This window comes from Rosa rugosa, chromosome 6 (genome assembly GCF_958449725.1).
Source record: "Rosa rugosa chromosome 6, drRosRugo1.1, whole genome shotgun sequence".
Taxonomy (NCBI): domain Eukaryota; kingdom Viridiplantae; phylum Streptophyta; class Magnoliopsida; order Rosales; family Rosaceae; genus Rosa; species Rosa rugosa.
The window spans coordinates 46,958,537-47,100,913 of NC_084825.1; the positions used below are offsets into that span (position 1 = coordinate 46,958,537).

At 39.6% G+C, this 142,377-nt stretch overlaps 12 protein-coding genes, 2 long non-coding RNA genes, 1 other non-coding gene and 2 pseudogenes across 25 annotated transcripts; 9 read left to right on the plus strand and 8 right to left on the minus strand.

Moving 5' to 3' along the window:
- The first annotated feature begins 9,620 nt into the window (after nt 1–9,620).
- LOC133715642 (sedoheptulose-1,7-bisphosphatase, chloroplastic-like) lies at nt 9,621–12,064 on the plus strand. Its single transcript, XM_062142230.1, has 8 exons — nt 9,621–9,885; nt 10,022–10,141; nt 10,249–10,434; nt 10,649–10,730; nt 10,862–11,083; nt 11,214–11,314; nt 11,397–11,468; nt 11,550–12,064. The coding sequence occupies exons 1-8, from the start codon at nt 9,772–9,774 to the stop codon at nt 11,829–11,831; spliced, it is 1,179 nt and encodes a 392-aa protein (XP_061998214.1). The 5' UTR covers nt 9,621–9,771; the 3' UTR covers nt 11,832–12,064.
- Nucleotides 12,065–12,214: 150 nt separating this feature from the next.
- Nucleotides 12,215–13,062, plus strand: LOC133715645 (uncharacterized). The gene is made up of 2 exons (XM_062142240.1): nt 12,215–12,310; nt 12,400–13,062. Exons 1-2 carry the CDS (start codon nt 12,308–12,310, stop codon nt 12,883–12,885), a joined length of 489 nt encoding a protein of 162 aa, XP_061998224.1. The 5' UTR covers nt 12,215–12,307; the 3' UTR covers nt 12,886–13,062.
- Nucleotides 13,063–13,295: 233 nt separating this feature from the next.
- Nucleotides 13,296–16,230, plus strand: LOC133715640 (laccase-22-like). The gene is made up of 6 exons (XM_062142228.1): nt 13,296–13,632; nt 13,714–13,865; nt 13,954–14,198; nt 14,295–14,423; nt 14,617–15,534; nt 15,752–16,230. Exons 1-6 carry the CDS (start codon nt 13,537–13,539, stop codon nt 15,880–15,882), a joined length of 1,671 nt encoding a protein of 556 aa, XP_061998212.1. The 5' UTR covers nt 13,296–13,536; the 3' UTR covers nt 15,883–16,230.
- On the minus strand, nt 15,988–16,060 carry TRNAR-CCU (transfer RNA arginine (anticodon CCU)). The gene has a single exon. It is a non-coding gene; the product is annotated as a tRNA-Arg (tRNA).
- A 1,878-nt stretch (nt 16,231–18,108) lies between the features above and the next one.
- LOC133715390 (transcription factor DIVARICATA-like) lies at nt 18,109–20,517 on the plus strand. Its single transcript, XM_062141877.1, has 2 exons — nt 18,109–19,177; nt 19,794–20,517. The coding sequence occupies exons 1-2, from the start codon at nt 18,783–18,785 to the stop codon at nt 20,314–20,316; spliced, it is 918 nt and encodes a 305-aa protein (XP_061997861.1). The 5' UTR covers nt 18,109–18,782; the 3' UTR covers nt 20,317–20,517.
- Nucleotides 20,518–22,796: 2,279 nt separating this feature from the next.
- On the minus strand, nt 22,797–27,066 carry LOC133714204 (coronatine-insensitive protein 1-like). 2 transcript variants are annotated; one of them, XM_062140293.1, is made up of 4 exons: nt 26,779–27,066; nt 26,092–26,572; nt 24,514–25,009; nt 22,797–24,002 (listed from the first exon to the last, which is right to left on the minus strand). In XM_062140293.1, the coding sequence occupies exons 2-4, from the start codon at nt 26,568–26,570 to the stop codon at nt 23,184–23,186; spliced, it is 1,794 nt and encodes a 597-aa protein (XP_061996277.1). In that variant the 5' UTR covers nt 26,571–26,572; nt 26,779–27,066; the 3' UTR covers nt 22,797–23,183. The 2 variants fall into 2 exon arrangements, with proteins under 2 accessions (XP_061996277.1, XP_061996275.1); XM_062140291.1 differs by having other exon boundaries at nt 26,092–27,066.
- Nucleotides 27,067–42,261: 15,195 nt separating this feature from the next.
- LOC133713563 (coronatine-insensitive protein 1-like) lies at nt 42,262–47,247 on the minus strand. The gene is made up of 3 exons (XM_062139602.1): nt 46,341–47,247; nt 44,740–45,235; nt 42,262–44,234 (listed from the first exon to the last, which is right to left on the minus strand). Exons 1-3 carry the CDS (start codon nt 46,802–46,804, stop codon nt 43,425–43,427), a joined length of 1,770 nt encoding a protein of 589 aa, XP_061995586.1. The 5' UTR covers nt 46,805–47,247; the 3' UTR covers nt 42,262–43,424.
- Nucleotides 47,248–74,535: 27,288 nt separating this feature from the next.
- LOC133717381 (uncharacterized) lies at nt 74,536–79,944 on the minus strand. The gene is made up of 4 exons (XM_062144085.1): nt 79,299–79,944; nt 78,955–79,070; nt 76,449–76,692; nt 74,536–76,122 (listed from the first exon to the last, which is right to left on the minus strand). Exons 1-4 carry the CDS (start codon nt 79,674–79,676, stop codon nt 74,740–74,742), a joined length of 2,121 nt encoding a protein of 706 aa, XP_062000069.1. The 5' UTR covers nt 79,677–79,944; the 3' UTR covers nt 74,536–74,739.
- Nucleotides 79,945–80,816: 872 nt separating this feature from the next.
- Nucleotides 80,817–83,586, minus strand: LOC133715060 (signal peptidase complex subunit 2). The gene is made up of 5 exons (XM_062141374.1): nt 83,286–83,586; nt 83,049–83,200; nt 82,789–82,870; nt 81,291–81,433; nt 80,817–81,137 (listed from the first exon to the last, which is right to left on the minus strand). Exons 1-5 carry the CDS (start codon nt 83,385–83,387, stop codon nt 81,041–81,043), a joined length of 576 nt encoding a protein of 191 aa, XP_061997358.1. The 5' UTR covers nt 83,388–83,586; the 3' UTR covers nt 80,817–81,040.
- Nucleotides 83,587–83,948: 362 nt separating this feature from the next.
- LOC133715059 (peroxisomal nicotinamide adenine dinucleotide carrier) lies at nt 83,949–87,930 on the minus strand. The gene is made up of 11 exons (XM_062141373.1): nt 87,698–87,930; nt 87,536–87,613; nt 87,357–87,431; nt 86,199–86,329; nt 85,842–85,896; nt 85,570–85,677; nt 85,422–85,490; nt 85,228–85,335; nt 85,050–85,118; nt 84,544–84,598; nt 83,949–84,265 (listed from the first exon to the last, which is right to left on the minus strand). The coding sequence occupies exons 1-11, from the start codon at nt 87,776–87,778 to the stop codon at nt 84,084–84,086; spliced, it is 1,011 nt and encodes a 336-aa protein (XP_061997357.1). The 5' UTR covers nt 87,779–87,930; the 3' UTR covers nt 83,949–84,083.
- Nucleotides 87,931–88,613: 683 nt separating this feature from the next.
- LOC133719079 (U6 spliceosomal RNA) lies at nt 88,614–88,706 on the plus strand (annotated as a pseudogene).
- Nucleotides 88,671–92,641, minus strand: LOC133715585 (S-type anion channel SLAH2-like; annotated as a pseudogene).
- On the plus strand, nt 91,206–92,199 carry LOC133715586 (coatomer subunit zeta-2-like). The gene has a single exon (XM_062142123.1). The coding sequence runs from the start codon at nt 91,287–91,289 to the stop codon at nt 91,818–91,820; it is 534 nt and encodes a 177-aa protein (XP_061998107.1). The 5' UTR covers nt 91,206–91,286; the 3' UTR covers nt 91,821–92,199.
- An 18,680-nt stretch (nt 92,642–111,321) lies between the features above and the next one.
- LOC133713468 (uncharacterized) lies at nt 111,322–112,198 on the plus strand. The gene is made up of 3 exons (XR_009848030.1): nt 111,322–111,780; nt 111,902–111,987; nt 112,078–112,198. It is a non-coding gene; the product is annotated as an uncharacterized LOC133713468 (long non-coding RNA).
- Nucleotides 112,199–114,884: 2,686 nt separating this feature from the next.
- On the minus strand, nt 114,885–120,276 carry LOC133718334 (uncharacterized). 10 transcript variants are annotated; one of them, XR_009850256.1, is made up of 7 exons: nt 119,776–120,276; nt 119,288–119,500; nt 118,879–119,172; nt 118,670–118,775; nt 117,756–117,829; nt 115,664–115,756; nt 114,885–115,532 (listed from the first exon to the last, which is right to left on the minus strand). It is a non-coding gene; the product is annotated as an uncharacterized LOC133718334 (long non-coding RNA). The 10 variants fall into 10 exon arrangements; XR_009850251.1 differs by having other exon boundaries at nt 115,664–116,983; XR_009850255.1 differs by lacking the exon at nt 117,756–117,829.
- Nucleotides 120,277–127,313: 7,037 nt separating this feature from the next.
- Nucleotides 127,314–128,566, plus strand: LOC133714196 (leucine-rich repeat extensin-like protein 3). Its single transcript, XM_062140283.1, has one exon. It carries the CDS (start codon nt 127,399–127,401, stop codon nt 128,353–128,355), a length of 957 nt encoding a protein of 318 aa, XP_061996267.1. The 5' UTR covers nt 127,314–127,398; the 3' UTR covers nt 128,356–128,566.
- Nucleotides 128,567–140,576: 12,010 nt separating this feature from the next.
- Nucleotides 140,577–141,346, plus strand: LOC133714197 (uncharacterized). Its single transcript, XM_062140284.1, has one exon. It carries the CDS (start codon nt 140,577–140,579, stop codon nt 141,222–141,224), a length of 648 nt encoding a protein of 215 aa, XP_061996268.1. The 3' UTR covers nt 141,225–141,346.
- The last annotated feature ends 1,031 nt before the right edge of the window (nt 141,347–142,377 follow it).

Below are 142,377 nucleotides of genomic sequence, written 5' to 3' on the forward strand. Positions count from 1 at the left end.
CCTGCGATCTGTAGCTCTGGTGATGAGCGGCTGTGCTCATAGCTGGAGGAATACGGCGGCGGCAGGGGTCACGCTATCGGTGCAGGAGTTTGCTGGTTTGGCGGATCAGATTCCTCCTCCAACCTTATCGTTGATCTGGTTCCGACCAGTTTCAACGTTCCATGGCATGGGCTGGGGAGTCCTAATGGTGCAACTGACCTTGTGGTTGCACTTGAAGCTTTTCGATATGGTGGTCATCGTAGCGGCCGGTGGCGGAGCAGTCCGTGGCATGGGGCTGCTGGGTCATGACTGCGCGACGCCAAGATTAGCTGGGCCTTTTGGGCTTGCTTACTCCTTTTGGGGCTGGGATGAGGTCTTTGGGCCTTGTCTTGGGCCTCATGAGAAGTGGGTCAGCCTTCTAGGGTCGGGTTTCATTTAAGTTTTTATGTACTTAGCCTATTTACTTGTCTTTGGTAACATAGTTTATAGGCTTTCTTGAATAAGTGAGCATGGGTACCGTCAAATGATCGGATCTAGTCTATGTATCGATGTGGTATACCACAAACTCTTTATCTACCCTGAGATGGTAGAGGGAGGATATGTAATGGTCCTTTCTAGCCTGAGTTTATTAATATATCAACATGATATTCTTCAAAAAAAAAAAAACATATTAGTATTTTATAATTGACCATATTAATTACTTGTGTTAGTTATTAAGAAATCCATAAGGAATTATTATTGTTCCCTCCAAATAGATGCTTAGAAATAGGTTTTGTATTATTTAAGTTCTCATCCACCAAACACCATATTGATCAAGTATAAAATTTTGAGTCGAACATTCAACCAAGACTGTATCAATAGTTTCTCCACAATGGCAGAACTATGAAATTGTCATTGGATGGTCAAACAAATTAACAATTACAAAGTTTTATACCTGTGATTTTTTATATTAGATAATAAATTGACTAATCATAACTTAAAAAAAAAAAACTAAAAGTGGGAGTAAAGCGATTTGTTTTAAAAACATTTAATGCCATTGATTTTGAAATTTCTAAATGGTATGGTTTCTCACCCCATTTAATTACAATTTATTTAAGGAAAATTTAAATTAGATGGTTTCTAACTTTATTCTTGTTTTAAATGAGGATGCATGTATAGAAATTTATTGTGTTTATAATTATAGAATCATATAAGGAAGATATGATTATTATTATTATTTTTCTCCTAATATATAGATGTCTATTTTGGTCATTTAATCTACTTATAAAATCTTATTTGAAATATAAAATAATAGGGATGTGTATTAAGTAGTTTGGGGTGTGTTTAAAATTTCTCAAACGTTACATTAGAAAAGGAGTGACTAGTTGTAGCACCCTCCCTACCCACATCCCGGGTAGCAGGAACACCACGCACATCCGGTAAATTCAAACTAGGAACAGGTAGGTCATCAAGGACAACCCGCATGAGCCAATCAGGCCCAGACCAGTACCACTGTACTCGCCCCTCAGTTCGGGCTTCTTGTCGAGCTACCAAACAAGGCCAATCCCAAGAGTCACCATGAATTCCCATCACCAACACTAAAAACAACCTTGTCACCCTCTTCGACACCATGTCTTTAAACCGCCAGACCACGTGCAAGGGTAAACCTCCATTATACTGACAATAAGAAGCCATCGATAATGCTACATGTAGTCCTCGGGAATAACGCCAAAACAATGGCTCATCAATTAATCTAATCCAGGAGTCACCATACCTCTTTGTAGCCAATCTCAAGAAGAATATTACCCCCTTCAACACCATGATCCAAAGCCACCAAACCATGTGCAGGAGCTCTTCTCCAGTACCTTGACCACAAAAAAATACAGAAAATCCATGGAATGGAAACCATAAACCTAGCACTAATATATTACTAGGACCCCTAAACCCTAACTCGACAGAGAAGGGACTGAACTAACCTAAAGAAAAAACTAATCTGAATAAACATATCCTAATACAACCCACAAAGAAGCCAATGTAAGCAATCACCGGCCATATACAGAAAAGCCGTCATTGGATTGCAAAGAGCCACCATCAATGCATTGGAATTCGCACCAGCAATTTCTCCTACACCAGAACCGCTCTGCAGAATGCAACCACCATGAAATATCCACCACCACTTACCGCCGAAACTACATTGGAACCCCTTCTGCAAAACCATGGTTTGCCGGCCATCACACCCACAAAACAGTCCCATAGCGGTAGATCTGCATATCAATCCTAGAAGCCAGCGCAAAAAACTCCAAAACAACGTTCCGCCGACGCCTTTTGAAACAGATGGCCATCACTCACAATTGCTTCTTCTCCACCATGACGAGACCATCAACCACCCATCCGGCAGCAACCACCAAGCACCGGTCAGGCCAAAGGCTCTTGCCGGCACTGAGGCGCCGCCGGAGGAGAACACCAGAAAGAGAATTGAAGAAACCAAAACTTGCGCAAACCGTTCTATTGCCGATAAAGACGGAGCGATAGGTGTTTTCCTAAAAACTCTGAAATACTCATTTAAATAATCTTGTTTACTAAAAAAATTCCTAAATAATATTATGATAAATTAATATCTTAATCAAAATAGAAGTTCAATTAAAAATATAAAAATAAAAATTTAAAAACAAGATCTCATCAAAACTTAATTTGTTTTATAGATACATATAAAACATTTCAAAAAAAAAATTCTTTTTTTTTGGACAAACTATAAAACACTTAAAACCCAAAGCTTATCGAAACTTTCGTAATTCTTTTTTATATATATTTTTTGGGGGCCCTAGGCCTGCGCCTATTGGGCCTATGCCCAGGGTCGGCTCTGACTTTTAGCGACCATATTTTCATCAGCAAAAGATCAATATTTGATGTGTATGGAGAGTAGTGCCCTATTTTTACAAAATATAGGATGTGTTGAAGGATATCGACATAATGTGTGCCTCTACAAACTAGGGTTAGAGTTGTAATAGGAATGTGTTCTAGGTATTCAATTGTAATCGGATTCTATTACCTTTTTGGGTACCTTGTAACTCCCTATTTAAAGGGCTCCTATTATCAATAATACACACAATTCCATTCTCCTACAACACGTTATCAGCACGAGTTCTAACCCTAGCTTCAGAAAAAGAAAAAAAAAAACGTTTTCTTCTCTGCCGCCAACCCAAAACAAAAAAAACAAACAAACAAAAAAAATCTCCATTCCGGCCTCAGCCTCACCTCACCTCACCGGCCGGGCCTCTCCAGCAGTACCTGCAAACCCAGCAGCCCAGCCCGACCGGCCTCCTCCCCAGCGCCCCCGCGCCCAGACGCCGCCACCCACTGCTGCCTTTGCGCACCCGCCTGCAACCCGCACACCAACCCGCAAGCCTGCAGCCCATTGCTGCCTACCTTCCACCGCAAGCCCCTCCAGCCCGCGCCGCAGCCTGCACATCTGCACGCACCCCTGCAGCCCACCCTGCCACTGCTCCCCGCGCTGCAGCCTACAGCCCGTGCAGGCCCTTGCGCACCAGTCCGCCAGCCTTCCTGCTGCCACTACTGCCTGCGTTGCTGCTACCACTTGCTGCTGCCTCCCAATCTGCTGCACCTTGCTGCCTAGCCCAGCCAACACCAGCTAATTGGAGAAAGAGAAAGAAGAACCAGAAGGAAGAAAGAAGTCGCGAAAAAAAAATGAAAGGGAGAAAGGGTCCCGGCCCAGAAAAAAAAAAAAAAAAAAAAAAAAAAAGGAAGGGAGAAGGGTTGGGCCCGGAAAGAAGAAAAAAAAAAAAAAAAAAAAGGGAGAAGGGCAACCCACCAACTGCCAATTTCCGACCAGATTCCAGCGATCTTAATTTAGCTACAAGCCTGCATCAACACGCGCGTGTCTTCAAGCCAAGAACAATCACGTAAGTTTTTATAATTAAGGTTGCTGCTTTCTTGTATTTAAATTCCTTTTATTTTCTGCAAATATTGGAATATATGTTGCCAAATGATTTTGATATTTAACAAAGCGGAATTGTGGGGATTCACGCTTAACGAACTAAGAGTGTTCGTATGAACTAAGAGTGTTCATAATTAAACTAACTAAGAGCGTTCGTATGAACTAAGAGTGTTCATAATGCTTGGACCAAGAGCGTCCATAAAGCATCAAATTGTGACCATATTAAAAACATCATTATTTGGTCTAATCCAAAAGAGATTCTTGGAAATCGATTTCTTGGTAGCATAGCTCAGAAATCTTATTATTGTTAGTTTTCGTGGAAGTTTAGCTCCGAAACTAATTCGTTCTTGTTTCACCCCTTTTTCAGGATGTCAAACTCGAACATACTCGATTTTGTTCCATTGGATTATGCAGGCAAAAGATACCTATTGTGGGCTCGGGATGTTGAACTCCACCTTATTGCCCGTGACTTATTGCATACAATCCAAGAGCTTTGTCATATAGAAACAGCTCCAGATCCTCAAACTGAGAAAGATATTTCCAGGGCACTTGCCTTCATGAAACGTCACATGGATAGTGACCTCCAGTTTGAGTTCATGAATGAGGATAGCGCCATAAAGCTTTGGCAAGCGCTTCGTGAACGTTATGGCAATGTTCGTGACTCCATCCTTCCGAATTTAGAAGCAGAATAGAGTGATCTTCGCTTCTCTGACTTTGATACAGTCATACAATTTTATTCGGAAGCCCTCCGCATCAGAGCAATGATGCACTTCTGTGGCAAGACGATCACAGAAGAACAATTGATTGAGAAAACCCTCAATACCTTCCCTATCTATGCTATGAGGTCCTGTGACTTATTTCAGACTCATATAAATACAAGACGGATCACAAGCTTTCAAAAGCTTATTGAAGCTATGGAAATTGCTGAAAGGCAAGACAACGAGCTTGTGAGAAGAGAAATTGATAGGCTTCGAGATAGCTATCCAGAGCATCGTCCCATGGCTAGAGAAAGTCGCCATAGACGTCATGATCCATATGATCGAAATGTTCATGAAGGTAGTCGCCAAAGGCGACAATCACGCCACCATAGGAGCAGTGATTTTGAGGGACTAAGGGTTGGAAACCATAGAGCCAACGTTGGCCATGGTCATAATCTTCCAACGCCTCAGGTCCTAGGGACCATGCACATTGCGCCAATGCGCCTCAATCAAGGGAGAATCCTCTTCATGGTATCTATTTCTGATATGGAACGTCTGATCAATGGGCCTGAGTTTGCAATGTACCTAATAAGGTAGCTGCCTCACAGTGATCAAGACATCGAGTTCAAGAAGACTTTAAATCTGGCGATGAAGACAAAATGCCGCAGATTTTTAGAGTAATCTTTTATTTTTCCAAGAACTTTTGTAATGGCAATTTGCCTTAGTCAATAAATGACAATTGTATTAACTCTTTCTTATGTGGCGGACCCAATAAAATGTGATGTCTAGGAAAGTAATTGAGATTATTGGTACTTAAGAGAGCCTCGCTCCACCAACATCTCTCTCTACTTTCCTGGTCATATTTGATTGGAGTTACCAAACGGATTGAGTGACTACGATTTGTCTAAGTTTGATTTTTATTATGGATTAGACTTTGGAAACTTTGATGTAATCATTGGCTATTAATAAAGTGTCAATTCTTTTACTTAATGTCTTGGACATACCTTAATTCGAACTTTATAAGAGCCAATGGTTTTCATGTGGAAACACATTATGAGAATGGATAGAGTTCCTTTGCATCACTTCTAATGACTACGGACATAAACGAGTATTAGAGAAACTTATGTGTCGCTCTAGTGGGTTGTATGCAACCACTATTTGAGTTATTGAATCCAACCATGTCATGAGAGACGACTTATGGGATTCTGACACATATAGGCTTTGACATGATGATCCGTGTATTAAAGACTTTACACGGACATCCATTTTTCAGAACGAAGAAAAGTAAGAACCAAGAATTGGTTCAAGGAGATGCACATGCGCCTCATGGCGCCATGATTGTGCAAAGACAGGCCATACATGGCTGGCGCCGCCTACCCCCTGCGGCAAATACATGGCATTGACGCCATAAACTCCTCTTTCTACTTCTCAAGTCTATTATGACATTATGGCTTAACCAAAAGCTTCATTGGTTGATTATAAAGCCCATGTTTCGTTCTGTAAAGCCTGTTATTTAGGATTGAGACCATCCTATGCAAAGGAGATTGAGGAAATAATTCCATTCTTACAAAGAATCTAAGGGAATTCTATGGATTTGATCAACCAACTTGCGGACCATATAGATGTTTTATGGTGTTGGTTGATACGCAAACACGCTGGTCACGTGTTATGCCATTATCCACTCGTAATGCTGCTTATACTACACTCCTAGCACATAACATATGGCTACGGGCTCACTACCCAGATCATCCCATTCAGTCAATTTGACTTGATAATGCTAGAGAGTTTACATAAATAGTTTTCGATGACTATTGCATATCATTGGGTATTGATATCAAGTATCGTATTCCCATGTACACACCCAATTGGTCTCGCGGAAAAGCCACCATTAAACCACTACGATGGTAGCCCAGACCTTGGTAATGCGCACCAATATTTCCGCTTGGGTTATGCAATATCGCATGCAGCTATGCTAATTTGTCTACGACTCATAGCAGTCACTCAACTTTTATTTGCGTTACAGCTAGTGACTGGGTTCGAGTCTAATATCTCGTATTTATGCATATTTGAGTGTGCGGTTCATGTGCCAATTGCGCCTCCACAGCGCATCAACATGAGTCATTGTAACGAATGCATATATATATTTGTTGGACATGAGTCTCCAACTATAAGTCCGCTATGTAGAACCCTTGACAGGCGATCTCTATTTCGCTGGATTTGCGAATTGTCACTTTGATGAGACAGTCTTCCCGTCGTTAGGGGGAGATTAGAACGTCAATGTTCAACAGGAACAACAGGAATTGTCGTGGTCTGTCCCCACTATGTCTCATCTTGATCTCCTAAAAGTGACGAGATCACATATACCTGCTGCAAACATGCCTGCAAGGATTGATGTCCCCACAAGAGGACATGGTGCCACCCAGAGAAGATGGGTACTGCACCACTACCATGGATGGTAGTATGGTGACGCCACAAAGGTGGCATAATGGCCTCATAGGCCATGGGTTCCGCTAGAGAGAGTAGGAGACCCATAGGTTTGATGGATTCTCGCCCTACGAAGAGAGCGAGTTTGGCACAACTTGATCCATTGATCATTGATACTCAAAATCCGTCTCATGAGAATATTTTGGATTGTGGTTATGTCCAAGAGACATCGTTGGGGGACGCCTCAATGTTAGAACCAATTCCTGAGAATATAGAGATCTCTACGAACTACACTAGTGTACATGAGGACGTGGAATTATTGAGACCAATGACATCGAACCTTACTCCGTTGAAGAATGCCAACTTAGAGAAACTTGGCCTAAATGGAAAGATGCGATCCAGGTTGAACTGGATTCACTAATGAAGAGGAATGATTTCTGGCCTGAGATGCCAACACCTCCTAACATAAAACCTATTGACATTAATAGGTCTTCGTTAGATAGCGTGATGAGAAAAAGATATGGTAATCTCGCCTTAAGGCACAAGGTTTCTCACAATGCCCTGGAATCGACTACGAGAACACATATTCTCTCGTAATGGATGTCATTGCACTCCACTACCTTGTCAGTTTGGTAGTTTCCAAATAACTGAACATGCAGCTTACAAATGTGGTCACTACGTATCTCTATGGGGATCTAGATACGGAATATAATGAAGGTTCTTGTGAACTTCATTTACCCAAGTCAAGTAGCTCTAGACCACAGAGCACGTTTGCAACGAGGTTGAAACGCTCACTAAAGTGACTACTTGATTGGGAAGAGATATGATGAACTATGCCCACGCGTTTCCATGACAAGTTCCAGATTTGAAATTGTCGCGGTTTATGTTGATAATCATAATTGGAACCCTTGAGAGTTAAGGAAAACCGTTGAACACCTGAAATCCGAGTTTGAGAGGAAGGACCTTGGGAGAACACGGTTTTGTCTAGATTCAGAACTTGTATACCGTGTCAATAGATGCTTAGGCATTTTGATAAAGTCAAAGATGCACTCCCATGGTCGTCCGTAGTCTTGACCCTAAAAGGGATCCGTTTCGTCCCAGGGATGATGACGAAGACGTGTTAATAACAGAAGTGCTTACTTATGTACAATAGGCGCACTATTGTACTTAGCACAATACAAGACCGGACACCTCAATTGTTATGAACTTGTTGGCTAGATACAGCTCCGCGCCAACGCAACGCCATTAGATTGGTATAAAGACAATCTTTCGATATTTGAGAGGTACGATTGATATGGGTTTGTTCTATCCCTACAGAGAAAAGAGATAACGGAAGTGTGGGATCGGACCCCACAAGGCAAAATGCCACCTTCCGTGCTCCTCCTCCCCTCCATCAAAATGACAACAGGCACTTCTAAATATTGAAGCGAACCAAATCCGATCTGAGGATAATGTAGCGGACTTATTTACTAAGTCGTTACCAAAATCCACCTTCGAGAAACATGTGAAAAGCATCGGATTAAGAAAGTTATCCGAACTCCCATGATTGTAGCAATCAGGGGGAGATATTGACATCAGGGGGAGGCATGATGTCTACATGTTCGATCTCGAAGAGTGAAGGACGTGTTGTGCTCTTTTTGTCCTTCGACCAGGGTTAATTTTGTCCCACTGGGTTTTTGTTACCTGGCAAGGTTTTTAACGAGGCAACAATTAAAGCGTCATCACCAAGTTTGAGCGGCACAAGGGGGAGTGTTGAAGGATATCGACATAATGTGTGCCTCTACAAACTAGGGTTAGAGTTGTAATAGGAATGTGTTCTAGGTATTCAATTGTAATCGGATTCTATTACCTTTTTGGGTACCTTGTAACTCCCTATTTAAAGGGCTCCTATTATCAATAATACACACAATTTCATTCTCCTACAACAGGATGAATTCCTTTTTCTGTTTTTGCACAATACTCATCCAATATTTTGCAATAAAATTTGAGATTGGTAAATTTTTTGTCAAGCATGTGTACAGTAATCAATAACCATTTAGACTCCCAATATCATTCATTATGTTCAAAGTCGGTACTTTAAAATTAAATATCTCTTCTACCTAAAACTTTGTAGCATTATATATTTTCTTAACTTCGAAACAAATAAATGAATACACTATGAAGCACAAACTTCTCTTTGTCAATGCAGCTCGTCCCTTGATTTTCTTCTTCTTCTTTTTTTCCTTTATCTTTTTTCAGTGTTTCGACTATGTATAATAAATTTTTTCCAATAGCAGTGAGATAAAAGGGTTTCTAACTTAAAATTAGTGTACGTAAAATTATATTCTCAGATCGATCCCCACTACATGAACAAAGCGCTTGTAAGTGATGACATACAAAATGGCAAAACGTAAGCAGAACAGAGGCCGTTGGGCACAAACTTACAAAGAGCTTGGACTCTACCATTATCTCTTTCTTCACACAGAGCAACTAGAGCAGAGCCACATATTGGCTACCCATGCCTAATCCACCTCCATGAAAAAGAACCCTGATTGTCAGCATATATACTCAGCAGCCTCCACGTGTCGAAACTCCATTAACTGCTTATCTATCTACTAGTATCCCACCCCAAGAAGCGACTGCTAGCTCAAAGCCTCAAACATTGCACAAGCTAAGCTAGCAACTTGTTAATCATCAGAACCAAGCAAACCTTGAAGGTAGTAGCTAGCTCTTTCTTTATTTTAAGCTTCCTAAACCATGGAGGCCACTATAGCCTGCTGTTCAGCTAGGGCATTCCTGCCCGGTGTTTCGACTCAGCATTCGACTGCACTGGCTTCTCCACCGGCCATCTCTCCATCTTTCAGCTCTAAGGTTTGTGTGTCAAAGTTATAGTTAGCGATACAAGTTCATGCATTTCAGGGTCGACCACATAGTTTTAGTAAGAAAATATGTGACCTTCTGTATCTGTCTCTCTATACGTACTAACGGAGCTTCCTAATTGTGGCAGAGCCTAAAATCAACGTCCCTGTTTGGGGAATCACTAAGACAAGCACCGAGATCATCATTTAAGGTTTCAAAGGCAAAACAGTCTTCTTCCGTCACCAAATGTGCAATTGGTGATAGCTTGGTGAGTTAAAATTTGAAACAGAAAAATTTGTCTGAGATATGCTGATTGATTTGAGGTGTAAACTTGACTTATATATGCTGATGAGTACTAGTTGGTTGCGAGTGTAGGAGGAGTTCCTTACAAAGGCAACCCCGGATAAGGGGCTGATCAGGTTGATGATGTGTATGGGAGAAGCACTGAGGACTATTTCCTTCAAGGTGAGAACAGCTTCATGTGGAGGAACAGCCTGTGTTAACTCTTTCGGGGATGAGCAGCTTGCGGTGGATATGCTCGCCGACAAGCTTTTGTTTGAGGTAAGATCATAAACCAACAGTAAGTTTCGATCCTGCTCGTGGCAGGATCATGAAATTTGCACACTTTTAAGTGAAACTCATTAGTACCGTAGTGCCACGCATTAGTACTTTTAGTGTAACTCATTAGTACTTGAAAGCATTAGTACATTTTGATATCAAAAACTTAGTTTAAAGATCAGCAATGAAATTAATATCTACTCCATTTGATGCTTAGGCCTTAACTTACTCACATGTCTGCAAATACGCTTGCTCTGAAGAGGTTCCAGAACTCCAAGACATGGGAGGCCCAGTTGAAGGTATGCAAATCCTGGCATCACTCAATTATTGATCACAATTTTATGGTTAATTTCTCTCTGGTCATTAATTTCTCTTTTCTTATGAATGATGATCTTTTGGCACATAAATACGAGCTTTTGTAACATGATAGGTGGATTCAGTGTTGCTTTTGATCCACTGGACGGCTCCAGCATCGTTGACACCAACTTCACTGTGGGCACCATCTTTGGGGTGTGGCCAGGAGATAAGTTAACTGGTGTAACAGGGGCGGACCAAGTTGCTGCAGCCATGGGGATTTATGGTCCTAGAACTACTTATGTCCTTGCCATTAAAGGCTTCCCCGGAACACATGAATTCCTTCTTCTTGATGAAGGTGAGAACATTCTAACATTATTATCAAATTTTCTTTATGCGAGTATTTGATGACTAACCCCAGTGTTCTTCAGAAGTCATTGTAAAAGTTGTTGAACTTTAAATCAAAATCCTACTTCTGTCTTGGTCAGGAAAGTGGCAACATGTCAAAGAGACAACAGAGATATCTGAAGGGAAAATGTTCTCTCCTGGAAATTTGAGAGCCACATTTGACAATCCAGACTATGACAAGGTTTATATTTCTCTACCTTAATGTACTTATCAGTAAACTGACCATCAAACAGATCCATTTATAACTTTTTCTGTTTTAACAGTTGATCAACTACTATGTCAAAGAGAAATACACATTGAGATACACTGGAGGAATGGTGCCAGATGTCAACCAGGTATCTTAACAACTCTTTCTTAATCAGTTTCTTTTAGCACTTTCAGAAAGATAAAACAATTTATGATTTCTTTGTGTGCAGATAATTGTAAAGGAGAAAGGGGTTTTCACCAATGTGATATCTCCAAGTACCAAAGCCAAGCTCAGGCTGTTGTTTGAGGTAGCTCCATTGGGGTTATTGGTTGAGAATGCTGGAGGTTTTAGTAGTGATGGTCATCAGTCTGTGCTAGACAAGGTCATCGTTAATCTAGACGACAGAACTCAAGTTGCTTATGGATCCAAGAATGAGATTATCCGGTTTGAAGAAACTCTATATGGATCATCAAGGCTCAAGGGAGGAGTACCTGTTGGAGCTGCTGCTTAAGCTATTTCATTTGCTTTTCATGCCTTTCTTTCTTTTTTTGTTTCTCTGAGGGAAACGAACAATCAGAGCTATTCATACAGAAGTTTGTAATGGTGTATTTTTTTTTTTTTGAAGGGGAAGTTTGTAATGGTGTATAAATGATCAAAGATGGTGGACAATAATTACAAGGCTAAAAATCTGTGGATTGATCAATCAAGTTGAATATAATGTTTAACCAAAGAAGTTGATTTTAATGGTTCGAAGTACTGTCTATTTTCTTAATATATTGAATGGCAAGAATAAAGTAATCAGTTAATAGGTTGATTCCAAATTTGTAAATCCCCAAGTAAAAGCCTTGGAGTATCAGCTCCAACCCCTTTGTCTTTTTCTTACAAAAACTAGAAGCCAAACCATATTAGGAACCTTTTGATAAGTCTAGTGCTCTGCATTCATTTTGAGGATAGAACAATAGAAGTGATCAGGACTCGGATAAAACCATGGTATGAATTCCACTTATTCTCTTTTTCTTTTTGGTAGATGATAAAGCAATAATGTGATTTCCATTCTCCAAAATTCTCATTTTCTTCAGGCATCAGAGGCCAGAAGTGAGAAATGGCGCGGATCAGTTGGCGGAATTGTTGAAGCTCCCATAGAAAAAGTCTGGTGCATGGTGTCACAAACCAAAAGACTAGCAGAATGGATGCCAATGGTTGAGCGCTGCACTGATTTGGCCGGAGAGGAAGGTGTTCCTGGTTATGTTCGACTAGTCTCGGGATTCATGTTCCCCCAAGAAGATGGAGGAAGGTCATGGATCAAAGAGAAGCTGGTGTCCATAAATTCATCACAACATAGATATGTTTACAAATTGGAGGCAAGCAATGTAGGCTTAGATGGGTCTGTCAATTCAGTCAAGCTTGTAGATTATGGGAATGATTCGACACTAGTTGATTGGTCATATGAGCTAAACCCCTTACAAGGCACATGTGAGGATAGCATTATAGACTATCTGGGATTTCTATACAAATCTTGTATTAACAGGATTGAGGGTGCTATAGAAGCATCCAGCAAGGTCTGATCAGTAGCAGGGTCACAGTTTAACTAATCAAGTACCTGATAAAGTACTAGTACTACTTTCTGTTACTTTATCTTATCTTAATGGTTATTACTATATGGAAAATTTGAGTTGTTGCTCCAAATCCCATCTGTATCATCTTTTTCTTTTTGAAGTTTTTGGATAGGACAGCAAGCTATCTCCTAGGCTTTGAAAACCATCTCTCAGCTTTTTTCTACTTTGTATACTTTTTCTAAAGGTGAGAAGTATTATTCATTCATGCAAATATGTCCAAATATATGGTAGAAGATTACCAGAATCAAACATGATCTGAACGAGCACGTTTAACAAAATTCAGACAGAGATGGATAGATATCATTGTACAGTTGGGGACTGCTGGCTTTGCTTCAATTGTGTACATGGGCAGATTACTACTTCAAGCATATAGTGTAACACTGAAGAAAGATAGCTAGTAGAATTATTGACAGTACATATGGCTCACATTTCTCATTCACCTACCTATCACATATTAAAGAATATCATTTACACCTTCTTTATAAGATTAAGGTAGCAAGTCATAAGCATGTAATGTACTCCATATAGCTAGCTAGTACATAACTCAGAAACAACATATTAACACACAGCTCAGACTCTGGGAGCTGTCTACTGGCAAAGATGAAGTTCTCAATCCGGATTCAAGCGATTTTGTTGGTTGCTTTCCTCTATCCGGCACTAATGGTTGAGTCCTTGGTTCGACACTATAACTTCAGGGTAAGTACATTTCTCGAGGAACAACTTATTGGAAAACCAAGAACAGGTTTTATCTGAAAATTGCTATAATATGATATGCAGGTGGTGTTGAAGAACACAACAAAGCTCTGTTCAAGTAAGGTCATACCCACAGTGAATGGGAAGTTCCCGGGACCAACTCTATATGCAAGGGAAGGTGACACCGTAATTGTTAGGGTCACCAACCATGGCAATCACAATTTGACAATCCACTGGTGAGAACTATTAGTTAGTTTGATATATATACATCGTTTGCTTGTTGAATATTCTGAGAACTATTGTCTATTTTAATAATGGTACCAGGCATGGGGTGAAGCAACTTGGAACAGGTTGGGCAGATGGACCAGCATATATCACACAATGCCCAATACAGCCTGGACAAAATTTCATCTACAAGTTCACACTTACAGGACAAAGAGGCACACTTCTTTGGCATGCACATCACTTATGGCTAAGAGCCACACTACATGGTGCCATTGTCATCTTGCCAAAGCTAGGCACTCCCTACCCTTTTCCCACACCTCAAGAGGAAAGAATCATCATATTATGTAAGTGCTCATTCGTTTCAATTTAAATCATTGCAATATATAAGGTGTGTTTGCACAATTGGGTAATTTGATTTTAGTTATTCTTTTCAACTGTAGCCGAGTGGTGGAAATCAGATGTTGAAGCTGTGATTGATGAGGCTACACAATCTGGCTTCCCACCAAATGTTTCTGATGCTCACACTATCAATGGCCATCCAGGACCCGTTCCTGGTTGCTCTTCTCAGGGTACTTGGTTAGACTCTTGATTTTTCGTAATTGTTAGAATACATGTCATTTTTCCTTGTCAGACAATCTAGTTATATTATTAGACTGACACCCTGTCATTAGTGACATCCTTGGCAATAGTGCTGTCATTCGCGCTTGTAAGTGAAGCAACTTGAAGAATGTAATGGTTAATTTTGTACTTGCACATTTGCAGGCTTCACTTTACATGTTGAAAGTGGCAAGACTTATTTGCTACGCATCATAAACGCAGCGCTGAATGATGACTTGTTCTTCAAGATTGCTGGGCACAACCTAACAGTTGTTGAAGTCGATGCTTCCTACACGAAACCATTCCAAACCGACACTATATATATCAGTCCAGGCCAAACCACAACAGCACTTTTAGAAGCAAACAAAGATATTGGCAAGTACTTAATATCAGTCTCTCCTTTCATCGATATCCCAATTGGCATTGACAACTTGACCTCAATAGCTACATTGCGCTACAAGTACACCCCTCCAAATCCCACAACCTTCTTGACCAGCATCCCTCCTCAAAACGCAACCCCATTGACAAAAAAATTTATCGACTCCCTTCGAAGCCTCAATTCGAAACAATACCCAGCTAATGTACCATTAACCATAGACCATTCTCTCTTTTTCACCGTTGGAGTTGGTATTAATCCATGTGACACATGTGTTAACGGGAGCAAGCTAGTGGCTTCTGTTAATAATGTTAGCTTTGTGATGCCAACTATAGCTCTTCTTCAAGCTTATTACTACAGGATAAAGGGAGTCTACACACTTGATTTTCCAGCAAACCCACCAAACTCTTTTAATTACACTGGTACTCCTCCACTTAACGTCCAGACCACAAATGGTACAAGGCTGTATAGGTTGGGGTACAATTCGACGGTTCAGATTGTGTTACAAGACACTGCTATCATACTACCAGAGAGTCATCCTACCCATCTTCATGGGTCTAATTTCTTTGTGGTTGGGACAGGATTAGGTAATTTTGATCCAGACAAGGACCCGAAAACGTTTAATCTCATCGATCCGGTGGAGAGGAACACAGTGCCAGTGCCAACTGGTGGATGGACGGCAATCAGATTCAGGGCAGATAACCCAGGTAATATATCTACAACAATTTAGTGGGTTAGTAGTGTTAAACTCATGGTCTGAATGTAGAACTTCTCTCTTGCCTCTTTTTTACGAGATGAATTAATTATTAATTCAAAGTACTAACGATTTTGATTGATGAAGTATATTATTAATTTAAAGTGATTACTATTGTAATTGATTGAGTGTAATTGATTAGAAATTTATTGGCTTTTTGGTGTGCGTAGGAATTTGGTTTATGCATTGTCATATAGAATTGCACACAACATGGGGGCTCAAGATGGCATTTTTGGTGGACAATGGGGAAGGCCCAAATGAGTGTCTGCAACCACCTCCTTCTGATCTTCCAACTTGCTAGGGATGCTTGAGGTTAGACAATCATATAAAGTGAAGGTTTAGAAAGTGATTTGAGTTGAAAAGGCAACAAATTTAGAATGAATAAAACAAAAAAAATTAAACAACACGCGCCAGATAGGGGTCGAACCTATGACCTTCTGCTTAGGAAACAGACGCTCTATCCACTGAGCTACAGGCGCTTATTGATGATCTATCTTGTCTCATATATACTTATTGTATTTCTGCAACGTATATTCAAATTCAATTCAATCCATTTTTTATGGAGGGTAATGTAAATAAGTGACAATATGAGTGAACATGTTGTCGAGAAATACTACTATTACACGAATAATGAAGCAATACTTCTATATTTTTAATGCAATGTTTAAAGCTAAATTTTGACTTTAATGTTGTCTCATGTTATTCTTGGTAAAACATATGGTTAAAATTGGTCAAAGTTTTGGAGAAACTAGATCACATAAATTTGTATAAAAACATTGAGAAACTACTTGGTTAGACAATACTTGCGTCAATGAGGCATTGATTTCATTGTGTCATCACGATAAAACAAGAATAGTGTATAAAGTCTCATAACACTTCAAGAATATCTAGAGATAATGTTCGATTTACGACTACTTCAAGCTACAAATCTACCATGCCACCTTGAATGAAACTAAATTTCTCTTTCTTATCTTTGTTGCTTTCACAATCATTTTCTTTAACTTGAGCGAAAACCTTCTCTTACACACTATCAAATACTTGAGAAGATAGAATAGGACGATCTACATCCAACACATTTTAGTATGAAATTAAGTATTACCAAATCTACGAAACAACTGTATGTATTTATATATTTGTAAGTTTTTTTTTTTACAAGAAGCTCATAAATTAATATGGGCCTAGTTCATTGACCAAAGAATAGTACAAATTAAGTAGACTACTCTACTCAGACATTGATAGGTCAAAGTAGTATATGCTAACAAAATCTACTCGCCCCGTAGGCAATCTAATTTATCAGACTCTAAACGTTGAACACGCCATTGTAGTACGCTAAAGCCAGATACTTCTACAAAGGCTTTTAGAGAAGCTTCTACTAGCATAGACAAACAATCTAACAAAAACAATTAGGCTAAAAACCTGGCCCAAACCCTAAGACCAAGCCCAAAAGCCGAGTCCCAAGCCCAGGCAAAACCTGAGCTGGCAGAAGAATGAAGACCCTGCACCTCCTGTCGATCCATCGCCGCCACCATCGCCAAGCTTTCCAGCGGCTGGCCTTTCCAGCACCTCATCGAGGCAGGAATCAAAGAGTAGTTCCACTGCCTCCCTTCTACAATACGACCGGCAGAGAATATCGCCTATTACACCAAACCACTGCTCCTCCAAAAAGCCGCAATACCACCAGATCCGCTTGCCTTGGCGCCACCGCCTACACAGATCCCGAAGCCGATTGCAAACATCATTTGATGATCACACAAACCTTCTACCTCACAACATGCGAGCGACACCACTCGACCCACACACAGCGATCCCCGAGAGAGAGATCTCCTAGCAACTCTATAAGATCCACTTGACCTAATTGAGACTCGTTCCTCCAGCAAGACACCTGATGTCCGATGTTCTGAACACAACGTACAAAGAGGCGCTGTTGTTGGACTCGAAACTTAGCGTTTAGGTTTCGGCTCTATATATTTGTAAGTATTGATTGTTAAAAAAAAAAAAAAATTTACTTTAAATTTTTATCATCTTAATGTACCTTTGAGATATGTTTGTCCTTCTTAATTTGTATGCATTTTTTATGGTGATAACATAACCCCCAATCTCTTTTTATGAACATACAGTTAATATTTACGAATATTGCTCTCACATGGAGTTATATGCAAACAAAAAACAAATATAAGTTTCTTATCCACTTGCATAACAAAAGATTCTCAACCGTACACATAATTAGTCTAGTGTCACAAGATTTTAAAATGAGAAGGTTTTCAGTTAGGCTGTCGAACCATCAGATTTATCCAAATAATATGTACGGAAAATCACAAGAATAGAGGAGAATATTTTCGACACTCGGCAGGAGAAAGATTAGAATCATTAGATATTTCCCCTCAACTTTTCTTCTTAGAATAAAATTTAAAAACTATATTAAAAAAAAGGTAAAAAGATTTGGATTTACTTCATTTTTCTCTCTTTTGAGCAGGAGAAAATTCTCTAGAATAAGAGGGAAACTATGACCAGTCACACTCCAACCAATCCAACTGGCCACCTATAACTCGCCCATTATCTCTCTCTCTCTTTCTGTGAACTCGTTCACAGCCCACCATAGAATTGTTCTCTTCTGATTCATATCTTTCATTCTCAGACCGACCTCTCGATTTTTCTACTCTATATATACACAATATATATATATACATTCCCCTTTTCTCTCTTCCTTCTCTTCAAAGAAACGAAGCTCAGTAACTGTTTCCCGCTTTCCCCATCTTCAGAATCTCTAACTTTTCTCAACTGGGCCTTTGCTTTTATCCCCCCTTGCTTCTGGGTCCTGCAAATATTTCACCCTCTTTTTCTAGTTAATTTCCTCACAAGTTTCACTTTTGCAGCTGAGAGTTGCTATAAAGACATCTCCTTTGGGCCTATTTTTCTCTCAAAACCTCCAAAATTTCTCCGGGTTTTTCTTGGGAAGAACCAATTCAGATTCTTCTCGGATTCTCTTCGATTCCCAAAGGTGGGTCTTTTTGGGATTCTTTAGTTTATGCTATTGCGAAAAAGGAGATTCCCAGTAAAAGATTCTGAATTCAATGCCCTTTTAAGCCATTGCAAGACTTCAATCTCAGTGTCTTCGCTCTCTCTCTCTCTAGTCCTAAAAGAAGCTTTGCTTTGATATCTCAGAAAAATGAGTGTGTAAAAGCCTTGTTGCATATTGTGAGCATGCAAACTCTGTACCCACCTTCATATATGGCTGATACTAATTGGTTTGTCCAAGAGAGCCAGAGCTCAGATTGGACTAGAGAAGAGAACAAGCAATTTGAGAGTGCTCTGGCTATCTACGATGAGAAAACGCCGGACCGGTGGGGAAAGATTGCGATGATGATTCCGGGGAAGACGGCTGTCGATGTGTTCAAGCAGTACAAGGAGCTGGAAGATGATGTTAGTGACATAGAAGCAGGGCTGGTCGAAATTCCAGGCTACCAACAGCCGTCTTCTTTCACATTGGAGTTGGTGGATGACCGAAATTTCGATGCTAACCGAAAGAGGTCTGCAGCAACTAGAGGTTCTGATCAGGAGAGGAAGAAGGGGATTCCTTGGACAGAAGATGAGCATCTGTGAGTTTTTTTTTTTTTTTGACTGAACATCTGTGAGTTATTCTGTCTTGCCTTCTTTATTTTTGTTAGTATATTTAAAATTCCTTCCAGTTGTATTAGTTAAGAGTTTTTTTTTTTTGTTTATATTTGATCTAGTAGCTAGATAAGTAGAATATGTCTTGATTAGTATGAAAAAGATGCCATGATGAACGTGAAAAGCATAATTTGACTTTATGGAAACAATTTCCCACCCTGGTATAAGTATTGGAAATCAAGGCCTGATTGAATATGTATCAATTATAAGTTATAACCATGATCATAGGTTGAATACTTATCCTGATGCTTAATTATCATTTGTCTGTTATTTGATTGGATTTGCTAATAGTTTGTCATGACTCCAAATGGGGTTTCTGCATTGGTGTTTGAGAAGTAGTTCAGAAATGACTGGTTGGTTAACTCTTAGATTTCAATCGAAGATTCGAGATCAATAATAATGTTGCAAATCTTCAACTTAGTTTTAACGTATCCTTGGTGGATTAAACTGTTAAAAACACAATGAGTTTACAAACACGTTGGTCATTTCTGAGTATGTAGCATTAATTTGATATGTTTTCATGGTTTATGTATTTACTTGTAGGCGGTTTCTGAAGGGACTTCTAAAATATGGGAAAGGGGATTGGAGAAATATCTCCAGGAACTTTGTTATTTCTAAAACTCCAACTCAAGTTGCTAGCCATGCTCAGAAATACTTTATGAGGCAACACTCAGGAGGAAAAGATAAAAGGAGACCTAGCATCCATGATATAACAACTGTCAACCTCACGAGCACTACCACTACTAGTCCATCACAGAATAATAATAGGCCTCCTTTAGACCAGTCTCCACCACCAGAGCACAATAGCAAGTCCACTGAATCACCAAGAGTCGTACTCGACTGGAATATGCCTAATGATGGATTACCAGGAGCTATGATCTTTGACGCAACACATGGCGATCTTTTTGAGTCATCGTCTCCATTTGATGTTGGATCTCCAGACGATCTTAAGCGACATTGGCAAAAAATTTACGCCAGTGCCACTCATTATGCTGCTCATGCTACATCCCCGAGTTCGATGTATCTAATGCAGACCTCAAGACATCAGATACATGGATGCCGCTGATGGATTGGAGATCGAAGTAAATAATCTTTTGCATAATTTCAGTGTACCCTTTTGTTATGGTAGTGTGTGATTAGCATAATAAGGATTTGAGCTGTTGCATAATGCTTGAGCATTGCACAATGGTAAAAAATCCATTAGCCCGCAAAGTGTAATGTCACAACTGTACAATTGAAATGAATGGTAAATTTGCTCTTCCCTTTATGGCCTTCATTTTGATACGGTTTGATTCTGCTAGCATCTGATTTTAAACAGAATCAGAATTTTGTGCAATTTGTATTGCTTGATCATATTACACACTATGGATTTGCACTTGGAATGGCTCTGGTTTGATCTCTATGGTTTACACCTAGAATGGTTCTGTGGCCACTTTGGTAAAGCAGCCATGTCATTGGGTGATGTGGCCTAACAAGCTGACTCACTAGGCACTCTTTTGTGAAATCCACAGTATCTGAATCACTGAAATGCTTTAGCTTTTTCTATCAAAAACTTTCCGTCTTATTTTGCTTTACACACCCCCAATATGGCCAAATTGACCCAGTTATTGCCCCCAATAAGTAGATGCTGAGTTTGCATTCCACTCATTAAGCATCCCCCGCTTCATTCCATCGCTGGATTTATGATGATCCACGTAACAAAATACTATTGCATTTTACAAATTTGAATCCAACTTGGCCTTTCCAATTGATATTTTTGCTGTTTCCTCCAACCCATTTGTAATGGTGGCCAGACTTTTTTGCATCAGCATAGTGCCATTTCTTTTAAGTCTCTAAAAGCATCATGCTTTATTGTGATTTTAAGTCAAAAGTTGATTTTGCAGACTGAGTTCATGGTAACTGTTTAGTATAGCTTTGAACTTTTGCAGATGAAATCTTGACCTTGAAGACTTTCCATTTTATTCAGACTCGAACTTCTTACTCTAAGCGTCTGACTCGCACCATGTTAGACAACTATTAACCTCAGAATTCAATCCACTGAGTCACTATCTATATCAAACTAACCATAATCTGATAACAGTTCAGTTTTCATTTTTTTTCCCAAACTTCTTACTACTTACATGATTGATAATCATTATCACTGAGTTAGGCATTCCTAATTCCACAAATGACAAATGAAACAGACAAATAATGTCACTGTGAACTGGTCATACTGTGTTTGTTTTCTCTCAAGTTGGTTCCACCAACCCATGTTTGAAGGCCTGAGACTGTTTGTGAAAACCACTTAGTGCTCTTGTTTTGTCACTTTGCACCTATAATTTTGTAAACCACACTTTTAAGAGAAGCATTAAAAAGTTCCAAAGCAACATCAAACATGAGCAATATGATTATCTTTTTCATTAACTTTTTCTCCTTTCCTTTTGGTAAATGACATAACCCCTCCACTTTATATCATTTTTCTTATTAAAGAGAGGTCATATCTTTCTGCAACTTGCATGAGAAAGCATTCTTGCCACTTTCTTCTAATTTTGATCAAATCTTTGACAGGGCTACTTAAACCCTAAACTTACTTTTTTCTTTTTCTTTTTTTGAAACCGGGTTTGGAAAACCCTAAACTTTTTGGCCTTCTTTTATTTTTATTTTTTTAACAAAATATTTCTGAATTCTCCTCTCTTTAAGAACAAAACATACAGAGGCCACTTTCATATCAGAACTTCTGGTATAATACACAAGGCTCCAAATCTCCAGGACTCTTTCATTGACCCACATGATACTTAAGGATAAGCTTCCAGTGTTCTCACATTTGACATCAAATTAGTGGATAGAACTGGGTGACCTTGTCTTACTTTTAGTGGTTGGTCTTGAAGGAAAGACAGAGAAGAACTGGAAAAGAAATTATGCAAATTAAATTATTGATTTGTTGTTGTTGGGAAGAATAAATTGACTACAATTCAGTAGGTTGGAATATTGGATATATATGATTGAGGAAGTACTTGGTCCTCCATTATAAATTGGGAATTGACTTAAAACCCTAAACCCTTCTCTCAATGGAAGTCGGTAGTCACCCACTCATTGTTTTTTTTTTCTTTCCCAAGCATAAAGTCATAAGATGAACTGAGTATTGATACGTTGACATTTTTCCATTTGATTTTGGGTACACTCATTCATATCTCATATTCTCTTAACTAATGCATGTTATTCTAATTCCTACCATCTAGGCATGTCAACATCACAGAAACTTGTTCTCAGTTTCTGAGAGTTTATTTTCTTGGGTCAGAACTAAGCAAGGATCATAACATTGAACCCAGAAAATGCTTTTGAATCAAAAAGCAGATGAAGCCCCAACTGATCTACGCTTCCGAACCAAAATAGAGACACCAGATATTCGAATTCAGTATGAGTTTCTGATGCCACTGAACTCGATACCTGTTAGTAGTTGCAATCGCGTAGCTGACTGCTCCACACTTCCAAACCCTAGCTTGGTGCTCAGCATGAATCCAGTCAGTACATGTATCAGCAACCCAAGGCAATTAAGACAAGTAGCTATTGTTGAAACAAGAGAAATCACGCTACAATTTTATTCAAAGACTTCAAACATATCCAGATTATGCTCCAAAAACTACCAAAATATTCCAGTAAGATCAACTCATCAGACTAATAGAAGTCACCATAGTACTGAAACTTTAGCTAACTGCCCTGCATGTAGATTTGATACAGTACCTCTTAAAAGAGTGCGAGGTGCTTTCAGATTACACACAGCAACACAGACTTATTGCCAGATTAAAGTCTAGAAATACAATACAAAATGAAATTTAAAAATTGAAACCCTCAACTAACCAAAAAGAAAAGAAAGTTGCAAGAATTTATGAACAAGGTGTGGGTGAAACTGCGATCTGGAAACAAAAAAAAAAAAAGGCTTGTATGTACAGCTCTCTATGCGTTAATCAAAGACTCTGGATCCAAGGGGATAACAGTACTTGGAAAATCTGTTCTTGGTCCAGCAAGAGAGTAGTATGCAAGAATATGAGCTGGATGCTCAACCACTACTTTCTCCCCGTTCGGATCAAGAACATCAACTCGTCTAGGAGGAATCAACTCGATATTCCAATACGGGCGAGTCATTGCCAAAAGATCACGACCCGTTGGGGATCCCCTGTACCCTTGCACCCACAAGTACCTTAGCGCAGTCAGCTGCATCACTGCAACAGCCAGTGCACCCTCACTGAAGCAACAGCCCCTCATTTCTAGTTTCTGCAGACTAAGGCAACCCTTTGAAAACTCCAAAAGCCCTGCATCAGATTCACCAACATAACCTAGAAGCATCCATCTCACATTTTGACTATACTGGCCCACGTAACTAAGCCCCAAATCAGTCAAACCCCCAGGACGGAGATACAAAGCAAACCTTCGAAGCTTTTGGCATCCCCTCAATAGAGCTCGAACGCCATTGTCAAGTGGTAAATCTGTTATCGTCTCTTCACGGTCAAGCAGGACAAGGCGAAAATCATTTAGATTTTTAGAGTGAGTCCCAATGTATTCCAGAGATGCATTTGTGATATCTGATACGTAGACAGCCAAGTACTCCAGTTCCAGGCAGCCCTGTGCCAAAGCCATCAGACCCCTCTGTGAAACAACACCATCTTCGTCCTCCATACCTTGCTCATCAGCACCTCGCTCAATTCGGAGCCTCTTCAGTCTCTTGCAACTCCGAGCAAGGACTTCTAATCCTCTATCTCCAATGACATTCCTTGTCTGCCCATAAAAGAAATAAATTAGAACTCAGATGCAAGTTTCAAATACGGTTCCCGTTCCAAGATAAGGCACAGACACAATCCAGAAGATGTATTGATTTTAATAAGGGTCTTTCACTCTTTTGGCATTTTGGACTCAAAGCTTACTAATTCTCTTTAGCAAGAAAAAGGAGGAAAACGCCAGATGTAAAACTTACTTTAGCTACAAACAACAAAGAGAGTTTTGAACCAGATCCTATAAACCTCAAGAGGTAATTGCAGAGGCTTACTAAAGCAGGTCCAAATATCAGGAATAACAGATAGATGAAATATGAAACTTCGGAGGATCAACTTAAACATATAGAATAGATCGCTCAATAAATAGAGAACTATATACCAAAGGGTTAATACCCACCCCTTCTGCACCTATACTAATATTCACATGGAAATGTTGTACACACAAAACCACACATGCACAGATGACTACACATAAAAGTCAGATTAAAAAAGAACTAGAGATTTTGTAATTCTACCTCAAGAACTTCCAAGTTGGGGCACTTTTGAATTAAAGTACAATGGTCTTCAGTGTCGAGCAATGCATATAGGAGATCCAACTTTTTGAGAGCAGCTGCTAATGGGAATACAATAGGCATTTCATTCTTCCCCAACATCGTTAGACCCAAAAGACATATCTTTCGTGGCAGTGATACAACTGAGTACTTCTCTGATTGATCATTCTCTGATCGATCATCGAAGGAACCTCCACAAAATTCTTCTAAAGCAGTTGCATGACGGAAGAAACCCAGAAGATCCAAAATTTCACAATCGCTAATTTTCACAGTGGTTAAGGAGGGGCAATTCCTGGCTATGAGTTCGAGGTCTTCAAATCTGATTCTGCCAAGATCCGTCATATAGAAGTTTAAAGTCTCGAGTACAGTGTTGTTTGTAGCAAGCTCATGTAGCCATTCACCCCACTCATCCTCTTTCTCAATTATCGAGCTCTCCTCCAAAAACAAGGTCCTCAAATCCCTGTCAGACAATATAATAATCAAAAGTTAACATATACCCAGATGACAGGTACAGAACAATAGCTTATTTCAGAATCACTGCATAACACGCCTACAAAATCAAGGATTTGTTTCCGTGTGCGCGCTGTGTGCATACATGCATGTAGAGTTTAAAACCATTCCTCCATAAGTTCCAACTATAAAGCCCTCAAATTCTGCTACTTTAAATAAGTAAAATAATATAAAAAAAAACATGAACATAAACAACAACATACAGATTAAGGTACCTAATTAGAACTTTCCATACAGATGGATGAATATACGGTTCCCATGCAGAAATCCTATTCCTCCAGTTCAATCTTCCGGGAACAATTTTTGTAGTGATTCGATCATCCTTCTCAAAAAATAAGAGTTATAGTGGGAAGGCTTGGTTTTCTTTATTGCTTGGGTTTTGGGGTTGGAGTAGGGGTGTGCGTGTGTGTGTGGGGCAAAGAGAAAAACTTTCCCCAAGTAAAAACCTTTGGGAGTATAACAAGCATTGCACTCAAGGTTACAGTTAAGCTCTTGATTCTTAGATGTGAAGCATAATACTAAAACTAAGGTTTTAATCTGTAATGTAATCCACACTGCTGCAAAATTAGGCTGTGTCAAAAGAAAACAATAAACAATCCTAAAGATTTTGTTCATAGTATTTCGTTGAACTCAAAATAATTTGATTAGTACATCTCAACTAAGCTCTTAATTCTTAGATGAGAAGCAGAAATAGAACTTTAGTGTCAAACTATAATGTAATCCATACTGCGGCAATTAGGCTGTGTCAAGACAAAACAATAAACAAAACTAAAGATTTTGTTTTTTTAACTTCTTTGAAATGAATTCAATTCAATCGGTACATCTCAAAATGATTTCAAGCTAGGAGTTGCTCAGATTTGAATAATGTCAAGTAATCAACACTTATAGTATGCATACAACTTTACCCTAATCAATATGCAATAGTGACAACAGTAGGCAATATATGAAATAGTTTAAAGAACTGCAGCCCAACATTTCCACAATTCAACAAAGCATAAACGAAAATTCCAGCAAGTCGTAGACTTGGAATACCTGCAGAAGCGGGCGATGTGGACAAGGCCGTCAGTCGAAAACCCGGAGCACTTGTCGAGCTTAAGCGATTGGAGCTCACGGCCGCGTGACCGCGCCAATAGCTCCAAGTCGGAATCCCTCACAATCATTCTCCGGAAATGCAAAGCCTTCAAGCTCTTAAACGACTCGGCAATCTCCCCCACCCACGGCGTCACAAAGCCTCCCCAATCCTCCGGTATCAGATTAAACATCGCCGCTCTCGGCTTCCCCTTGAGCTTCAGCGACTTGAGCTGCCGGAACCGCCTCCTGAGCCGCTCGGGAGTCGTCGTGTAGCAGAGCGCGATGGTCACGTGCTCGCGCGTGAGCGCGTCCAGCTCGTACCACCGTCGGCACACCAACGACACGGCGTCGCGGTCCTTGGAGTCTTTGATATACGGCATCACGCAGCCGGCTACCACATCGGACATTCCAGTATTCATTCTCACGTTCCGATCTTCCATATCTAAAAATCCAAACAAAAATTCTACTCTAACTCTTGTGAAAATTTTCAAAAGATCTAAAACCTCTTTTTATCAAAGATCCACGACGAAGCTTCGAATCGAATCTCCAACCTCTCAGACTCTCACCGAGATTCCAAAACCACCACAGCACACAGTAAAACCACTCTACTATAACAATCAAGAAACTACAGAGACTGTAACTAAAAACCTTATCTCGGAAGAACCGCCGGACCGGAAATGAATAAGCGAAACTCCGGCGACCCAAGATCTACTCGGAGCTGGCGGAGAGGACGAACCAATCCGATCGATGACGGGGAGTGAAAGAAGACATGGCCTGAATGGAGGAGGATCCGATGAGGAGTTGGCCGGAGAGAAATCGGCGGCGACGGTTGGGGGACGGTTTTTGTGGAGGAGGGATTGGATCAGAGAGAGAGAAGAGAGAAGAGAGAAGAGAGAAGAGGAGAAAGAGGGGGAGTTTGGGGAGAAGAGAGGGAAAAGATAAAGAGAAACGACAATAAAATATAGGGCGTCACCGAGGGGGTGCTGAAGTGGAGGGAGGACGCGTGGCGGGAGGTGAGAGGGCGGTGGTGTCAGTGAGGTTAACAGTGCTGTGGTTGGAGCAGATGCTGTCTTGGGAGTTGTTATAGTAGTGATGTATGAAGTGGGGAGAGGGAGCGAGAATAATAAATAAATAAATAAAAACAGACTTGTTTAATTAAGAACAGATTTTTTTTTTTTTTTCTTTTTTTGGTTTTTGTGTTAAATGCAACAGATTTGATTATTTGAATGTTGGGGTTTGGATCTTTAATCATTTAAGTGCTATTTATTGCTATGAGTGAGATGATAAGGGTAAATGTACTTTTTGTTTTTAAAGACAAAAGTAATTTTTCTCTGATGACATCAAATCAAAACTCAGAAGTGTTGGTGGATAAATCTATCGTATTTCTTATTATAATAATCTCTGTCAATATCAATACTGTTATAAGTCAGATTTTTCGAAATGAACTGTTATTGATTAAGGAAAAGCAAAACAGTGTGTTAGTAACTATTTAGGATCTTTTTATTAACAACGCTCCTTAGATATTCCTCAAATTTTAGTAAGGTAAAATAAATAAAGAATTGACAAAGAGTTTGTCGGTCCAGCGATATTTAGAAGTTTCTACGAAACTACAATACAATGAAGATTCACTATGAATGGTATTAGTATTGACAGAAAGAGAATTTAAAAACTAAACAAAATTTTAGAGGTAACTATACTCTATAATTGCAGCATATTGGGTTCTCGCAAAGTGTAATAAATGCAAATAGGAGGAATCTAAGCATTTAAGTGACTAATATCCAAAATTATTGTTGATATTCTCAATATAAAAAAAAAAATTAGCATATGCAATCGTCTATTTCATTTATAAAAACTAGTAGGGTCAACGGTCCACCCACTATGTGTGTAGAGAGAAGTTAAAGGTAGTGGAAAAACTTCTCGTACAACTACCACATTTTCTGCTTTTATTTTTATTCTTTTATTTTTTATTTTACAATTTATCATATTATCCCTATTAATTAATTATATTTCATAACTTTTTAATATATAAATGTTAAATTGGTAAAAAATTTCAATTTTAGAGAGCAAGCTCCTCTTAATAATAGTATAGATAACTCTCTCTTAATAATAGTATAGATAATGACTCATATCTAGAGACACATTAATTTTTTTTTTTTTTTAAGGGAATACGACAATCACTTTATTTATATGAAAACTAGTAAGTACAATTTTGAGCGTGCTCAAGATAGGTGGTAAGCGGCTTGAGCAAGCTGATGGGCTGCAACGTTAGCGTCATGACTGACATGAGCTTTTGTAGAGACACATTAAATATGTAACAACAAACTCGACAATAGCTTTCATCAAAAATAAAAAAAACTAGACAGTAGCTTTACCTCAAGTGATTTACTACTCCCGTCAAAATTAAATATACAAAACGTTAATGAATTTAGCACAAAACAGAAAGTTTTCTACAAAGGTGAGTGGCCTATCTTTTCAAATTCTGCTACAAAAGCTGCCACACATGTAGTAACTTTTCTCCCTCTTTGTTTTTCCTCTGTCTTCCTTTTATCAAGCAAACACCGGATTTCTGTACTGGTGAAGATGGCTTCTGTTTGTTTCACTCACTGTTTCAACTGAAACACCCAGCAAACAAACTTCCCAGTTTCAGTCCTAATTTCTTGCGTGTGCCAAGGGGCAGTAACAGTGAGTGTGACAAATGTTGAAATGTGAAATAATTTCTTTATCCAAATTGCAAGCATTTAATTATTATCTTTTCTCCTGCAGATAGGGATATTTCAATATGCAAGTGCACAAGTCAAAGCAGTATGATTCGAGCCTATATATGACCTCATGGACATTCTAGCTAGTTGTATGCGAAAGCTAAAGTGTTTCAATTTCTTTGCAATTTCCATAATTTGGCTTTATCGATATTGGATTCCTATAGAAATAGTTTTAAAATAAATTTTTAAATATTAATCTACATTATACTTAACAGAATTTAATTTGTCCGTCTTTTTAATTTAATTTTAATATTGAAGGAGTAATATGGTAAATCACAAAATCAAAATTTAAAATTAAAAGAGATAAATATATAATCCACCCTCTATGCAGATAAATATATAATCCACCCTCTATCTTAAATTAACACTAGACCTAGTATTGGAGAGCGCCGCTAGGGAGAGAAACCCTAGGCAAAACAGAAAGTGAGCAGCGCCTGTCCGGCGGCGCGCCCTTCCGGCGTCGTCGTCGTCGGACGGGACAGAAGGGACTTAGTACCCGATTGTGAGAGGTCCAGTCGGAGAAGAGATTGCGGGGGATGACGGAGCAAACCAGATCGGTTGGCGACATCGACGTTGGCGGCAGGCAAGTGGGATCGGTATTGCTCTATCCGAGGGAGGAGCGCGGACGGCGGGGGGTGGTTCTGAGTTAGAGTGGCGGGCTCGGAGGTCTCTTGGCGGTGATGACCGGGTGGCGGCTTCGCTAGTTTCTTCGGGCTTTCGATCCAGTCAGTTTGCTTCGATCGGATTCGGAAGGTTTGGTTCGGTCTGGGGTGGGGTGGGGTGGCGCGCCTTGCCTGAGTAGTGGGTATGATGGAAGGTTGGCGTCAAGGCGGTGGCGGCGGAGCTGCCGGTGGCAGGACGATGGGATCTGTCCTCCGCTCCTTCAGGGGTGATGGCTGGTTCGATATTGATCTGGTTTACGGCGGAAGGGAAGATGGTATGATGCTGGCGGCGGTCAGTTTCCAGTGGTGACGAGTGTTTCGGCGGTGGCGGACTGGGCCTTAATCTAAGTGTGGGCCCGGCCTGGGCCTGGTGGTATTTGGGCCTGGGTTTTTTGTTTTAATGCTATTAGTTTTGTTTTGTTTGGCAGTTGGTGTGTAGTCGGTAATGTGGCACTACTAAGGATGTGGCAGCGACAATCTTCTCTTTCGCAGTCTCGGGGTAGTTCCTGTTCTGGAGTTGGGTCAGCAGCGGTGGCGAAAACGTCTGGCTATAGACAATCATCCTTGGCCTTCTAGTGGGTCCTTCCTGTCTGGGATCGAGTTGGAGCGATGGCGATTTGGAGCAGTGGTGGATGGATGGTGTTGACAATAGGGTGGTGATGGTGTTTTCTTTAGTCCCAGGTCTGAATGTCTGGCAATTCTTTTGGTTGAGTTTAGGTCACAATGAGTGTTGGCTTGGTCGATTCAAAGCTGGTCAAGAGGACTCTGGTTGGTGAGTTTAGTGTCGACACAAGTGAGTTGTCCAGTTTAGAGTTCTTATTGGCTGGACGAGAGGTGAGCTGTCAAGGATTCACTGCTCCTGCGCTTTTTGTCTTTGTCATACAGTTGTAGTGCCAGTTTAGAGTCAGTCACTATAGAGTTCCAGTGTGAAGTCTAGAGGCCATTTCTGGTTAAGAGATGTCGCCTAAAAATCGTTGTAAGCAGTTCATTATTAATGAAGTTCTTCTTTGATCAAAAAAAAAAAAAAACTTCATAACGTTTTTTATTTTTTTTTCTAAATAACTTTTACTATTTTTTTTTCTAATCGATAAATTTTCTTATACTTGAAGAGCATGTGTTTGCAGGCTCAGTATTGACTAAAAAATTCACAATTAACAAGTTATATTTAATTCCTGAAAATGCAAGTTATGAGAATGCAAAGGCATGGTACGACTTTTCTTTCCTCTCGGGCGACGGTGCATGTGTGTAAGATGGGTGGTTGGCAATCGACGCAGGCTTGGAAGGTGGTCAGAGGCCAGATCGTGGCGGCAGTATACCATGGATTGTATGGTGCTAGCTATCTCTCTGAGATGGGTCGATTGGTGGAGAGTGCAAGGATGGTGTCGGGCTATCGCGCTGACAGACGAAGCCGGGCGGCAAGGCAACGCGAGTTTCTTACTGGGTCTCAGTGTGGACTCGTGGGGATCTGGATTTAAGTCTAGATCCGGCCGACAACAGCTGAGGGCGGTGTGGATTGCGTCTTTCCGGCGTTGTGAGTTCGATGGGAGAATTCTATGGTGGTGGTTTGCCGGCGAGCCATCTGAGGAGAAGGAAGACGGTTGGTGGGGCAGCTTTATGTTTTTGTTTAGAGTAATTTGTTTTGTTAGGGTTTTGGGTAGGTCTTTCTGGTCTTTAGCATGTCCCTACTCTTTTGAGCTAGGGTTGGGTCAAATTGAGGTGTCATGGATTTGGTGTCTTTCCTGGGGACGAATTGGTTTATTTTCGATTTTATCTTATGGTCAATTTGTTGACGAGCGATCCTTACACGTGGTCTGACATCTTTAGGACACAGTGTGGAAAAGGGCGTTGGTTTTTCTTGCAGTTGTCTATGAGGTAGTATCGAAATTCTAGGGATTTTTGGTAGCTCGAGAGATTGGGCAGTATAGGTGGTTAGGGGTTGGGCCCTTTCGGCTCATGGAGGTCATTTATGATGACGGACTCGTAATTAATTGGTTTAGGTTTAGGAAGGAGAGTGGGGAGTTTATGTTCACCACCGGTCATTTTCATGTTTTGTAACTTTGATTAAGTTTAATAAAAGATTTCTTATTCTCAAAAAAAAAAAATTACTAGCAAAGTCCCAAATGGTATGTATAGTAGCCAATGATAGTTGGTTCAGTTGGCAAGGGCAGACTTGAGGTGTAAACCCACACAAGTTCGATCCCCGCTACCAACAATTTCTCATTTGGTGGGCAATCTAGAAAATATCCTGCATAATTCCATACCAATGGGCTGGGCTGGGACACTGGCCAGTTTCGTAAGTCCTATTGGGTTGAGGTCGTAGGTTTGCCCTGACCCTGATAGTGTAGGGAAGCCTCCCTCTTACCTAAATTGAATAAAGCAGTTATTGCATTTTATTTATAAGTCTGAATATTTTGTAGAAATCCAAGCATCAAACACAAAATCATCTGGGAATCAGTAGAGAGTTATACACACATCAAGTCAAGTGTGGATATTATGAATAGCGCTAAATCGTACTCTGTAATTACGTAGAAGTCTAAGAACAACTCCAACATTTTTCTCATATTTTATTTTTGAGAAATTTTATTCACACATTGCTAAATGATAGATACACATCTCTTACTTAATACACAACCTATTAACTTTTTCATTTTAACATTTTACTAGAAACACAACCCCAAACTTCCTAAACTATCCTCATTCACAATACACAATATATTTTCATTAAATAAATATCCTTTTTTTTTTTTGAAATAAATTGAGATAAATATCTGGTAAGAGACTACCTATTTTTTTTCTTATATAAGAGAGACTACCTATTGCATTGCTACAGTTGAAAAAAAAAACGAGACCCAAAGAATATCATATTACACTAGAAGACTCAGCATCAATTCCTCAATGGCTCAATGTGAGAGTTTCGGTAAATCACATGGTCATCACTAAAGTTAATACAATGGCACCCAAAGAATGTTTTAATTGCTTTTCACTTGTTGGGTTGAACATACTCAAATGCCAATAGGGAATTGCTTGTCATTGAGGACTTGACCAAGACAATATTCATATGCCAATTGTTGAGATCTGTGAACTACTGATGATGAAATTGGAGCGAAACAAAACAATACATCACAAGAGTTCTTGAGGAATCTTTCAACGGTTTTCACTTGCTCTTGTTTGTCCATATCATTTGGATAGTTAATACATTTTTGAAACTAGATTGATAAGAAGGCTCGATTCCATGCATGCTAAATTATTGAGAATCAAATTCATGATATCCATCTGCAGTAGACTTGGAAAAAAAAAAAAACTGCATATATTTCTTAATTCCAACTATGTTTCTTTATTGTCAATATAAATATCTCGTTTGGTAATTTAACTTACCCATAAAATGTAATGTTGGGTGTGTGAAAAAAGGAATGTGTATTTAGTATTTAGAGGTGTGTGAATAAAATTTCTCTTTATTTTTTTTTCTATGTTTTAGGGAAAAATGAGTCTATTTTGCTCTAACAGAATTCCTAAACTTATCCCCATTTTGAATAGTGATGAAAGAAAACAAAATTTCCTAAATTTACAACAATTGCTAAAACTATAAGGATGAATTATGAAGACTGTAAAATAGAGAATCTGTTGAAATTGAAGAATAAAATTATAAAGATTTTGATTTTGATTTTTGTATAATACTATAATACATAAATTATAGAGAAACTGTCGACCAGTTGTACCAAAACATACGAGTCATTGTTCCAAAATTTACTCGGATCTATATAAGTGAGTGCTTTGATTTCTTTTTGGGAAGTACATTTCTAGAGGGGACCAAGTACCAATTATACTAAAAAAAGGCCAGTGTACTCCAAGTTACCAAAGTAAATAAAATCTGGGTGTTTCAATGTCAAGCTGATTTTGTTGTTTTGTATGGCACTCTGCAGATCCAGACAATCTTGTCAATATGTGCGAAGGTTTGGTTTTATAGGGTTGGAATGACTTGAAGATGCTCTTCCTAAATGGAATTCCATTTAAATAACCCATAGAACTTAAACAAAACCATGAGGGTCCTAGCAACTTATCATGGTGATGAAGCCGTTGAATAAGTAATACCTTGTTTTCATTCTGAAATTTACTTATATGAAAAAGTATGTTGTCCCAACTTCTAAAAGGAGTAAATCGAAAACTCTCATACTCCGGCGATAAATTCCTATGATGAAGTTGTTGTAGAAGATAGTAATGACTATTTTTTAAGTCGCGTAGAAGTTGTCTGGTTATTCGGCTAAAGTAGAATATTGTGATTTTTTTCTTATTGTTCCGATCATGACTCCCTAGGCTAAACCCTATTAAAGTGTTATTAGGACTATATTAGGGTTGTATCGCTTTATAGGATCTTTACATTTCGTTTCCACTAATTTGTTGGGAGCCATTATTTTATTGTGAAATTTCCTCTACTTGAAACATAACACTATAGCTAACATTATTGTTTATCAACCAATGGGGTTATACTATGTTGTGTTAATTGACATAAGATTTGATTGTCTGCCAATACACCACACTTCTTAAGCCTGTGATAGCGAAGATCTTTTCAGTTAGCTAGATTGGAGAAAATGTTAAGAGCGATATATGCATTGTGTCTTAAGAATTTAACAATGATAATATACATAAAAAATTAATCCATTCTCGTGATGACTTAAATGTTTAAACTTTAACATATATTGTTTTTTGGTACCATCAAAAGTACACATAAGGATGACAGTTTGAACTCGTAAGCACTCATTTTCATACACGGATCCCTTGTTGATTAAACAAGTCCTATTGAGATGCTACTTAATCATTTAGTTAATGTAATCGAGTCAGGACCCTCAAGGAGTGAACAACTGACATATAGAACATGATCAGCACAATCCACTTAATCTCATATAGTAGGATTAACATTTCTCCTTCACGAGGGACATGCATTCCCACATAAAAAGATTTGACTAAGTGCTTTAATTTTCTACTAATCTCATGGATTTCATCTTCTAATAAGGAAGTTGAATCGTCTCTTTTCAAGATCTTTTCTATGATCATATTTACATTTCAATATTTGATCGACTATCTATTACTCAATAGTTTGATAATTTTTGAAAGCAATCTCAAAATTTGAAATATTTAAGTTTGCGTGAATAAATACGCACATAATAATTTGTATCGTATCATATAACTAATTGATTCACTTTAAAACGCTATTGATTTAGTATATATCTATATAATTATATTTATCTATACTATTATTAAGATATGGGTTTCTGTTTTCTTAAAATATAGCCAAAAACTCTCTCTAGCAACCCTAGCGGCTATTCTGTCACTCTAGCCGCTGTCACTGTGCTAGCGCCTGTCCGGCTACGCCCCGGCAATGGCGACGGCCTCTGGCCTTGCCAACGCACGTTGGGTGCGGCCGGACGGGTAATTAAGGCTGTGCTTCAGGCTTGGAGGAGGAGATCCGGGGATGTCCTACCCTCTCTTTCTCGGTGGATGGCGTAGTCAAGCCGTGGTTGCAGATTGGATCGGAGTGGACTCGGGGCTCTGCTGGGGAGTAGCGGCTTCGGGTGACGGTCGGCATTCGGAGGGCCACTTCGATGGATTGGTTCTGATGTTGGCTCGACTGGTTGTCGACGGTGATCGGGTTGCCGACTTGGTTATGGCGCAGAGTTCAGGGTGCGGCCTGGTGTGGGATTGGGATGATGATTGGTGGTGTTTCTCGCTGGTGGTCCGACGGTGACGACGTCTTTCTGTCTGACATCAGTGGAGGAGACGGGGTGGAGGCGCGGAGAGGCTGGTCTAGGGCCGGGAAGGGTTGGGGACGGCCATCTTCTGGGTTTGCTTTCTCTGGGCTTTGGCAGTGGCTGTGGGCCTATTATGGGCTGAAGTTTGGGTTGGGGTCTGTGGGCCCTGCCTTTTATCTAGTTTTCTTTAGTTAGTGTTACAAGTCTTATTTCCTTGCTTTGGGAATCCTAGGTTTGTATTACTCTCTAATTTTGTTAGGGAACTACGCACTTTCGTGCCTCTAGCAAATCCTCTTGAGTAGTTACGACGAAGGATTCTCGAGACAAGGGCATGGGAAGCTTTTGGTTCCCGGGTCTCCTTACCTAGTACTTGACTTTTGAGTCTTTTACTACTTGCTTCTTAGTTCTCTCTAGTTGTACATCAATTGAGGTCTCTAGGCGACTAGGTTTACTTTTCAAAAGAGAGGTTTTGTAGTGAGGATTTGATCTCCTGTATGTAGGCTCAATAAGTGAGCGCATGTGTTAATAGTGAGGGTCACCTGTCCTTTGCCTGGTAGCTTATACCATGTATGATTTTGGTGTAAGATAGCATTCGATGTACGTGCCTTCTGGCCATGGATAATTGAATGATATTATCTCCTTTTCTCAAAAAAAAAAATTATTAAGAGATGAGGCTTTGTTAGCCAAAATCTAGAATTTTGACAGAAATGACCCTAAAAGATTAATAAACTTTGAGAATTAATTAAATCAAAAGGATAATTAAGACATTTACAAAATATATTTTTATTAAAAAAAATGAACAAAAAAAGTATCCGCAATCCACTTTTCTCTCCCCATTATCTTTTCTCTACAATAACTAACTCTTTTCTTTTTTATTTTCTGAAAAAAAAATAATAATAACTTGCACATGCATAGCATGTGTGAGGAAATGCTAGTTATTATTAAGAGAAGAGAGTTTGTTAGCCAAAATTAAAAATTTTGACATAAATGACCCTAGAAAATTAAAAAACTTTGAGAATTGATTAAATAACAAGGACAATTATGACATTTATAAAATATATTTTTATTAAAAAAAAAACCCACAACCCACTTTTCTTTCGCACTATATTCTTTCTGTAATAACCGTTTTCTTTTCTATTTTCTTAAAAAAAAAAAAAAAAAAAAAACTACTTGTACATGCAAAGCATGTGTCACACATTATTGTTGGTAGAAGAACTTATTTGCATCATTATGGCAGAGAAAGTCAAGTAGTGCAAAGTGATTCTCTTGGTACGCCACCTTCTCATATTATTATTACTCTTATTATTATTCTCTTAAAAGATGCCATAAAAGTCCTAATTCTTTGCCTTCCTTTGTCTAGGAACAAATAAATACCATACCCACATCAGAGATGAGCTGGCCTCTGTCGACAAGCTTCGACCAGGTCGGGCAGCTTGAACATCAACACGTTAAATATCTAAATACAGGTAGCCCGAACCGACGGAAATCAGAGGTTCATGGAGTCATAATCTAAAGTTAAGCCCTATTTGTCTGTTCTTCATATCCTTCTCAATCAGACTCGATCGCTGTCCTACGACGTACCAAACTGTGTGTATAGCATTATAGGTTGTTTGTGTGTATAGCAGTATATGCTAAAGTTTTAGAGTAAAACTATAAACGTTGACAGCAGTATGGAATATACAATGATACATGCAGATATGCACTAAGGATTAATGGCTTCTCCCTAACCAAACTCATCACTTAATTAAGCCTCCATACATAGTTAATAGTTGATGCTTACTGGGTTCCTTTTTGATTAAGACAAGACATACCGATATAGTACTTACAGTTGTTAAGCCTATATATTATGCCCCATTATCTCAGACAGTGACAGTACCATGTTCTTGACAACCAAGACTGTACATTTTGCATTTCCGATGTTGATGGAAAGGAACACCATCGACTTCCTCTTGGGGATATGAGCGGCTCAATGCATAACTGAAGATGTGGAAAGAAAATAAGTCTCGTATGTAAAAAGAATACAATAATATAAAAGGAACATAAGCGGGTGAACGGTTTTAATATCCAGATGCATCCAGCATCGAATTTTAGTGTGTCTTGCATGTTATACCTCTAACTTAAATTTAAATCAAATGATAATGAATAAAGAGATATATTTTGAAGATCACGGATTAATTACCAATACAAAAATTAAGCGACATAAAAACTTGAATAGAAATACGTATTTGCATGGTGTGGCAATTGGCACGTCGAGAGGTGACATAGGGCACCCGTGAAATACAATAGCATGCCGAAACATGTTCAACCTTGTTATATGACACCATATTCTTGAAATTTTCATGTACCGATAAGCTAGTTCAACATTCGTAGACCATGATTTTTAGAATGTGTTCTAATTGATGGACACCGAAACCTCAAACGTTTTTGTTTTAATGAATTTTAGCGTTTTTTGAAAATCATAAACAATATCTGCTTTGTTATTTTAAGTTTCATCAGTTGAAGAAGTGTTTCAAAGTCATCATAGTCCACAGTTTTTAGTTAACATCATGCTCTTGAAGAGATTTTTTTTTTTTTTTATCTAGTTTTCACGAGATTGATGCATGAATAGTAGTTAGCATGACTTTGAAGCTTTTTAGTTTCTTTTTTTGAATCCTAAGAATAAATAAACACTAATGTTAAAGTAAAATGACAATTGAAATTGGTCTACTCATTTCATTTCATAGTCCCTTTATATAGGGCTAGAATTACAACGGAAATATGAATTACATTAAATACATTGAATGCTGATTGATCTATAATTGTGCTGATTGATGGTAATTGTTGATTCCTTGATTCCCTCTCTGTCAGTTGCTTTGACGAAGGCACATAATCTGTTTTTCTTTTAACACTCCCCCTTGTGCCAAGTCAAAGACGAAATGGTGCACGAGTTGTTGCCTCACTAAAAACCTTGCCAAGTAACAAAAAACCATGTGGGACAAAAAATACACCTTGGTTGAAGGAAAATAGCACAACGCACCTTTTACATTTGAGTATGACATGTGTGTGTTAGACTCTCCCTCACGTCTACACCTCCCCCTGATACTTACATTAATCAGGGGAGCTTGGAAAGTCTTCGCATTCCTATGTTTTTCACATGTTTCTCAAATATGGCCTTAGGCAATGATTTGGTGAAAAAATCTGCCACATTCTCCTCAGACCTTACTTGATTCACTTGAATCTTGAGGAGAGCCTGTTGTTGCTGATTGTAGAAAAACTTTGGCGATATGTGTTTTGTGTTATCACCCTTGATATAACCTAGCTTCATCTGTTCGATGCAAGCTGCATTATCTTCATAAATGCAAGTAGGCTCTTCAGTGGTAGAACTCAAACCACTAGTCCCTCGAATATGTGTAATGATAGCTCTTAACCATATACACTCACGAACCGCCTCATGTAGAGCAATGATCTTTGAGTGGTTTGAGGAGGTAGCCACAAGGGTTTGCTTGGTTGCTCTCCAAGATATCGCCCCCCAATGGTAAATACATAACCAGTTTGGAAACGACCTTTATGTGGGTCAGAGAGGTACCCAGCATCAGCAAAACCAACAAAAACGTCATTTGGCGTTTCAGTGTAATGAGTGGCGCTTTCGCCATCAACATTTCCTTTAGGGATTGCAATTCCATCTGCGGTCCCTCTTGTCTCTCTGTAGGGAAAAGAACAGTCCCAAGTCAATGGTTTCTTTTAGGTATCGAAAATTGTTCTTGATACCATTCCAGTGACGCTGCATTGGCGCTGAGCTAAATCTAGCTAACAAGTTCACTGAGAATGTAATGTCTGGTCGAGTATATTGGGCTAAGTACAATAATGCGCCTATTTCACTTAGATATGGAATTTCAGCTCCCAACACCTCTTCGTCATCTTCCTTTGGACGAAATGGATCTTTCCTTGCATCCAAACTTCGACCGATCATGGGAGTGCTAGCAGGATGCGCTTTGTCCATGTTATATCGCCCGACTTTTGGACATATGCAGACTGGTGGATTAGTATTCCACAAACTCGGTGTTCTAGTTCAAGGCCTAGACAGAATCGAGTTTTCCCAAGATCCTTCATCTCAGATTCAGATTTCAAGTAGCTCGCGGTTTCTCTTATTTCATCAAGAGTACCTATTATGTTCATATCATCGACATATACAGCTACAATTGCAAATCCGGAACTTGTTTTCTTTATGAATATGCAGGGGCATACTTCATCGTTCTTATATCCCTTCCCAATCAAGTAGTCACTTAGACGGGTATACCACATCCGCCCGGATTGTTTCAATCCGTAAAGTGAGCGTTTCAACTTAATTGCAAACGCACTCCGTGGTTTAGAGTCACTTGACTTGGGTAATGTAAGGCCATCAGGCACTTTTCATATATATCTCTGAATCTAGATCCCCATAGAGATATGCAGCAACCACATCCATGAGCTGCATTTCCAGTCCTTCGGAAATTACTAAGCTAACTAAGTAGCGGAACGTTATAACGTCCATTACGGGAGAGTATGTCTCCTCGCAGTCAATTCCAGGGCGTTGTGAGAAACCTTGCGCCACAAGGCGAGCCTTGTACCTCAGGACTTCATTCTTCTCATTACGCTTTCTGACAAAGACCCATTTATGTCCTACAGGCTTTACACTTGGTGGGGTTAGCACTACCAGACCAAATACCTGTCTCTTTGTCAGAGAATCTAATTCTGCCTGGATTGTTTCTTTCCATTTAGGCCAATCTGCTCTTTGTTGACATTTTGCAACAGAGCGTGGTTCGATATCATCGTGCTCTATGATTCCTTAAGCAACAGTATATATCATCAATGTGTATGAAATATCTTTCTATCAACTCATACGCACTCTCATAATCCTCTGAGATTTCTTTGTTCTCTGGAATTATTTTTAACATTGGAGCGTCCTCCAGTATTCCAGTATTGATTCATGGACATAACTATAATCAGAGACAATCTCATGAGAGGGATTCTATACATTGATGATTGGTTTGTGCCTTACTCACCCTCTTCTTCCTTGGGTGAGTGTCAATCGAACCAAGTGGCCTCCCCCTCTTCCTTGGGGAGCCACGGCCTCAACCACACCTCCACTAAGTGCGGTTGCAGTGCCTCTATCTGCGGCACCGTGCCCCTTGTTGGGGACTTCTAACCTTGCAGGCACATTTGCAGCTGGTATATGTGATCTCGTCACTTTTGCGATATCAGTAAACGCATCAGGCATCGAATCTGCTACGTTCTGAAGATCGATTATTCTTTTCACTTCACTTTCACTTTGTGAAGTGCGGGGATCAAAATGAGACAGAGTGGGGACAAACCACGACAATTCCTGTCGTTCCCTTGGAAAATCCTTTTTCCTATCTCCCCCTAACGATGGGAAGACTGTCTCATCAAAGTGACAATCCGCAAATCTAGCGGTAAAGAGATCGCCTGTCAAGAGTTTCCAAATAGCGGATAATTGTTGGGGATTCGTATCCAACATAAATACTTAATTGTCTCTGAGGACCCATAAATTAAAATTAAATTTAACAAGTTAAAATATTAGTCGATAACTATGTTTTTTTTTTTTTTTTTTTTTAAATCGAAATAGGTAAGCCCTTTCATTAAATTCAGCAAGCAGTACAAAAATGAAACACCCCTATGGGGTCGACAGAAAGAATCGTTTCTCAAAACCTCCTGAAATCTCTATTCTAGAATAATAAAATCCCGAAAATCCCCAGTACACCTACCTTTTAGGAAATCCATGCACCTTTATTCTAACAAAAACCAAGAAACCTCAAAGCATACATAAAATGGAACCAACTAAGGCTTTGATTTTTGCGACCTAGATAAACTTAAGCAATAATCGGAGCAAAAGATGACAAACCACCTTCCACTCCCTTGACAAAGTCAGCCCAGCCCTTAAAGCTGAGGGCCCAGCAAGTAATGCTCACAGACCAGAATGAAGCTCAGAGGGCCCAAGCAGAGATTGCTAAGGACACACCATAGACTCCACCGCCCAGTTCCAGCCCATCATCGTCTCTGATTTGCAAGCCGCTGCCACCGCCACTGATGTAGTAGATCTCGCCGCTGTACCAGCCACTGTCGAGTAGAACCAAGTTGTCATCCCCGCCAACGAAGGGTCCGGGCCCGAGGAAAGCAGGGTCGTCCTTACCTCCTGTAGTCGATACAATTTGACAGCTGCCCTTGCCTCCATACTTACAACCATTATACCCAAGAGCACCGCCATCAAAAGCAGCAATCCTCGAGTTTGAGCAAAGCAGCACACCTTCCACGATGGCGGCATGCCAAATATCAGCACCTGTAGTAGGTGCACCATCGTCCCTTGGACCCGATCGGAATCGACCCTTCCGATCCGATCTTGACCAACCCAAGACCGGATCACCACTCATCCGCCACCTAGATGCCATCCCCGCAAATGAGGCCGCATCTTGCACTTCACCGTCGAGCTTGGACGCAGATCCAACAGCGCCCCCAACCCCCGACATCAACACAGCCTCAGCGCTACCCAGCGCAACGAGGAAGAGAATAAGCAGACCAAAATCTGCCATAACCGCTATTGACAAGCAACGGCGAGAATTTGAGAAGCTGCCGCCTTGAGGAAGAGGATTCTTAAACCCTAGCAGAGCGCTAGGTTCAAGATATTTTTTTAATCAGTAACTATGTTATGTAAGAGCATCAATACAAAAAGTGCAGTGTCTAATATGATAAAGTTTTTTTGTATAAAAAGTCTCGCATATAGTTGGACAAGGTAAGGCTGGTGTTCTTCACCGATCTTGCATCTTGTCATCTTGCAGATCGAAAACTGTTCTGCGACACTCCCACCCCAGAAAGTCGAACTAATGTCCCCTACGGGACCGGTACCATCATTCTTCACTTTAACTTTGTTGGCCACTTAACATGAGCATACCAAACAAAAGAACAAGAAAGCACATCGTAACAAGGCCAAGGATGTGATTCAAAACAGGCATTTCATTCATATGTAATCATGAAAAAGAACAATAGAGGCACAACATGGAACACAACCATAGAGGTGGGGATTACCCCTAATTACAATCGGAAAAGGCAAAACTACAGCCAACAACTACATCTACATCGGTAGAACTAAGAAAGAGGCCTACAAAAGAAACGACAAAAAGACCCCGTTCCATTACAACATTATTCATCAGTCCTTTTCATCCCATAATTCGAACAGAAGGTACCCTGATCTTCCAAACAGGATCCACCCAATCCACTAGATCCCTCATCCTGTATATCAAAACCATTGTTGCTGCCACAATTCTCCAAAACAGTTCCACCGGTAGATATCCCAGGCAGTGAAACCATACTCATGGCTGCAATGCTATTTGCAATTACATCAACGTCGCTGGTTCCAGTGTATAGACCACGGCTCCCAGCAACAAGCATATTTCTATTCTCATCTGCATTTGTTAGCATGGCAGGTAATACATCCATCAGCGGTGAGCTACTCTGGGTTGAACCACTTATGAGCAGCCAACGCAGAGTCTCTCTAGCATCCTTCTCCAACATGGAATCAGTTTGAGGAATCAACGGATTCATAAGGTTTGAGTGCAAGGGAGGAATGCCAGTTGAAATAGCGAGGCCAGCACTAACAAGGTAGCCATGACCGGAAGAGCAAATATCCATAACTGGAATGTGAACAATCGGATCACAAATCAAAGGATTGAAGGTTGGGATCTGCTGAGAAGTTGGCATTGGCAACCGGATGAGTGGGTCTGGAAGAAAGGCAGGGAAATCCAATAAGGGACAATCTGCCAAATTAAGTGGAGGTTTTGCTGTCAACATACAGGAGGGCATACTGGCAGGTAATATAAGAAGAAAGTGGTGGGAGCAAAGCTGATTCAATGGATGAGCCAGAGATTGCAGGAGGTTCTTGTGAGTACTGCAAACCCGATGATCCGGGAGGGCACCAACAATAGTAGCAAGACAACAGAGGAGTAGCCATGTATGGAATTTGAGATGCAGAGTTCAGGGTTGGTTGGACAGTCAATTTTCCAAGTGACTCCTGAAAACTTGATGAAGATAATGAGGAACTTGTGACAACTTCAGGACACTTGTGACTCCAAAAAAAGCTTGTATGTACAGCTCTCTACGCGTTAATCAAAGACTGGATCCAAGGGGATAACAGTATCTGGAAAATCTGTTCTTGGTCCAGCAAGAGAGTAGTATGCAAGAATATGAGCAGGATGCTCAACCACTACTGCCTCCCCGATCATATCAAGAACATCAACTCGTCTAGGAGGAATCAACTCAATATTCCAATACGGGCGAGCCATTGCCAAAAGATCACGACCCGTTGGGGATCCCCTGTACCCTTGCACCCACAAGTACCTTAGCGCAGTCAGCTGCATCACTGCAACAGCCAGTGCACGCTCACTGAAGCAACAGCCCCTCATTTCTAGTTTCTGCAGACTAGGGCAACCCTTTGAAAACTCCAAAAGCCCTCCATCAGATTCACCAACATAACCTAGAAGCATCCATCTCACATTTTGACTATACTGGCCCACGTAACTAAGCCCCAAATCAGTCAAACCCCCAGGACGGAGATACAAAGCAAACCTTCGAAGCTTTTGGCATCCCCTCAATAGAGCTCGAACGCCATTGTCAAGTGGTAAATCTGTTATCGTCTCTTCACGGTCAAGCAGGACAAGGCGAAAATCATTTAGATTTTTAGAGTGAGTCCCAATGTATTCCAGAGATGCATTGGTGATATTTGATACGTAGACAGCCAAGTACTCCAGTTCCAGGCAGCCCTGTGCCAAAGCCATCAGACCCCTCTGTGAAACAACACCATCTTCGTCCTCCATACCTTGCTCATCAGCACCTCGCTCAATTCGGAGCCTCTTCAGTCTCTTGCAACTCCGAGCAAGGACTTCTAATCCTCTATCTCCAATGACATTCCTTGTCTGCCCATAAAAGAAATAAATTAGAACTCAGATGCAAGTTTCAAATATGGTTCCCGTTCCAAGATAAGGCACAGACACACTCCAGAAGATGTATTGATTTTAATAAGGGTCTTTTGGCATTTTGGACTCAAAGCTTACTAATTCTCTTTAGCACAAGAAAAAGGAGGTAAACGCCAGATGTAAAACTTACTTTAGCTACAAACAACAAAGAGAGTTTTGAACCAGATCCTATAAACCTCAAGAGGTAATTGCAGAGGCTTACTAAAGCAGGTCCAAATATCAGGAATAACAGATAGATGAAATAAGAAACTTCGGAGGATCAACTTAAACATATAGAATAGATCGCTCAACAAATAGAGAACTATATACCAAAGGGTTAATACCCACCCCTTCTGCACCTATACTAATATTCACATGGAAATGCTGTACACACAAAATCACACATGCACAGATGACTACACATAAAAGTCAGATTAAAAAAGAACTAAAGATTTTGTAATTCTACCTCAAGAACTTCCAAGTTGGGGCACTTTTGAATTAAAGTACAATGGTCTTCAGTGTCGAGCAATGCATATAGGAGATCCAACTTTTTGAGAGCAGCTGCTAATGGGAATACAATAGGCATTTCATTCTTCCCCAACATCGTTAGACCCAAAAGACATATCTTTCGTGGCAGTGATACAACTGAGTACTTCTCTGATTGATCATTCTCTGATCGATCATCGAAGGAACCTCCACAAAATTCTTCTAAAGCAGAAGCATGACGGAAGAAACCCAGAAGATCTAAAATTTCACAATCGCTAATTTTCACAGTGGTTAAGGAGGGGCAATTCCTGGCTATGAGTTCGAGGTCTTCAAATCTGATTCTGCCAAGATCCGTCATATAGAAGTTTAAAGTCTCGAGTACAGTGTTGTTTGTAGCAAGCTCATGTAGCCATTCACCCCACTCATCCTCTTTCTCAATTATCGAGCTCTCCTCCAAAAACAAGGTCCTCAAATCCCTGGCAGACAATATAATAATCAAAAGTTAACATATACCCAGATGACAGGTACAGAACAATAGCTTATTTCAGAATCACTGCATAACACGCCTACAAAATCAAGGATTTGTTTCCGTGTGTGCGCGTTGTGTGCATACATGCATGTAGAGTTTAAAACCATTCCTCCATAAGTTCCAACTATAAAGCCCTCAAATTCTGCTACTTCCAATAAGTAAAATGATAAAAAAAACATGAACATAAACAACAACATACAGATTAAGGTACCTAATTAGAACTTCCCATACAGATGGATGAATATACGGTTCCCATGCAGAAATCATTTGCTTATCAAAATAATATAGTTGTACACAGAAGTCCTATTCCTCCAGTTCAATCTTCCAGGAACAATTTTTGTAGTGATTCGATCATCCTTCTCAAAAAATAAGATTTATAGTGGGAAAGCTCGGCTTTCTTTATTGCTTGGGTTTTGGGGTTGGAGTAGGGGTGTGCGTGTGTGTGTGGGGCAAAGAGAAAATTTTCCCCAAGTAAAAACCTTTCGGAGTATAACAAGCATTGCACTGAAGGTTACAGTTAAGCTCTTGATTCTTAGATGTGAAGCATAATACCATAACTAAGGTTTTAATCTGTAATGTAATCCACACAGCTGCAAAATTAGGCTGTGTCAAAAGAAAACAATAAACAATCCTAAAGATTTTGTTCGTAGTAGTTCGTTGAACTCAAATTAATTCGATTAGTGCATTTCGATTAAGCTCTTAATTCTTAGATGAGAAGCATAACTAAATCTTTTGTTAATCTAGAATGTAATTTATACTGCTGTTAGGCTGTGTCAAGACAAAACAATAAACAAAACTAAAGATTTTGTTTTTTTACTTCTTTGAAGTGAATTCAATTCGATTGGTACATCTCAAAATGAATTCAAGCAAGGAGTTAATCGGTTTTGAATAATGTCAAGTAATCAACACATATAGTATGCATACAACTCTACCCTTATCAATATGCAATAACAATATACGAAACAGTTTAAAGAACTGCAGCCCAACATTTACACATCCACAATTCAACAAAGCATAAACTAAAATATGAGCAAGTTGTAAACTTGGAATACCTGCAGGAGCGGGCGATGTGGACAAGGCCGTCAGTCGAAAACCCGGAGCACTTGTCGAGCTTAAGCGATTGGAGCTCACGGCCGCGTGACCGCGCCAATAGCTCCAAGTCGGAATCCCTCACAATCATTCTCCGGAAATGCAAAGCCTTCAAGCTCTTAAACGACTCGGCAATCTCCTCTACCCACGGCGTCACAAAGCCTCCCCAATCCTCCGGTATCAGATTAAACATCGCCGCCCTCGGCTTCCCCTTCAGCTTCAGCGACTTGAGCTGCCGGAACCGCCTCCTGAGCCTCTCGGGAGTCGTCGTGTAGCAGAGCGCGATGGTCACTTGCTCGCGCGTGAGCGCGTCCAGCTCGTACCACCGTCGGCACACCAACGACACGGCGTCCCGGTCCTTCGAGTCTTTGATATACGGCATCACATGGGACATTCCAGTATTCATTCTCACGTTTCGATCTTCCATATCTAAAAATCCAAACAAAAATTCTACTCTAACTCTTGTGAAAATTTTCAAAAGATCTAAAACCTCTTTTTATCAAAGATCCACGACGAAGCTTCGAATCGAATCTCCAACCTCTCAGACTCTCACCGAGATTCCAAAACCACCACAACACACAGTAAAACCTCTACTAACAGAATCAAGAAACTACAGAGACTGTAACTAAAAACCTTATCTCGGAAGAACCGCCGGAAAGGAAATGAATAAGCGAAACTCCGGCGACGCAAGATCTACTCGGAGCTGGCGGCGAGGACGAACCAGTCGGATCGATGGCGGGGTGTGAAAGAAGACATGGCCTGAATGGAGGAGGATCCGATGAGGAGATGGCCGGAGAGGAATCGGCGGCGATGAGGGACTGGATCAGAGTGAGAGAAGAGAAGAGGGGGAGTTGGGGAGGAGAGGGAAAAGAAAAAGAGAAACGACAATAAAATATAGGGCTGGGTTCGGATCGGTCTGGTCCGAAAAAGTTGAAAACTGAGACCGAAACCGACACTATCGGTTCGGTCCAGATCGGTCTTTTGAGCATGTTAAAACCGACCCGAAAACAATCGGGCCGGTTTTTCGGGTCAAAAAACTTATTTTTCCAGATTTCACTCATTTTAGTCTTTAGGTAACTTGCTTCCAATTTTCATAATCCCAGATAAAAGCTATAAGCTAATGGAGCTGCACAAAACATCAGAAACTCTGCAAAACTGTGGTTACTGCAGAATTGCAGATTCACACAGACACACACTGTAATGACTGCATAGTGCAGATTGAAGCAATTTTGAATCTTCCATGAGTTGCAAATTTAATGCAAAATATGAAGTAGCAGTAGCAGACTATCCAAAGTTGCAAATAAGGCAGTAAAGCCATCCAATCCAACTATGCAAACTTAGCTAGTTAAGTCATCCAAATATGTACTGAAACTAAAGCCAATAACTCAATAAGCCATAAACAGTCATAAACTCAAGTAACTAAACACGCTCAACTAAAGCCATAAATAATACTACAATGCAGTTCATTATTTCAATCAAAACCCCTTAAACAATCACTAGAATGTAGTTCAATATTTCAATCAAAAACCCATAAACAATCACTAGAATGCAGTTCAATAGTTCAATCAAAAACAACACTTATTAAAAGTTTAAAACTTCAAGGCTTCAAGCCATGTCTTGCTTGACTCTTGAGTCTTGAACCCTCAACGACAAAGGCAGAAACCAGGAAGGCAGGAACTTCATGAATCATGAGAGTGATGACACCATTGATTCAACTCATAGGGCTCCACCCTGCATAAAAAAGGGGCAGTTGAACGCAAATAAAAAATATGCAGAAACAATATTTGCATATCATCAGCTAACAGCTATATTCAAATGATGGTTCAAAACTTCAAATGTTCAATACTCGAAATCTCGAATGACTGAAATCCAATAATGCATAAATTCTTGGAAACTGACCAGCTATATTAGTATATTGGGCTAAATACTGGTTACTACCCTGTGGTTTAGGTCCAAAATCAATTCAGTCCTTGGACTTCTAATTTCATCAAAAACACCCCTGCACTTTCAATTTTGATCTAATAGGTCCAATTCATTAATATTCTGTTATGAGTTCAAGTTATAGTTGGATTAATTGTTGAAAAAACTATTTATTTGATAGATTTCTAATAGTGGATCTCACTCCTAAATTTACTATGCAGGCCATTTCAACATCACATCATAAAACGTAGGTCATATATGAGCCACGTCAACAAGTTAAATAACTTAATTGTCGGAAGTCTAATAAATTGGACCTATTAGATCAAAATTGAAAGTGCAGGGGTGTTCTTGATGAAATTAGAAGTTCAAGGACTGAATTGATTTTGGACCCAAACTACAGGGTAGTAATCAGTATTTAGCCCTAGTATATTCCACTTCATATAGTTCTTTATTTTTTTGGCCTCTTGGAAACTGACTTTTTTGATGCTGCCGAAGCTCCTTGCTTGTTCATTGCTGGAACAACTTCTTGCTTTTTTGTTGATGGAGTTGCTCCTTTTATTCCTTTCCCTTTGGCAGCTTTGACTTGTGCACTATCTGCTGTGTCTTTAAGCACATGGTCTACGAAAGAAAAATTCACATTATCACGAAAGTGCAAACTGTAAAGTCATTAAACACAAAACTGAAATATTCAAATTGTACCTCTCTCAACTTCTTCATAGAAGTACATATCCTCAACTGTTGGAACATATTCGATGCTTTGAATGCTTTCTGACCTCAACCAATTTTGGAAGCATATCAATGCTTTAACTGTTTTTGCAGATAGTGAACTTCTAAATGGATCGATTACCCTCCTCTCCGTGCTAAAACAGCTTTCACTAGCAACTGTGCTTACTTGAATTGCAAGCACATCCTTGGCGACTAATGCAAGATTGGGGTACTTAGAACCATTAAGCTTCCACCACTGCAGAAGCTTCCAATCTTCATGTTCTGGAGGGTCTTCAATAGGGTCCAGCAAGTATCTATCCACCTCGTGTGACACCACAGTCTGATCTGAGTCTTCCAACTCTTGTTTCCAATCAGCTTGCATGCAGCCATCTTCCCACTCATTTGGGTTCTTGAACTTTTTGTGCTAGAGCTGCCGGTACCACTTGTTGTAGCTTTCTCAGCCTCATTGCCACTTGGTCTCGTCTTTTTGGTGGCCAAAGATGATGAATACAATTCTGTGAGGTTCACCAGTAATTCCTTCAGCTCGGCAGACCTATGCTTGATTGTTGCAGGATCAAGTTTAAGCCATATTCTACATACCCTCTCAAAATTGTGAAGCTTGTATCGAGGATCTAAAACCAATGCCACCAAAAGCAAGTGATTCATGTCATCGAGGCTTGCAAAATATTTTTTAAACTTCCTCCTCATCTTCACTGCCATCTCAAACAAGATCCGTTATGTATTGCTTCCATTACACATCTTAGGCCGGTCAAAGAGGTCGTCAATCTCAGCTTCAATTGCCACGATATCATGGAATGCTTTCTAAGCTGTGGGACTGTTTGTGGCCGATATCCTCATTGTCACATCATAGAATACCTGCAAATGTACCATTATAAAAAACATGGAATAATTAAAGTAGCATGAAACTGCAAAAAATAAAACAGAAATGCAGAACTGAAAAGAGAAAACTATCAAACTGAAAACTGTAAACTGAAATGCAGAAACTGCAAACTGAAATGCAGAAAATGTAAATTGAAATGCAGAACTGTAAACTGTAAATGCATGCAGAAGCAGCAGAACTGTAAACTGAAAATTAGAAAATGCATAACTCAAATTTATTAAAGAAACTGTGAAGTGTAAACTGAAATGCAGAAACTTAAATGCAGAATTGAAAAGTGGCTAATTAGTGATTACCTTGAGGAAATTGACAAAAACAGTAGCACTTTCCCAATCAGTTTCGACGGGTGGCCCTACCCTTTTCATCTTCTCTTTTGTTATGTTTGCAGCTTCTGTTTCTGCCCCTTCTAACCACTCATCATCCTCAACCTCTTCCTCATCAAAATAACCCTTGTATTTCGTGTCTTCCTCTTCTGCCATGCGATCAAACCCTTTCCGAAGCTCAAGGGCTACATCCAACATTAAGAAGGTGGAATTCCACCGAGTTGGCACATCCAATATGCACACCTTCTTGCAATCCAATTGTTCTATGGCAACACATCGCTTAAAAACATCAAGCCTTGCAGACGAACTCCTAACATAACGAACTGCATTTCTAATCGAAGCCACAGATTTACCCATCATTCTTAACCCTGATTTCACAATCAAGTTGAGAATGTGAGCTAAACACCTCACATGAAGCCACTTGCCTCCTAAAACAGGCTGTTTTTCCAAGTCAGCATCTTTTTCCTAATGTAATCGATAACAACTTTGTTTGCGGATGCGTTATCCACCGAAATAGTCAACACTCTCTCGATTCCTCATTCAAGTAGGCATGTTTCCAGCAGCCTTCCTATGGTCTTCCCTTGATGATTAGGAATTACACAAAAGTTAAAAATTCTTTTGTGTAAATTCCAGCCACCATCTATGAAATGAGCCGTAACCACCATGTAATTTATGTTTTGCACCGATGTCCACCTATCGGTGGTTAAATTAACACAGTGGCTAGCTAGCTCCTGCCTAAGTTTCTTCTTCTCAACATCATACAACTTCCAAAATGTGGTTACAACTAATCTCCTAGAGGGCAGCTCGTCTATTACTATCATCTCAACACAAGCTCTTACACAAGCATCTTGACTAAATGCCCTCATAGTTAAAGAAGGTTCATTCAAGTTCCCACCAGCTACAAACACTTGTTGAAACTCTTCCAGATCTATCCTACCAAGGTATTTTTTACACACAACCTCTATATGCCTCTTTAAGCTGCTGGTGCCATTATCATATGGATTACAAGCAAGGTCTGTAGAACAATACCTGCATTTGGCCCGCTTGGTAGTCCCAACCTGGACCTCTTTCCATCTTTGAACTCATACAATGGCTTGTCAATCTTCTCATAGTGCTCCCATACCATCGAACGCTCCCCCGACCCTGTGGATGTACTCTTCCTCGGTCTCTTTTTGGGTTTTGGTGGTCGTGACGATGTCATCGTAGATGGAGTACCAGTACTTGCAGTTGCAGCAACGACAACATTCTCAGTAATTTCTGTGTCGGGATCAGACTTGGAATTGCAGTTTGCATTACTTGATTTCGAATTTGAATTGAGTTCGGAATGGCTTAAGGATTGGGATTGGGTTTGTGGTGTGTTTGCAGTGGATAAATCCATGGGTGATCGACACTCGAGAGTCGAGAGTGAAGAAGAACTGAAGAAGTGAAGAACAGAAGAAATGAAATTGGGTGATCGTTTTCTCGAACTGAAGAGGACGGCTTGGAAAATGGAAATTGGAATGGGGTCTTTAGGTCGAAGACTGGAAATGAAATTGGGTGATTGCCTGCAAGTGAGTTTAGGGTATCCTCTATAGACTCGGCTGATAACCAATTAAAATTGGACACGTAGACAAGTACGAAGAATCGGTCCGGATCGGTCCTAATCAATCCCCCGAATATGGAAACCGAGCCCAACCCGAAGAACCCTTTAATCGGTTCGGTTTAGCCCGAACCGAGAAATCCAGCTATCAAACCCGACCCGAATGGTAGGTTTCGGTCCGGATCAAACCGGTTTCTCGGTCTCTCGGGTGAAAACGCTCAGCCCTAATAAAATATAAGCGTCACCCGATGGGTGCTGAAGTGGACGGGAGGACGTGTGGCGGGAGGTAAGGGGGCGGTGGTGTCAGTGAGGGTAACAAGGCTGTGGTTGGAGCAAATGCTGTCTTGGGAGTTTTTTTTTTTTTTTGAAATAGAAGTTGAATTCATTAGATCAACAGCTAAATGGCTGAACTCTACCAAAACTTACATAAGAAATCCGGCAAGAAAATCCGGAGTAGCCTACCTAAGCTAAAGCAAACCTTTAAAGATCACTGCGACGCTCACATTTAAGCGAGCCTATACAAGAATGAAAATGTAAGACCTCGAAAAATTGTTATTAATTCCTAAATATTTCCTGGGATTGATAAAGTGTTCGTTTGTACGATTTCGTAGTTCGAGGGTGGAGTGAAATTATTTTCGGACGAATAATTATTCGAAGTGCACGTTTTAGGGGGTTACGAAGTTTGACTTTTTATACGTTTAGATTTTGTGAGAACTTCCTTCAATAAAGTTGTAGAGCGCGTCGATACGAGTTCGTGGACATGTGGAACGCGAAAATCGGAGTTCGTATGAAGAAGTTATGGTCTTCAGAAAAAGTTTCCATTTTGGGATATATAGGAAAAATCCGAAAATTTTATCAGAAAATCAGAATTTCCAAAAAGGGAAATATCTTCTCTCTCCTCTCTCCCGAGTTTTCCCGAGCAGCCACCTTCACCGGCTGATTTCTCCCTCCTCCGGCCACCAATCGACGAGCAGTTTGTTCCTATCTCTTCGCCTCACTCCCAAATTCGTCTCCGTGAAGTTTCACGGTGTGGGTAGACCTGTACACGGCGCTACAAGGCCGGGAAGTTTGGCGGCGGCGATGCTTCGAACCCAGATCGGAACTTCCCAATTCCGGTCACCTCAGGCAGTGATTCGTGGGGGCTTTTGAAACCCAGAGGACGTAGATGCTTCCCTCCAAGCGGCTTGGGACGATTTCACTTGTGGAGGACGAATCGAAGCTTTGAAATTCTAGGGTTCATCGAATTTCAGACATTGCGAGTTAAATTCCGGCCAAATGGCTTTGATTCTGATTATGGTGTAGTTATGAATGTTTCAATTGGAGTTGAGATGAAGAACTTTGATGTTGGAAGTTTTGTCAAATTTTGACTTTGGTTTTTTGGCGGTGCCGCCACTGTGGTGGTGGTTTCCGGCGGCCTCCGGCCACCTCTGTGTTAGGGTAAAGGCCCTAACTGGAGAGCAAATGCAAAGAAAACGTAAAGGAAAAGAAGAAGCTAATTAACTGATATTCAACGATAGGGTTTTCAGCTACAGATTGAGGCATATATAGCCCTTATCCTGTGGACACGTGTCGCACATGGAGTGAGTAGACTTAATTGAACTCTTAACATGCTTAATTAGACTAACAACTAATTAACAGAACGAACTAATTAACCACGTGCCAAACACATGCACGAGACTGACTTCTCCCAGTTAATTAGGATACCATTTCTAAGCTATTTTCGTAACAATCCAGCCCCCATAAGATAAGCTTGACCTCAAGCTTGAAAATCAGGAAAGCGTTGCATGATCTCCTCCGCTTCTTCCCATGTAGCTTCTTCTTCAGATGTTCCTAGCCACTGGATCAGCCACTTTGTTACTGGTGCATTCCCTTTTTTGAACATCCTTCTGTCCAAAATTTGAGATGGATACCATCTTGGATTATGTGGATCAACAGTAGGTGGTAAATGAGCAGAGGTTACTATAGCGTTCCCCACCTTTTTCTTCAAGAGTAATACATGGAATACAGGATGCACTCGAGCAGAGCTTGGCAGTTTAAGCTTGTAAGCAATAGGACCAATTTTCTTCTCAATTTGGTAGGGACCATATATAGTACCTTGGAGCTAACTTGTGAATAAGTCTTTTTTCCACAGTTTGTTGCCTCTATGGCTGTAGCTTCAGATACACCCACTCCCCTTCTGAAAAGGATCTCTGTGTGTGTTTTCGATCATAAAAGAGCTTCATTCGGGCCTGTGCAATCTGCAAATTGCGTTTGATAATGGTTAGCAACTCATCTCTTTGCCTGAGTTGGCTATCCACTGCTTCAACTGCTGTGGACCCCGGAGAATAAAGGGAGATAGTAGGTGGTTCATAGCCATACAAAGCCTGAAAGGGTGTCATGCCAATTGCAGAATGATGGGAAGTGTTATACCACCATTCAGCCCAAGGTAAGGCATTAGTCCAAGTGTGTGGTTTCTCCCCAGCCACACATCTTAAGTACTGCTCCAGAGTTCGGTTAAGATTTTCAGTTTGACCATCAGTTTGGGGGTGGTAAGCTGAACTTTTGCTGAGAACAGTGCCTTGAGCTTTGAAGAAAGCCTCCCAAAAATTGCTGAGGAACACAGGATCTCTGTCAGAAATTATAGATTCAGGCATTCCATGTAATTTAAAAATGCCATTGACAAAATGCTGAACAATTACGGCAGCTGTATAAGGATGTGACAAAGCCAAAAAGTGACCATATTTGGTGAACCTATCCACCACAACCATTATCACTGTTTTCCCAGCAGAAGTAGGTAATCCTTCAATGAAATCCATAGAAATGTTGGTCCAGGCCTTATCTGGTATCACATTTGGTTGAAGCAAGCCAGGTGGGTTGATGGTTTCATAATGATTTTGTTGACAAGTGTGGCAAGCTGCAACATATGCCTTAATATCCTTGTGCATGCCGGGCCAGGAAAAAGATATAGCAACTCTCTTCTGAGTTCGATGGACACCTGCATGTCCTCCACAGTACCCATTGTGGAATTCATTAATAATCTTGGTCCTCCAATTATCAGACTTTGGTACAAAAATCATGCCCTTGTATAACAATTGAGAGTTAACTAGTGAGTATTGAGGTTGAGAGGTGGGGTCCTGTTCCAACTGCCGTATAATTTCACCTGCCTCCAAATCCTTCAAACAAGTAGCTTGGATTTCATTAATGTAGCTATGAACTGGAGAAGAGATACCCGTGGTAGCAGACAAGTTGCCATACTTAGAAATGACATCAGAGGGAGCTCCATGTAGCTCATCTTTTCTAGACAAGGCATCTGGTGCTACATTAGTCTTACCTGGCTTGTAGTGTATTGAGTAATCATACCCAACCAACTTTAGTAGCCACCTTTGTTGACTTGGTGTAGAAATCTTTTGATTAAGAAAATATTGGATGGTTCTGTGGTCAGTAAAGATCTTGAAGTGATTGCCTAGCAAATAGGGCCTCCAATGCTGCATGGCAAAGACAACAGCTAGCATTTCTTTGTCATAAACTGGCAGTGCCACATGTCTAGGAGCAAGAGCTTTGCTTAAGTAAGCAATGGGGTGACCTTCTTGTGATAGAATGGCCCCGATGCCAATGCTAGATGCATCACATTCAACCACAAATTCCTTGGTGAAATCAGGTAATGCCAGGACTGGTGTACTCATCAAGGCTTGCTTTAATTCTTCAAATGCAGCTTCATCAGAATATGAACTCCATTGAAAGCCCCCCACCTTGAGCATGTCAGTTAATGGCTTGGCAATGATGCCAAAATTTCGAACATACTTTCTGTAATAGCCTGCCAACCCTAGGAACCCTCTCAAGCCTTTGATAGTCTTAGGCTTCTCCCAGTTTTTAATACATTCAATTTTGGCAGGATCAACAGCTACTCCTGCTCTACTAATCACATGGCCTAGATACTCCACTTGAGAAACTCCAAAACTACATTTGCTGTGTTTAACCTTTAAGGAATGCTGTTGTAGCTTCTGAAACACCCTTTCCAAGTGATCTAAGTGTGTCTCCATGGAGGGGCTGTAGACCAAAATATCATCAAAAAACACCAAGGCAAATTTTCGTAAATATTCCCGGAGTACATCATTCATCACAGACTGAAAAGTGGAAGGGGCATTGGTAGGCCCAAATGGCATCACCAAAAATTCATAATGGCCATTATGAGTCCTAAAAGCAGTCTTGTGCACATTAGCTGGATTCATTCTGATTTGGTGGTATCCTGACCGCAAATCCAGCTTAGTGAAAATACTTGATCCTTGAACTTCATCCAATAGCTCATCTACTACAGGGATTGGGTACTTATCCTTAAGGGGGGTGTATTGTATTTGGATTTGTGCAGACTTTTTTTAAATGACAGACTTTTTGAAAAGTCCACAGACTCTTTAAAAAGTTGATAGACTGTTATGGATTTCTTAAAACCATTGATTTTAGCAACAGACTTTTATTGATTCATGAAAATCTATATACTTTATTATGAATGACTTCTACAGATTTCCTAGCATGTACAAAATATAAAAACAAAAAACAAAAAACAAAAAACAAAAAACAAAAAACAAAAAACAAAAAACAAAAAACAAAAAACAAAAAACAAAAAACAAAAAACAAAAAACAAAAAACAAAAAACAAAAAACAAAAAACAAAAAACAAAAAACAAAAAACAAAAAACAAAAAACAAAAAACAAAAAACAAAAAACAAAAAACAAAAAAACAAAACAAAAGCAGCCCAAACACAAAACAAGATAATAACTCGTTGTCTCTTCAATGCTCAAGTATCTTCTAATAGAAATTGACTCAAATGAATGATCGTTAGTCTGTCTAGCGAGTTTGTTCTCATTCCTAATCTCCCAACAACATAAATATGCAATATAGATCACTTGATGTTTATGGTTAATTATTCTCATCAATTTTGTTTTCGCCAATTAACATATATTGTAGCAAATATTGGTCAATGTCTTGATCTATAATCAATCAATTGAAATTTAATTGTTCAACCTTTCTTTGAACCATAATATAAATTCAAATTAATGAAAATAATTAATTAATAAGATAAAATTTAGTATGCCATAGCAACACTATTCAAGGTCTTAGGGGTAGACCACAATATTTCGGTTTTAGGGTTTCATAAATCATTTTTATTGCTATTAGGGTTCGAAGTATCACAATTGAAAAAAAAAAAAAATTCACATTCAAGAACTACAATAAACATGTTGGGTATCAAAAAACGTTGATATCATAAAAGATTAGAGAAAAAACAAAAAATTAAAGAGAGATGATGAAGGACCAACTTCTTCGTGCGTAGAGAGAATAACTTTGATAGACATTTTTTTTTTTTTTAAGAGGAAACTTTGATAGACTTTTTCAAATCTTTGGTCTGGAGGCTGGAAAATTATTGGAGTTTGGTATGTATAGTTAACACTACAAAGTCTATAATTATCCATGATTTTCTAATTCCATAAGTATGAATGATATTTTGAATACCTCTGTACTTTTATTCATTTTTAAAAATCCTAATTGAATACCCCTAGATTTTGGTGGAATTCATGAAGTCTTTAAAAATCCTAATTGAATACCTCAAGACTTTCATGGACTGTTAAAAGTCTATATTGAATACACCCAGACTTTTAAATTCCATAGATTTCTTTAAAAGTTCCACTAATTTCATATACAATACACCCCCCTAACAGTCACAGCATTAAGTGATCTGTAATCAACACACATCCGCCAAGTGCCATCTTTCTTTTTTACAAGTAACACAGGAGAAGAGAAAGGGCTGACACTTGGTTTGATCACACCATTTTCCAACAGTTCTTGCACAATTTTCTCGATTTCTGTTTTCTGAAAATGAGGGTACCTATAGGGTCTGACACTCACAGGAGAAGTATTTGGTAGTAATTCAATCCTGTGATCTTGAGTCCTTGTTGGTGGAAGAGTAGATGGTGTATTAAACAGCTCATCATATTTGTTAATCAAAGCTTGGATTTGTGGGTCCTGTATCGAAACCACTTGACTCTGTAAGGTGGGCTGAACCTGAACTAGCATAGCTTCTTTTTCCTTCCTGAGCAGCCTTGTCATAGCCTTGCAATTTATTACAGTGGCTTCAGTAGTGGTCTCACCCTGTAATTGAAACTCAGAGCCATTAACAGTGAACCTCATCCTCATAGTATCAAAGTTCCATAAGATATCCCCCAATGATCTGAGCCATCCTGCTCCCAATACTATTTCACAACCAGTTACAGGTAGTATGTAAAACTCATCAGTAAATAGAAACTGCTGCAACTGAAGATCAATGGTAGCTTCACCTTTTGTTTTCATTTTAGCCCCACTAGCCAAGATAACATTCAGTGGAGGTAAGTGATGAACATGCACTTTAGTGCCCCTAAGCAAGTGTGGATGGATAAAATTATGAGTTGCCCCAGAATCAATCAGAACATGAACTGTTCTCCCATTAAATCGGCCTTTAACCTGCATAGTGGCGGCTTTGGAGTGGTTATCACCCATGACTTGTAGTCTAATCAGGGGTTCATCCAAGTCAACAATAGGAGGAACTTCCAATAGTTCAGTGTCATCAGTGGGGTCAGCTAGTTCACTCTCATCAGGGACAATCTCCATTACCATCAACTGCACTTTTTTTCTACAATTGTGTCCCGACTTATATGGCTCTTCACAGAAAAAACATTGGTTTCTAGCTCTTCTAGCCTCATATTCAGCATCTGATAGTTTTCTATTTCCACTACTGGTATGACCCGTTCTGGAAGTGAGTATAGGACCTGTTGACTTGGCTTGATGATTAATTGAAGTGGACTTGGTGATGGGGGAGTAAGTGGTCACAGTAGTCCTATGAGTGTTGTGTGAATGAGAACCCTTAAAATAACTTCTGTGCCCTTCATTCCTTGTCTCATAAACTCTAGCGAGTTCACAAGCCTCATACAGGGATCGTGGTTTTTGTGCTTGCACATCCACTCTTATGTCCTCCTTGAGTCCACCAATGAAGCAGGAGAGGAGTACTTCTGGTGGAAACCCAGGGCATCTCCTAGACAATTTTGTAAACTGCTCTTTATAGAGTTCCACACTTCCAGTTTGATTCATTCTAGCTAAAGCAGCCTGGTATTCAGACCTATTGTAACCACTAAACTCTCTCATCAAGAGGTCAGCAAGTCCTTGCCAAGTGTTAGGGAATTCATGCCTGAACATATACCATCGATCAGAAGCTTTGTCAGTTAAGTGCATGGTGGCAATTGAGAGCTTCCTATCCTCTGGTATTTGATAAAACTCAAAATATTGGTCAGCCTTGTTTAACCATTCCACTGGATCTCCTCCACTATACACACTAAATTCCAACCGCATTTGTTTCATAGTAGGCAAATTGGGATCCACATGTGGGGGTTGGAACAAGTGATTCTGAAATTGGGGTTGAGGGTGGCCCATTTGAACAGGGAAATTAGGTTGATAAAAAGGTGTGGAAACGTGAGAGAAGTATGGAGGTGGGTGGAACATGTGGGTGGTTGTGGTTGTGGCCATAGTAGGTAAAGCATTGGTACCACTGAAAGGTGAGGTCCCTTTAGCTTGTGATTGATTATGACTAGGGGAAAGTGGAGGGGGTTTTGAAGGGAAATGATGCATGGTAACAGAATAAGGCCCAGAATAGGTCATAACAAAGGGGTTATAATCCTGCAAAATCGAAGAAGAAGCATGTGATGCAGGAAATGCAGTACATGGCTGGGGAAATTGGAGTGGAGCCCCATGACAAACATTACCAAACTGTGGAGGGATATCACAATAAACATTTCCCACAGACGTAGGACCAAGCATGTTGGGTACTACTCCTTTGTCCTTCTCGCCATAATTAGGAACAATTGTATTCATATGCATGTTCACAGCTTGAGTGGTCATGGTATTTGTGGTGTACAATATCACATCATTAGCATTACTGGAGGAGGAAGATGTAACAGGGGGAGTTGTGTGAAATTACCCTCAGATCTAACCATCGCTGAAGAGGACTCCTCCGATGTCGGGACTGGAACCAAGTGGACAATGGGAGAAGATAGGGACCCAAATTTCACAGAGCCATCGGGTTGAGGAATGGCTGTGCTACTCTGAATGAGTGGAGTGGGTTGTGGTTGGATCCCCGAGCTTTCCTTGGTGAAATTAGAGAGTTGCTGTTTAAATTCATCCAGTAGCATGGCTTTGAAGCTAGCCAGAGTGGTGGCCATGGAATCATGCAAGGAAGCCTGCATCTCATCTAATCGTGCACTTGTTTCATCACGATGTACCTGAAGCTCAAATTCCAAGTGAGATAGCTCACCGGAAACGTGAGGGTCATCGGATGGGGGTTTCCCACCCCCCTTCAATTTGCCCATTGAACAACTGGCTCTAGATACCAAATGTTAGGGTAAAGGCCCTAACGGGAGAGCAAATGCAAAGAAAACGTAAAGGAAAAGAAGAAGCTAATTAACTGATATTCAACGATAGGGTTTTCAGCTACAGATTGAGGCATATATAGCCCTTATCCTGTGGACACGTGTCGCACATGGAGTGAGTAGACTTAATTGAACTCTTAACATGCTTAATTAGACTAACAACTAATTAACAGAACGAACTAATTAACCACGTGCCAAACACATGCACGAGACTGACTTCTCCCAGTTAATTAGGATACCATTTCTAAGCTATTTTCGTAACACTCTGGGGCAGTTTCTGCTCCTCAGTGCGATCTACTCGTCGACACGAGCATTTCGATATATAGTTTGTAATTTTTGGAAATCGTATGAGCATGTTATGAATTTTCCAAGTTTTAGGGTTTTCGGTTCGATCGATGTTCGATCCGTGAGGATTCGGCTGTCCGATCGACTTGTAGTTTTGATATAGTGATTGTAGAAGTGTTCCGAAGACGTTGGATGGTCTCGGATGAGGATCCGACTGTTGGATCGTCGTATAATTGTGTGTTGTGAATTGTGTGCTTTGTGTTGTATTGAGTGTGACCTTGATGTGATTAGGTGATTGACGGAATTGTGTGAGCGGAGTATGGATGATTTGGTGCTTGTCTTGGTTTTGTTTGAAGACGCAGCTGGATTTAGAGGTGAGTAAATCTCACGGTGTTTCGGTTGATAATTAGTTATGTTTTATTTTAGTATATTTTATTGTTAGCATGAGAAATCATTTTCGAAACAAATTATTTGTTTTAAAATATATGAACTTGATCGACAACGGTTCATGGGTAAGTTAAAACAATGTTTTGATATAAATCATTTTCGAGTGGTTAATTTGTAAAACTATAGTTGGTATTAGTGGTCATTCCTGCGTGAATGACTACGTATATATATATATATATATATATATATATATATATATATATATATATATATATTACGTGGAATATATATATGGATGGTGTGGTGTTGGGATATGTATATGTTGATGGTTATATTGTTGAAAGAGTTATTTGGAGTTGTGATCGATGTGACAATTGTGAGTCAGAAGGTTTCAGTGGTAAACCTGGGTTTATTCTGAGGACCGAAGGGTCTGAAGTTTGAAGGTTACAGTGGTAACCTGGATTTTTATTCTGAGGGCCAAGTGGTTCGAAGTTTGAAGGTTACAGTGGTAACCTGGATTTCTATTCTGAGGACCGAAAGGTCTAAAGTTTGAAGGTTACAGTGGTAACTTGGATTTCTATTCTGATGACCGAAGGGTTTGAAGTTTGAAGGTTACAGTGGTAACCTGGATTTCTATTCTGAGGACCGAAGGGTCTGAAGTTTGGTTGTAAGGTTGAACCTCGGCAGAGGTGACAGGTTACGATTCAGTTGAGCTCGAGTCTGTCGTAGTTCAGACAAGGTTTTTGGGGTTTTTCGTTTGTGTTTACTTGAGATTAGGATTTCTATGAATTCTATTGTTTTCTTTAAATGTAATCTCCAGAACTAAGTTATATGCTGGGATTACTACCTTTTGAATTGTTTGTTTTAATGTAATCTCCTGAACTAAGTTATATGCAGGGATTACCGCTTTTTGTATTGTTTGTTTTAATGTAAATTCCTGAACTAAACTCTATGCAGGGATTTATATGATTTCTTTTGTTTGTTTTCATGTGATCTCCTGAACTAAGTTTCTATGCAGGGATTACTGATTTTGCTTAATTCTTATTGTGGGTACAGTTGTGGGTTGTGATATGTAGTGATTGGGAAATGAGTTGTGAGGTCATCGTTTTGACAAATGCTTTATGTTGAAGGGAAGTGAGTGTGATTTGTCGTTGTGATGATATGATATGATATGAATTTGATGTTTGGTTGTGTTTTGTGGAATTAAATATTGTTGCTTTAATTATCTCACGAATTGAGAAATTATAAGCATGAGTGACGTGAGTCACTTTAATTGAGTTTACTCATACGGGCTGAAAAGCTTACCGGGTTTGTTGTTTACATTCCCGGTGCACTATTCTATGGTGTAGGGTTTATTGTGCAGGTTAGAATATCGGGTGATCGTTATCGAAGCTGAGGTGGACTTTCCGTCACGTGGGTGTAGAAGGGCGCTTATACTTGTAGTCTTCCGCTGTGTAGTGAGTTGGTGAGAGTGGTTACACGTTGAATTGATATTCAGTTTAATTTGTAAACTATTGTAATGTAATATGTGACTCTAAAGAACGAGTCGGTATTGACATTGTGAGTTCAGTTTGGTTGTTGCTTAGTTTTAATAAAAAAATTTCTATGTGTTTTTCTTGTGCTTGTTTGTTCTCGCGTTTTGGATTTGAATTTTCTTTATTCAAAATTCGGGGCGTGACAGAAAAAACCTCGCCTCCTATGGAAAAGAAATCATTCAACGAGCCCTCATTTGCCAATCACGTAATTGTGGTACAAATAAGAGACTAGAAACGTCATAGAAGACTCATAGAAGTTAATCCAACCTCACACAGGCTCATACCCTAATACATTAGGGCCCCGATTGCCTTAACCCGAGCCTAAGCCCATAGGCCCAAGCCCAAATCAAGTCTTGCCTAGCAGGAAGACTCCCCTGCCCCATTAGCCCAAGATTGAGCCCAGGCCCAAACCCAAGCCAACAGAAGAGAAGCCTCATGTTGCTCCTTTGTCTCCACCGCCGTTTGGTCCGGCGGCCAGCCTATCCACCACTGCATCAGATATTCGAGTCAAACTCTGTAGACCTCAATGCACTGCGGCCTCCACCACTGATTGAAAGCTTCTGCGGTAATACCAGATGGCTAGACAACGAACCCCGACCACCTCGACCTCAACTTGTCTGTATGAAACACTGGCCAAGACCAGTGCCAATACCACACAAACCTGACGCGATCGGAGCCCGTCCCCACTGGGATCGAACACACCACACCCTCGAACGCCTTAGCCTAAAGCCGCCACGAATCGGAGCCGTACCACCTCAAGTTGGGTCTTCGAACAATCCCCAGAACCCGACGTCGCCGACCAAGGAACTGTTGCTCCGTCTGCACACGGTCGCTCTGGTTTGGACACCGCACAGTCTCCGCCGCCACACGAAACCCTAGGTTTCGCACTCTCGAGATCGCTCCGTATTGCTAGGAGCCTCGCTTGTTCTACCTTGGAGACTAAATAGTATTACAGATGTTGTCTTGGGAGTTGTTATAAAACCAGAGAATAATAAATAAATTAATAAAAACATATTTGTTTAAAGTGGGAGCATCAAGGACTAATGGCTTCTTCCTCAGCTAACCAACCTCATCACTTAAGCCTCCATACATAGCTAATAGTTGGGGGTTCCTTTTGATTAAGACAACATATACCGATATAGGACTTACAGTTGGGGGTCAAGCCTATATATTATGCCCATTATCTCAGACAATGACAGTACCACCTTCTTGACAACCAAGACTGTACGTTTTGCTTTTCCGATGTTGATGGAAAGGAACACCATCGACTTCCTCTTGGGGATGAGTGGCTCAATGCATAACTAAAGATGTGGAAAGAAAAAAAAGTCTCCTACGTAAAACAAAATACAACAATCATCGAATTGTAATATGTTTTGGATGAAATTATAATAAATAAAGAGATATATTTTGAAGATCACGATTTAATTATCAATATGGAGATTAAGCGACATGAAAATTTGAATAGAAATAAGTATTTGGATGGTTTGGCAATTGGCATATTCAAAGGTGACATATGGTCACCCGTGAACTACAATAGCATGCTGAAACATGTTCAACCTTATTAACACCTTATTCTTGAAATTATCATGTACCGATAAGCTAGCTCAACATTCGTAGACTGTGATTTTTAGAATGCGTTCTAACTTATGGACACCGAAACCTCAAACTTTTTTTTTTTTTTTTAAATAAGGGATTAGGCGATATTAGTTCCTCGGAGGCAGACAATGTAGGGAACAAGTCCCACCCTCAATCCCGAAGGAGAAGGGTCTGCCACACTCTGGGAACCCACCCCCCATCCCCCTATTTTATTAAAACAGAAAAAGACCAATACAAATCCGTTGGGGGGACCAAACCAAAACCCAACCTGTAAAAACAAGGAAGAGACAAGTCCTCTTTCCCTGTGCATAGAAAAACAAACGCCAAAAGAAACAGACAAAATAACAGAATTACAAAAAAAACTACAAAACCCATCAACGAAACCTATAGTTAATCATAGAGGACAAATCCCGCCCATAAGGCCTAACTATAAAGGTAGGCACATCATCCCACCAATTGTAACCCTCGTTTAGCGCACCATGATTAGCAAGAGCATCAGCCACGGTGTTCCCTTCCCGAAAAGTGTGAGAGACCCTAAAATGAATCATACGAGTGAGAGACAAGCAGTTATACCATGCAATCCGCAGCCTCCATGGGATCAAATTTGGATTCTTAAAATACTGAACAACAAGAATAGAGTCTGTTTCAAGCCAGATGTGAGTCCAACTCTTAGCCCAGGCAATCCTCATAGCCTCAATAACTGCCAACACTTTTGCATCAATTGCACACAGAGCTTCCACTTTTTGGGCAAAAGCGCCTCTAAAATGACCCTCATGATCTCTAAAAATCCCCCCAAATCCTGCCATCTCAATGCTGCGAAAGGAACCATCTGTGTTAACCTTCAACCACTGAATTGGGGGAGGAATCCATTGCACTGGAAGTATTTTGGGGCCTTTACAGTAAGGGAAGAAAGGCCAAGAACCGCAAACAAGCCTTGCATGGAAGAAGCATTAGAACATGGCATAAAATGAATGGATGCAGACTCTTTCAAAGAAGTGAGAAACCAATGCTTGAACCTTGCTAAATTAAAAGTAGCCTCTTGGAACCTGATTTTATTCCTCTCTGTCCAAATACACCAAAGAGCATTGCAAAAAGCAAAGCTCCATAGAATTTTTGAAGAACTAGCCAGCCCAATTAACGTGTCAGGGGAAATAAGATCAACTAGAGATGCACCTGGCAGCAGACTGATTCGGAAGAAAGAGGCAAGCCAAACCCAAAAATCATGAACTAAGCTGCAATAAAAAAAAAAAGATGATGTAAAGACTCACCTTGAGACCGGCAGATAGAACACTGAGAGCAAAGATAGATTCCCCTTCTTACCAACCAATCATGTGTTAAAATCCACTTATTTAAAACCTTCCAAGCCACCAAGCTTTTTCGCGGTTGCAAAGCTTTATTCCAAATCAACTTGCACCAGCTTACCTTCGGTTTAGGGGGTGAAATAAAATCAAAAGCTTCCTTTGAAGTTAAAACCCCAACAGCATTATGTGGCCAAATAACCTGGTCCACCCCATTCTCCAGAGGCAACACCACTTTAGAAATTCTTGAAGCAAGGTCTGGGAAGAAAAAATTAAAGGTAGAAGGAATTGCCCATTGCTTGTCCCTAATGAAATCACTGACCTTGATAGGCATAAGAGACCGCACCACTGGCGTGATTCGATGCATGGATGAGATTGGAGTACCCAACCAATTGTCTGAACAAAAAGAAATTCTACTACCATCTCCCACCAGCCATTGAACAGACGCATAGAAGGAATCCCATAGTTTCTTAAAGCCTGGCCAAACAGAGGAACGCTGATAATACTGCAATAGACGCAGGTCGGAGGAAAAGAATCGCTCCTTCAGAAAGGCTGCTGAAGGGGAAGAGGAATTGACAATGTTCCAACAATTCCTTAGGAGCAGAGCACGGTTGAAATGAAATAAATTCTTTAAACCCAACCCACCTTGATCAAGTGGACGACAGCAAGTATCCCATGCAATAAGCGCTAATCCTTTCTTTAAAGGATCCCCAGACCAGAAAAAATTCCGTGTCCATTGTTGCACCTTCAAAAGAAGAGGCCGCGGCCAAGAATATACTTGAAAGCTATGCAAGAGCTGACTCTGAGTAACAGAAGAAATTAATTGAAGTCTGGCAGCCTGTGAGAGTTGCTTACCCTTCCAAGAAGAAAGGTTGCATCTCACTTTGTCTGCAATGGCTCTGAAGTAGGACGGCTTCGGGCATCCTTTAAAAATAGGGACCCCCAGATAAGTAAAAGGCAACGATCCTTCTCTGATGCCCAAAACATGCTGAATAAAAACTTTGCGGCGTTGAGCATATTTTCCCAAAAAAACAGATGACTTATTCTTACTCACTACCTGACCTGAGTTAATTGCATATTCTTCCAAAAATTTCATAAGAGCACGAAGACTACGAGGGTTACCTTGCATAAACACCATTACATCATCAGCAAAAAGAACATGGGAGGGAGGGTTAACTCGTCGAGGGGCTGCAATGGGATAGATTTTACCCTTGGAGACCATCTTAGACAAACCTCGACTTAATACCTCTTCCGCTAAACAAAAAAGTAGAGGAGAAAGGGGATCACCTTGTCGAACTCCCCGTGAGCATTGAAAAAACCCACATGAGTTACCATTGATTTGGACTGACAACCAAGCAGACTGAAGAATTCTGTGAATCCAGGAAATAAAAGTTGGAGCAAAGCCAAAAGCTTGAAGGACCCGGAGTAAAAAAGCCCAATCTAACGTATCAAAAGCCTTACTGATGTCTAATTTGATTGCAATATTACCCCATTTACTCTTCCTGTCAAGAAGGTTCACACATTCAGAAGTAAGGATAATAGGATCAGCAATAGAGCGACCCTTTATAAAGCCACTTTGATTGGAGAATACAATTCTGGAAGCAACCAAACCAAGCCTGTCAGCCAAGATTTTTGTGATCACCTTGAAGGTGAAATTTGCCAGTGCAATGGGACGATAATCTGAGATACTATCAGCCTCGTCCTTCTTGGGAACAGGGATAATTAGGCTGGAATTGAAATGCGGAAGAATGAAGCCATTATCAAAAAAACTATTTACCGCAGCAATTACATCCAAAGCAACCACTTCCCAACACTGCTGAAAAAAGATACCCCCGAAACCATCAGGACCTGGCGCACTAGAACCATCCAAATTCAAAACCGCCTCATGAATCTCCTCCACTGTGGGTCTAGTTGTTAGACTCAAATTCTCTGCCTCAGTTACTAGGGCAGGAATTGTGCGATTAACTAACCCTGTGTCAGTAATAGTAGAGTCCCTTCTGAACAAAGCCTCAAAATGGCGTACCACTTGTTGATCAGCAATCTGATCCTGGCCATGAAAGACTTGAGAACCAACTTTGATTGATGTTAGAGATTTATGAACGCGACGTATCTTCACCAGATTATGCAGGAAAGCCGTATTTCTATCCCCTTCAATTAATCAACGAACACGTGCTTTGCTTCTCAAGAAAGATTCCTGCATTGATAAGTCTGTTTGGTAACTCAGAGTGGCCATCTCTTCACACCTAATTCTGTCCTCTGTAGGTCCCAAATCTGAAATTTCTTGCTGCACACTATCCAAAGCAGCCCTAGAAGCTTTAACGCTTTGATTAATATCACCAAAGGAATTAATGTTCCAGGCCTTTAGCATAGCTTTCAAAGCGCGAAGTTTAGTTGCTAGAATATACATTGGGCAACCATAAATTGCAAGACTGGTCCAATAATCTCTCACCATAGCAAGGAAACCCGGATGCTGCAGCCACATACCTTGAAATCGGAATGGAGCATGGGGAATAAAATTCAGCCGAGAACAAGAAACCATGATAGGGTGATGATCAGAGGAGGCCTTGGTAAGGGCACGACACTCAAAGGTTGCCCATGCTTCAAACCAGTCAGAATTTCCAAAAGCTCTGTCAAGTCTAACATCAGTTCTACCATTCGACCAAGTATAGAAAACTCCTTTGGTGTCAATATCCAACATGCCACAAGAAGTACACATTTGCTGGAAATCTCGACAAGCTATAGCATTAGGCACATTTCCTCCCCGTTTTTCATGTGCACCAAGAACACAATTAAAATCACCAAGCATCAACCACGGCCCCTGAATTCCATGTTGATGAATAACCGACAAATCATGCCATAGTTGACGTCGACCCTAAATTGTAGTTCTGGCATAAACTGCTGTAATGGTACAATCAACACCATCGAGAGTGCAAGAAATTGTTATCTGTTGATCAGTTGCAGAGAGAAGAGTGGGCCTGACATCAATGGGACATAACAACCAAAGATTTGGGGCTTGTGACCCCCGATCATTAGTAGCACATAAACTAAGATTTAACATTTTCCAGAGAGAGCTGGGAAGAACTTCAGGAACAACAAAAGGTTCCGAAACAAAAACTAATTTAGGCTTATAGCTACGTACCAGATTATTTAATACCCGCTGCGTGTCTTCATTTGCGAAGCCCCGGGCATTCCAGAAAACAACATTCATTTATAAAGCTTTTGCTTTGCCCCCTTGTAGAGAGGACAAACTGACGTTGCTTTACCTGCCTTAGGCTTCAAGACTGCCTCATATTTCTGCAATTTTTTGCTTTTCTTGGAGATGACTGGAGTGAACTCTCCCTCTTCCACTTCCACGGTATGGACACAGGCAGAACTCACTTCATCCAGGGGAACCAACTCTTGTTCTGTTCCCGGCAAAACTCTTTGAAAACCTGGAGGCACACTTAGCGAGGAGGAGGCCTGCACTTCCTCTACTCTTTGCATTTGTGCGTCTACTGCCTGAGCCCTAATGGGTTCTGCAGACGGCTCAATAATCTGTTCAGTCTGCTGTAAGGCATTGTGCTGAGAAACATGGGCAATGGTGCGCGCATCCGGCATAGAGGGTAGGGATTCAAAGCCTGGGATTACAACCTGCGTTGATGTAGATATTGGGACTGCAGCAGAATCAGCTGCAATAGTTTTCCTTGGCTCTGATGGTTGTGCCGATTGCGAACATATAGGGGCTTGGCCAGAGTCACGCTGCTTGCTCTTACGTGATCTAACTTTACGGCGCCTGCGAGTAGTCCGCTCTACTGACCGTCCTCGCAGAGTTGGTATATCAACACTAGCCTCCTGAATAACCTGACAAGAGGAAGCAACATGGCCTACAATGCCACACTTACTACAAACAGCCGGCACTGATTCAAATTCAACTCCAACTATTACCACTTCACCATTGGCTCGAGTTATTCTAAGTTTATCCGGAGGCGATTGCGAGAAGTCTACATCAACTAGGATTCTGGCATATAAACCATTCGTACGATTCTTTGTACGGGGATCGAGCTTCAAAGGAGTACCAATCCCTGAAGCAATTTCGAAAAGGGTTTGCTGATCCCAGTATGCAAAACTCAAATCCCACAAGCGAATCCATACTTGCGCAAAGGAGTTTTTGTACGTTATTGGAGAGAAGTCAGGCGACCACTTGATTAAGCGAAGCATCCCCGAGCTGAGACGGACAGAACCCAAGGACCAAACTCGTTGCATGTCAATCAAATTGCTAAACTGAAGCATGAAAAATCCACGTCCAAGCGGCGCTACAGTCCAAGGATTGATATTAGACCAAAGCGATTTCAGTTGCTGAACCAATTCTGGAGTTTTGGTTGGTACAGTGGCGCGACCGATCAGATTGGTCTTGCAGCGATCAAGTCCCCGGAGGAATGGCTCTTCAGAAATACGGACAGAGACCAAGCCATCTTCTGTGAAGGGTGCTGGCAGATCAGCTATTGCAAAAGGGAGAGGGGAATCAGCGGCTAGGGTGGCTGCATAAGAGGGCTTTGGAGTTATGGGGCTGCCAGCCGCCATGGAGAAGAGGCAGACGATTAACAAGATTACCCAAAAAAATCTCTGTTATTTCTTCTTTGTTCTACAGTTGTATAATCTGAAGCCTATCTTTATCACTTTGGGTCTTTGACAATGGAACCCGAAGCAGCTGCAGTTTCACCAGTTTGTGGGGACGAGATGGTGGTGGCTTCCAACCAGTCTGAGGGTGGTGATGAAGAAGCTATGAAGTTTGGATGTTATTCTCTTCATTTTGTAACCTCAAACGTTTTTGTTTTAATGAATTTTAGTGTTTTTTAAAAATCATAAACAATATTTGCTTCGTTATTTTAAGTTTCCTCAGTTGGAGAAGTGTTTCAAAGTCATTATAGTCCACAGTTTTTTTTTTTTTTGGGATCCCGTTTTCACCAGACTGATGCATGAATAGTAGTTAGTTCATAGTTTGAAGCTTTTTAGTTTCTTTTTTTGAATCCTAAGAATAAATAAACACTAATTATTAATTAAAATTAAAATAACTAGTTAAAAAATTAGTCAGTAACTATGTTATGTAGCCCAATACCATTTGGTCTAGTGGCATAGTCTCACTTTCGTAAGTGGGAGGTTGTGAGTTTGACTCACTAAAGACTAGTTGTAGCATTTGAGTTGTTTATTTGATAAAAAAAAAAAAAACTATGTTATGTAAGAGCGTCAATACAAGAAGTGCACTGTCTAATATGATAACTTGTTTTTCTATAAAAAGTCTCGCATATAATTGGCCAAGGTAAGGCTGGTGTTCTTCACCGATCTTGCATCTTGCAGATCGAAAACTGTTTATAACACTCTCACCTTTGAAAGTCGTTGGGTAGGGGATGTGAAGGTTTCAAGGAATTTCAAGGTGATGGGATTTTAAGGTGATGGGATTATGAGGTCATGGGAGCTTGAAGTGAAGGGATATAAGTGGCGGAATATACAGATGACTTGTTTGGGTAATTTTTTTAGTGAAGGGATTTAATTATGAGATTGTGTATAAAAAAATCATTTTTGACAAAATTAATTATTATTTTTTAAGTATTAATGTTATCTATTTTGCTACAGAATTACTGCAATATAATTACTTTTATTCTTTTTTTTTTTTTTTTTTTTTGAATAAAGGGCTGGTGCGGCTGCCCTCAAGCCTTGATTAATGAAACCGTTGAATACAAGGGGGAGACATTGAGCCTAAACCCCTGATTACAATAGGCACCTAGAGTACATCCTGAAATAAAATCATGAGTCTCTACTAAACAATTGTATTCAAATACGCACCAACTAGCAAAGAACGCGCTCCAGACGGTTCTATTTGCTTCCCAGCGGTGACACAACGGAAAGATAACTCGGTCTACAACTCGAAGACAACATAGCATAATATCCATTCTCACAGCTTTTCCACCATGTTGCCACTGGAAAATACATCCAGTGACATCAAGTTTCACCCTGCCACTAGGAGGCAGCGACCATTTGACGAAGCAAGGAACTCGCCGCCTACCTAGAGCAGACAAGGCACTTTGAGTGCACCCACAGGCAAAAAGCCCGACTAGCCCTACACAATAAACGTAGGGACTTATTGCTCGCAAAACAACTAAATAAAATAAAACAGTAAAGTAACTAACAGCTTGGGCGGGGCCCACAAGGGGAACCCAAACCCTATCTCTAGCCCAAAACGGGCCCACTAGCAGAATCCAAACCCAAAAGGCCACACCAGCCGGGTGCCCAGCCTCCTCAGCCCAAAACAATATCTGCGTCGCCCCTCCACCAAGACCGCCGTCCCACCGCCGGCGTTGGGCCGCCCTCACACCTCCGTCGCCATCCAACCACCGGCGGACGACTGCAAGCATCGCAGACCACCCAACACCAGCCGGTGCCTGGAACTTCTGCAATTGGAACCGGATCGATCGAATCAACAAGCCATCGATCCCAACCAAACTCCGATCTGCTCGAATTCGGTCGGCCGACCTTGGACCACCAACAAACGTTGCTCCGACCCAGCAGAAGCCTATTCCATCTCCGTTCCCAGCCCGCTTCCCCGACTCAACCATTCCTTTCAACACAGAGTGAAACAGAACACCCTCTGATCCAAACCTTCGAGCTCGAGACTCAACCCTGAAACAACTCACCCGTCCGGCCTCACCCCCCATGCGCCGACGAGGCCAGAGGCCATCGCCGGTGCCAAGGCTCAGCCGGACAGACACTGGCGCAGATGACGGCGTCTTCTAGGGTTTTCCTCTAGAGAGAGAACGCGTTTCGTTTAACTTTTTACTTTTATTCTTTAACTAAATTATGTTTTAAAAAAATGTGGCTCACCAATAAATAATAAAGGGAGCACTGAATGAAATATTAATTCCAAAACTTCCATTAAATGGAAAACAAAGAAAAGCACTAGAAATTTGAAAAATGCAACTACAACAAAATTGATGTCATGACCATACGGTCTTTTGTTGGCGATCTAGCATGCAAAATTCTCAGTTTATCTCCATTCCAAGCTTGAAGGATATGTCGTGTACTTGTCCTGCAACCTTTGATCTTTTGAACCTCAATTGAGGTCCTCGGCTCGTTTCTTTTTGCGATTTCTTCGGTTTTAATTTGGGGCGGCAACTTCCAAGGTCGTGAATGTGGTTCCTTTCCATGGCCAATTCAGAAATCTAGCATTTTAACAGAAACATAATGAGAATAATGAAAAGCATAAAAACATAGAAAATTCAAAAAAAATTATTGGTTGAAAACATTATCTTCATTGATTTTCATTATGAAAATTTAAATGCATATAGATCAATCTAAAATATCATCACTATGTAAATAAAAATACTTCCCAATACATAATCAAAGCTAGCATTAGTACATAGTAGGGAAAAGTGTATGGACCAATCTAAGACGTAATGTATACCTTCTACATAACTCAATCAACAATTAGCATATCAAATAAACCGTATCTTTATTGCTATAATCAAATTCAAATTATACCAATTAAGTTCATTCAATTGCTACTATAGGCATAAGAACAAAAACAAATCAAAAGAACAAGTTGACTGATTGGACAGTGGGATGCAAGTCTCATCACCATATCCAATCCTAGAGTAAGTAGAGGGGTCTGCCAAGTCTCATTTCGTAAGTAGTCTTAGAAGTCTTACCCATAGCTGAAAGAGGGGAAGCATATGCAATCGTACTGAAGATTACACACCAGATTCCAGCAACATCGATCGTTTAATCAACAAAAGCCTCACTAAATATGTTCTTCGGCCTTAAATAGCTAGATGTAATGGCATCACCCATCCTATAAAGTGAAAAGAATAGCTCTTTTTAGTTTATGACTCTTCTGAAAATAATTCAGGACACTAGATATCAACTACATGAAAGAATCATTCCCTAACCTACCAACCATCATCAATATGGAATGCCGATCGGTGTGGGTAACATAGATCGATCAAGACTAATGGAGTGTACTTTCTCAGAATAATGTCTGACTGTGCATGAAAAATAATGAGAATATTCAGTTATGTGAGTGTGATCGAGTATGCAGAGCATGATTTTTCTGTTAGTATTGGTCTAGTATAACTGAGCAAAATGGAACTAAATTTCATATTACTGATGTTCATGTGTTAATGGTACTTGCATGTCTATATCAGAATATATGCACACAAGTATAGTACTCACATAGTAACATGCACCAACAGAAAACTCATCAGTGATAACACTCTTGAGAATACTCTCAAGCATAATCTAGCATTAGTAGCATCTCCTTAACATGTTTTTATAATTTGATTCCATGTTTAACACTTGTGCAGCCTGGAACCATCTAATCCTCCAGCCTGAAGGGTTGCCATTAAATCAAACTGTTTGCCATATAGAATTACAACAGTTAAAGGCTTGGACAGCTGCCCAATTGCCCCACAAACACCAGCTGCAACCAAATCCTATATAAAAACACAGAGATGACCGCAATCTTGAACTTTTGTGTTGCAATAAATAAAGAGTTTCAGCAAACTACATCAATACATGATAATTAAATCCAATAGCTCAAGTTTTTTTTTTGTTTTTTTTTTTTAAAGACGATTTTTTACAAGTGTAATCAACTTCATCATACATTTGTTCACAATTCACACATTTTGAATTCCAATTCATACATTTGTAATATCTGATTTCAATTCAGAAACTAGCTAGCAAAAAGGGAGCAAAGAAACCATATCCAATCCCACCAAGACTATTCAAATGCAGACTTTATGGCCTATCTAGATGATTCTGGTGTTAAACATATGAATATGTCGATTGAGTTTACTTCCATTTGAAATGTAGATATCTCACATGAGTAAGAAACAAACACTGAGCCTTTATAAGATCGAAACTTAAACACTGAGCTTCTTGTTTATTCGACATGTATGAAACCCAAACTCAAAACACCGGCAAACAATCAACATCCCTCAAATTGAACGAATGCAAGCTAGCAGGCCAATCACATCAAATTTGATGAAGAAACCGCAGAAGCAAATGAAGAATTATCAAGAATAATAACACATAATTGAATCGCCCATATTGGAAGTCCAAAATCCCAAAAATTAAACGATGAAACCTAGATTACAACGAGAAACGAAAGCCCATTGTGTAGAAGAAACCTGGAGATCAGCGATGGAACCGGAAAGCACATCGTAACAAGGCCAAGGATGTGATTCAAAACAGGCATTCATTCATATGTAATCATGAAAATGAACAATAGAGGGACAACATGGAACACAACCAGAAAGGTGGGGATTACCCCTAATTACAATTGGAAAAGGCAAAACTACAGCCAACAACTATATCTACATCGGTAGAGACTAAGAAAGAGGCCTACAAAAGAAACAACAAAAAGACCCCGTTCCATTACAACATTATTCATCAGTCCTTTTCATCCCATAATTCGAACAGAAGGTACCCTGATCTTCCAAACAGGATCCACCCAATCCACTAGATCCCTCATCCTGCATGTCAAAACCATTGCTGCTGCCACAATTCTCCAAAACAGTTCCACCAGTAGATATCCCAGGCAGTGAAACCATACTCATGGCTGCAATGCTATTTGCAATTACATCAACGTCGCTGGTTCCAGTGTATAGACCACGGCTCCCAGCAACAAGCATATTTCTATTCTCATCTGCATTTGTTAGCATGGCAGGTAATACATCCATCAGCGGTGAGCTACTCTGGGTTGAACCACTTATGAGCAGCCGACGCAGAGTCTCTCTAGCACCCTTCTCCAACATAGAATCAGTTTGAGGAATCAATGGATTCATAAGGTTTGAGTGCAAGGGAGGAATGCCAGTTGAAATAGCGGGGCCAGCACTGACAAGGTACCCTTGACCGGAAGAGCAAATATCCATAACAGGAATGTGAACAATCGGATCACAAATCAAAGGATTGAAGGTTGGGATCTGCTGAGAAGTTGGCCTTGGCAACCGGATGAGTGGGTCTGGAAGAAAGGCTGGGAAATCCAACAAGGGACAATCTGCCAAATTAAGTGGAGGTTTTGCTGTCAACATACAGGAGGGCATACTGGCAGGTAATAAAGAAGAAAGTGGTGGAAGCAAAGCTGATTCAATGGATGAGCCGGAGATTGCAGGAGGTTCTTGTGAGTACTGCAAACCCGATGATCCGGGAGGGCACCAACAATAGTAGGGGGACAAAAGAGGAGTAGCCATGTATGGAATTTGAGATGCAGAGTTCAGGGTTGGTTGGACAGTCAATTTTCCAAGTGACTCCAGAAAACTTGATGAAGATAATGAGCAACTTGCGGCAACTTCTGCACACTTGTCATTTTCAGATTGATTTGAACATGATGCATTGATTGCCACTGGTGAAACGATTGTTGGGTCATCGACCGCTGAAAGATAAATGTCCCCTCGCCTTCTCAACTTTTCCCTGGTTATATTCCTCAGGGACGACAAGGTTCTGGGGAGACCCTCTTTGAAAGAGCTTGACCTTGGACTCAGGCTACCCTGAAACGATGAATTTGCCTTCATTGACTGATTCACACTATGTCGAGAACGCAGCGACTTTGATGATGTTGACGAGAGTTGTCCATCTTGAGCTGTATCAAATAGCTCCATATTGGAGGTATTAACATCAGTATTTGAGGGTGCAGAACTTGATCCGCTTCCAACCACTGTTGATCCCACCAGATAGGCACGAAGGTGAGTTGCAAAGCAACCAAGACGTGACTCGCTGATTCCAGTTAACTCAGCAATAGAGGGCTTCCTCTTGATCAGATCCTTCATCTGTAACACAGGTGAAAAGTCAATTAGCAACCACTTTACCAGACTAATAAGATCAAATGATGTTCAGAAAAGAAATAGCAAGAGAAACAAACACACTAATTTTATGACAACTCAGACAGGTACCATAAAAACAAAAACTGACAAAATGAATATTGTGCATCCATTCATGTTTATAGCTATCTCCACTTTCTAGAAATCAATGAACAGATACTAAACTTCAAAAGAGATGCAAACTTCACGATCCCCATTTTTAACTTCAGCATTTAGCACCAGTATAATATATCAATGGTCAATGCATAAGTGTAAGCCCACAAGCTTATACGTACCTTTGAAATCAATTCAATTCCCAAAAGCTTTGATGTCTCGGAGCACCAAAAGTGAAAAACCCGACCATCTGAGATTTTGATAATGAAAGACCGGCCAGAATTGTCTGCTGGAATCTCATTGACTTCTACGGCAGAGCACTGGGATTTGCTATTTAAGGTGAATAGTCTATCTGTATGGCCATCATCCCCAACAAATGAAAGACGTAGATCGGATGTTGGCAAGACTGTAAGATTCAAATTACCCCTGTGACAACATAAATTTAACAGGAACTTAGCAATAGTAAATGAAGTAAAAAAAGAAAATAAAATAACAAAACAGCACAAACCGCAAACTCTATTAATTCAAAACTTATGCCTTTAAAGTAGTTTCCAATAGAAAGAAAGATAAGCATAAGACTGACTGCATCTTCAAAAAGAACTCCTTCAGAACTTGATCCATTGCCCTCAGACTCGGCTATTGTAGTTTCTATATTTTCTTGTTTCTTTTTCTTTTTCTTTTTTGGGGTGAAGAAAAGACTAAATTCACAACTAATTTCAATAAGGTGAAGTTAAAGGTCTTAGAGACAAAGGTCATAACAATCCTCACTAACTTCTAATTATCCATTCTTTATTTTCATCTTGATTAAAAATTGATATTTAGAGTTGTATAAACCTAGATTTTGAATCTCAAATCCAAAATCACAAAATGAAAACTAAAGAGTATCATCAACAATGGTTGAGCTCCTTCCAGTAAACAGCATAAAGAAAGGTACAATCAATGAACAAAGGTCTTTACTAGTTTCACTGATAATATATTGCGAGACATAATTATAATTATATCAAACAACACCATTTCAGACATATGTTTCTTTTCTGTGGATAAAGAAACAGACATAAAAATAAAGGTAAAAAAAAAAAAATAGTGACTAAAAACCATGTTATGGGAAAAAATTAGTACAACAATGTCTAATTAGGAATAGCTATATGTGAATCAGAAAACAGATTCTGGATTACAGTAGGGAGACAATGAAAATGTCTCAGTCGATTTTGATTTCCATCAAAACGCCAATCATATATTGAAAAAAGCAGCAGCAGGCTATTAACATAGGGGCTTGAAACTACCTTTAGTTCCTCTTAATTCAGAGATCATAATAGAATACGCCCACATTACCTACAAGTCAAAAGATATATTTACTTGGAAGAATGAACATGGTTACCATTAATCAGCACTAAAACATTATGACTTAATATACACCCTATGACATTACATCTGTACACCTACTCAATACTATCAACTAAACGTTTTAGTTGGTATACCCACTAAAGTCATGTTTCACCCACAAGTTAAATTTAGCAGCACTAGTTGATGTTACCACTAGTTAACTAAACCATTATGAAAAACAATGTGAGGATGGCCAGAACATGATTCATTTGCAAAATGTTGATAACTACAAGATAGATTGAAAACAAAGGCAGACCACAGACGATTCAAGAAAAAGTACGCTTCAGGTCATGACTTTCTGCTAAATATTCAAACATGAATGTCCAATTCTTTTCATAACTAATATGGCAATACATCATCAAACTAACCTCCAAAACGTCTTGCCATGTCCGGCTGCAAAAACCACCATGCAGTGCAAGGTGACATCATGATACATTAATGTTCACAACAAACATTAGAATCTACAAATCACACATGGTTAATTTATTTTCTAACTACCCTAAACAATCCGCAATCAGGGATTAGGCATTCCAAAATTTGCTATTATGCTAATCTGGCAAATCTGAAACTCTGATATTGTTGTATTCTAAACAAAAAGACCAAAATTACAGAAGACATTTGACGTAAAGATGGTCTTTTCAGAATGAATACTGCTCAACAAAACATAACAGTTCTGTCTTTTAGATGGTTTAGCTAACTACAATCTTTCAAATTGCATCCAAGATACAATATAATCAACTAGAAATATGCAGTAGTGTTCCAACTTCTAGAGGAATGATCAAATTAATCATAAATACCGCAAACGCACATACAACTAAGAAAAAAGGACCAGGAACTCAATACGGTACAAATCTGAACTTACAGGCACATATTAACATGTTTGATTAACGGCGAAACATCAGAATTAAACCAGCTGCTTGCATGGAATGTCAGAAGCATGACAACCATAACTGTGGCAAAATCCCACTTCAACCATATAGCAGCATCAAAAGGATAACATCATGTTTCTTCAAGTCCTAAATATATATACTACACTAAAGTTGCCATTACAAAGGAAGGGGGCCAAGCGGGGGGAAAAGAAGCACACTCACTAAAGTGAATGTCAATGATACTAACACACTTCAATATATATCTAAATGCACAGACGACTGTCAATCAAACTAACAGACCAAGTTCATTTCTGATTCAACTAAACATGCAAAATAAATAAAATATGGACATCTTACATCATACCAACTACACTCTAAACAAACAAAGACACCAAACAGGAGCACAGAGGGAAATGGATAGTCAATATATACTTACTTTGAATTGGTAGGGCACAACAAAATCCCTTGCTTGTTGATCTTTCCAACACGAACAGAAACAAGTGGTATGCAGAAGCACCTCGCTAGCATTCCAACTTCCGCCGGCTCAAAATGCTGTTTATCAAAGATCATAGGACCATCAGTTTACCAAACCACAAATCAATATAATAAGTCGAATCTCAAAAACTATTCTCCTATTTCGATCAATGTTCAATAAACCTAGCTCAACCAATTCACCAAGCATGCAGCAAATCAAGTTAGCCTACTTGCTACATACAATTTCAAATACATGCCTTAATTTCTATAACTCAATTCTCTTGGATCGCGGTTTGTAGCATATACCTGAGTTAATTGAGCCAGCAACCGACCTTCTGCGGCATCGTTCGAAGCATTCATCTTCAGCAAAGGCTTCAACCTCTCGTCTGCACGACACGCGCCCATAACCTGCATATCAAGCGCTTGAAGCCACTGCAAAACCCGGTCCTCTCTATTGCTCTGCTGGAGCAACAGATCTCCGTCCCCTCCGTCAACCAGTATCCCTGTCAACCGCTCTTCCAGCCCAATCTCACTCCCCGACGACGTCGCTCCATCGCCGGAGCTCCCGACCTCGTTCGCGGCCGACGAGTCCTCGAATTCCTCCGCGTTTGACCGATCGGAAATGCGATCGACGCCGTCGATCTCGTCGGTACCGTGAAAGTCTTCGTTTCTAGGGCCGGTCATAGCTGATAATCGGAAAAAGTTGTTTAAATCGCCGTGGAAAGATTCGAAACCCTAATTAGATGTGATTATTATCGTTTCAAATTTCAAAATCTCAATCGGAAATCGTAGAATTGGAATTGATTTCGGAAAACGGAGATGATTGAATCGCGTGAGGGTGAGGAGAGAGAGGAGGAGTATAGGGAGGATATTAGAGAGAGAAAAAATATCTCCCACAAAAAATATAAACCGAGTCTTGCAAAAATGGAAGGACACGAATGGCGATAGGGAGTCGGTATATAAAATAGTGCTTGGGATTGAGAGGGGACTAGGGCGGACGTGAAGGCCGCCTATAAAATGCGACTCTAATGTCGGTATCAGATCCGGGGCGGGATTGCATAGGCACCACGTCAGAAACTTTTGTGGGACCCGCTTGTGTTCAATCCAGGGAGAACCGACCATGAATTTCGCAAAATGAAAGCGATAGGTGACGAGGTTAAAGATGCTGTTATGAAATATTTTTTATGTTTTTTCGATGTAAAAATATTGTTAGTATTAGTAATGTGGTATATCGGACATATTACGTGGCACAACCTCTAAACTCGATTTTTCTCGTAATATAACTTTTTTCTTCTCATTCTGACACCCAATTTCATATAGCAGCCGGTTAACTATCAGCTTCCTCATCCACAAAGATAAATAAGTTCTAAAGTTGCCATGGTCAAAAGTTCGAGTTTCTAACTTTCTACTGTATTTACATACTCCAGTTCTCGCATCATATTTCTTCCTTTAACTTGATGTGTGGAATGAAATGCATGAGGTATGAGACTAATTTGATTGGTAGTTTGGTACCTAACCTTTGTTTCAGGCCAAACATTGATGTTTTCTTAATGCCAAGGACTTCCCGTTGGCTAATAATAATATATATCGTCTCTGTTATGTGCTTTAATACGTCTTTATTGAAGCCAGAGTGTATTGTTTTCTATTTTTACCTTTTTCTTACCTTGATTGGGGGATAAGGAATCAAGGCAGGAATATTCCGACGCAATTAAACAAAAGAGAGCTTCACAAGAAAGAAAAAGACTGAAGGTTACCTTTTGCCTGAGGAAAGATCTACCATTTAAAAGTATATCTCACCTCGGAGGAAATGGATAACAGAAGGTATACTATAAAAAAGTTCTAAAGCATTTCATACTTGACTCGATCAGCTGGGAAACAAAATATGGTAAATGTTCAAAATTTTCACTCAATTCAGTTTTACACTAAAGTTACCGGTGCAAAAGGCCATATTGTCAATGAGCAACATCTATTAATGAAGTGACAGTATAAGTAGAGCTATTCATGTTCCGACCAGCGTCCCAACAAATGGAGTAGGCAGTAGTTTCCTCTCACTTGCCCTTCTTTGGTTCTTTCTGGTAATCGTCGATCAGCGCTTCAACGTCTTTCCAGAAGAGGCCCTCCACCAAAATTCCGTCCTTGGTGAACCTACGATGTTAAAAAATTAACTGTTTAAGCATGCATGTTCATATAATCCTCTCCTCTGTGCAACGTAAGCTCTACGTCGGTGCATAAAGAAAAGATCATTGTGTGTTTGTGTGTGTGTGTGTGTGTGTGTGTGAGAGAGAGAGAGAGAGAGACCACTTGGTGACACTTTTGGTAAACTGTACTGGTGGATTTGCAGAAATAGATTTGGGGTCTGCACTAGCTATCTCAAGTGTGTACATATCAGAGAATCGTGGAAGTTTGGAAGAGACCACCAATCCAGTGCTTGTGAAGGAATCCTGCAAGAATAACTCACAAGTGAATACAGTTCATAAACATTTCCCCAATTCTAAAACTTCATAGAGCTCCATCATGTGAATGACGAAGTTCCAATCACACTTGTCAAGTATTCTGAACTTATAAAACTTCTAGGAAGAATCATGTTATACATACATGTTGAATTTGACTGTGGCGTGTGCAATTCAACAGCGCTCATGTCTGGGTTTAGTAAATAAATAGTCAACACTAACAAGACGTCAAGACAAAGAAACCGTATACTCATAAAAGTTAAAACCCCACCTAGAGAAAAACGTAGGAAACAGAAATTGGCAACCCATACATAGGAGAAAATTTCTGTAAGTTGCAACTCTATGTGTGCACAAAATTCCAAGGAAGACTGATACCAAAATTCCAACATGTCTTTGTCTTCTAAAACCCCAAAATGTTGTTTCAAAATCATGCTCCTAACAGGGATAAACATGTTCTGTCAACCAGAAATAAGAGCCAAAATCTCCCGATCATTAAGGCAGTAATCTGTCTTGGACACACAACACATGTAACAACACCTAACTACAGTCAGCTCGGCAAACACAAGCTAAAGGGAAACTAAAATCCTTGACGGGCATTTGACTAGAGACATCTCCATATTCCACCTCTACCTCTGAAAGACTTGAGCAATAAAATTTTACTCAGAATACAAGATCTGAGAATAAGGCATACATACTCACCTAGCCACATCTGTGTCCTGACCATTTAACAATTAGTTACAATAAACTTTCATCATTAAATATTTTATCCTTTAAAGTTTGACTACTAGAATAACTGAGACAACTGTAGATCATAGCGCTTACAAATTAAAATTTGATAGCTTTCAGCATCATTTATTAGGTGGTCATGCATGCATATAGCTACAATGTCCCACAGAGCACCCTGAATTAAGTCATCACCCAATTTTCACTCAGCAATCCCAAGCAAACACTATATCATAAATTTAGGTGCTAGAGCCACTCTTTCTGTAACAGAAGCTACATTTTAAATTTCAAGGAAAGGCCTTGAATTGGCTGGACTGTCAGACAAGGGTAATGAGGTGACACTGAATTGGTCATGGACAATGTCACAGGCAGTGCCAATAAACTCAATAATCGGTCTAACAAAATGAAGCTACACCTGAGGAACCAAAAAAAAAAAAGACAATCCTAGCATATCTACTGATGTCATAGTTTATCAAATCAGACCCCTACCAACAAATATACTATGATTGCCTAGTAAAAGTGAGATATTGACGAGAAAACACATAAAAATTCAGTATTCACAAGTAAATTTCAACCTTCAGTTCAGCACTTAGCTACATTTTCAATCCCAAAGAGAAACGCACCTTTGGAGGATAAGTGAAGAGGATGGCATTCTTCTCCTTCACGTATATAATAAGCTGCAATATCCCATTCAACACCACATACTTGCCAGAGTCAAAGATAAAACACATTTTCATCCAACATCAATACACCACTAACCACTATGTGTCTGTGTGTGAATGCTCATGCCGCGAAAAACAAAATCAAATCAATTCTCCATACAATTCAATCGTTTTTCTCATCAACTTAACAGAAATAAGCACAATTAGGTCAAAAAGGATATAAGGCGATGCAGAGGAGGAGAAAGTCTCGGTTCTCCGGGAACTTCTTCTTGTAAAACTGAGCGAAGAGAGCAATCACAATGATAACGGTCCCCATAACCAACCTCAGATTGCTCATCCTCACGTCTTCCACATATCCACGGCTCGTTACGATCTAATTCGAATTGCAGAGAAAAATTAACAACAAAATTGAAAAAGAAAAAAAATTGAAATCAAAGAGATCGAGGGAGAGTGGTGACCTCAGTTACAGACTCGTCGAGGACGTGCTTGATGGAGTGGTGGTCGACGAGGTTGGCCTTCTTAGGGTTTTTGGTGGCCGACTGTGATTTCTTTTCTTCCATGGTTTGGGAGGACTGGGTTTGACGACTTTGTGTCTGAAACTGGTTCAAAATAGAGTGAGAGAGAAAGGGCAAGGTTTTTCAGCTCTCACTATTTTTTCACTATTCTCACCGGAAATGTTAGTCCTACGTGTAGGAAGACTATTGGTTACACAATCAAAATTTATGTGTTCACACTTCACAGCGTTGATTTGCATTTACATGTCTACCCTCCTTATAAACGAAATGTCACACGAGCATTCAACGGTAAAATTGACGGAAATACTATATCACATTCGATGACAGACCAGGTACCCTGTTAGATGAGAAAACACTAGATCAATCGCATTATATGGTGTTTATGGGACGAGCAGCTCTTAAACCCGGGAGTCATTCAAAATTATGGAGAGAAATAACCAATTATTCACATTCACATTACTATTCAGTGTCTGAGAACATTAGAAATGTTTTCTTGGATTTAAGAAAGCCTAATTATTCGCTATTCTCATCACCTCAAATGGATCCCCCCCCCCCCCCCCCCCCCCCAAAATCCCTTAGTGTGTAAGTTATCTGAGTTTGCCGATATGGCGATAATGGCAATACATTTCTAAACAAACATTTGAGCATGCATGCCATGAAAAGATTATGATAATCAAAGAATTGTGTATTGGGGGAAAGGGTGTGACAGAGAATGAGAACACCCCTAAGTGAGGTTTCCATCTATGGAGGCTTTGATTTCGCTTTGTTAGCGAGCATGAACCGAACACCCTTGACGAGTTCTTCCTTGACCATGAACAAAACAGCAGCAGCGAGTACACTTTGTACTATTTTTGTGCTCATCCCTTTGTAGAAACCATAGAACCCTTCATAGCGAATCATCTTTAAAATGGCATCCAGAGTTCCTGAGAGTAGACACAATTATGCATCTTTATCAACAAATATAGAACTTTTGCGACTGAAACAATACATAATCAAAGTTCTGAGGTTTTAGCTTCTCGATGAATTATCCTATTTCAGGTCATGTATTCCTCAATCACCTGCGACTGATCATTAAGATTGGCATACGGCTCTATATCCTCTTAGGTTGTCACACATTGACAGCAATGCACAGAGGACAAGATACAAAAGTTGTGAATGATACTTCTATGATTCAAGGTATAAAATAGTTGAAAGTTCAAACCTTTATAATGATGCCTTTTGTCACCAGTTGTGACCTGTTTCGCTTGAAGTCTCGCCTGCAACAGCAAGGAACACAATAAGAAACTGAAACAACCAGTTGTTACATAAACGAAATCATAACGTACTTCTGAATATACATATAAGGTCAATGCAACCACATCCAAAATAATAGCAAGGTTGTCTCATCCCTTCCTAGACCCACTCCTCCTCACTCTACTCCTATTCTTCAAACTCGATTAACCATTCCTGTCTTTGAGGAACCCTTTTTTATTCACCATTGTCTACCGATTTCCATATTCCAAAACCAACACAAGGGTTGGTACTTCAAGGAATTAAAACAAGCCAAAGGCTTTTCTATTGAAAAGAGCTCAAGAGTTGAAGACAATACAGTCCAGACTACTGAGTCAACTTGAAATGGCTTGACCAACATTTTGCAATTGATAATTATCATAATTCAACTATGCATTGCTTCACAAATACAGATGCATATAAGCTCACGTAATTTACCTTCACGACTAAAAGAGGATATGTCACGACAGTAGCACCTAGTTTTGCCAAAGCACCAAGCAGGAATATCTACGGAAATTAGCCAATATATTAGCTCCAAAGGAAAATTGAAAAACAGTTGAGAGAGATATTACAGAAGGATAGTAATGACGAAAAGTTTAAGATGTAGAAACCTAACCTCTACAGCAGTAATACCATTGTTATTCTTCTTACTCAAGGCACGTCTTTTCTTCAGCTTATTCAACATAGTTTCATACAGCATAAACTGCATGGAAGGATTACTCACCTGTGATCAAAAGCAGGAACTATCAGTTATACTCCCTTAGCATGTATAACAGTCGTACTCCCTTGGTCCTTAGCATGTATACATACCATGATCAATGTTGGAAATACACCTCTCCAGAAACTGAAAAATCCACCTTCATCATAAACTTCTTGTACCTGTATGTGTTCCGTATAGACTCATCAGTAAATCTATACGTCACTCTGCAGAACATAATAAAGAATCTATTGTACCAACCGCATGACTAGTCCCGAAGGGAGGAGGCTCAGCTGCAGCAACAATTGCTTCATCTGGATCAGTTGATAGCATCTGATCAGGCTGGGACTTTGAAGTTTTTCTATGAGTCTGCAGTATGCAACGAGAGAAAGCAATAAATTAATTACATCACATTTTAATACAATAGCGGGAGAGATGCCTAAGCTTCAGTCTGTTGCTCTTTCATGGAAGATTAAGAAAAACTACGTTGAAATTGAAAGTTGAGGCTAATCAATTAGCTCTTTAATATTTACCTGCATGCGTGTAACAACTACCCATATAGGATTTGTCAATAGTACATTCACACACCTACAGAAATAAAATTGTGATAAGATTTTCTGAAAAACTGAAGAATAAAAAAAAGAAACTAATAACATTAATACAAAATTTACAAATCAATATTGAGCCCCAAGGCCCCAACACACTGCTAATACTTTTATCTGCTCCTTGCATTTATGAAAGATTTTTTTATTTTTTATTTTTTTTTTTTATAACAAGAGTTTTTCTATAAGCCAGAGAGCTATTTAAGGAAATGTTTACTTCATAGTCTGGACTATATTAAGAAAGAATAAATGCCATGAGGCCAATAGTCATATGAACAAAGAAAATACCCAGATAAGGCAGCCACCACTAGCGAAGAGAGCATTCCAACAGATCCATCACCAATGCCCAACTTACTACGTTCAAGGGCAGCAACTTCAGCCTTGTTCCTGAATATTTGATAGAAATAATAGTAAACACCCTGTACCAATAAGAATTGCAAATATATAAGAAACCACATGACCAAATCAACCATATATGTAGTTATATGCAATGCAGGTTTGTACAACCTACTTTTGACCTGACATGTAACACTAGGGAGGTTCTGTCTGAGACAAACAGACTCAGAAAGAGCATCCACACTGTTTCGTAGCTAGTTTTTATCAAGTATGTTACAGAGCCCTGTTCCACTTTGTAATTCAGAGGGTTCAACACTCTAATAAAATACCTCGGGTTGTCTCCTCTGTTTACAGAGACCTCAATGTTTAAAGAAGTGTGCAGCTATTAAGAGATGATTATTATTATTATTATTTACCAAGCTATGTATGAGCATACAAATGTAGTATTCTCAGTTTTAGGGTCGGCAGCAGTTAGCTAACAATCTAGCATGTATCTCAAAATGATGAGGTATCCATAGTAGTTGGCAAAACCTCATGAATCAACCCCAAGCTTCTTTGGGAGCTAAACAACAGATCCTGTAGGCATAGATAAGGTAGCCAACAAAACAGGCAATTCCTGGATGACATAAGTAATTAAGGGCATGATAACTCCAAGATGTCTGACTTATGCGATATGGGTAAGGTAGGCTTATCCAAAGTTAAAAATACTCTTGCCAGTGATAACACTAGCTTGCTCACTAGCCATAACTAGTAAAATTGTCTCTATCGATGCATAAGGGTGCCAATAATACAGAACAGAACAGACATAGTAACCAATGCTGTCCTCAAATTTTTTTCTTTCAGGTTCTGACCTATTAGGGAATACAAGTCATGCGGTTGTATAACAAACATCAGTGCACTGAAAATTGTAGCATTTGAATTCAAAGCTTTCTGTTCTTTTACATCAAGTTATCACCTACTAAACATAATTTCGAACTTCAGGCACTACTCGAACACACATAGAATTCGCTCATAAGCTATTACGCTCCTACTTTTTAACCTTTGTAACAAGGATGAAATTACTATCAGTAAAAGTAAAACAATCCCAGCAAAGAGCTAAGCTCTGCTCACCTGAGATGCTGCTGTTCCCACCAACGACGGCGTCAAACCTCCGTACAACCGTTCCCATCCTTCATTCTTTATAACCTGCAACATCAACCAAATAAAATCATACACAGTCCATTTTCTCAGCAACCAAGTCTATATAGAAGTGCACGAAAAAAGAAGCCGAAATTTAACGAAATTCAAACCTGGCCTATTTGTTCAACGGTTCCGAGCTTCCTCTTCTCCTTTTTCAGATCACGTTCCGTTTGCTGACGAGTGTTCACCTACAGATCACGGCCAAAGCTTATTTAAACCAAAAAGCTCAGGAAAAATTGATTACGAAATATAACTGATAGAATAGTCCTTACAGTCTGGAGTGGATATGTGATTAGCTGGGCGATGATCCCTCCGCCGGCGCCGGCGAGGCCATTGATCACGGCGTCCGACATATTTTCAGGAGAAAATGAACGGAAGTTTGTTATTTTCCGGCCATCAAAGGATCAAAGAGATCTGAACTTTTGGGAGAAGACTATCTCGGACTTTGGCCTTATCGAACCTAACCAACTGATGCAGTCATGCTTTATGGCACTCGCTATCAGTAAGGGTCATTATCCGTGGTGCCTTTGTTGTTCCGTTCAAGAAAGTTGGTAGGCCATTTTGCTTGAATGACGAATTTACCCTTCCTCTATCCTCGTATTTAATAAAAAATAGTTTTTCTCTTTTCTCTTTTCTAAGTCAGTGGCATAGCCTCTCATCGTTAGAGATTTTTATTTTAAAAATGGAGCCCTATATCAGCTCCAACTCAGCACATGACGTCACATTTGAAAGAGAATTTGAAATTTTGGAGGCACCTGATGCAATTTGAAAGCGCATGGATAATTGTAATTAAAAAAAATTATGAACCAAACTGATTTTTCGACCTAAACTCTGAAGGAGTAAACTTAAGTTACATGCACTAATTCCGTGAATGATGGGCCTAAATACTCTATCACAAGGTCAATCTAACTCGAAATCAAATCCATTGAAATCTGATAACTGAGCCCAAGTTTTAAGCCCATAGTCTTAATAGTAAGTACTAGGTTCATCATCACCGATGTTGATGCTCACTTTTTCAATGGTCTTCCAAGTCCAGAGGTAGATATATAGGATCGATGAGTGAAGAATTCAGATAACTAGTTGGTTTAGCATGTTATTGGCGTATTGAGTAAGGCAATGAATTAAGCAAAATCATCAATCAGTTTATTCTTCTTTCAGAGAGGTTCTGAAAAGCTAAACTAGCATACTGTCCCTTCGGGGACATCTGATAAAATTGGAACGATACAGAGAAGACTCCTGCGCAAGGATGACACGCATAAATCGAAACTAGCATACATTATACACAAAACCCACCAAAAATGCGTATATTTAGCTACTCTTTACATGTGCTAAATTTGACATGTTCACTGGAACTGGAAACTTTCTAACTTATGTTCCTCTCATGTACAAGCAGCTAGCTAGAGCTTAGCAGTTTCAAGGGATGTTTTAATTTCCAAATCCTTGTTTTCTGAGCTTGTTGCTGACTTCAAGAAATTCTCAATGTCTTTCGAATCCGAAGAGGTTCCCTTTATTAGATGGAACCACTTTTTGCGTGGTTTGTTTGGGCTTCTGTCGCTGATGGCAATTGCAATGTCATTGGGGAAGAGGTCTTGGAGCACAAAGGCATGCAAGACGGTTGTTATGAAGAGAGCAGTGACCGTGAGCGTGGCAATGATGGAGAGTATGACAGCCAAAGCTTGAGTTGCTACAGTCGTTACTTCATTCGAGTACCTGATGGTTGTAATGGCAGCACCAGTCATTGGGAAAGTGTATGCCCACCATGCCAACGAGAACCTATTTGAATCGATGTTAGAAGCTAATTTGTTGTACGAACTACTGATGGAAAATTTCTTTCAGTACTTCAAAATAATGAAATTGATGAGTGATATCTTACTTGAATCCTCGGAAAAAATTGATCCGGACTGCCTGTACGGCAGAGAAAAAGGATAGACAAAAAAGTTAGGACCGGAATACTAGTCATGATGACTTAACAAAGTGAAGGATAAAATTTCTATGAAAATCTCATCATGCCACATAATCAAGCATGTTTGATAACAATGATAGGTGCAACTTAATTGATGACGGTTATATGTACTTGCCAGTGAGAGATAAAGGAACATGGAAATGAAGTAACCAATCCGCGAGCCATAATCAAAGGAGCCTTGGAGTCTTGCCCAAGCCATGGAAGCTACGCTAGGTGCAGCAACAAACAGAAAGAACACAGGATGGAGCTCCTTTGGGATTACTGTCTCATTTGTTGGAAGTCTCTGGTAGAGTGTTACAAATAAGACCATATAGTGAGCCATCCCAACAGCGAAAAAGAATATTGGTCCTTCTTTTAGTCCCATCGAAGCACCTAGCAGAGCCCCAACAAAGTTGCCAGCAATGGAGAGATGGTTAACAGGATTGGCTACTTTTGAAAGCCGGCGTTGCCCTCCTGACATCCACTGTCCATAGATTTTAAGCTCAAGACATAAAAATGGGGTCATGAGGATGTAACAAAGAGCTGGATGGAGGTTGCTAGAAATGGAAGGTGGCAGTGGCACTCCTAGAGCTAAGAATAAGAGGGCTATAAATGGGGCAAAGAAGAAGTTGATTCGAATTGGGTGGTAATACTCGCGACGAACTGCTTCAAAGTAAAAGATGATTTTAAGGAGGTAGGTGCAAGCAACACCAACTAATGTAGCAACAGCAATGCACCACAGAACCAAATTTGTTGTTAAGTTCAAGTGGAGAAATTTCGTGGATGCCGAGGTGGGTAGGGTTTTCCACAAAATAGCTTAGCTGCTGACCCCAAGGCAGATGCTAAATGAAGAAATGGGATACCGGAGAAGAAATGGCCACTGCTTGTCTTCTGGAAGCATTATTTCCTCTGAAGCCTGTTTAGTTTAATACCAAAATCATTTTATCATTTCTAAGATATTATACAATTGCAACTGCGAATACTGAATAAAGAACATAGAGAGCATGAATTACCCTAAGAGTGTCCAACTCAGGCCCTTCCAATGCATCAAAGTAACGTCCTGCAGGTAAAGGGTCAATTTGATCTGTACTTTGACCAAAAGCATACGCATTCTCTGGTTGATCACTTTTTCGCGGTGTCTTTCCCCGTAGTAGTGATATCTGCCTTTCAAGTTTCCCAGACCAAGTCTTGAAATTGTCAAACCTATTATCTCTCAGCCTTTTAATACTTGGATGATAAGGGAAATGTCCAGTGTGCATTTCCTGATCTTCAAATGTAGAGCCTTTTGGCAAGGGTTGAGAGTGAAACTTTGCTGCTTCCGGAAGTTTGCGGCTACTACCACTCTTAGTTGCAGCAGAAGAAGAATCTGGAATTCCAGTGTTGAAAATTGTTTCAGGACTGAAGAAAACTCCTTTTATTTTCTCTAAATGAACTCCCATGGGTGATGGCGGCATACTAATAGAAACAGAGTGCGTCCTTTGATGAATTGGTTGTTCATCTTTATCAACTGCGCTTTCTAAAGTAGCTATCTCAATTTCCTGGCATAACAGTGCAAACAGAGTTACTATATGCACAACCATATAAACTTTTCTTTTCCTTCTCACTGAATATTCCTATCAATGACAAAACAAACATGATACGAAATTCCTTTTCGTAGACCTCACTCTTTAAGACAAACTTACCCTAGCTGATGGCTGATTCTTGTCACTGAGAACGGTATGCTCCTCAACATTATCGAAACCAACCACTTCATTTGAGGATATGTATTTGATGAGAGATGGAATTTGAATGGAAACCTGTTCTTCATAATCCATATTTCGCTGTTTTCAGTCCCAAAGAGTTTGCAGCTGAAACGTGATCAAGTACAGTTTCCACTTCGTCTTCTTCGTTTCTCAGAGAAAACTGTTTCTCCGAACAAAATGGAGTCATGCCCTACCATAAAGAACATCCTCCTCCTAGATTCTGAAGGAAAACGTATAGCTGTCAAGTATTATTCAGAGGACTGGCCAATGAATAGTGCAAAAGAAGCTTTTGAGAAAACCGTTTTCACTAAAACTCAAAAGACAAATGCGCGGACAGAAGCTGAGATAGCAATGTTTGAGAACAGCATAGTAGTTTACAAGTTTGTTCAAGACCTTCACTTTTTTGTTACCGGGGGTGATAATGAAAATGAGCTCATTTTAGCCACAGTTCTTCAGGGATTTTTTGATGCAGTTGGAATTCTCCTCAGAGGCAATGTGGACAAAAAGGAGGCACTTGAGAATTTGGACCTCATTCTACTATGCCTTGATGAAATTGTTGATGGCGGCATTGTTCTTGAGACCGATTCAAATGTTATAGCAAGTAAGGTTGCGAGTCATAGTATTGATTCTGGAGCTCCGTTATCTGAGCAGACAATAGGCCAAGCACTTGCTACTGCACGTGAACATTTTGCAAGATCTCTTCTTAAGTGAGTGGATGAAAGGAGAAGCCTGGAAAGAACATCAGTCTAATATTTTCTTATCCATTAGGTGTACTGGCTTATAGTATCGCATTTGCTAAAATTGTGTACTGTCAGAATTTATCACTTCCTGCTGAATTCATCTCCTCTTATAGAACTCAAACGATTTAGACATCAAAAAAAAAAAAAAACCATTCAACTTCTATGATAGATGGTAAATCACTGAAATTTCTAGTATAGGAAATTTTTCAAGCTTACAACCAGTTGTCTCATACTATATATCCAGCAAGAAACCAGACTTGGTAATTTTCTAGTGATTCCATATATAGAGCTAGTAATATATTTTCTGTTCTTTTTCATTTAAAGTTACTGATACTAGCATCTAGAGATTTTACATGTCTTACGAACTGCAATGTGTATTTGATCATTTGGGATGTCAGTCATGTCACTGTGACATAGGCCTTGCATCACAAGTTCACAACTAACCAATAATAATCTACACCACAGGATCAATTGGCAACCAATATATTTCACTGACATGATGATCATAAAGAATTCTGTGTACGCAGAACTCACAATTTATAACCAGATAATGCTGAATCAAAAGAAAAAGAAGGCTAACCTCGAAAGAAGATGGATAATATTGGAAGCAAATCTAGGCAATCAACACTTGGGCAGATAAACATAACCAGGTTCAACTAGTTAGCTTATTGCATGTGTCTGCTTCTTTCTCAAGCAGATGAGTACTATTAAAGAAGATGCAGATAAAGACCATATATTTATAGACATTGCAGAAGAACAAAGGAGCACAAGTAGCACACGTCTTTCAGCTACGTACATGAAGCCGGTAGCAGCTGTATTCTAATTTAGACTACTAATTACTTGAAGTCATTATCAGCTGTACTTCATCTTTGATAGCGACACGGCTGCTTAAATTACTTGAGAATTAATACACTCTTTTTGCTTAAGACAACCACATTTTGGCTGTTGCAATCAGAGACAGGCTTGAAATGAACTGTCATGCTTTGATGATCACAACCTTTAGGTTTGACCACATAGGCGATTGCAAGGTCTACCTTTCAGTTAGGTAGCAAGTAGCTTTAAACACGGAAACAAGACAAAGCTATGGGACAATAATTATCTAGAAACTAAAACTAACCAAGAGCACTTTGTCGGAGTTAGAAATTTGTCAATATGAGAATATGATGCACAAATAAAGAAAACTAGACGTGCCTAAATTTTTCTTAGATCATGAAATATCTTTTTGAGACATTTCGTCTAACACCTATGCCTTAAGATAAGTACCAATATTTTACGTGTATAGGTCTCGATACAAGACAGACGAGTGTGATGAGGATATATAGGTAGTATTCTAATCGATACAAGACAGACGAGTGTGATTTAAATGTTACATGAGGATGTCTAGGGAATATTCTAATCGATACAAGAGAGATGAGTGTGATTTTAATGTTACATGAGGATCGATGCATAGGTAGTATTCTAATTGATACAAGACAGATGAGTTTGATTTAAATGTTACATGAAGATCCGAGGGTGAGGGTAAGGAGGACTGATTCTTCCCGCAGTATTCTAATCGATACAAGATAGATGAGTGCGATCTGAATGTTACATCAGGGTTTCAATATTTCTATTTGAAATATACTCAAATGTATTAAAATAGCCATGTAGACATGTAGTCCCAGGTATATTGGTGATCTACCGCAACTTAATGCATAGTTTAACATGAGAAATTAATTTAAGAAGTTCATACCCCATCGGACTTGGGACATCTTCAATTTCATTGAGTAAACACCATCAATTTTTCAACTGAAAGCAAAATGACAAAATGTGAGGAGACAGCATATACAAGGCATATACTGCAAATTCAGCAAAAAATAGGGACCGTACACATCGATTTACAGCTACAAGGTCAACTATGCTATAATAAGGGAACTATGAGTATTTTATATATAACCCTAAATTATTGCTCAGAAGATGGTTGCAAATGAAATTCAAAAACTATTGTCATTTAAAACTTGGAGAGATCGATACATAAGCAACAATTTGTTATTTGTTGTCACTATACTAAATGCTTTGAACGTGTATGCTACCTGTTGGATGAAATGTCTAGAAGGAATGTAGTGTCCTTTATCTCGGAGGGGGATAATCTTTGATCATTTCAGATATAGATGCCGGGGAGTGCCCGGCCGAATGACAGAAAGAAGTTACACTCTCAAGTCTCAACTTCTGTTCTTGTGTCATGCTCCATTATGGGAGAGTTCGATCAGAGGACTCGCTAGGTACACAGGCTTGGATTTGAGTCAAGACGATTTCTTGGCATGAAAGGAATGTCTTTCATGATTGCACTGAAGAGGCTTGCAAGACTTTTAATTACCAAATAGTATCTAATATTTTTCTTCTTTGAACTACTCATTGTACATAATGTTGAGGAGTTCAAATTTTCCCCAACCAACCTCTGATTCATGTATCAAACCGTAACTTTAACATGACCATAACTTGCATATGTGGGTGTCAGATTCCCCAATGGATTAACCAATTTGTGTTCTAAGCAGAGTACTATAACCTAAGCATAACAATCAAGATTTACAGAATGCATGACTGCAGTTCAAATATCGACCCAAATAAAAGTTACAAAGAAAATTTCCTGGGAATGTAAAACAAATGACAAGATCCTGACCACTATGCTTCTAAGAAAGTAAAAACGAAAATCTGAAAATCCAATAAGCAAGGCCCGACTACTTGAGAATTTGATGCACCATTACATGAACTATGATAATGACAAGATAAGTACATATTGAAATTTGCAACTACCGAGTTTAGACTAGGGCAAGAGTCTTCGTATAATAATAAGCATCCCATCTTGTTGATGACAGTCTTACAGGTCCCATCTCTGATATTATTAGAGATCAGCTTATCCGAAATGCGCAGAAACATGCATAAATCATCCTCAGCAGTTTCATTTTCCTCTCTAGCAACAAATACGACTGCAAATCTAGAATAGGCCAAGTTCTCAAGATTGACCTTGTACTTAACAAACCAGCCAGAGTACGCAGTGTTGAAGTAGTCAGAGTCTTGCTGAGGAAGTTAGCACGATTCTAGGGTTGGTTTGTTGTTTCTGTTAATAAGCCCTATTCAACAGGGTCATCTAGTTTGTTTGATTCAGTCTTTAGCTAGTAAGCCACGTCTCTAGGAGTGTAAAACGTGGTTTGTTATATTTCCCATTCCAGTACTTTTGTAAGGCTATTTAAGCCCATGATTGCATTGAATTGAATAAGACATTTTCTCCAGAGAAGTTGTGTGTGTGTGTGATACTCTTAGAGTTTAGGTCTTCACAATTTGGTATCAAAGCCCCACTCAGGGGCCTGATTTTGGTACGAGAAAGGAGAGTGAGAAGAAAAGAGAGACGTGGGGTTCAGATAGAGTTTTGGGATGTCAACTTCATCTCAAGACAAATTCCTTCAAGCCAGCATTCCTAGATTCGATGGTCACTACGACCATTGGTCTATGATGATGGAAAACTTCTTGAGGTCGAAAGAGTACTGGACTCTTGTGGAGGAAGGACTTCCGGTGTTGCCACGTGGAGGAGCAGCGGCTGCGACTGAGGCACAGCGCAAGGCAGTAGAAGATGCAAAACTTAAGGATTTGAAGATCAAGAACTTTCTCTTTCAAGCAATTGATCGAGAAATTATGGAGACAATCCTGGACAGAAGCACAGCCAAAGCAATCTGGGATTCGATGAAGCAAAAATACCAGGGGTCTACAAGAGTGAGAAGGGCTCAATTGCAGGCTTTGCGAAGGGAGTTCGAGGTTTTGCAGATGAAGGAAGGAGAAGGGGTTGATGCCTATTTTGCGCGCACCCTGTCGATAGCTAACAAGATGAAGATGCATGGTGAGACTCTGACCCAAGTCGTCATCATTGAAAAGATATTGCGATCATTGACCTCAAAGTGGGATTATGTGGTGTGTTCTGTGGAGGAGTCGAATGACTTGGATCGACTCACTATTGATGAGCTGCAAGGGAGTCTTCTTGTACACGAACAAAGGATGAAAGGTCATGATCGTGGTGGTGAAGAACAAGCATTAAAGGTGTCTTTTGAGGATAAAGTTGGTGGCGGAGGAAGAGGACATGCAGCCTTCAGGGGAAGAGGACGAGGTAGAGGAAGGCAGTCGTTTAACAAAGCAATAGTGGAGTGCTACAAGTGTCACAGGCTAGGGCACTTTCAATATGAGTGCCCTAGCTGGGAGAAGAACGCCAATTATGCTGAGTTAGACGAGGAAGAAGAGCTGGTATTGATGGCACATGTCGAGTCGCACAACTCAAGGAGGGAGGACGTGTGGTTTCTGGATTCGGGGTGCTCTAATCACATGTGTGGAAACAAAAAATGGTTTTCACACCTGGATGAGAGCTTTCAACAACTAGTTAAGCTCGGAGACAATACAAGGCTAGCAGTCACTGGCAAAGGCAATATAAGGCTGGAAATTGGAGGGCTTACACAAGTGATAACGGAGGTGTATTATATACCAGAGCTCAAGAACAATCTTCTTAGTATTGGCCAACTCCAGGAAAAAGGGCTCGCTATCTTGATTCAGGGAGGAGAATGCAGATTGTATCATCCGAGAAAGGGACTGATTATGCAAACACCGATGACGTTAAATCGGATGTTTGTATTGCTAGCTTCGGTAGTACCTGACAAAGCTCCAGAGCTTCGTACCTCTTCCTGCTTCCAAGCTGTTACAGAAGATGTGTCACACCTTTGGCACTGCAGGTTCGGGCATTTAAATTTCAAAAGTTTGAGAACTCTGCAATATAGAAAGATGGTGAAAGGGATGCCTGCTCTTAAGACCCCAAGCAAGTTGTGCACACATTGCCTAATCGGAAAGCAGCACCGAGAAAGTATTCCAAAGAAAAGTTCATGGAGGGCGTCGCAGAGGCTTCAGTTGATTCACGCCGACATATGTGGTCCGATTACACCAATATCAAGCAATGGTAAAAGGTACTTGCTTAGCTTCATTGATGACTTTAGCCGGAAAGTTTGGATTTATTATTTATGTGAAAAATCAGAAGCATTCGGAGTATTCAAAACTTTTAAACAGCTTGTTGAGAAAGAAAGTGGTGATCTTATAGCATGCTTACGTACAGATAGAGGAGGGGAATTTACTTCTTCTGAGTTTAACAATTTCTGTAAGAATAATGGTATTAGAAGGCAGTTAACAGTGGCTTATACGCCTCAGCAAAACGGGGTAGCTGAGCGTAGGAACAGGACCATTATGAACTTAGTTCGAAGTATGTTGTCAGAGAAGAAAGTTCCCAAGTTGTTTTGGCCGGAGGCAGTTAACTGGTGTGCACATGTGATGAATAGAAGTCCAACTGTGGCAGTAAAAGACAAAACACCGGAAGAGTCTTGGAGCGGTAACAAGCCGACAGTGGATTATTTCCGTGTGTTTGGGTGTGTAGTGCATGCACATGTACCGGACATCAAGAGAAGGAAGCTGGATGACAAGAGTGTTCGTTGTGTGTTGTTTGGGGTAAGTTCTGAGTCTAAAGCTTACAGATTGTACGACCCTATTTCCAAGCGTATTGTGGTGAGTAGAGATGTTGTTTTTGAGGAGAATGAATGCTGGGATTGGGGAATGAATGTGGAAGATGTGGAACGTGATTTATTAGAATGGGGAGATGATGAGAAAGAGCCCACAGAAGGTGAAAGTAACAATGGTGAGGGAGAGGAGGAAGACATCGAAGAAATTGATCAATCATCACCAGAACCTGCTCAAACACCATCAAGCTCGTCACCTAGAGAGCAACCTGAGCGCAGAACACCTGGGTTAGGAGAGCTTCTGCCCCCGGATACCAATGAAGGGAGGACGAGAAGAACTCCGGTCTGGTTAGAAGACTATGTTAGCGGAGGTGGCTTAGGTCTTTCTGAGGAGGAAGCTGAAGTTAATAATCTTGTTTTGTTTGCTGCTGCCGATCCTATTTCATTTCAAGAAGCAGTGAAGAGTGAAAAGTGGCAGGAAGCTATGAGTCAAGAAATGAAGGCTATAGAAAAAAATGAAACGTGGGAACTGACCACGTTGCCGGCTGGTGCAAGGAAGATTGGAGTCAAGTGGGTGTTTAAAACGAAACTTAATGAGCTCGGGGCAGTGGACAAGTACAAAGCTCGTCTTGTGGCGAAGGGATATGCACAAAAACAGGGAATTGACTACAATGAAGTGTTTGCCCCGGTTGCGAGATGGGACACGATCAGATTAGTAATTGCTCTTGCGGCACATAAGGGTTGGAGCATCTTCCAGTTAGATGTTAAGAGTGCTTTCCTTCATGGAGAGTTGCTTGAAGAGGTGTTTGTTGATCAGCCACAAGGATTTGAGAAGAAAGGAGAGGAGCACAAAGTGTATCGATTGAAGAAGGCCTTGTATGGTCTCAAGCAAGCTCCAAGGGCGTGGTACAGTCGCATTGAGTCCTACTTTGTGAGGGAAGGTTTTGAAAGGTGCTCTTCTGAACATACTCTTTTTATTAAGTCTGATTCAAGGGATGGAATTTGTGGTTAGCCTATATGTAGATGACCTTATATTTACTGGGAATAATGTGGAGATGTTTGAGAGTTTTAAAAGGTCCATGATGCATGAATTCGAAATGACGGATCTTGGGAGGATGAGATATTTCCTTGGAGTTGAAGTGCTACAGAATGAAGAGGGAATTTATATTAGTCAGAAGAAGTATGCGACTGATGTACTTGAGAGATTTGGAATGTTGAAAAGTAACTCAGTTAAGAATCCTATTGTGCCGGGGTCGAAGCTGATGAAAGATGAGATGGGAGTAAGAGTTAACGCCACTGCTTTCAAGCAGATAGTCGGCAGCCTTAGGTACCTAACGGTAACAAGGCCTGATTTAATGTTTGTTGTTGGCTTAGTTAGCAGATATATGGAAAATCCCACTGAGCTTCATCTTCAAGCTGCTAAGAGGGTGCTTCGGTATGTGAAAGGAACACTAGAGCTTGGGATATTTTACAGAAGAGGTGGAGCTGGAGATTTGATTGGCTACACGGATAGCGACTACGCAGGTGATCTCGATGACCGAAAGAGTACTTCGGGTTATGCATTTTTACTTGGAGATGGAGCTGTAGCTTGGTCATCAAAGAAACAACCAGTTGTGACTTTGTCTACCACTGAGGCTGAGTTCGTGGCAGCAGCTTCATGCGCATGTCAAGGGGTCTGGATGAGAAGGATTCTCAAAGTACTTGGTCATTCTAAAGCGAGAGCACAATAGTGTACTGTGACAATAGTTCTACCATCAAACTATCAAAGAATTCTGTGCTACATGGAAGGAGCAAGCATATAGATGTGAGGTACCACTTCCTTCGTGATCTAACTAGAGATGGAGTTATTAAGCTTGTTCATTGTGCAACTGAGAATCAGACAGCTGATATCATGACTAAAGCTTTGAAGCTTGAGGCATTTGAGAAACTTAGAAGGCAGCTTGGAGTGTGCGAAGTACCGAAGATAAACTGTTTGCAGGTTGCAAAGCAGTTTAAGGGAGGAAATTGTTGAAGTAGTCAGAGTCTTGCTGAGGAAGTTAGCACGATTCTAGGGTTGGTTTGTTGTTTCTGTTAATAAGCCCTATTCAACAGGGTCATCTAGTTTGTTTGATTCAGTCTTTAGCTAGTAAGCCACGTCTCTAGGAGTGTAAAACGTGGTTTGTTATATTTCCCATTCTAGTACTTTTGTAAGGCTATTTAAGCCCATGATTGCATTGAATTGAATAAGACATTTTCTCCAGAGAAGTTGTGTGTGTGTGTGATACTCTTAGAGTTTAGGTCTTCACACGCAGTCCCTCTCCAACTCCTGCACATCAAATTGTGAGAGGCGGTTCATGATGATAAGATCCAAATGGCCACCGGATTCCCCTAAATATGATTCCACTTCCCTAAAATCATAGTTATAGTCACTATAATCATAGTCATCATGAAAGCAAGGCGTAGGCACCACTCCAACACTACCATCCTCCAAGTCATAGTGTGCCATTTCATATTTCCAGTTCATCCAATGAATTCGATTGTTGTAGATTCGCATTGAAGCGCTTGTTGATGGGTTCTTGTAATGGGGGTAAAAGAGCACTCGATCATTCTCCAACTTCTAGTCTCAGAAGAATATATCTGAATCTTCAGCCTTCTTGGTTTCTGACATGTTGACACACAACACGTACACCACCTTGTAGTGATGTGGTTTCCGAGAATCAACCGCCAGAAATACACCAACGACTTCCTTGACGAAGCAGAGCGAGAGCTCCTGATCATCATAACTGGGGACTTCAAAGCGCTGGCTGGTTGTGGCATTCACAACGACGTAGAAACTATTAAGTTGTATAATGTAATACAAAGATTAGTTCTGTAAAAAATCAATCAAATTGAAGACCTTTTAATTATTCATTTATATGAAATACATGGACGGTTCATCATAATAGCAGTAAGTGTTGTTAGAACCGTCCATTTATTTGATTCAATTAGATAATTAAACGATTTCCGATTCGATTGATTTTTTACAGAGATGATCTTTAAATGCTAATTTAAGATATGGACCGTTGGATTATAAATTTATTACGTAAAAGTGAGTTAATCGATAATAGGGGTGAATATGCTTGCTCACCCAGGGGTGAACCTAAGAATTGTTCGAAATAAAGTAGTAGTCCCTACTTCTCTTTTCACGAACGAAGAAGGCGGCTGCGGCGGAGAATTTGGGATTAGGGTTTTGGAGGGTGTGGGAGTTGCAGAAGTTGGGACTGGAGATGAGACAGAGCCAATGCTTGGAGACGCATTTGAAGCAGATTAGTGATGTAGAACGAATGACGGTCCGAATTGAAGAACAGCTCGATCGTGGAAAAGGAGGAAAACCCGGTTTTGCTGCAACTTTGGCATTTAGTGTCCGAATCGTGATTGCTATAGCTTTCCGGAAAGGGAAAGACGCCAGGAATAAAACTCGTTGCTATGCCATGATGTGTGGGCTTTTTGGGGCTTTCGGGGTCGTTTAGGGCCTCAAAACTGCAATTTACTATTTTTCAGAATTTTCGGTTTTCTAGTTTGTTTTGGATTTGTTTTGTTTTTACTCTAGCTTGGGCTTTAAGGTTTCATTGTTAGTCACTCTAGGGTTTCTTTACTTATATATAAGCAACCTTAAACGGCTACAGAACCTATCTTTTATCATATTATCAATCAAAATTGAGAGTTTTCTCATTTATCTCTGGTGGACTCCAAAATTCTTGTTTTAGGTTTATTGCTTGTAAACCTAGGGTTACTTTCGACTGCGTCCATTAGGGTTCTGGCTGACACGCGCAAGAGGATCTATGTGAGGAGCTCTTCGATGTTGGCTACGGTTTGTCGGTTTCTGCTGATGATGAGAAAACTTGTGCTGTTTTCTTCAAATGCTTCTTCATATTGACTGGCTAGGGTTTATGGATGAGACTGAATAGTATAATAGGGATGACCCTAGGCTACGGTTTTTGGTGATGATGAGGAAACATGTGCTGTTATTTATGTCATGTCTTTCTCACACTTAATTATTGTTTTTTATTTATTTATTATTATTATTTTTTTATAAACCCCACTCCACTCCCACCCTTGATGGGGCTCGAACTCCTGACCTCTCATATGAGAGACCAAAGCCTTACCACTCCACCAAACACACACAGCCTTCTCACACTTACTCTAAATTATTGAATGTTTTAAAATAATCTAAAGGCTCATGATGAGTGTAAGACGTCCCTTTATCCGGATCCATAATAAAATAGTTTTTTTTTTGTCACCACTAAAGTCTAGTGGCATGGTCTTTTCTTGTTAGAGATTCCTATTTCGACTCTCGACTCTCATAGTAGTCTTGATTTATCAGTTGTTGAGTGATTTAGTGGCATGGTGAAAGTAACAGTGAAGACCCCATCTTCAGAAGGGAGAATTACATAAATGATTACTGAATATAACATATTCGACATTTTGGACATTAATTTTTCAAAAGTATCACTTCAGTCAGTCAAATTCAACTTTGCAATTTATTGTTAGTCATCACCGTCAAATCGGTCATAAATTAAACTTGAGGGTGTTTTAGTCCAATCACCCAAAAAACAAAATTTGTTCATTTACTTGCTCTTTTTTGTATTTATTTTTATTTTCGATGGAGCATGGTCGAGATTGAAACTCGATCAAGATTGTGAGTATCTTGCAATAGATGAACATTGGTGTGGTCGAGAGGAAGAAAGAAATAAAGAGCAAAAAAATAATTAATTTTTTAACATCTTGACCAAAATATCCTTCAAATATTTGATATTTATAAGTTTTTAACCGAAATGACGGAATAACTAAAGTGAAAAACAATATCTAATTAAGCTAAGTGACCAAAGTGACATTTTTGAAAAGTAAGTTACCAAAGTGTCGAATGAGTCAAAATTCAGTGATCATTTATGTAATTTTGTCTCTTGAGAAATTAGAAGAGAAACAATGATATAATAACATGGGGCTCACCCTATAATAAATTGTTATGGCTTTTAATTAAAGTGGGGTTGGAGATGCAAAATCTAAATAAATAGGAATCAAATTCATATACAATATGATTTAACACTATGCCATTATTTACTTGTGTTTTAGTATTTTGCAGTCCCATTTCTAAGATAAAAAAATAAAAAAAAATCTAATAATAATAATAATAATAATAATAAGTAATAAACATTCAATTATCACCACCTTTTGTATGAGAAATTAAAATTTATCGATAACCATTGTCAAAGTTTTTGTTGTCGGTGCAGAATAATGCGAGTTGCTCCTACAAATGATTTGACTGTTTTGACACGGTGCAAACGGGGTAAAATTCTTATTTAAATTCGCCATAAGTATTGTAATTTTCAAGATTATATAGATCAATAGCCCAAAGTGTTGGGATATTAAAAGGTCAGAGACGTTGGGACTCCTTCACTATTCCGGTTTCCTGGCCTGTAACCAAGTCTAGTAATACTGTACTGGAGTCCTAGCAAAAGTGCAAATCCATAAGACCATAAGATCATCAAATAGCTGGGACTTGTGTTATAGATCCAAAGGCACTCGAAAGAAACCAAGTGCCAATATTAATTGCTGGTAAATCACGTTCTTGTTCAGAGGACCTTATGAGGTACTTAACTGATCCAGGGATCGAAATCTTCATAGTTATGCCCTTTCCCCTAACATCAAAAGGAACCCAATTTCTATAGAAACTCAATTTCATACTCTCTCCAAATAAAACTTTAATTTCCACTCTAGTACGTATATATATGATTTCAAAATTCAAAGGACTTACAATAAGGGACTCCATGATGACGTTACTATCAAAACTTTATTCTGGACTCCATAATCTCAAAAACTTATGCACATACAGCTCCGCAAATATGAAAACAAACCCTGAGAGCAGCCACCGTTCTGCTTACACCGGCGGTTTCCGAAGATCCTCGGCACTGATGAAGAAGATGAAGGTGAAAGAGAAAGTTATAGAAAAGAAAGTGCATGTTAAGTCCTTGAAGATTGGGATCCATGAAGTCGTGGGAATTGACCCCCCAAGTCGCAGCACCCTACCCGACTCCGAACGGGTCTACCAAATCGTGTGCCGGGTTGATGGACCCGAAGAAATAGAAGTCGACGCCTTTTATGAAAAGGCAAAAGGACCAAATCCTTCATGGTTCAAATATACTACAGTTCCTTTGGATGGCCACCCCTTAGGGGAGGGCTTTCTGAACGTGGAGGTATTGAGATTTAATAGTAAGGAAAACCTCACCGACCCTGGAACCTCCGACTGCCCTAGCATAGGGGCTGTCAGTCGGGTCAGGATTCCGTTGCCGACGACGATCAATGACAGAATAGAACGGCGGTGCGAACTTGTGAAGCTTGATGGGTCTGGCAACCTCAAGCTTGAAGGGTTTATAATTTTGTCAATGCGTCTGGAAGGGTTTACCTATTATTAATGTAGCCCTAATTTTTTTAACTAATAGTTTTCTTTAGTTTGTTATCTTAAGTTTCAGCTCCAGTGGCGGATCTAGGATTTGAAAATAGGGAGGGCTACATATTTATGTGTCCCTTTGGGCGAAGCTCAAAATTTTTTTTTTTAGTACAATTATGCACAAGTGTGCGAATGCAAAAGTGGAGAGATGAGAACCTGAGAGTTCAAGTGTTCAAAGATTGAATTTAGTCCGTAATTTAGGCCTTTTTGCGAAGAAGAATGAGAATTTGTGATGGACGGAGAGAATGGGAGAGCCAGAGAGGAGTTTGACTTCGATAATTTGAGAGTCGGGTGGCTTCGTTAAACAAACATACATATAAACAAAAAATATACATCATATATATAGTTTTTTTTTTCAACCCAAAAGTTTGTTCTGAATATAAAGCCATGAATAGGACGACATAGCTAGCAAATAAACCCAAGCCCAATCTGCAAAGTTAACTCTATAAACTTGAACTGATTACTCGGCATTCGAATGAGGCCAAGCTCCTGGCCGAGATACTGAGATAACACAACAATTGATAAAATGATAAGTACTATTGAAATCAATTAAACCCACAACAATTGCACAGCAGAAAGAAGACCCACTGATCGACCTTGATAAGTTTTGAAATCAATTAAACCCACTTACCCACGTCAATTAAACATTTAAACCCACATCAATTAAACAGCAATTAAAGTATACATCTAATTTTTTTTTTAAGCCTAAAAATCTCGGACGGGCTCCAGCCCACCCAAGCCACTACTTAGATCCGCCCATGTTCGGCTCAATTGTTGTTTTTTGTTGGCAATAACAATCAAATTATGAGGAGGCTCTTCTCTTTTCATCATCACCGCAGACATACATATAGGCGAGTTCAACTCTTACCACCAATACGAAGTGAAAACATTAATGTTCAGAAATTGGTGTAAAACGGAAGTACGTACGGAGAAATTTTTCTGTCCTACAGTAGAACCATGTCAGCATGCTGACATGGTTCTACTAATTCGTATTTAATATAATTAAAATACAATTGTTTTGTTATATTAGCAAAAGACCTTTTTGGGTCTTTTGGTATTGGCTCCTACCTCTCAGATTCTGGAAACCCCATTCCAATCACTAAGGTGATCATTGTTTATTTTCAACCCTGAAACCAAATCTAAGCTCTATAAGATCAAATTCAGATCAGCACAACTCTGCTCATCATCCTAAAAAAGACAATGGTATCAGCAAACCGAACGTGAGTAAATTCAATATTTTCTCTCCCTACAGCCAAACTTCAATAAACTACAATTCTCAGCCCTCTCTGTTAATCTTGTTAAAAACAATTACCAACCAGAATAAAGAAAAAAAGGAGACTGATCCCCACCATCTCAATATCGTCCTCTTCTGCAACTCTTTATACTGAGATTATGCAGGGTGTTGTGAACATGTAAAGCATTCCCAAATCTAAAACCATTAATTGATATTTTTATGTAGTTCTTTTGATCGGGTAGTCTGGACAATTTCATGGATGTAGTTTCAAGTTTGGGCTTTAAATTGTTTCATAAATTCATAGACTGTATTATTGAGATAGTGACATTTCTGGGTTAACAACAAGAGGTAAGTCTACAAAATTCGAATCTTAATTATTAATTGAATCGAGTTTAATTATTTTGTTTATCTCATCGATGAACACAAATCTTTGCAGTCGAACTTCTCATCATTCTCCCATTCCCATCCCCAGCCATAGGCACTCCCACCCACTCTCTGATCTTCACTCTCCCTTTCCTCTTAACCTCCTCCCACCGCCTTTGGACCTGCGACTTCACCTTCAGCTGCATCGCCGGCTTCATCGTGATCGTCCTCAACATCTTCCAGGACCAATTGGTCTTCTACATCAACCCCACTGATGCTATCTAGAAATACATCCCTCGCAAGAGCAAGTTCCACCTTGAGAGAGACCATTCAAAGCGTCGTGCAGTCGAGAGAGCAGGTTCCAACATGATGATCTCGACGGAGATGGCGTTGTGCCGCCGTCTCCTCTAGACGTGGTAACTGTAAGAAGATGAAGGGAACCTAAAAAGGTCTTTTCCCAAAATAACGAAACAAAGGAATTTCAATTAACCTAAATACAAGGCTATATGTCAAAATATCATTGGTAAGGCAAACCATGTCAGCAGCTGACATGGTTTGACTGTAGGATGGAAAAATTTCTGGTACGTATGTGTGCTAATGGCATGTTTACAGGTCTTAACACCTGCGTTACACCCTGCTAGGGAGTGTAACAGGGTCGCTCGCTCATAGTATTGCTAAATGTGTACTAGGTGAGCGTGAGCGTGGGACGATCTCTATTTTTGTTAGAAGATATATGAGCTTTCTTGGCACATAGATGTATACATTGTGCATCTTTCGCATGCATGTTTACCTATGTTCGCCTTCCAGACTCTACATTCCCATTTTACTCTTTGCATCTTTGTAAATAATAATGATATGGGCTTGAGGCTAGGGTTAATATATATATATATATATATATTTTGGATCTGTTCATTATTCATTGTAATCAAAGATTACATGCATCTGTTAGATATGCAGCATTATAAAGATTACTACATTTCAAAACATCTGCTAATTCATGAGAAGGTTCTGTTAATTAGTCACCATGCATCATTCTTTGTTCCACTCCGAACACACCATCAATATCCCACCAAGGGCCATCCTCAAACATGCTTTTTTTTTTTTTTGGTGAATCCTCAAGTACATCCCAAAAAACATTCAGCTCGTTCAATTGTCCCTAATATTTCTGCAAAACTTCGAAATAATGGACTTGATCCCCAAATTCAAATCTGCAAGAACAGTGTGGTTTTTTAAATGTTTGTTCTAAACTCAAATGATAACTTTTCCCTTGAAACAAGGGCGTTTTCACCAAGATCATTATATATCTTTCGATTTACAGTGGAGGGTCAAGGTCACAGTGTCGTCTTTCAATAAGTTTTGGGTCTTAACCACCGTGTGCTTTGGCCATCCCCATCAGGCTGGTACGGTACTAGTTGCTGAAAGAATAACAAGAAGCACAAGCCCTAAAGAGGACCAACATTTCTCAGGAAAGGACTCATGCTTTTGGATGAAGTACGACGAAGTTCAAGAAGCACTATACCCCACAATAATTATTGGTGTACATGAACAATCTTTTAACAAATCTAACTACTAGATTTGAAATTCACTCATGTTTTCCTTTCATATAACTAGGGAGGATATCACACTAAAATCCAAAATTAAAAGGGCCTTTTCCTTTTTAAACATTTATGAGATATTTTTCCCATTGAAAGAACTTTTCATTTAACAGTTGATTTTTCCTAGTATCCGCAGGAGTTCCTTTCCTACAGAAACTCGATTAACTACCTTTCCTACAATCCTATTCCATATATGAATATAAGATCAGTGTGCTTTTAAATACTCTTCACTAGTCCTTGGTATCTCCCAGATCGACTACCTCAGATTTTAAGTTTAATTTCTTTGCAACTCACCATCAATTCTTCTTCTACAAATCTCACATAAACTTCCTCATATAGCTACGCAACTATGAAGAGAAGCTATGACGACAGCCATTGCTCTGCAAACGCTACCTCGAACAACAACACCAGCCGTAATAAGTGCAGAGCAACGGCCGATATGAAAAGGAAAAAGATTATACGACAAAGAACATTTGACGGTGTTGATTTGTTTCTTGAGCTCGACAGAGTCGTCCTACTTGACCCCCCAAGTCTCTGGACTTTACCCCTTTCCGAACGGCGCTACCAAGTGGTGTGGTGGATTGAGCCCGACGGAGAAAAGCAAATGTCTGTCAAGGTTACAGGGTCACCAAACCCTAAATGGGACACAAGGTGGTTCGTTGGATTAAAGGGCAACCCTGTGGGTGAGGACCACTCTGTGAACATAGAGGTCTTGAGGTATAACAGCAAGAAAAACCGCTGCGACCCCGGAACCTCCGACGACCCCAGCATTGGGGAAGTGATTCGGGCTAGGGTTCCGTTTCCGAAGAGGCTCGAGCAGACAATAGAAGGGCGTTATGAACTTGTGAAGCCTGATGGAGCCGGGAACATGAAGCCCGCTGGGGATATAGTATTGACGATGTCGCTGGAGACCTGGACCAAGGACTATTACAGATGGGAGTGAAGATAAGGGATTGTTTTCGTGACATTTCTTGAACCCAAGCCTTCAGTTTATAGATATAAGATATCAATACGATGGGAGAGAGTTTGTGATCAACTTTTTCTGATGTAGTTAATGCTGTTCCTGTGTCCCATTTCAATTCGTCAATATCTGTAGAGTTTGTTGACCATATGTGTTTGTTCTGAGGCTCTGAGCCCAAATACAATTCTCAACTATTTTAGTATTTTAGTACTGTAACTTGCTATTTAATCTGTGAGTTGTGGCTCACTAGTTATTTAGAATAATTAACTTATATATTAAAAATCACATGATTAATTTGAGCGGCCTACTATGGAACTCTATGTCTAGCGTTTGGGTCTCAATTTTTACTAGTTTGTGGCCACTGGCCAGGTGGTTTTGAGGGTCATTCGGATTCGTGCCCCTACAGTAGAGGATTAGTCTGGCTTTGCTGGCATGTCTTCATGGACCCTAATCTGAATACTGACTGCTTGTATGTGTTACTAACTCGTTAACGTAACCAAAATGACTTTTTATCTCATCTCGATAAAAAATAAATAAAAAAATCTCATTAACATTATAAAATGGGTAGGGTGGGGTTAAAAGTAGTCATTTATTCTCAAAAGAAAAAAATATATATCTTCTCATACAAATACAGGAATAAGTTTTATTTTGTTCAAAAACATAACCCTTTGAAGGGTATGTTCACCAAGGTCATGGTCTTTCGATTTACAGTGGAGCCTCAAGGTCGTAGTGTCGTCTTTCAACAAGTTTTGAATCTTAACCACCATATGCTTTGGCCATCCCCATCCCGCTGATACAGTAGTATGTTATAACAAGAAGCACGAGGATGACAAGAGGAACAACATTTCTCGGAAGATGACTCACCTTGCCATTGACTCTGAATGGATTACAAGAGGCAGCGCCATACAATACATGCATGAGCGAACCATTTCCCTCACACTGGTTCTTTTAACAAATCTAAATACTAGATGCGGAATTCAAGGAGGATATCATATATATGTACTAAAATTAAAAGGGCCTAGCTATTCTTTTTTTTTTTTTTTTCTTTTTTTTTTTTTGAATCAACCCCAAATCAGGTGTCAATATATTGCATCACAAGTCAGAGCTATTACATACCCTTCCGCAGTAGACAAGAAGATAGTGGTAGTATCCACAGTGGTACATAGCTATAGACCTACTCATTAGACAATTAAATACTTAGACCAGTGAGAATCTTTCTTTGTTACTACTCCAGAGGCGCTAGAGGTACATAGAGTGCATAGAAATGCATAGCTTCCTAATACAAAGAAATTATTGTAATTAGACTAACTAAAGACATAATAAAGGACTAGGGCAGTTTCACCCTAGCCCAAATCACTTAGCTCAAGAGGGCAACCCCAAGAAAAGAGGCCCAACTCATGCCCAACAAAGATTGGCTTGCCCCAATAAGCCAAAACTTCAATTTCGATTCCTCACCCACTAGCCACGTGTACAACTCCAGTGCAGTTCCATCGGTCCCCTCCGCCGTGACCCAAAGTCGTCTTGATCCACGCTGCCGTGACCCTCACCTCCTTGACCCAAGCCGCCACGCCCCACGCCGAGCCGCGCCACTATGAACCAGTTTCACCACGATGTCAAGCCCCCCGATCCAGCATCCTTCACCGCCGCCCAGTACCTCCGACTAGTCGGATCTGGAAGTGCCTCGATAAGGCGCGCCCTCTTTGTACACACAACCACCGCACGGAATACGTTGTCTGGCACTCATTCCAAGCCCATCCTGCCAAACCCTCTTCAAGAAGCTCCCAGGCATATACTATTCAATGTCTCGTCCGGCAGCAGCCCCTTACTGACGAGGCGAACCAACGCCGACCAAGAGTGCCACTGGACGAGGAGAAATTTGCAAACCCTAGACGCAGATCAGTCTGAATTTTTTGGACACGCCTAGCTACACTACACCAATTTTTCAATCAGACGACAGTTTTTCACTGTCGTCTGATTATAGACTTTGCTGTTGTCTATCTCAATGACGTCTGATACATGGATCAGACAATACCAAAAAACTGTCGTCTGATAAAGTTTACTACAATAGCGACTACTATGCTGTCTGTTGTCTAAACACCAAGAAAAACAACAGCGGCTTATATACTTACTGTTGTCTGAATGCTGTGCCACACAACAGGGGCTTATAGCTTGTTGTTGTCTGAAGGCTGTGCCAGACAACAGGTGCTTATATGCTTGCTGTTGTCTGAAGGCTATGCCAGACAACAGGGGCTTATATGCTTGCTGTTGTCTGAAGGCTTAGTCAGACAATATGTACTTGCAAATCCCATTGTCCATCCATTACTGATACTATAGATTTCTCCAAAAAACTGTTGTTTGTTGTTTTGCTAGACAATGACTTTCTCGTTCTTTTAGTCCTTATAGTATTATAGTTAGATGGCTCATACAACAGTTTTTGTTAGGCATTTTGTGATGATCAATTATTGGACAATAGTTTTTAGCTGGATTGAATGGTATGATAGACATTCAAAATGACATCACATCCAAAACACATTCATTTATGTTAAAATCCGATACATTCATCCATATCACTACACCAAAAACTGCATCACACAACGGTGATCACACAACGGAGAACAAATCCTCTGTTGTCTGTTGACGAGAATTGAATCATACAACACCTTTAATGAATCTTCGTTGTATAAAGATGCTCAAATTATAAAACTTCTAGTTAGGAGGTGATGGCACAACAGAAAGAGAGATTATCTGTTGTCTGAATGAAAGAAAAAGATTGGCATATTTCCCTCCTACCATTGAGTCAAATTTGGCTCCAAATTGTACCCTAGATGCTATTAAATTGGACAACAGTTTAGTTACTTCCGTTGTAGGAGTATACCTGGAAATCATCATACAATGGTTTTTAATGTCCTGTTGTGCAAGTGAGTACCAAAATTTGGAGATGGCTCCAAAATGACATTCATTCCCCCCAAAACGAGAAAATTTGGCTTCAATCGTTTGTTATGCTTGCAAGTTCCAACAACAGAATGAACTATTTCTGTTGTGTGAATGAGCAATGACTAGCCTAAGCGCGAAACCTAACATTTTGATTGCAGAGGTGGGAAATTTCCATCTTTTATTCCCTCAGCTATGTAACAAATCAGACAACGTAAACATATCTATACGTTGTCTGTCTGACTTAAAAAAAAAAAAAAAAAAAAAAAAAAGTTAATGCCTATTGCCTTAGCCAACTCGATCGAGGGCACACTTAAACAAACTTAATGCCTTGGCCATTTTTCATGTCTGAGAGAGAAACCCTGAGTTTTTCTTCACTTCGAGCAAAATCTGGAGCTTTTCTTCACCATCTTCTCAAAACATTTAGCCATCACAAATCACCATCCTTCAAATTCTGGATTTAGGTTCTATTCGATTGGGGTTCGATTTGGGTTCTACTCGATTAGGGTTCGATTAAGGGGTTTTTCATTCTGCTAATGGGGGATTTGGGTTCTGACCAATCGAGTTGGGTTCTCCCCCGAAACCTATCCCTCTACTCCCTCCCCTCCCGCTCGCGCGCTCTCTCTAGGAGGTGCAGAGATTTCTTTGTGGCTCATCTCGGAGGTGCATCCTGGCGTTGACTCGTCGGAGGAAGGCGAAGAAGATGGTGGCTACGGTGAGTCCACCCCGGTGGTCAGAGATCGGTGACGGAGGAGAGAGATTCCTCCAGATCCACTTTTTCTCTCCTCCCACTCTCTCTCGTCTGTGCTTCTCTCTTCAACTAGTCCCTCAACCTTTAATTCTGATCAAAATCAAATCTTTACAACTGGTTAGTGCTTGTCTTCTTCTAAAAGCTATCAGCTTCTTCTGGGTTCTTCAAAATTTTGAGTCTTTTTTATGTTCTTGTTGGTTCTTGGTTTCTGATCCTTCGAGTGTTAATGATTCTGTAGAGCTGTGACGAGAGAGGAAGAGGAGAGAGATGGCGGAAGAGAAGCCTGAAGTGCTTGACGCGGTGCTGAAGGAAACAGTTGATTTGGTATATAGAAATTTCAAAGCTTTTTGCTTGGTTTTTGGTTTGCTGTGTGGTTTTGGTTTAAATGGGTGTTTATGAACTTTGTGGTTGTAGGAAAACATACCCATTGAGGAGGTGCTTGAGAATCTGAGATGTAGCAAAGAGGGTCTCAGCAGTGAGGCTGCTGAGGAAAGATTAGCCATTTTTGGGCATAACAAGCTTGAGGAAAAGCAGGTTACTCTCCTCATATTCACAGCCCCTTTCTTTGTTCTTCACAAACTGTGTTTTCTTCTTCATGTTCTCACAATTGTGTTGCTATTTTTTTACACTGCTTGCATTTTATGAATATTGTTTTTGAGCACAAGGTTCTTAGAATTGCAATTAGTAAATGCATTGTCATTTATGCAACTCATTTGGAGTTCGACTTTAATTTAAATAGAGTAAGGATCTTTGTCATTCAATTTAAGGACAGTTGTAACTTGTATTATTAGTTTCTTATTTCCCCAATTTTCTTGTTTCTTCTCGTGCAACTTGTAAGTTGGGACTTTGGTCCTTGTAGTCTTTTGTTGATGGTTGGTTAGTCCATTTTAGATGCATGTTAATGCTTAATATTAATTAATTTTTTTGTGTTGGCATGTGATTTTGATATAGATCAGCTATTGCTTCCAATGATGAAGTGAAATCATAGGAAAGGTACTTAAGTTCACTATTATTCAATTTTTCTTTTCTTTTCTAGTTCTGTTTGAGAGTGTTTACTTATGCTTGATTAAGTAATTAGTTGTTATCAGTTGATCACTATATATCTATCTCTATGTGGATCCCAAGTTTTTCACCTCATGAACTCTTTATTGCTATACTTCTTGTTCAGCGCTGATGGAATGATGTTTGGAGCACTTAGTACTTGCCCACTCTGTTCCAGTCATCTTCACTATTCTGGAGCCATGTACAGGTGGCATGGGTTCCTGACTGCATGGAGCAAGTGTTCTTACTCTACTCATGAACCTGAACGTCGTAAAGGGAAGTGGAAAATCCCAGAAGATACAGATAATCAATTTCTGCAGAAGGTATTTAGCTACTACTTGTGTCATGTAGCTTATTTAGGGATAATCAATTTCTGCAGTATTCGTATTTACCTACACGAATACTGCCACCGCCATCATCTAACAATCCTGGAGGTCAAGCTTTCAATGGCCAATCTCAGTCTGGTGCAAGCTTGGCGGATTTGAAAGTTTCTTTTCGTGGATTACCAAAAGAATCCATGGCATGATCTTCTTCCCTTTCTTTATGTCTATTTATTTCTTAGTACCTGTGGGAGTTATCATTTAACTGCAGTTTCAGTTCTCTGTATTTATTTCCTCAGTTAGCAGAGTTGATGAAGATGCTCTTCAACGTTGAAACATACAGGTAATTGAATTTTGTTTAAACTGTTTGCTATCCCCTCCCTCCTTCCCCCTCCAATCGTTTATATACATGTTATATATACATCTGTGTGTGTATGTGTGTGTGAATGTGAGACTAAGCCTTAAGTTTTGCAGAGCTGCCATGATGGAATTTGAGATAAATATGTCAGAGATGCCACTTGGAAAACTGAGTAAAAGCAATATCCAAAAGGGTAAGCACTAAAAACATAACCTTTAATTTGCTGCACAGCTCAATATATTAAACTGTCTGTTTCAGATTTAATCTGCATAATAAATCTTTACAGCTTTCTTCCGGTATTCTATTTTCTCTATTCAGGGTTTGAACGGAAATACAGAATCTCTTAAAGAGTGATGGTGCCTCTTCCATAAAAGATAGCTTGATTGTAGATGCAAGCAATCGATTTTTCACAGTGATCCCTTCCATACATCCACATATTATTAGGGATGAGGATGACTTTAAGTCAAAGGTACATGAGCTCTGTGTGCTTACCACTTTTCATGTTTTCTCATATTCTCAAGCCAGTGGCCTTGATGCCTTTACTTAAATTGTATGAGTATTAGTTTTGCTGTACTTTATTGAGGTTTTGCTGTTGGTTGATGTCTCCCCCGATAAGCACTTAGGTTTCAACTGATTTCCAAAAGTTTGCATAATTACATGCAAGGCATAAGAGGTTAATACGGCTTACGTTTTATAGTTGGTGATTACTTATAGATATCTATGCACAAACTTTGTAATTGCTATTTTTGATGGAGATTCTCATAGTCCTGGTGATAATGGTTATTTAGACATGATTAGTCTGGATTAAAGCGATGGTGCTTCAACTATGTACAGTCATGTATAGGTAGAAGTGGCCAATTGCAAACTTTTTTGTTATTTCAGCTCTAATAAGTGTCTGAGGAAGAATTTCCCAGGTAAATGTGTCTTTGGATTTAAGCAAGTAATGCAAGTCGCATGCTCCATCTTATTGGAGCTTTCAGCACCCTACTTCCTACTTGCCGAATATGATAAATCATTAGTAGAGTATTGGCACTTCTGATAAGCATCATACTTTTTTCTTTGTTGCAAGTGATTGCGCTCTTGCATTTAATTTATACCTATGGCATCATACTTTTAATTACTGCTAGAACGTCACTCTCTGTTTCTTTCTTGCTTGTATATTATAAATTGTTTAATTCTAAAATGCTTGTATATTATGTACATAGTAAGGCATTATCCCTTTTGTTTTCATTGCATTTGTTAATTGTGCCAGGAACTAAATGGTGGAATGTTGCATAAAGAGTCTTTCCGAGATCGAGCGTGGAGTACAAAGCAATGCAGCAAGCCATATTTTCTTTCATCATGTAAAACTTAACCAGGAAACTTAAATCCTTTTTAGTCTATGAGATGTATGAATGCTTTAGCAATGTTCCTTAAATTCAATATTTGATGAATTGATGTATCACAATGATTTTGGTACAAATGTTGATCATTTGATGGTTTGCATTCAATTTGTATTCCAATTGTTCACTATTAATTTATATCCATTCAAAATTTGAGTATTCACACAACGCAATTATATATATCACACAATGGATTTCAATAAGTTACGTCGTCTAGTTTTAAGCTCATACAACAGAAAATACTAGAACACAGTTGTCTTACTTTAAATCACACAACAGCTAAACTACAAAACCGTTGTATGAAAATCTCAACCCACAACGGCAAAAAAGCAAATTCTGTTGTGTGAACTGCTGCGCATGGATGAGTCCGGCATCTGTCGAGTTCTGGGACAACGGTGTTAAGGAATATACGTCGACTGACTTTATATTGTACAACGGTGAATTCACCGTCGTCTGATTTTTCATCAGACAACATCGAGATAGACGACGGTGAGTCTTCAAATCAGACGACGTTTTTTCACCGTCGTGTGATGCAATTTTTGGTGTAGTGTATATCCAACAAAGTCATTACATCAACAGAACTAGTTTTCTAACAAAATTTAGTAAAATGTTGAAACCAACCAAGTCTTGAAGAACACACTTTATGATGCCAATGAAGATGCCAGCAGAAGTTGCATCAACAACAACCTTTACTTTCGCATCAACAACAACCTTTACTTTCGCTGTTGAGTGAGCTTAGCAGAGAATCCACTGGCAGCCGTCTTGTAACTGCTAATATGAACACCAAAGTATGCAAGAATAAGACTATTAATAAAGTTCACTGGTAAATTGCTACTAAACTGCTAATGATTAACCATGCATTCTTATAATTAATAGTCACAAAAAGATAGCAAATTTACCTTCTGAAGTTTCTCAAGAGCAGGAATAGCATCAGTTTCAATAGTCTTAGCATCATCACGTTCTCCTGCAACTTTGCTTGATGAGAGTTCATCCTGTCATTACACCAAGGAATAGTTAATGATGGAATTCAGTAATTGTGACCCCTTTTTTAGAGCAGTGATGGCCTGTTTTGAAGAATGAACAGAGAACATCAATTAGAACAAACTCCAGATGTTTTCCAATCTAGTAATTGTGTTGAAAAAAAAATCAATATAAAAAAAGCACCATAGAACTTGATTTAGTGGGGATCTCTTTCTACACTGTTTAAAACAAGGAGCACCAACCCAAACATTAAACATACTGGGCATATGTTATTACAAAGAATCAAATATCACTTTCCTTGCAAGATCAAACACCTAAAAAGACCAATGTAGTTAACGTAAAAACTCAAACACATTGAATAGGTATATTCAGAATTGCATACAACTAAAACATTATAATTGCAAGTTACCAAAATTCTAATCTAAGCTTAGGAAATGACAACACCAGCTACCCCACCCTTTTACCACTGAAGCCATGGTGCAATGCACCTTTTCCTCATTCCCACCATGTATGAAAATATAAATAGCAGCCAATCATATGACCCTATATGATAGGCCATGCAGGCAACCATCTACAAAAAGGAACTTATGCAAGCATGCAAGTAAGCAAAAAAATAATAAATAAACTCATAACTATGCCTCACATTAGCTAAAATATTTAAACTTCCTACACAGTAAGGGTAAGCAAAGAAATATGCCCAAAATTGTATAAACCTTTCCTCCTTTCCAGGTTGCCTGGTTACAATACATTCAGTACGCGAAATAATCAATTATGGTATAGAACTCTTGAGCTTTTTCCCCTTCTTTTGAGCAATTAGGATCAATTGTATACGGCACTTAGTTTATGACTAACGTACGTTTTACTTTGATTAAAATAACATGTACACGTTATCTCCTCCTTCACATGTTAACCCAAGCATAAATCATACTAAAGCAACATTGAAGCTCACTCATTCAGAAAATACATTTAATCATGCGATGGCCATGCTACTAACTGTTCTTATTTGTTCTTATTGTACATTAAGCTAAAAGTTGCATTTGAAATCAAATGCCACAGATCTACAACTATCATTTGCAAAGCTATCAAATACTAGGGGACATGTTCACCATTTGAAAAAGGTGCAAGAGATCTCAGCATGAAGAACTTATAGTGCGTTGGCCATGTATAATTCTAGAGACATGGCTTAGTTTAACATATTTCTCATCTTTGCCTGAGTACCATATCAGAACTGATTCATCCTGAAAGTGAAATGGAAAAATTCAAATCAAGGCTGAAGAAAAAAAGAAATTCACAGCAAGAATAATGCCTACTACATCACAAGAAACTGCAACAACACAACTATCTCACAGAAAGCATAAGTATGAAATGGCTAATAGCTTTATAAAATGATCATGAAGGTGTAATAATTTTTAAAGACAGTGTAGCTCAGAATAAAAGAATTTCCCAAAAGATGGCCAGGTATACTAATGTACAAAGCATCCTAGATTTAACAAATGAAAAGGCATATGAAACTATGAACCTCAAGCAGTATGGAGAGCATGTTTCGCGCTGTCTAAAATTTCTTACTGAAACAATGCCCAGTCTATCGGAGTCTCTTTTCAGGAATACTTCTTTATTGAGCATAAATGATCTCATTGTTTTGTCATCCTATTCATGCTTTTTTTACTTCTTCAGGAATACTCTATATACATATACAATAACAATGTATATAGAAATTATATGATTTCATCAATAAGTTTTACTTTTCTCCTGGTTGACGAGAAGCCGATTTCAGTTTGACTTTTGAAGAAGTTAAATGTTACATAGAATATCCCTTTTGACATGTCATATGGTACAATACAAAGTACGTGAAGCAAGAAATACTAATAAAAATTGCACTAACAACCAATCTTAAGGCACTAATCAAACAGAAACACAAGAGCAAGAGAAGTATGCAATATGCAACAGAGAAGAAGAAACATGACAACACACTTAGAGTACTTTATTAATCACAAGTTCATTCGGACATACATTGGACAGTCTGAAAGGACAAAATTTGGGCTTTCCTCTGCGTCCTTCCTCCCCAGAACATGTGTTGTGGATCCCTACTTGCATATTTTGTGTTTAAGAAAGAAAAAGAGAGACAATTGACAACATTCCATCATTACTATACTAATATTAAGTCACAACAGAAAGGCCAAGAAAACAAATCAGTGATCAGCCTACTACTACTGGGTTTATACTCTAGTTGAAGATATAAACCCTTAGAAAGTAGAAACCATCCACCATGGCTATGACTATGAGACTGATTCAATTATTGGTGATCATATCAGTAATTACACACACACAGAGATGAGATAGTAATAACAAATTAACAACTATGAAGTATGAACAAAACTGGAAAAACTGCATTCGAACCCAGAAATGGAAGACTGGAAGTATCGAATGAAGTCACTGAACCCAACCTTACCCAGAAATCCAAACCAAGGTAAGAAAACCATAATTGAGAATTGAGCCCATATGAATCTTTATATGCAATAGCATCAAGATTTTACATTAACTGACTTATTACACTACCAAGAATACCAAATCAAAGACAATAATTTTGACTAGATCCCAGTTATATTCCTAGTCTCTGAGCATAATGATATTTTATCCTTTAACAATTGGTCAGGAAAAAATTTAGTCAGTGGAGAAAAGTGGAAAGTTACAAGTTAGGAATTAATATCAGCTCAGAGAGAAAGAGGAAAATGGGTAAAATTAGAAACTGTGTCCCATATTGTTACATATAGACAAGCTAAGTATCTACGCGACTAACCTATGATGTCTAGCCAATTTTCCATCTAGAAACCATGTAAATGTGAGAAAACAAGCAAATTATCATACAGAATTTATGAAAACTTTCATATATAAAAACAGAAAACGAATACCAAAGCAAAACTCACATGTTATCTGTTATGAAGAACAGGTCCAAGACCCTGTCATCTGGTGTTGTTGTCACTTTCACCCTTTGAATCGAAAGCTCAAGATCAGACATAATTTCAGTGACATCTAAGACAAAGGAGTTGAGGCAACATAAGACTAGACCAAAGGGAGACAACTCAACAAAAATATTATTCGTTCCTGAAGAGGAAGTGGGAAATATTTCCCTTACCATGCAACAATCCATTACGGTAAGAGCAAATAAACTTCAATAGATAAACTGCAGGGGGCGAGGAACATGTAGTCTGAGGGTAGAAGTAATACGGAACAGAACATGACGGGCACACCGATAGGAGCTGGTTTTCCAAATTCGACCATTTAACTGTTGTTGAGTTAGAATGAGGAACCACCCATAATTACGCATTAGAGCTAACCTTCCAAATACATATGACAGAATCTCATGGTGAGGCTCAGATGCCAGCTCGGGGTTTCCATACTTTCTTTCTCCAATATAGACAATGTAAACCTGGCATTACAAGTCACCAAAAACCAATGAAAAAAAAATTTTAAAAAAAACCATCATAGTAAATTTGACCATTAAAAAAGAAACAACATAATCAAAATAGTAAGAGTAGACTCACATTTGTGGAAGCAAAAGAAAGAACGAACCCATAACTTTGCAGAGCAAGAAGAAGCAAAAGGGTAACAACAATCCCTGGAGGAGGAGCCATATGAGTGAGTGCGAGTGAGTCCTTTAGTTAGCCTGAAACAATTACATGCACACACAGCTATCTTTGGGGTTCATTAAATTTTTGGACTGAAGGGTTGCTCTGTGTTGTACTATGAAGAGTGAACTGTTCAAATCAGAAGCACAAATTGAGTCAAAATAAGAAAAAGGCTCAATCACCCATAAAACCAAATTCAAATCCCAAAACAATCCAGATAGATAAACCCAAAGTATCTTCATATGCAGCACCCGTAATTCTTTGGATCGAAATTTAAAACCAATCAACCAAATTTGAACACGGGACTTATTATTAAACCAAGCCCCAAATTATAAATCCAAGCTTATAATACCAAATCAATCAAAACAACATCAACAGATCCAAGCCAAAGAATCAAACCTCACCAAAAAGATGAACTGGCTATTGCTCGAAACTCCGGGAATCAAAGTCCCAAAGCAGTAGAGGGCTCTGCGAATCGAAGTAGCAGAGAGCTGATGGAAGCAGCAGAGATCGAAGCGGTAGTGGTCGACTGGAAAACACTGCGGTGGTAGTCGACTAGCGGTCACTGCGGTGGGATAGAGAGATGAAAGTACGATCAAACAGGCAGCAGAGAGAGGTTCTCAGAGAGAGAGAGAGAGGAAGGCTGAGGACTGAGGGCAGATGTGATTTTGAGAAAGAGAGGCGGGAGCTCGGGTGTTTTGGTCGAATGGAGAGGGAGGTGGTTTTGTTGAGTGCAAAAGAGAGAAAGCTGAGAGGGAGAGTGGGAGAGATAGATGACTGGTGAGATCGGGGAGAAGAAGAGTGATTTTGAGAGAGAGAAGCGCGAGCTCAGGTTTTGGCCCAATGGTGGGAAGTGAAAAATTGAAAATTTGGCCGAGTCAATTAAAAAGGGCGCAAAGAATCTATTGAACCCTAAAACTCAGACAACAGCAATTTCAGTATATTGTCTGAAAGAGAGCTGCACAATAGACAACTGAAAAACTGTTGTGTGAATCAAAACAATCAGACGACATCTTTTTCAACCATTGTATTAATGGTAATTGCACAACAGAGAAATAATAACTGTTGTCTGATTAAAAACAATCAGACAATATCTTTTATCAACCATTGTATAAATGAACCTTGGACAACATCACGTAATAACTGTTGTCTGAATTGACTCATTCAGACAACATCAAAAAAATCAACCATTGTCTGAAATGCTTTTGCACAAGAGCCAAGAAAAAACTGTTGTTGGATTCGAAAACTTAGACGACAGAATATTTCTTGCTGTCGTCTGATTATTTCAGACGACAGTTAAAATGTTTGCTGTCGTCTGATTGAAAAATTGGTGTAGTGCTATTTCTTTTAAGTGATATTTATGAGGATTTTTTCCCATTGAAACAACTTTTATGTTTTGCAACAACTTACTCTATTCTTTTTCCGGTCTTCATTTCAAACAATGAAATTTTCACGAGAAGTTCGTTGAATGCAATAATTTACTTTAGTACAATAAATTTCTGATTTTCATTTTAATTTAAAAACAAGCTAATAATAAAATATCATATATGTGTACTAAAATTAAAAGGGCCCATTCCTTTTAAGTGAAATTTATCATATTTTTTTCCCATTGAAATAACTTTTCTTTTTCCCAACAATTTACTTTATATATCTTTGCTTCGGAACAAAACAATTTGAATTAGTCGTTTTTTCTGGTGTTCATTTCAAACAATAAAATTTTCATGAGAAGTTCGTTGAATATAGTAATTTATTGTAGCACAATAAATGTCTGATTTAATTTTAAAAACAAGTCAATAATAAAATTTTCAAAATTCTACCTAGGTATACTAACGTCAGGTCAAATTGAAAAAAAAAAGGACTTTTGTACTTATAATTGGATAAGTACTTCTGATTGGTTTCCAATTAAGAGCATCTCCAACAGACTGGCTAAATTCAATTTTTAGCTATATATAACTATTTTTAAAGCAAAAATCAACTCCAACAGACTATAGCCAAAAATCAACTCCAACAGACTATAGCCAACTTAAATTTAGCTTTAGCTAAAATGGCTAGCTATATTTAGCTAGAGAATCTTGCATAGCTAAAGCAAAAGTTATATTTTTCTCTCCTCTTTTGTCCACATGTCAGTTTACGATTCGATAAAATTTAGTATATTATTTACAAATAGCTACTACTGCTGGAGTAACATTGTTAAATCAATAGCTATATTTCACATCTTTAGCTAAATTAAACTAAAAAGTAATTCCTACTGTTGGAGATGCTCTAACATTCTATTTTTCCTGTGTTGTCTTCATGAATTTAGCAGTTTCTTTTCCTAGCTAATATAAAAAGGAATCCCTTTCCTACTGAAACTCCATCAACCAACTTTCCTAATCCATCACAAATAAAGCTTCCTACTCCATATATGAGTTTAACAACTTAGCGTGCTTTTAAATACTCTTCCACTCCTTCGAATCTCCCAGATCGACTACCTCAGATTTTAAGCTCTTAATTATAATTTCTCTGCCACTCACTATATTTGTTCTCCAAATCTAACATAACCTTCCTCACACAGCTTCGCAGCTATGAACACAAATCATGACAGACGCCATTGCTCTGCTAACTTGAAATTGAACAGGAACACCAGCCGTTATTAACGCAGATCACCGGCCCACAAGAAGATCAAACAGATTGTACGACCAAAAAGATTTGATGGTATTGATTGGGTTCTTGAGCTCGAAAGAGTCGTCCTACTCAACCCCTCGAGTCTCTGCACTCTGCCCCGTTCTGAACGGCGCTACCAAGTCGTGTGGCGGATTGACCCCGGCGGCAGAGAGCACGCGACTAGTAAGGCTGAAGGCGAACCAAACCCTGATCAATGGAACGAAAATTACATCATCGGCTTAAACCGCAACCCTGTGAATGAGGGCCTCTTTCTGAACGTGGAGGTCTTAAGGTATAACAGCGTGGAAAACCGTCGTGACCCCGGAACCTCCGACGGCATAGGGGAAGTGTTTAAGGGAAGGATTCCGTTTCCGAAGAGTCTCAATAAGGGAGTAAGAGGGCGGTATGAACTTGTGACGAGTGACGGGGCTGGGAACAAGATTGCTGGGGATATAATTTTGTCCATGAAACTGGAGACCTATATCATACAAAAGAGGAAGAAGCGATGTGACCCAAATTGTTTGTTCTTGTACTCGATCGGTGCAGGAAATGTTTTAAGGCCTCGGATTTGACTAGGGTACGTACTTAGCTTCAGTACATTCATTCATTAACACTAGTGCTGATTTAGTTCAATGTCTGTTTTTTTTTATTTTTTTATTTGTCAATATCAGTTTGTGGACTGTGTTTGTTGAGAGCACTCAATTCTGAAGATGAAAAAACTTCTTTTCCTGCAATAAAAATCTAGTTATCAATGTCAGTTGGCCATGCATAGACATAAACATAAGATCCAGGGTGTATATGCCATTATCTGCATCAGCTATTTTCTATTGCAACTTGTAACTTGTAATTAAGTGTTCTTATTATTTTTCAGTAAAAGATAAAATTGGCATTTCAATCTCATTATATAAATACAAAAGTAAATAAAAACTTATTCAAAAGAATAAATGAAAGAGCACCTACCACTGCAGATATCACAAGAATTGTAAATTTACTGCCCACTAAATGGCATGCTATACATGTCAAATTTTTTAGATTTTCGTGTTGACTTCTACTATAATTAGATAGATACCAAAATTTATTAATTGGATATCAAGGCTGTTCATATACGATCCAATGGTTGATATAATACTCTAAATCGAGAATTATATCCTACTATTTCAAGAATATGAGTAATTGTGAGCGTGTATTTAAAGGTCTAGTCAAATCTCAATTTTACTGGTCTTTAATTAAATATCTATTTCTCAGTTAAAGCATATATCCACAAAATCTTTTAGTTTTGCGTGGAGCGTCACAAAGTTTTAGTTGACATTTCATTCTGTGATCGATTCTCTTTGGAAAGTTCCTATAGACTTTGTTTTTTGCGTAACCATAGCCAACCCTAAGAATCTCCCCAAGATCTTACGCCCGATTTGAGTCTGAATAAGATAAGAAAATGTATGCACTTGTTAATATTAGTAAACACTGCATACGTTATGTATCAAGATTAGATTTCAATGTTGTGTTTTATATTTAGATCTAATGTTGTTATCAGAGGGTGAAATTGATACCCCCTTTCTTACAAACCGTCCCTCTATGCATATGTCCATTGAAAAATTACACATGGAATGGGGTGTGGTTTGTACAAAACAGGTGGCAGTTTCAGTACCCTAGTTATTTTATGGGTATGTATGTAATATTGTTTGTTTAGATTCTTTTATACCATTATTTGTATTGTGTTACGTGTTTTGGTCAATAATTAAATAAAAAATAAAAAAAATATTTCCGACTAGTCATTGTTTATCCGGTAGTGTGGAGTGGTTTTGGTATGTGGTGCAGTAAGCATATTTAATTATTTATCAATATTCAATCTCAAGATATCCATATTTGTGATTGTGTATTGAGCTAAATCCGTAATTGTATTAATCCTCTTGTTCTTTATCGATTTACAAGAGAACAAGTTTCTGGCATGGTAACCTCATCATTTTTTTTCTAAATTCACATGAATATTTGCACAGGTGCAGAGCTATATACGATGGACATGAACAACAACACAAGTGGTTACTGGATGAGAGCCGTGAAGAAGAACAAGAGGGCACATGAAGAAGAGGAGTTTGATCTTGGTTTTGCTTTTACAGTTTACGATGCTGAGGGAATTGACCCACCGAACAAGAGCAAAATACCCGTTTCAGACCGGGTTTACGACTTGCTATGGTGGGTTGAACCTGGACAGGAATATTGGGCTGAAGAGTCTATTGTTGGGCGACCAAATCTTAAATGGGGCAGGATTTGGAAGGTTCGATTAGGGCAGCACGTGTGGCCAGGTTTTGTTCATGTTGAAATTATTCGTAGACGAGATGACAAAGAGCCGGGAACTTCTGGCGGCATAAAGACGCCGGAAAATTCCGGTGCCATAGCATCGGTGAACCGGGTCAGAATCCCTCTACCGATGCCCAATGAAAGGAAAGAAGGGCGATTTGGGCTTGAAAAAAGCGATGGGCCTGGGTTGATAGAGGAAGGCTATATATATGTTAAGATGCAAATGATTAGGTAACCAAAGTGGACTTGAGGCTAGAAGTGCATTTCTCAACAGTTTCTAAACAAAATTATAGTTTTTTTTTTTTTTTTTCACCAAGTTTTTCCTCGTTAGAATGTTTTGATGAAAGTACCTAAGTTTTTGTTTCTTAATTTAAATTTACAATGATCAACTTCCGATGAGAATATAGTATTATTTAGTGACAGGACTTACCCCGCATTTCACTATGAAATCTGAAATGGTCATGCGTGGACCACCTTAGGAGAAATCCTACAAATTTTTTTGCAAAATTACCCTTAAAAATGGACTACCCAACCTTGCAATTCAACTGAACACTTCGAATATTATCAACGACCACTCAAACTCTCAAGAGCCTACGTGCTCTTCTCCACAATTCAACTCCCACCAAGTAAATAACAAGAAAATCTTAAACACCAATCTCGTATCTTAATTATAATACAACTGAAATTTGGCGATCAGAGCAAACTAGACCAATAACTGGAATAAAGTGCAGGTAGATAAAGATATAGCCTGCAATGCCTCAGAAGCTTCATACCAGAGACTCGTTGCCGAAACCCCTTGCTAAACTTCAAGCAACAACTCTCCCAATGAGTCGCTTCCGAGCACTTGCATCAAATCACCTGTATGGCAGCAGACCACATAACATTGGTGAGGCCAGAGACCAACGACCTCGACTTCCCGACGCCACCGGACGAGCGTGATTTCACTGAATCTGAAATTCAGTTGTAGGAACGCATGCAACGCGTTTTAGGGGTGGCTCATAGAATAAATATTTGACGGTTGTGGATTGAAAATAAATGACTTCTTATTAATAAATAAATAAAACATATAAAACACAAAATTCGGGTTTATCGAGCAAATAAAAGAATAATAATAACAAAGTTAGGGTTTTTTTCTCATTGGCCTTCAGGCCTTGCACTTCTCATGTATTTAGGAATTGTCCTAGAGAGTTCGGAGTTTCTATCCTATATAAACTCCACCAATATGCAAGCCATAGATATTCACTTTCTTCACAATCATCTTCCGAGTTATTTTCCTCTAAATTCACATAAACCTAGTCAGCAACCATGGAGAGGAGGACGAAGATGGCGATGGATATCAGGAGGAGGGTACCACATGGAGGCTACAACACTAGAAGTACAACTCCTTATTGCATGAGAGACCTTCAGAACAAAAGAGCACAACCAGAAGAAGACTTTGATCTCGGTTTGTCTTTCACCATTCACGGCGGCGATGGAATCGACCCCCCGAGTCGGAGCACCTTCTCGGAGCGGACATACTTCTTGGTGTGGTGGCTCGAACCTGGGAAAGAAAACTGGGCCCCTTTCCCGGCGCCCGGGAAACCTATTGATCCTGCATGGGACAGAATTTGGACTCAGCGATTCGACAGACATGTCTGGCCTGGCTTTATTTATGTGGAAGTTATGAGGAGGCGAGACAAGTGGGCAGCCGGAACTTCCAGTGGCATAGCGACGGTGATTGAGAAGGGGAGGGAGAAAGTGGTGGCGCCGGAAACTCCCGGCGCGGCGGTGTACGGCATAGAGTCAGTGAGCCGGGCCAAGATCCCTCTCCCCAAGCCTGGTAAGAAAAGGTCAGGAAGGTTTGGGCTTGTGAAGAATGATGGGCCTCGGTTGATTGGACAAGGACATATTTCTGTCACCGTGGAACTTGTTAAATTACCAAGTTAACTTGAGGATCCAGCTTTCATGAAATTGAGTCTCAAATGGATTTTTTTTTATATATATGTATTTTTGGATTTATAGATTTTGCTTCCACAGTTTCTTTGCTCAATTAGATGAAATTGTGTCATCAAAAAAAATTAGATGAAATTGTTGTGATCAGAATTTATCAGCAACTCTCTCATATAATGTCATACAGCTGCTCATATATATGCTCAATTTCGAACTTGTTTGATGATAGCTTGGAGTTTTTTGCGGTTGAATCATTTTCGTGCCCTACTCCTCCCTAGAAAATGAAAATGGAGGAGTCAGTTTATTAAATTCTTTTGATAAGGATATATTGTTTGGTGTCTACATTCATAACTCCAGTTAGGAGTACTGTACAGATGCATGTTGGATGTAATTATGTAATGCAGCTTATTTACTCTGTTAATGAGATTGTATTCGGTGCACATTTGTACATGTTATATGCCTCTGTCTATACTCAAAGTTTAGCTTTCCCATCTCGGCATTTGTCGGGTTACATTGACTCTTAAGTTGATTAAAACACAAAAATTGAAATAATAATTTCACACATGAAAATTTTATTTTGGAGAATTCAAGCAAACTTTTAGATGAGAATTTTCACTTAAACTAGTTATATAGATAAGCTTCGGTGTTAAATAAGAGACTGTTGATTATATTGCTAAACTTTTCAATAGGCAAAACAGTGGCGGTTCGATATTGGAGAAGATGAACAAATCTGGATTTATGGAAGTTTATAAAAATAATGATCGACAATAATATTTACCCGCTCAGTTGCTGATTAAATAAATTGTATTTAATTCTCAAAAAAAAAAAATTATAATTAATCTTAGATATAAATTCAATTAATATTGATGTAAATTCAATGATGAAGAGAATTATTATTAAGTTAAGATATTTTGTTATCCACCCATTAAAGGTAGTTGAACACAAGCGGATGAACACCACAGTAATTGTCAATAACAAATTAGATCCCTTGCAAAAAGGTGAAAATCTAGGGGCAATTTCGTCATCTGACATCCAACTACTCCACACAAACACGTTTCCTTCTTTTGTGCTTTATCCCTTCTCCCCACGCCATCACTCCTTTTCTTTCCCTTCTCTTTATCCTGCGCACGTTTCACGCGCAAGTTAGCACCACCACCACCATGGCCTCCTCTCGCCCTCCGCCGCCGAAGCCCCTCGATCTCGACCTCACGATCGTGTCCGCCAAGCACCTCAAGAACGTCAACTGGAAGAACGGCGACCTCAAGCCCTACGCCGTCTTCTGGGTCGACCCGGACCGCCGCCTCGCCACCAAATCCGACGACTCCGGCTCGACCCGACCCGTCTGGAACGAGCGCTTCACTCTCCCCCTCTCCCTCTCCCTCTACGACTCCTTCCTCACCCTCGAAATCTTCCACTCCAAACCCTCCGACACTCCCAAACCCTTAGTCGGCTCTCTCCGCCTCCCCCTCAAAGACCTACCCGACCCGGACGACTCCACCCGAATCCGATCCTTCGAGCTCATCCGCCCCTCCGGCCGCCCTCACGGTAAGATCCGCGTAAAGCTCGCCTTCAGGGAACGACCTCCCCCGCCAGATTACCATAATACCCCTCCTCCTCCGAGCTATTTCTACTCCAGTGCCCCTATGCCTCCACCGCCTTCCGCTCGCGACTACAGGGCGTACTCGCCGTCGCCGTACAGCTCTTCCGTGCCAGCTTCGGCTCCAACCCCGGCAGCTTCGCCTCCGCCGCCGCCGTACCACTACAGCTCCTATTCAGATCCGTATTCGAGTTACTATCCGGGGTACTACTCCAGCGCGCCGCCGCCGATGCCACCGAGGCCGTTCTTCGATCGGCCAGTGAACTACGGCGGGCCAGGTGGGCCGTCCGGTGGGCCTTCGGCGCCTCTGGAGTACTCACACTATGATCAGAAGCCAAAGAGCGGGAAGATGGGGTTGGGAACCGGATTGGCTGTGGGCGCAGTGGCCGGAGCTCTAGGTGGACTGGCATTGGAAGAAGGAATAAGGTATGAAGAAGATAAGATTGCTGACAGGGTTGAGAATGACTTGGAGCGTGAGCAGCTGCGTGACGATTACAGCAATTATCGGGCCGATTATTGATGATTGGATTGGATGGAGTTTAGGTACGCTTTAAGTACTGAAGCTCAATGATAAGTTGTGGTTTCGCAGTGTTTGTGTATATATATATATATATATATATATATTTATGTGGAATTTGATGTACTGTTTGTTGCTTTGAGTGTTTGAAGTGAGACGAAAGTGTTTATGGATGCAATGTTCTATCTAAACAATAAATGCATGGTTACTGCTACCTATCTTGTTACTTATTATAATTTGGGAATGTGTTAGCCTATCGAATAGAATGATTGCGTCTCTCTTGGATCGATTTCAAGTCCTTGTTTCCATTGTTATGTGGCAAAGAGACTGTTTTTTGGATTGTTAACAATAGAGGAAAGAATCCTGTTGAGTGGAGCATTAGAATGAATGTAAGATAAGGGCTTAGTGTAAACCTCTGAATAACTTGGTGTGATGCCAGCAAGGGATGATCACTCATCCTCCAACTTCAGATCTCAACTTTCAGTTTAATTGGCATGTAGTCACTAAGAGCATCTACCCCTACTGCCGTGGACTACGGGAGAACAAATCGTCTGCGCCTAATATTGTAAAAATTAAAAACAGTCCAAATGCAGAGAGGGTTTTGTCTCTGAGTATATAGAGTAAGAAGAAGAGGTGGGTGAAGGTTTAAGATTCTTGAATCATTTGTCATCACAAATAGGTTGCTATATCAAATAGGAAAGTTGACTGTCTGCATTCTGGTATTACTTGAACCACTGCTAAATAGGTCTTCCTGTCTTTGCTACAGGGCCTTGATTTATTTGTTCAGCTGATGGAATCACTAAAGAGTAGGTTAGGACTTAGGACTTAGGAGTAAGGGTGTGATTCTAGTTTTGTTAAGCTGGTTTACATTCAATTTGTTTCAATTGTTTGGAAGCTCTATCTTCTCTGCCATTTGGCATTTGTTTGGTGCATTTTCTGATTGCTTCTATGTTCCTCTCCTCTAAACTATGTACATTGCAGATATGCAGTGCTGGATTGTTATGGAAGATTTGAATTTTGATCCTTCTGGTAATCCTTAGATTGAAAGCAAACAATTCTTAATTTGTATTTCTGCTTGCAAGTCAAAATGCATATTGCAGTTTGGAGTATAGCATGTATAGGGATATATAGGTAGGATTTGTGGTAATGTTTGGTGCTTTTGAGTGGTTGGTTGCTGACTGAAGTAAGACGGGTTGGGGGTCTTTTAAGTCACTATTCTCAGTATTCTGTGAAAGGGGAAAAATAGTTGGTCTCTTATTATCTTTTTGGTGTTTTTGAAATGTGTTTATAGAAAGCCAAAGTACTTGGTAGGCTGCAGGTTTAGTTAGTTTGGTTAGTGGTTCATTTGGATCGTTAAAGATAGGTAGTTCTTAACTTGGCAGACGAAAGCATATATGTTTGATTGAAAGCAGCATATAAGAGGGGTGTGTGTGTGTGCGCGTGGTGGGATAGGGTTGGACAATTTAGATCCGAACTTAGCTTTAGATGTCACATTTTCTTTTTATAGGTGAGAGAGCCATCAAGTTTTCTATTGGCATGACTGATGTGTGTCTGAATATAGAAAGGAGAAATGAGGTGAAGTGAGAAGTTTATGGTGGTGAGTGGAGCTAGCTTAAGGTCATTTTTCTCATTACAACTGATGGGACTTGAGATGTGGCTGACGACATGTATTCTAGTAATTTACGAACCACTGTCAAATATCTCTTGAAACTTATTGATTTGCTAAGGTGATATTAAAATCAGGACACAGGGTTTAATTTATTTCTAAAAGCCAAGGTTCTATGTTACTCATTGCCTAATCGGTATTTAGGTTGTCACTGGCTTTGGTACATTCCAAATCCTATCCTATCCCCTGGACTATGATAAGTCACCGTTTTATATATTGACAGAACTCATCAAATATGCCTACTTGATTCAGCTTATATACATCGTTACAATTGACGTTATAAGTTGTATTTCTTGATGTGCATCAATGTGCATATTCTTTTCTTTCATGCAAGTGAAGTTAGCACATCATTTGGAATTTTTTTGCGTTGCTGGGTATGAGAGTTGGATTTACGTGGTTTCAAATTATGCCTCATATTATGCGCACACCAAGTGTGCGAGGTGCTGAGGTCTTGAGAAAGTAAATTAACAATGAGTAGTATAGTTTTATACTAGTAACGTTTTCTATGAATCTAGGATCTTTATTGTAAGAAATTGATAGTTATGGAGCAGTACCACATGTTAGAACTTGGTAAATGGACCTAGGAACGTTGTTGTCTTTCGGTTGGGGTCCAACCCTCGCTCACATGGACAGTCATCAAGCCCTACCATGAACCTGTGTGTTTTTTCATCCTGCAAAAATAAACTGGTGTATAACTCTCTAGAAAGACCTTATCTGTGTTTTCTCTCCCCTGCCTGTTTGAGGATCGGGGCACTTCCACCTTCCTTGGGTATCCCAAATCTGAGGCCTGATGCCTCTTGTTTCCCTGTTTTACTTGTTTTCTTCTTGTTTTCCTTCAGTTTTTTTCCTTATTTTTCTATCGTCGACTCGTTACTTCCTTATTCCATATATTATTCTCTAGTTCTGCTCGATTCAATTCTTCTGATCGTCGAGGGTTTTCGTGCCTTTTTTCGTCTTTCCTCAGGCGCTGTTTGGAAATTACTCTCCGAAATTCAGCCCAAGGGATCATAATCTTATTCTCATTTATACCAATGTAAAAGTTCATCAAACTCTCTTAATATGCACCAAGCCACCGAGCTTGTGAAAGGAATTAAGATTCTTGTACCATTCGTCTCTCTCTCTCAACGGGGACACGAGTCGGAGGCCAGGAGAAGTCGGACTCCAGTGATCTCTTCCTCTCGTCCGGCGGCGGTCGACGACAGCGTTGGCAGTTTCTGTCTCGCTGTTGTTGTATTGTTTGCCGGACGGGAATGGTTTTGGGCTAGTACCCTATTGGCTTAGGGATTTCTGGCCTGAGGTTTGACTGTGGTGGCGGCATAGTTCGTGATCCTTCTTCTCTACGCCATGGACATCATCTCGAGGGAGGCGATTCACGGCGTGAGGTGGGTTTCGGCGGCGGGGATGGCTACTTCGGGGGGAGCTGGTAGCGGCTTGAGACGGCGATCCAAGTTGGTTGGCTTGCTCAAGCTTCATCGGTGCTTTCTGGTGATCGTTCCTTCAGGCGTCGTGGCTCAGGCTTGGTTGCGGCGGCGTGAAGTTGGCGGCGAGTTTGGTGTGTACGGCGGTGCTGCACAGGAAAGGGATGATTGGAATGGGCTGGGCCATGGGTGGACCTTGGGCTAGGGTTTTCTTTTGGGCTTTAGGGTTTATGTTACGGTTTTTTTTTTTTTTTAATTCCAATAACTCCCTAGTTTGGTTGGGGAAAGTAGTGGGTTTTGGCCCAGTTTAGGCCTGCTTTTTTAGTGGGCTTTAGTCTATATTGCTATGGTTTCTTCTTACACCAAGTTAATGAATCTCCTTGAGTACCACAATTGAGTGCATTGACGTAGGGAGATTCGAAATAGTTTTCTTAGTGTACGCTGAGATTTGTAGTTGTGTAGGCTCGTAAAATTCAAAGGAGCGTCTTTGTACTAGTGGATGGTACCCGTATTCCCTTACCTGCTTGACCACTGATTTAGGGTACAAGCATATAGAGTTTATTTGTATGTGCCGTTCTGGCTTTGGGATTAAATGAAATCTCTATTACTCTGTCAAAAAAAAAAAAATGTAAAAGTTCATCAGAAAAAAGACATTTCTCATCAAAATTATGTGCCAAGTTATTTTAAAACAAAATTGGCCAAGACAAATTTAAAGTTCTTTTTACCTTTATTTGATCTTTCTTTTTCTTTTTTATCCGGCAATGTAATTTAATGGTTAAGACAATTCATTTCTTAAATCACTATTTAGAAGATATATCTATTTACACCATTAACAAGTAAATAATCCATTTCACATAAATATCCAGTCCAAAAGGCAACCCCACAAACAGAAAAGATCGTTCAGAACATCACAAACTCAAATCAGAGCTACATTCATAAACATACATGCTTCTTGAAATCAACATGATAAAATATTGAAATGAATAAACATAGGTGCCCTCAATCAACTCATTTTGACCATTGCAATTTGCAAGATAATCTATTCCAAAGAGTGGAGCACATAATGGAAGAGGGAACCCAATTTTCTTTCATGTTTTTTCACTTTTTGTTCCACAACCAATATATTGTTAATACATGCATTTCCAATTTTCGGGTAGATATATTGGAAGCACAATCATGGCGTTCAATGTACTCTCAAAAGACATTGATCTAAAAAAAAGAATGCTCAATTGGAGTTGGAATTGGAATTCAATCACCTTTGATGTGAAATTCTTGGGTTGATGCTTGAGTAGACACCACTAATGGACAAATTCTCAATAGATTAACGGTTTTATGGCAAAAATTAAACAAAGTTGCCTTTGTCCACTCGTGGGTACGTACAAGCACAAATTCTAGCCCTCTTTCAGTGTATGTAAATATAGGACATAATTTTCAATTGCTCGTTTCTTCCTCGACTTAGATTGATTGTGACAATATTAGATTAAGATAGCTTTACAAGTCAAAGGGACAAAATAGATTACGGTGATAATACAAAGCTAGCTACAAGAATAAACTCAGTACTCAAGTAAGAATAGCAATTTAAGATAACTAGTGTAAATAACTCATGAAGTATATGATAGCTACATTTTCACCAAGCTTCTATTTTTCTTTCCCAATTGCATAATCGAATGTTTAGGTTCAAGATCGTTCTCCAAACTCTATCTTTGTAAAATGTCAATTGAATTATTAGATATATTCTAGTTATCATATATTTATGGTTAGGGAAAATTCCACAAATTGTCACTCAACTATGACTCATTCGACACTTTAGTCACTGAAGTTTCAAATATATCACTTTGGTCACTCAACTATTACACTATCAATCACTTAAGTCACCCAAAGAGTATTTTTTATAATTTTTTTTAATGAAAAAAATTAACAAAATGACTTAAGTGATTGACAATGTAATAGTTGAGTGACCAAAATGATATATTTGAAACTTCAGTAACCAAAGTGTCGAATGAGTCATAGTTGAGTGACCATTTGTGAAATTTTTCCTTATGGTTATTCATTTCTTCGATTTAGTTAGTAGATAAAATGATCTTGACTTGGTCCACTTTTTTTTTTTCTTTACGTGTTTGAGTTGGAAAAAACAATTTTCAAAATGAGTCCATTTGATCGATAGAAGGAGATGGACCGGAGAAATTAGACCGGTGGAAAAATTGAAATGAGTCCTCTTAAATCATTTGCTGATAAAATTACTCTTAATGAGATGAGAATCACAATATAATTTGAAGTGACTAGCTATTTGAAATGACCAGCACGCACCAAACAAACTATCATCAGGTTACTTTCTGCAGATTTCAAAGATTCTAAGTGGAGGTTTCTAGTGATGACCGAATGATTCCAGTGAAGTGTACAAGGGCATATGAATGTCATATCATATCCTATATATCTAGCTACGTTGAATTAGCGAGTGGTTATGGTTACATTCTTTCCTGCAATTGATTGATCCTGAAGAGAACAATAATCAATAATTACCGTACCGTATTCATCTTCTACTGCTCCCCACCAACAAAATGTGTTGCACTCATGCATTGCATTTTCCTTAATATACTTGATCTCCCCTTCTACCTAGCTAGGTATGGCTACGTTTTAATTTCTTCGTTTCTCGATCATCATCCGTATATGATTTGCATATTCTATGTATATATTCAATTCCTTAATCTGGTTAAAAGCATTATTAATTTGTAAAAGAAAAGTGTTTCGATTAGTACTCTAACATATATTATGTCCTCATGAAATGGATTTAGCTTTGTATACTCTAGATAACTCTTATTTTCTTGATCTTTATCTCTCTTTCTGTTACTAGTTATTACGTACTGAGTCAGACTCACCCTAATACTGCAAATCAAACTATTATATCAAACTGATAAGAACCTGCATATGCATTTGGACCCCAACAGCCACAAGTTCTTGATGGTTCAGAGTATGCATGCATTTTGGATGACGAAAACGACCACTCTTCTTCCCTCCACTTGTAGTTGCTAAAAAAAAAATAAAAAAAAATAAACAAGAAAACGAAGAGTAATGTACGTACTGTAGCGTCTGGTATATAACCAGGACTGACTTGCCATTGATATTGAAAGCTAGCAATGACCTATTATACAAGATCCAACTCCAAAACAGCTGGCTGAATGCATGAACCTCATAGCTAGCTAGATTTTAAAAAGTGAAGTTTGTATACCGGTTCTTGTCTGCTTCGAAGATGCCCTAGATATAGATTGGGCTATTTTGTAATTAAAGGATAAACTTGTTTTCTCAGTACTTCTGTAACCAGGTTGCAAACCATCGAAAATGTTTTCTATAATGCCAATGGTTGCAAAAGTATATGTATAGGAAGGAGCCTTTCCTAAAGATTTTAACATATATCTCTAACAGCTAGCTCCAAGTCCAGGTTCAGGTTTGATTTAGAATGCAAAACTCTTACGTATGTACTGGCTGATGATGTATATGCATGCACTGATCATGTTTGGCCTCAGTGTCTGACTTTCTAGTTTTAACTTAGTTGAAGCAATATGATGTACTACAAGAAACAAAATATTGAAATCTTTTTTCGGCAGGTCTCACCAATGGGGGGTTAAGTTGTTGATCAATGGGGCTATATTTACGACATTTTATAATATGTGGCAGCAAGTTTATCTAGAGTCGACCTAGAGGTTTTAAAGCTCAGGTGCAAACTACTGAACTTAATTAGATAAAACTATAAAAGACCCTCCCTAAATTGAATTTGAAAAGCAGCTTTCTGTTCATATGAATATACTGAGTATCAGGGTAATAAAATTAGTGCAAAATTTAAACACGTGTCTTAATTTTGACTTCGGCTAAGGCCTAATTTTGAATTTTGAATCAATTAGTGGTATAAAACAATCAAATTAAGTTTCTAAGCTCAAGTTAGCCCAGATTATGTCATAAAAACAGTTATTTGGTTATAGTTGGTGCTGGTTAAAGAAATGTCAACAGATATTATATTTTTGTTTGGTAAACTTTCAATTATTTTCTTTCTATATCAAAATTATTAAGGAATAAGAAAATACATAGACGTCAAAGTATTGCACAGGGGGTGAGGGGGGCGCAGTGGTTGGAACTAGCTAGCCTGTTTAGTTAATTGTCTGCATTATGCAGCTGTACTTGTACGTAGTAGTTGATATGATGGGGGTGACAGAAAACGACCACGTCCCTAGCACCATTTCATTATCTCCATAAAAATTCCTTAATATCATGTTGGAATGGAAGAATGGAACCTCTAAGATTTTTTTGGGGGAAGGGGGGGGCCTCTCTTAGACTCTTAGTCATGTAACATGACTGCAAAGCGTGGGAACATATTTATGCTTTGGAATAATGGAATCTCAAGTATTGTCTCAATTATTAAACTTTTCATTCGTAATCCAAACTACCTAAGCTAACTACCTTTTTAAAGTATCACATAGCCCTTAAATTGCTTCGACCAACCTAACCACTCTTTCTATCACTAATATTAATCACCAGGTGATACAAGTTGTAGCAATTGGAACTATGAACATGTACATCAATGTGGTTAGTAGATTACTCTTATATGAACATAAATGGGTATAATCTATTAAGGACTAAATATTATTTAGTACCTTGTGGTATGGGTCCAACATCGATTCAGTCCCTCGATTTTTAATTTCATCAAAAACACCCCTACGATATCATTTTCTCGTCCAATAGGTCATTCTGTCAATTTCTGCCGTTAACTGTTGACGTGGCATTCCAACTCAGCAAAAGCGGGGCCCACATGGAAGTCAAATTCCCAAAATGACCCTGGCCAACTGAAATGGAAAAATCTAAAATAAACTCAAGATTTTACAGTTGGGAAGACTCAAACCTACGACTGTAGGTATGCAATTGAAAGCCCCAACCACCAAACAACTTGGATGGTATTGACATACTTCACCAAAAATAATATATATTATACCCAACCGGATATGAAAAATCTGGAAATAAACTCCAGCTTTTGCGGTTGGGGAGACTCGAACCTACCCTAACATATATGCAATTGAAAGCCCCAACCACCAGACCACTTGCATGATAATGACATACTGCGACAAAAATAATATGACTAAATACTCGTTACTCCTCATACTTTTGCATGAAAAACAGTTTAGTCCAAAATTTTAAAATTAAACAGTTTAGTCCTTATTCTTTCTAATTCTCACACAACGGGTTCTAAAATGACTATTATACCCCTCACTTTTTATTTTTTTTATTTTTCTCTCTTTTTATTTTTTATTTTTCTGCCTCTCTTTCTCTCTACACACACACACACACACACACACACACACACATATATATATATATATATATATATAGAGAGAGAGAGAGAGAAAAAAAGTGAGGGGTATAATAGTTATTTTAGGACTTGTTGTGTGAGAATTAAAAAGAATAAGGACTAAACTGTTTAATTTAAAAAATTTGGACTAAACTGTTTTTCATGCAAAAGTATGAGGAGTAACGAGTATTTAATCCAAAATAATATGTATACAATATATGTTATTTTTCCATATCCGGTTGGGTATACAAATATATATAATTTTTGTGGCACAATGTTGATTCCATGCAAGTGGTCTGGTGGTTGGGGCTTTCTATTACATACATACAGATGTGGGTTCGAGTCTTCCCAACCGCAAAATCTTGAATTTATTTTGGATTTTTCCTTATCCAGTTGGTTATATAAATATATATTATTTTTGTGGAAACATATCAGTGCCATGCAAGTGGTCGAGTGGTTTTGGCTTTCAATTGCATGTGTCCAGACGTGGGTTCAAGTCTCTCCAACTGCAAAAGCAAAATCTTGAGTTTATTTTAGATTTTTCCATCTCAGTTTGCCAGGGTCATTTTAGGAATTTGACTTCTATGTGGGCCCCACTTTTGCTGAGTTGGAATGCTACGTCAGCAGTAAACGGTAGAAATTGACGGAATCCCGACGGAATGACCTATTGGACGAGAAAATGATATTGTAGGGGTGTTTTTGATGAAATTAAAAGTCGAGTGACTGAATCGATGTTGGACCCATACCACAAGGTATTAAATAGTATTTAGCCCGTCTATTAATTTTTCCCTAATTATCAATTCAACGTAAGATATGCAGACTAGTTTGCCTAGCTTCGATACTAGCAGATCAAGATGCTTAGGTAGCTAGTGGCAATATGTGGAAAAAAAAAAAAAACCAAGGGACTTGAATTGAGAAAAAAATTAAAATAAAGTGTGTGGTAATTTATCTCAAAGATACTACTCAAACTATCAAATTATTCTAGAACTCGAGACCTCCTAGCTTTTCAGAGCGATCTCGAGCGGCGAAACCCTCTTAGGGGACGGAGGGCAGACTTCTTGTTCGGCGGCGTCGTTGTTCGGAGCGGCGAAACCCTCTTAGGGGACGGAGGGCAGACTTCTTGTTCGGCGGCGTCGTTGTTCGGGTAGAGTGCTCAACGGAAATGTTTTGAGGCAGTAAGGCTCCAATCAAGGCGGCTCGCGGGCTACGTTGATTGAGGGTGTGTTGCGGCGGATCGTACTTGTTGGGGGCGGCGATCTGATCGTGTGTGTTTGAGAGGTCGGGGTGTTGAAGTTCTCTCTCTAAACCAAGGCTATGGCAGAGGATCGGGGTCGACCTCCGGATCGATGATGGGTTGCTGCCTTCGAGGGCTTGCAGCAAGTTGATCTGGAGGGAGAAGGAAGGCTGCCGGGTTTTGCGTCAATCAGAAATGAGGCTTCGTGGTGGTCTGAGTCGGTGACGGTGACAGAATTGGCTCAGGCGGCGTTTGGAGGTGGACCGGACTGGTTGAACCTGCTGTCCAGTTTTCTCGGTGGAAATCCTAGATTCATGCTAGGGTTTGGGCTGGGCCTAGGGCGGTGGGTTAGTGGGCCAGTTGGGTCTGCTGGGATGGCTTTTTCCTTTTCTTCTTCTTTTGGATTGGGCTGTTGTGAGGTAGTTGAGTTTTTTCCTGTTTTCAATAAGTACTCTCACTTTGTTCTGCCCTTGGTCGTAGTTGTAAGCTAGTTGATGAGTGGCGATGTACACCAGGAAGGTCTTAAGTGTCAACGCTTGTCAAGTTGGTTGCTCTGATTTAGGGTTGGATAGGTGTAGGGTTTTTACATTCTGTTTTTTAGTTTTGGTTAGTTTTTTCATTTTTTTCTGATTATTCTGCTTTTTGCAGTCTGAATTGTACTTTGAGTTGTATTATGAAGGATTTTCGAATCCTTCTAGCTTGACGTAGTAACATCGTTAATATATTGGAACCTGATTCCGTTCCCCTAAAAACAAAAACTATCAAATTATTCTTTTGTTGTTTTCGATATATAATTCAATTACACATTGTTATGTCTGTGGTCCGTGCTCATCAACTAGACCTTTTTAAATATTATCCAATTTATGGGTTTTTGTCCATTTACCCTAATTCTAGGGATTTTATTCCCACTTACCATATTAAGTTTTCTTAATTCCCTCTTACCCATGAAGACTCTAATAAGGTCTTCCCTAGTACTCAATTATGATTTTTTTAGACTATTTTACCCTCACCCCTTTATTACATAGAGAGAGAGAGAGATAAGCCATAGGAGACTTCGCCGGAGTCCGATCATCGGCCGCTGGAATCCGATCACCAGCCGCCACCCACTGGATTTCTATGAAAACTTCGTCAGAGGTCCCCAAAGAGGTCGTTGGAGATCTCATAAGTCGCCGGAAATGTTTATTGCCCACAAATAGACCTTTATTGCCCCCTAATAGACCTCTATTTTCCCCCAATAGAGGGGCAATAAACCTCTATTGCCCCCCAATAGACCTTTATCGGGGGGCAATAGAGGTTTATGAAACCTCGCTGGAAGTCTCCAAAGATATTGTCGGAGATCTCATATGGGGCCGGAGAGATTTATTGCCTCCCTGAATAAACCTGTATTACCTCCCAATAGAACTTTCGATCGCTGGAATGGGAATTAATCTCCATAAAATTAGACAAATAAAACTTTGATTAAGGAAAAAAAGAGGAGATTACATCAATTCAAAACATTTATTGCCCCCCAATAGACATTCAAAACATATTTTTTTTTCTTTTTTCTTTCCCTCTGCCCCCATTTTACTAAAAAAAAAATAGGAGGAAGGATGGCCTTTTTTTTTTTTCAAGCGGTTTTACGAAAACAAAACCATCTAAAGCTTAGCTTGCTCCCGACCCTTCGAAGCTTCTCCTCTATTTCCTGCAAGTCCTCGAAACTCGACGTTGTCTCCTTTGCCGCTTTCGACTGTTTCCTTGACGCCTTGCCTGCTTTCTTGGGCGACGTGCGAGGCTGAGAGAGGCTCTCGTGGTTCTCCTTTGCCGGGTCGGACCCGGGTCTTGTCGGGATCAGACTCGTAGCTGCCTCGGAGACCTTTCCGGCCAGAATGTTGGCTTCGTTTGTCGGTGGGATCTTGGCCTTCAGCGAAAGAGTTAGTTGCATGTTTTTAGGGTTTCTTGTTAAGTTTCTTTTTGTTTGAATAAAACCCTGGTTTGTTAAGTTTCTTTCTCGTTATCTACTTGTTTTTGAATTGTTCCAAGTTTCTATTACCACTTGATTTTAATATCGTCAAATGTGGGCTACATTTACGTTAAGTTTGTTAGGGTTTTGTATTGAATGGCTATTTAATTAAGCCAGAACCATCATTAATAAAACTAGGTCATTCAATCCAGTTTGTTGTGCTCTTGTTCTTCGCTTTCGTGTTTGATCATAATTCCCAACAATCTGGTATCAGAGCCTCCACTGGGCTTGAGAAAGAAAAGTCGCAGCTTTGAGTGATTTCCAAACACAGTGAGAGAGAGATGAATAACGAAGGAAATTTCGTGCAGCCATCCATTCCACGCTTCGATGGTCAATACGACCATTGGAGAATGCTTATGGAAAACTTCTTATGATCAAAGGAGTACTGGAGCCTTGTAGAGACAGGGTATGTTGAGCCAGAAGCTGGAGGACAAGTGACAGAAGCACAACGACGAAAGATTGATGAGCTGAAGCTGAAGGACCTAAACGAGAAGAACTATCTCTTCCAGGCCATCGACCGCAGGATTCTTGAAATCATTTTGCAGAAGGATACTGCCAAAAAAATCTGGGATGCTATGAAGAAAAAATTCGAGGGGAATGCGAGGGTCAAGAGGTCCCATCTTCAAGCTCTCCGACGAGAGTTTGAAACCCTAGACATGAGATCCGGTGAAAGTCTAACATATTACTTCTCTAGGGTCATGACAGTGACAAACAAGATGCAAGTTTATGGGGAGGATATGCAGGATGCCAAAGTGGTGGAGAAGATCCTACGCTCCTTAACTGAGAAATTTTACTATGTTGTCTGCTCTATTGAGGAGTCAAAGGATATCGACTCTCTCACTGTTGATGAGCTACAAAGCTCATTAATAGTGCATGAACATAAAATTGTGCGGCATAATGATGAAGAGCAGGCCTTGAAGGTGACACATGAAGGAGGCAGAGGTCGTGGTCGTGGTGCTTACAGAGTAAGAGGAAGAGGGAGAGGTCGAGCAGGCTTCAATAAGGCAACTGTGGAGTGTTATCGATGCCACAAGCTTGGACATTATCAATATGAATGTCCAACTTGGAATAAAGAAGTAAACTACACAGAGCTTAATGAGGAAGATGAGATGCTTTTGATGTCTTATGTGGAATTGTGTAAGGCCAAGCGAGAAGATGCATGGTTTCTTGATTCGGGTGTTCTAACCATATGTGTGGTGATCGAGCTATGTTTAATGAGCTAGATGAAAGTTTTCGGCATTTGGTGAAATTGGGGAACAACACCAGGATGAATGTGACGGGAAAAGGAAGTGTGAAGTTGTTGCTCAATGGAGTTAATCACGTTGTAACTGAAGTGTTCTATGTTCCAGAGTTAGAAAATAATCTCTTGAGCATAGGGCAGCTACAAGAAAGAGGCTTGGCTATTCTGATCAATATAGGGTTGTGCAAGATTTACCATCCGTACAAAGGTTTGATCATTCAAACTAGCATGAGTGCAAATAGGATGTTCATATTATTTGCTTAATCACAAGCACTTTCTCAAGCACAACAAGACAAGTGTTTTCACACAAGCTCTCAAAATCTCTCTCATCTTTGGCATCGGAGGTATGGACATTTAAGCTACAAGGGTTTGAGAACCTTGCAGTACAAGAAAATGGTATGCGGACTTCCTCAACTCCCTGCTTCAAATCTAACATGCACTAACTGCATCATTGGGAAGCAACATCGTGATCCTTTTCCCAAAAAGAGTACTTGGAGATCAACTCAGCAGCTCGAGCTTATTCATGCGAACATTTGTGGTCTGATCACCCCCACATCCAATAGCAAGAAGAGGTACACTCTGTGTTTCATTGATGACTATAGTAGAAAATCATGGGTGTATTTCTTAGTAGAGAAGTCAGAGGCCTTGAATTCTTTTAAATGTTTTAAGAGAATGGTGGAGAAAGAAAAAGGGTTGTTTGTAAAATGTTTGCGCACGGACAGGGGAGGAGAATTCACCTCAAGTGAGTTCAATGATTTTTGCAAGAAAAATGGCATCAAGAGGCAGTTGACCACCGCTTATACTCCGCAACAGAACGGTGTGGTCGAAAGGAAGAATAGAACCATGATGAATATGGTTTGTTCAATGCTCTCTGACACGAAGATTCCCAAGACTTTTTGGTCGGAAGCGGTAACTTGGAGTATCTATGTTCTAAACAGGTGCCCTACATTGGCTGTCAAGGATATTACTCCAGATGAGGCCTGGAGTGGGGTGAAGCCCTCAGTAGAACATTTTCGAGTTTTTGGATGCATAGCGCACGTTCATGTTCCAGATGTAAGGAGGATTAAACTTGATAACAAAAGCTTTCCTTGTGTGTTATTGGGTGTTAGCGAGGAGTCTAAAGGTTATAGGCTATA

What these genes read in the sequence shown, in the direction of transcription:
- LOC133715642 (XM_062142230.1), top strand. Translation starts at nt 9,772, where the DNA reads ATGGAGGCCACTATAGCCTGCTGTTCAGCTAGGGCATTCCTGCCCGGT. An exon ending in ATTCCTTCTTCTTGATGAAG is followed by an intron (nt 11,084 to 11,213) that starts GTGAGAACATTC and finishes TGTCTTGGTCAG; the next exon opens with GAAAGTGGCAACATGTCAAA. An exon ending in ACAATCCAGACTATGACAAG is followed by an intron (nt 11,315 to 11,396) that starts GTTTATATTTCT and finishes CTGTTTTAACAG; the next exon opens with TTGATCAACTACTATGTCAA.
- LOC133715640 (XM_062142228.1), top strand. Translation starts at nt 13,537, where the DNA reads ATGAAGTTCTCAATCCGGATTCAAGCGATTTTGTTGGTTGCTTTCCTC. An exon ending in CACAATTTGACAATCCACTG is followed by an intron (nt 13,866 to 13,953) that starts GTGAGAACTATT and finishes TAATGGTACCAG; the next exon opens with GCATGGGGTGAAGCAACTTG. An exon ending in ATTCAGGGCAGATAACCCAG is followed by an intron (nt 15,535 to 15,751) that starts GTAATATATCTA and finishes TGGTGTGCGTAG; the next exon opens with GAATTTGGTTTATGCATTGT.
- LOC133715390 (XM_062141877.1), top strand. Translation starts at nt 18,783, where the DNA reads ATGCAAACTCTGTACCCACCTTCATATATGGCTGATACTAATTGGTTT. An exon ending in TGGACAGAAGATGAGCATCT is followed by an intron (nt 19,178 to 19,793) that starts GTGAGTTTTTTT and finishes ATTTACTTGTAG; the next exon opens with GCGGTTTCTGAAGGGACTTC.
- LOC133714204 (XM_062140293.1), bottom strand. Translation starts at nt 26,570, where the DNA reads ATGGAAGATCGGAACGTGAGAATGAATACTGGAATGTCCGATGTGGTA. An exon ending in CACATCGCCCGCTTCTGCAG is followed by an intron (nt 25,010 to 26,091) that starts GTATTCCAAGTC and finishes ATTGTCTGACAG; the next exon opens with GGATTTGAGGACCTTGTTTT. An exon ending in CCAACTTGGAAGTTCTTGAG is followed by an intron (nt 24,003 to 24,513) that starts GTAGAATTACAA and finishes TTTTATGGGCAG; the next exon opens with ACAAGGAATGTCATTGGAGA.
- LOC133713563 (XM_062139602.1), bottom strand. Translation starts at nt 46,804, where the DNA reads ATGGAAGATCGAAACGTGAGAATGAATACTGGAATGTCCCATGTGATG. An exon ending in CACATCGCCCGCTCCTGCAG is followed by an intron (nt 45,236 to 46,340) that starts GTATTCCAAGTT and finishes ATTGTCTGCCAG; the next exon opens with GGATTTGAGGACCTTGTTTT. An exon ending in CCAACTTGGAAGTTCTTGAG is followed by an intron (nt 44,235 to 44,739) that starts GTAGAATTACAA and finishes TTTTATGGGCAG; the next exon opens with ACAAGGAATGTCATTGGAGA.
- LOC133717381 (XM_062144085.1), bottom strand. Translation starts at nt 79,676, where the DNA reads ATGACCGGCCCTAGAAACGAAGACTTTCACGGTACCGACGAGATCGAC. An exon ending in TGCTGGCTCAATTAACTCAG is followed by an intron (nt 79,071 to 79,298) that starts GTATATGCTACA and finishes TTTGATAAACAG; the next exon opens with CATTTTGAGCCGGCGGAAGT. An exon ending in TTGTGCCCTACCAATTCAAA is followed by an intron (nt 76,693 to 78,954) that starts GTAAGTATATAT and finishes ATGTTGTCACAG; the next exon opens with GGGTAATTTGAATCTTACAG.
- LOC133715060 (XM_062141374.1), bottom strand. Translation starts at nt 83,387, where the DNA reads ATGGAAGAAAAGAAATCACAGTCGGCCACCAAAAACCCTAAGAAGGCC. An exon ending in TCGACGAGTCTGTAACTGAG is followed by an intron (nt 83,201 to 83,285) that starts GTCACCACTCTC and finishes AATTCGAATTAG; the next exon opens with ATCGTAACGAGCCGTGGATA. An exon ending in CTCCTCCTCTGCATCGCCTT is followed by an intron (nt 82,871 to 83,048) that starts ATATCCTTTTTG and finishes TGACTCTGGCAA; the next exon opens with GTATGTGGTGTTGAATGGGA.
- LOC133715059 (XM_062141373.1), bottom strand. Translation starts at nt 87,778, where the DNA reads ATGTCGGACGCCGTGATCAATGGCCTCGCCGGCGCCGGCGGAGGGATC. An exon ending in TATTTCCAACATTGATCATG is followed by an intron (nt 85,336 to 85,421) that starts GTATGTATACAT and finishes TTTTGATCACAG; the next exon opens with GTGAGTAATCCTTCCATGCA. An exon ending in ATCCTCTTTTAGTCGTGAAG is followed by an intron (nt 84,599 to 85,049) that starts GTAAATTACGTG and finishes TTGCTGTTGCAG; the next exon opens with GCGAGACTTCAAGCGAAACA.
- LOC133715586 (XM_062142123.1), top strand. Translation starts at nt 91,287, where the DNA reads ATGGAGTCATGCCCTACCATAAAGAACATCCTCCTCCTAGATTCTGAA.
- LOC133714196 (XM_062140283.1), top strand. Translation starts at nt 127,399, where the DNA reads ATGGCCTCCTCTCGCCCTCCGCCGCCGAAGCCCCTCGATCTCGACCTC.
- LOC133714197 (XM_062140284.1), top strand. Translation starts at nt 140,577, where the DNA reads ATGAAGAAAAAATTCGAGGGGAATGCGAGGGTCAAGAGGTCCCATCTT.